Genomic DNA, 117,005 nt, shown 5'->3' with positions numbered 1-117,005 from the left:
TTTGTATCGTTTAGATAATTCTATAAAATGTTACCACAACAGCAACAATATCGTTTAGAAATTTGTATAGACATTTAGATGATTCAATAATGGAGTAATATAAATAACCTTGTATAAAATGTTACCACAACAGCAACAATATTTTATTTTATATGCGAAGTATCTAGATATTATGAGTAGTGATAAACGTACATAATTGTATTCATAAATACTGATTATTTCGCAACACTTCAAAAAAAATTAAAATTATAGCTTATATATTTGTATATTTATTTTAGCTTATATATTTGAATATTTAATAAAAAAATACATTTTTTCACTAAATACTGTATAATTAATTCAAATCAAGTTTCGAAATAATATTATAATTTGACCTAAAATTTCTATATTATTTATTTTTTATTGCTAAATAATCATCCAACGAATAATAAAAAAATAATTTTTAGTTAAATTCAATTAAATTTAAAAATTTAAGAATATTATGTACTTATACAATTATATACATTAATTTATCTTTCCTCATTCATGATTCTTCTGATAAATATTTAGATAATTCCACAATAACTCTAGATATCCTTTTGTAAAATATAATAGACAGTAACACAATCATCAAGCCTCGACTACATATCATAAATAAAAGAAACAATCAATCAAAATGATATATTTTGAGCCGACTCCTAACAAAAAATTGGCAATATCAAATCAAACAACAAATCTAACAAAAGTTTCAAAACGAAGACAACACTAACAAAGCAAGTAGGATTGCAGTGCAGATAAATAATGATGCCCTTTCGACAGACAATATATGCATAGTTATATTGATCACCTTAAAAAAACTAAATAAATTATCTATGTACTTTTTAATAGTTTTTTTTATTAGATAGTCTTCTCCCATCTTTTTGCTCTTCTATATTAAACTATGAACTGCTTTGTGAGTTCCAAAGCATTATAAATTTGCTAGATTTCCTACATTATGAACTGCATGAAGCTAGCTGGATTAATGATTATTGGTGCATTTTTTTTTATAAATAAATTGTTGACCTTAAAACTTACATATGTAAACACAAATTTGAAATTAAATATTTGAACCCATGTACGTGTGATGTGTTAAAACCACAGCAAATGCTGAGTACCAAAAGGCCAAATATCATTATATATTTTATATATTACATTTATGTATAAAATCACAAGTTGGAATGTGAAATGATTATTTGAAAAAAATTAAAGTATCTAGTGTTAATCATATAATGGAATAGTGTCTATCATCCAACGCCAATAAATTGGGATTTTATGTATGCATGACATGTTTTGAAATTCTAATTACACTTCTATTATATGGAATACTTCATTTGTCTACAATTAAATATTTTTATTGACTTAGCTCGTTTTTTAAAAAAAATATAAAGAAAAATTAGATAGGAAAAAGTTATGTTTATAAAAATAAGTGGGATGAATCATTTTTACTTAGAATTTTCGCGTATAAATTCTTTAGGGTTATTGGTGTGCCATTACGACATGTGACTCCCCTATAATACCGCATGACTGCGGTGCACACGCTGGGATATAAACCTTCTTCATCATTGTTGATGCTCTTATCATATTTGATATGCAAGAATATGACTGAAATAGTATTAACAGTATCGACATAAAAGGCATGTGAATAATAATTTTTGTCCCACAAAAATTAGACAATCAACAATATATACAGCAAAGAAAAAATTTTGAAAACATTATCTTGTTATATAATTACAATTATTTTTGAATTGATAAGATCTTCAATCAAATGAGTAGTCAAAGCTACTGTGGAGGAACTAGCATCGCATGTTTAGTCACTGACTTGTTTCATGACTATTATTAATAATAGGCATTTATTTTTTGAGGGAATATTTTCTGGGCATTAATAATTAGTACTTTCATGCACTGTCACCCACATATATCTTCATATACCAAAGTATTTACTAGGAAGCTTCTTCCATTGTGAAAATACTTCGATTTTTAATCAAGTTTAATATTGTTAATTAATATGCTTATGTAAGAGAATTAGTATTCGGTTTTTAATTAATTGATTTATCGATAGTGATGGTATGCACACTCGACTAATTTGGGGCTCACAAGGTCATTTAAGATCAAATGAAAAGGATTAAGGAAACTTCAAGTGTTTAGAGAAGGATATATAATAATATAAGCAATAATATAATAACTACCTAACTTTATATTTAGATATTTAAGTGTAGTTTGAAGAGAGCAAGTCAATGTTTATCTTCGTAGTTTTAATTGTTTTATTCACCGATTTTAATTATTAATTAAGACAACTTAAGCGTGTGCGTGTGCTGATTACATTTTGAGGTCAGCTAATTATGATATCAGAACATAATTACATAATACAAAGAGAAAGAAAGGATACTTGATTACATTACATTTAATTAATTAAATATTCATTTTTGTGCAAATCGATTTTTCTAAATTTGAAAAGTAGCATGCCACCCAAATTTTTAATAATTCATATGCCCTTAAAAATATCCTGATATTAACAACACGAATTATAATAAAGTAGAATAGATATAGAGAACAATAATAGCAATATTATTAGGAGAAAATGAAAATTAGCTAACTTATTAGAAAAAACACATACCAAAGTAAACAAAGGCTATCTTAGTGGATCAAGGTAGATTTAGAAATATAAATTAGCATCCTTAATTGTATTGGACTTTTTTTTGGCAGTGTATTATGAATCCTAAGAAAAGATACAAGTAATCAAATTTGGGTTAGTATAATTCTAAACCAGCACATTAATAAACTCAAGATTGTTGCTGAAATATTGTTCTCCTACCCAAAAAAATTATTCATAGAAACTAGAAGGGTTGTAGCGGACGTGGAGCTACCGTGAGACTGAAAGACAAAGTCATTGTCGATCAGCAAACCAATTAATGGAGTTTTTCGACATCCGACTGCACAAAATGCTCAATAAGGAGTAGTATAAATGATTATAAATAAAAGAAATAGTGTTAAACATTGTGAGCCAAAAAAACATGCAAAAATCTCGTATTAAGGGAACAAAATCTACCAAATATTCATGTATCTTTAAACGATCTTATCATGAAATATTCGAATGAAAATTTTCTCCAACGTGGCAAAGGTTCTTTGGCTTTGCATCTTCAAAGAAGATTTGTGCCTTGCAATATGGATACAAGATAAGTTCTCCCCAATTTATCAATTAATTTAACGCAAACTCAAGAAATAAAAAGTCATACTAGTAAGCATTTTAATATCTCAAATCAATAATATGCTTTGGCTTTTTAGAGTTCTTTTGCACGTTTAATTTAATTGGTTCATACGTGATAAAGTAGTAATAATGTCAAAGATTGTTCATTGTGTCAGCTGATCTCTACACAATCATAAATTATATATTTACAAGATGTTATTATATAAATATATAATGTTATTGCCTGACATCTTCATAGATTCTAATTAAGAACAACTATGCAATAATAAATATTCAACATGTTTTATAAAATTTTAGTAGTACAAGATTAGGGATGCTTAATTCTTGGTAGGATAATGTGATCAGATTGTGATTAAGCCATGCAATGGCATTTGTTATTAGTGTGTCACCTAATCACACTCGAGTTAATTTGCAAAGTGATTAGGTAGTACAAGGTTAATAGCAAGTCTAATTAAACATTGTCATAGCAACCATCTTAATTCTTACATAAATAAAATGTTTAGTCAAAATAAATCCATCGGACTATATCCATATTCATTAGTGTGACTAGCTATAATTTTGATTGTATCGTATTTGGATTGGGATCTTATATTCACACGCAGTGACGCGTCTAGGAGACAGAGCTCGTGGTAGTGGAGTCTGAATTCGCCGGACGAAGAATGTCATATAGCTGGAAGATTTATAAATCACTATATATGTACCCTCTTCGTCCCTCTGCAGTAGAGGCGTAAACTAGTGAAATTGTCTCTTCACACAACTGTACATAATAGGGCTTTCCGGTGGTACTCATAAATTAGTGATACAGTCGGTCGATCCTGTCTAGGACCATACACCACAAAATATAAACATGACTTCGAAATCGTGGAATTTCGTTGTTTTTTTTTTTTGGCTAGCTATTCCAAACTATTTTCTATTTTGCTCGACAAATTTGACTATTAGCATTACTTTTATACTAAAAAAATTAATGGATCCTCATCAATGGAGTAATCCCCATATGTACCGCGTAAATATCTACTACATATATAGTTGTCTCACTTATTAAATACAGTACAATTTAATAGTACAAGTATACTAATTAATTTGTTTTCGATAAAGCTAATGGTACTAAGTTAACTACAATTAGCAGCTAAATGGCCTATTAATGAGATCACGAGAGCAAGACCACTAAAGGAATCTCTAATTAATTTAATTATGGTTTAAAGAATAATGAGATTGAAGTCCAAAAGTTCAACAAAAACAAATTCTTTCGCTGTCTTTTACCCATGACATACAGACATAGTGAGCTGTAAACTAGTGAAATTGTCTATTGTTTGATGACTCTAAAGTCTAAACTCAAACTGCAAAAAGTATAGAAAAATAAATAATGCATGTTACATATGTAGTAAATAATGTGTTTCTCAACTTGTACTAATAGTACTGATGCTTGTCTGTTGTTTCTTCTTTCAATACTATTGCATTTATTTTATTTTATGCTTTCTTCAAATATTACCGGAAAAAAATATATTGTACTCTTTTTAGTTTTTGGCAAATTGGCTTATAATTAGTACTAGTAGATTGAAATGGTGGCTTATAATTAATCCACGTTGTCATATGGTTATAAAATAATGGCACTTATAAAATTATATGGCGATGTACACCTATTATCACTTTCAATATAGTTAAAGCATGTTATTGCATTTATTTTCCCTCCAAAACAAGTTGAGTAGTAGTAGTACTATATTTATTTTAATGGCAAATATTTCACGACAATTCTGCACATGGGATTTTGTCGATGATATGCATTACTCTCATCATTGAAATATTAATTCTTGAATAAAAAAGGCTCAATTAATTAGTTTACATAGGATTTGACTAAACTTGTGATTACCAATGATTAGAGGATGTTTCAATTATAGTTAGAAAAGGTTTTAAGGATGTTAGAAACTAATCAACTCTGTTGCAATATAATTTTAGATATATGATTAATGAAGATTGTGAGAGAAAGGATATATTCTAGTACCTTCTAATTTTATTTATTTTTTGGGTTTGTTTGGAAGATCAGTATCGGAATCTTGATGATCTTGGAAAAATATCTCTGTCAGTTTAGAATGAAAAACTTAACCACTATTAGATCTTCTCGAATATGATCTGTTTATAGTTTTTTGTCTTGCAATTATTCATCTTGTTAGTTAGAATTCTTGGTTGCCTTCATTTAGGTTGATGGGTATATATATACATAGATATTGGGAAGATATTCATCTTGATAGTAGTTGTAAGGGATAAGACATGTCATTTCATAAGAGATATGTGATTCATAAATTATTTAGAGAACTTTTAAAAAATATACATTCACAAACACACATATATAGTTTAAACTTTATAATAATACATAAAATCTTGATAATCATGACGCTTCGGTCGATGCTAACGCCATTAATTCCTGGGGTGCATTTGCAAAAACTATAGTATATTGTTTTAGTATTTTTGCACCAAAAGAAAATGGTACTATAATATTAATTAGTTCGCTATTTTTTCTTGACATGTTTCAAAGATTTTATTCATAGTGCACTAAAATATATTTATAGGTGCATTTTGGGTAAACCTTCTCGAAGCATTCTCAAGAGATAAGAATTTCGTAGCTTTACATATATTTTCAAACCCAAAAATAGGTCAAGGGTTTATGTAGCTCATGCTTGAGAAGATACTTAAAGAGATAAAGACAAAGAGTGGTGTATGGATTTCAATTTACACAACCTTATTATCCTCAACTGAAAATACTATAAATTGAAAAATACAAGTCACAATTACGTAGTGTTGGCTTAACAGAATTGTTCATATTGCACCCAATCATGATCAAATATTTCAATATATGTTTACATGAAGTATATGAGTCACGTAGAGTACATAAATGTACTCAATGCAATAGAAGATTCAGATGGGGTCGAGGCTCGTCCAATTCCACTGTCGGCCCATACGGATAGGAAAATTCCATTAAATTTGATTGTTGAAACTTTCACTGATTTCATGATCTACCCAACCATTCGGGATTCAAGTTCACTTTCATTCTTCGTCTGTCATCCATTGCTAGTGACAACGGCTGCACCGTCTCTGTCTTCTGATATCAGCGACAACTATATTTACCTTGTGTGACCCCACACTAGATCATCATTGGCTCAACATAAGTGAATCCTTCATAATTTGTAGTATTATCTTTCCAAAAAAGAGATACTGCTTGTTAAGTGCACACATGCTACATGCCTAAAGTAGGCATTAACACATAATAATTCTCAATTAAATCCTCTAATCACCCCACAAACACATTATTGGCCACACAGTCAAACACTAAAACATAAAATAAAAATAAAATAGGAGTTAGAAAATGAGCAGCCACCCCCATTTCAACCACCATATTTGATGTGAATCTCGTGGAGAAGATTTAGATACATAACTTATACATATAATAAACCTAGCTTTGGCAAAAAAAAGATGACGTCAGCAACCAGTTGTCGCCAGTCTTTCACACAATATCATACCATTATTTTTTGTAAAAAGGCAAATTTTGATCTCAATCAATCATTGCCTCCCTTTCCACATTTTTATTTTTTTTGTCAAGAATATACATAATTCCACGTAAGCCAAGGCATAAAAATTCCTCTATAAATGGGAAACATCGGCTTCAATAAGCTTCATTCAATTAAACAGTTGCTCTCTCATCTTTCTCATCCCTTCCTAGATTTTAACAAAATGGCCATCAAACCATTAAAGCAGCCTTCTTCCGCCTCCTCAGCCGCCGTTAGCTTATCGAAAATCGCGGTTTCCAACACGCACGGGGAGGACTCGCCCTACTTCGCCGGGTGGAAGGCCTACGATGAGAATCCTTACGACGAATCTTCCAACCCTTCCGGGGTCATACAGATGGGGCTCGCGGAAAATCAGGTGAGTTTGATCCGTCCAACGTTGTATATATGTCGTGAAGAGTTTCTAGAACAATCTAGAATGTTTGTTGCTGACAAATTGTGTTTTTTTAGGTTTCATTTGATCTTCTTGAGAAATACCTTGAGAAGAATTCCTCCGACGCCACCAGCAGCGGGAGAGTTTCTAGTTTTAGAGAGAATGCTTTGTTTCAAGATTATCATGGTCTACTTTCTTTTAGAAAGGTAACAAACACCCTCTTAGTCTTCCTCTCCTATTACTCTCTCCGTCCATCGAAAATTGACCTAAAGTATCTTTACACGAGTTTTAATAAAATTGATAGTATTATGATCTTCATTTGTAAGAAATGAAATATTCCGTAGTATTATTTTTTCATGGACGGATGAAGTATAAATTAGGAGCCTTCTTAATTGTTAAGCGTTTCTATTTTTCTGCGTCAGCCACTGACTAACGTATGCTGCAATTTCAGGCAATGGCGAGCTTCATGGGGAAAATAAGAGGCGGGCGGGCAAAATTCGACCCGGAAAGAATCGTGATCACGGCGGGAGCAACTGCCGCTAACGAACTTCTCACCTTCATTTTGGCCGATCCCGGCGATGCCTTGCTCGTCCCAACTCCATACTATCCAGGGTAATTATATTTGTAAATTCTGACTCTGTTCGTCCACTGTTAAATGTCTTAATTCGACACAAATTTTAAGAAATTTATGTAAATGAAGTTCTATTTTTGTTAAATTTTATAATATAATACAAGTGGAATTTAATATTTAATAGTAGTAAAATATCTATAAAATATATTCCACGAGAAGCATAGTGAAGTGTGACATCGAAACTAACCAATAATTCTCTCATTTAATTCCGCAGCTTCGATAGAGACTTGCGGTGGCGAACCGGCGTCCACATCGTCCCCATCCACTGCGACAGCTCCAACGCCTTCGAGATCACCCCGGCCGCCCTCGAATCCGCGTACTCGGACGCGGAGGCGAGGGGCCTCCGCGTCCGGGGCGTCCTCATCACCAACCCCTCCAACCCTCTCGGCGCGACCGTGAAGCGCGCCGTGCTCGAGCACGTGCTCGACTTCGCGTCCTTAAAAAACATCCACCTCGTCTCCGACGAGATCTACTCGGGCTCCGCCTTCTCCGACCTCGAGTTCGTCAGCATCGCGGAGGTCCTCGAGGCCCGGGGCGGCCGCGGCTCCGAGAGGTGCCACATCGTGTACAGCCTCTCGAAGGACCTCGGCCTCCCCGGGTTCCGAGTCGGGACGATCTACTCCTACAACGACGCCGTCGTGACGGCGGCGAGGCGGATGTCGAGCTTCACGCTGATCTCGTCGCAGACGCAGCAGCTGCTGGCGACGATGCTCGCCGACGAGGAGTTCACGGCGGGGTACATCGAGACGAATAGGGAGAGGCTGCGGAGGCGGTACCGGATGATCGTGGACGGGCTGGGCCGGGCCGGGATCGAGTGCTTGAAGGGGAATGCGGGCTTGTTTTGTTGGATGAATTTGAGCCCGTTTTTGAAGGAGGGGACCGTTGGGGAGGAGTTGGCTTTGTGGGAGTGTATTTTGAGGGAAGTCAAACTTAATATTTCACCCGGGGTGTCGTGCCACTGCGCGGAGCCCGGGTGGTTTAGAGTCTGCTTCGCGAATATGAGCGAGCAGACGCTGCAAGTCGCGCTCGCCAGAATACATGATTTTGTCGAGAGAAGAAGGGGGAATCAGTAGAAGATAGACGGGGAACCATTATTGATTACTTTTGAAATTGATTTTGTTTATCCAATGTATATGTAGGTGTTTTGATGGAAATAGTTTTTGCCCGTTCAAAGAATGGGTTTGTGTTTAAAATTACATTGTATTAATTAGTAATATTCATTGAATGAGATAATTTAATTGATTGCATATTTGCATGTAAACAATCCTTTTCTTATTTCTTCTTCTATTGCAATGAGTTATTGTTGTGACAGAATAAAGCAACTGTGTAATCGAGAGAAACAGAAAACGTAAAGAGACACAGAATTTACGTGGTTCACCCGCAGAACGGATTGTATTCAGATTGTTTTCAGATTAGAGAGTTATGTGCCCTACTTCTATATAAACAAGCACACAGACGACGGGCTAGGCCCAATAAGACAATTAAGACCACCGTTCGGCTAGCGGCAAACTATACGAATTTAAGGCATACTAACAGTTATCTAAGCATAATGTGATTTGGAGGTGTCATGTTTCATAGAAGGAAATTGTGTAGTTAGCTAACAATTGTAGGGAATAGCTAGTTTAATTTTTATTCTACACTTTGACTCTATTCTTTAAATATTAAATATATGGAGTGCATGTATAGGTCAAATACAAATTTATGATATGATGTTTAAATTTATTATCAAAAATTATACATGGCTCGTTATTTTTCTAATAAAGAAAGTGTCTACCCATGATACAAATTGATTAATATTTATTGAAATTATTATTTTTAAGGTAAAATAATGTAGTCCTAGCTTGCACAACACGGATTGATAATCTATAAATCACTATTGTAACCAATATTTTCAACCACCTCTAATAGCGTGGAAGATGAGACAACATTGTACAATTGAATTCCTCATCCAATTTAATTGACCCCTTCGAAGCAGTCAATCAAGTTGGCAAGTTAATACATTTACATCACCAATTTCATATAGTCCATAGTTTTATTTATCAATAAAATATTTTATTACTATTATATATGGGTTTGACTATCGGGGGATTGCCGTACATATTATAGTATACATATCGATGCCGTGTTTTGTTCTACCAAACTCCACTTGTGTGGACCATTCAATTTTTTCTTATAGTTGGGGGGTCCATTTGTGAGCATGTATAGATATGAAAGGCCTTTAAGGCTATGGATAGGGCCATAGTGGGTCCAAGTTTAATGTCGGATTCAGATGAGATCGAGATTGATTGACCCCATTAGGTTATGAAAATTCATGATCACAAAGTGTGGAAGCAATGCCTCAACCATTAGGGCTCAGAGTTTACTTTCGTTCTTCGTATGTCATCCATTGCCAACAATGACTGACGCACTGTTTTTGCATTTCGACGCCGATGATCGAATTTTTTTACTATATCTAACTCCACATGTTTCGTTTCATGCATCGATCATTGCATTTTGACACCGGTAATTAATGATCTTATGTAGTTCAGTAGTAGTTTTTTTCTTACTCATCCGCAACAAAGTATGAGAAGTTGTTGATAAAATGAGGCAACATCCTTTTTTTTTTTTCTTTGATGTTTTCTTTTTTTGTCTTCTCTTTATTCTAGGACTCCTTTAACATCTTTCTCACTCTTTTCATTTTTTTATATGAATAATTAATAACCAAGCTTTATTTGTTTATCTTTAATGATAGTATATTGGGTAATAAGCATATAGCTTCTTGTTCTCAACTGGATCCGCCACTGTATAATAAATTAAGTTTTTTTTAACTAATTCTTAATAATTTAGTTCGTGGTAGGTAATTTTATCCCTTTTTGCAATATTTAATTATATTTGTATTTTATTAATAGAACTAGCTTGCTCAATGGGTTGATAACCTATGATTTTAGCTATAGTTTTTGTTATTCTCGTTTTGACGAATAACATATGTATGTCTGCGTCATGACTCATGCATGAGAGCAATGTGCATGAATTAAATTTCTCTACTGCATATGCTTGTGAGAGTGACAATGTATTCATGTCAAACTGTTTTTTGAAATTTTCAAGCAATCAATATTTGGCCTGTAAAATTAGACCTTTATTACTAATTTATAATTACCTTATAATAATGTACTAACTATTTTGACTTTATTAATAAATTATTTAGAAATATACTATAGGTGTAGAGGGTCGCGCCCGATCCCATTTAATAATATTACTAATGCGTACTTACAAAGTCAAATATTATTTTATAATCTACAAATACCTAACTATCAATTTAAAAATAAAATAAAAAGTAAACCCCTTTAAAGCTCTTTGAAAATCGGGTATTGTGTCATTATATGTAAATATCAATATTTCATTTGGTAGTGAATATATCGATTAAAATCAAAAGCTTCACTGCCTTTAAATTCACTAGCACGAAATATATATAGTTTATAAGTTTTATTTATTCCTTTTGCATATTGTTCAATTATGTTAATTAATTAAATATGAATCACATGATGTGAGTATAAGAAAAGGCAACGGATGTAAGTTTCTTTCATGGCTATGACCAAATTGACAACAATTGATATTTTTCTTTGAGAACCAAAAAGAACGTATGTCATTAATAAGTTTACTTTTTGATGTTACAATATTTTATGATTGTACAATATATTTGACTTTCTCAGGCAATCTCTGTGTAGCATAGAATTTTCAATCCAGGGATTGCAAATTATTTTTTTTAAGGAGACAGGAAGATTTAGTATTTAAAATTTAATTAGTGACTTTAAGCATTTAAAATATTACTTTGAAAATGTACATGCTTATGATTGACGATGATGTTTAAAATTTTCTATTTCAAATATATAATCATGAATTTTCATATAAAGAACATGGTTGCAAAGTTAAAAATTGATTTAGCTAAATTACTACTCTAAGTATAACAAAGCAATATCAGCACGAGACAACATCAATCTATTATCTATACGCACAAAAATCGTGATCGAGAAACTAGATTACTATAACAAAGCAATATCAGCGTGAGACAACAACAATCTATACTATCTATACGCACAACAATCGCGACCGAGAAACCAGTTTAATACAATACAACAATTTCCTATTTACATCTATAACCTATTTGTTTTAACATAGCAACTAATTATCTAATTGCCCATCTAATTTTCACTATAAAAACCCAATGTCCCTCTAATAACAAATTCTCGGCTCCGCCCCTGCATTATACGAGCATGGCATCGTCTTATAGACATGTGTTGATAAAACTAATCCAAACTAGTTGCATACTCCCTCCGTTCCGCGGTAGTTGAGTCATTTTGCCATTTTGGTACGTTCCATAGTAGTTGAGTCATTTCCTTTTATAGCAAAAGTCAACACATTTCTTATATCTTACTTTACTCTCTCTTAATTTATTCTTTCTTCATCTCTCTACCTTTTTCACTTTTTTACTTTATTCTTCCTTTATTTAACCCACTTAACACAATTTTTCTCAAATCTCGTGACGAAAAGAAACGCCTCTACTACCGCGGAACAGAGGGAGTATGATTTTTTCGTAACCGAATTTTATGACATTTTATGAAAAACGTTGAAAATGATGGATTTTTTAATACTCAATAAAAAACAAAAGTTTAAATTGTTGACAAAACCCCAAAAAAGCCCAAACACAAGCCCAAACTAAATCCAAAGAGCAAGATTTATTTTTCAACAAGCTGAAAAGCCCAAATTCAAGCCCAAACTGAAAGCCCAAAAGCAAGATTTTTACCGAAAGCTGGATCAGTAATTACTCGAAGTGAAGTACTGTTTCACTGAAGCAGTTAAATATATAAGGTGAATTTATTTAAGAAGACTTTTCTCTTGATTTACAACCTCAGACCTCACCTCCCCTTTCTCTCACTACCCAAGAGCTTATCGGCGAGTCTGTGAAACCGGAGCTCGCCTTTCAGTTTCCGATCGGAAGGTATATATTTCCTATCTCTTGATTCTGCATCCAGCTGTTGATCGTCTTGTCTTTATTTCGCCGCCATTTTTCTTCTCTAGGGTTTTAGGTTCACTTTTCAGATCTGTGATTTTCATCATCTGGTTTAGGGTTTAAGACTGTGTGTGTGTGCAATGATGATATTTTGCTCTTGATCCATGCTCAGATGCCGTGAATTTGATTTTGTTTATTATTTGTTTAGGAAGGAAGTTTGTGAAATGTATGTAGATATGCAAGCGTATTAAGATCCTTTCATTTACCTGTAGAAACCTTTTTATGGTGTTTTTATGAAAATTATTTTAATTTCAATTGTATTACGAATTTTTGCTTGATGAGCTGAATTTCTAGTTTTTTATGCTTTATTTTCATGTGCATTATTGTGAAGGATGTATTGTTAATTAGTGAAGCGAATATAATTTGGAGTTTGAGTTCATTGGTGTTTTTATTCTGAATTTACCTTCATTTTTCAAATCTGTAATTTTTTTTTTTGTTCGAATGATATACCTTCATTGTCTGTCTTGTTATGGATAAGTTATTCGTAGTATGCAGATAGTGAAAATGGTAATCATGTGCTACTTGCTGCGTGGGTTGGTTGGTTTCATTTAATTTATAATTTTTGTTGGTATTTTTACTGTTTGTAATAGTCATATACTGATATACCTACTGTATTTTTATTCTAAAATAGTAAAATGCCTTCCTATCTATTGGTTTGGATGGTGAGTGATCCGTGCCTTTTTTTTGCCTGTGTTGATTTTCATCTCATGTATGGACATTCCCAAACAAATTTTTGAAAAGCTGTGCTTTTTTATTTTGGGTTGAGTATCAGCTTAATAAGGATAAGAATTGAGAAGTAGTGTGTGTGTGAAGTTGAGCTTAGAACTTTAGATTTAATTAGGAGAAAAGCAGAAGGGAATTAAGTGCTACTTAAATTTATTTGTACATGTCGAGATGATTGCTCTGTTTTCTTATCTCTAGGTGACCTTCACAAGTTTTGTGAAGCTTTTAGTTTGATGGCAGTGATAGTTCCATTTGCTTTATCTAACTTCTGTTTTTTGGTTTGATGTGCAGGACTGACTTTGGGTGTAATGGCAGCGAGACTACAGCAATTGCAAAGCAAGGCTTGCCAAGCCACACAATATGTGTCCAAGCATGGCACCACCTACTATAAGCAGTTAATGGAGCAGAACAAACAATATGTAAAAGAACCAGCAACTGTTGAAACATGTAGCGAATTATCCAAGCAGCTGTTCTACACTCGTCTTGCCAGGTTACTTTTTGTCTCCCTATATTTCGCATGAGTTTCTATCAGCATTGATTTTAATATTTATAGTCTACTGAGGTCTATCTGCTTGAGCTTGTTATCAATGCATTATGCAATTGATAAATATCAATATCAATAATATGCAGCTCTGCCATTGACAAGCTAAATACTTGAGGCAGATCACAAAGCTAACTGATGATGGACATTGTGTGACGGTTTCACTGGATTGCTTATATGATTGATTTACGCTCTTATCAACGCCTCATTTGCTTGATTCTTCTGTTCTGGGTGAACATGTTGTTTAGATATTCATTGAATCTGATGTGTCTAGAGTTGCTATAAAAATTTCAAGCTCCATCCTTTATTTCTAGAAGGATTCCTAATTTACTCTGTACACCAATTGCAGCATTCCTGGTCGCACTGAGACCTTCTGGAAGGAAATCGACTACGTGAAGAATATGTGGAAGCACAGGCAGGAAATGAAGGTTGAGGATCTTGGAATCGCTGCTCTGTTCGGGCTTGAATGCTTTGCATGGTTCTGTGCCGGTGAAATTGTCGGAAGGGGATTCACATTTACCGGCTACTATCCCTGAAAACGGACTGGGTAATAATTGTGGGAATGATTCGCGTACTCATGGTCGGGCAGATTGTCATCATGCAAGTTTTTTTATTTCAAAGAGAGTTTGGCAAGCTGATAAATCAGTGTTAAAATTGAAGGCCTCAATAATCAGTACATCGGTATTTGAATTTTCTCTTAGTGGAGTGGTTTTGAACTTCACATTGTTTTTATCTTCATTTAGATATTGTTACTGTGATGAATGTAGCTCCTTATAAAAGTTTTGGTGTTGCCTTCATAAATTACCACCAATCTCTATCTTTGCCTCAATAATGGTTCCATTCCTACCTCTTTTTGGTTTGACATTCAAGTTAAGTGGATTAATAATGGTTTTCCATTTACTTTGTGGAAATAGTGACTTGAATCCTGAATCTATTGGTTGGAGGAGAAACTAACAATGAAGTTTGTCCTTACTTCAAATGCTGTAGTTCTTTGCTTCTTCCCAGCCTAGAAAAAAATGATAGTATGTTGAAAGATTTTAAAGTGTTCACATCATATTTTAATATGTTTATGTAAAAGTATTTGATGTAAATATGAAGGTTGAAATGAATATATGAACTCACATTTCGGTTCATCACATCATAGTCCCACATTTAACCCAAATCAAAGTGTACGCTACATTCTACAACAACTAATAATACTTAGATTTAATAATTTTTCGGCTGATTTTAAAGTAGCAAGAATAATCAAAATTTTACTAGTATATTTTTTCCAATAATTGTTCCCTTTGTATGTTTTCATAGTATAATACTGTATCATGGAACTTTCGAAAAGTTGGATTTTTCTCACAAACTTTAAAATTGACAAATAATATCACGAATTTTACCCCGTGTTTGTTTTTTTCCCACGAATGAAAAAATTTCCACAAATAATATTATGATATGGATTTTTTTCATAATTTCTCGACAACAATTTTGAGAGGTTTCAAGTTTTTCGATCTTTGAAGATAGTTTGTTTTGAACACACCCTCCAAAATTGTTTTTCAATCTATTAAAATAACATGAATTTTTTCATTTGTGAAGGGATATTGGCATCTAATATCACGAAACTTTTAAAAAGTTGGGTTTTTCCCACTAACTTTAAAATTGGCAAATAATATCACGAACTTTACCACGTGTTTGTTTTTTCCCACGAATGAAAAAATTCCCACAAATAATACTATGATACTGATTTTTTTTCGTAATTTCTCGACAACAATTTCGAAAGTTTCAAGTTTTTCAATATTTGAAGATAGTTTTTCTTGAAGCATACCCTCAAAAATTGTTCTTCAATCTATTAAAATAACATGAACTTTTTCATTCGTGGAAAAAATTTAACATGAGATAATGTTCGTGATATTATTGGGAAAAACACAATTTTTTTAAAGTTTGATGATATTATATGTCAATATTCCTTTAGTAAATGTGGCCGAAATAGTTTGAGTAAAATCCCAAATTAGCCCCGCATGGCAGTGGCAAATGATGGTGGAGAAGCGCCGGCTGACCAATGGCACAACAGATGCCACGCAGATTCCTATTCTTCTGGAGGGCTATTTCGGTAATTCACCTCATTCAAACAAACTGATTTTTCTTTAACTGAAACGCCACAAAGCGAAGAGACGAACATTTCAAGGGAAGAAACCCACAGCTCCGCTGTATACCATTCCAGGGAGGGAGAGAATGCTGCCGCGATCCGCCGCACATCTACATCGGACCGCCGTCTCCACCGCCGCCGCATTCCTGATCTTCTCCGTTCTGATTGCTGAATCCACCGATAAGTCTCCGGTATTCGTTTACCGCACCGTTCGATTTCAGATTCCCGATTTCTTAATTTGATCTGTTGAATGTGTGTGACAGGTCAAGTGCAGCACGACCTGCGCGGCGGAGAACTGTGATAGTGAGTATTTTTCTCGATGACTGGTTTACGTTTTTGTTGTTTTGTTCTTCCTTCTGAAATGTGTGCTCTAGCGATTGGGATTAGGTATGGGAAGTACTGCGGAGTAGGATGGACCGGATGTTCCGGGGAGAAACCTTGTGATGATGTGGATGCTTGTTGCCAAATTCACGATGACTGTGTCGGCATGAATGGTAATCACTCGGCAGCTAATCTATTGTGGGGATTATGAAATTGAATCTCAAACCATGTGATTAGGATAGTGATTGCTTGATTTTCATTTGAGTGAGTGTGTTTCTGTCTATATCACATTCTGGCTCAATGCTTTCTACGCTCTTGTGTTTGAGAAGAAGTTTCTCTTTGAATAGAATGGATCTTCAAATATTATTTGTGAACATTTTGTTGGGTGTTGGGTTGTTGAGGCCTTGCGAGCTGTCAAAGTGATGCTAGAAACTTAAATTTTGTGCTTGTGATAGTCAAAACATGGGAGTGGGAATTGATTGATTAAACAAATATTGGATATGTATGAAGATGTCCTGAGTTACATAGATGTAGGCTTAAGCCTGCCTTGACATCTGTTCAACAAAACTCGATGCATAATCCTACAAGGTTGTAGTGATTATTCTTTGCCTTTGTCAAGGTTCATATGTAAAGTCATACCATGAACAGTCATATATCTTCCCTAATTTGCCTATACCCACTGTGCTGATGATTTCTGTTGCTTGTGGAACATTTTCTGTCTGTAATGAATCCCAACCATCTTATTCAGTTCTCCCAATTTTTTCATTGTGTACTATCTTAGCAATTTATATGCATCTTGTATATATCCTGCGCTGCCTATAAATTTCTCTTAGTGGTCTGGTTAAGTGATCAGTCAAAATATGTTTCTTAATAGCCCCTGTTTCTATTCATAAGAGTCTTAAATTCCAAATTACACAAGAGAAAGTCGTGGTTAACAATTTGCTCGATTTGGGAACATGTTTCTTCTGATTATTGCCTATAAACTAAACTAACTTCACTGGTTTGTCCACAAGTACTTCGGTTTGCTAAACTCGACTTTGTTCCTTCCTTGAGTAGTCTTGCTTGTAAGAAATATGAGATTTTTCCTGACTGAAGTTTCTATCGAATAAAATCCAGGGATTGTGGCCTATTTTATCTTATTTATATCATCCTTGCTAAGAAATATTGCGACCTTAGGGTCTAATTTTAATAAAATTCATGTCATGATTAAACAATACTCCTCTTTGGCTCAATAAAATCCCCATTATCAGGCAAAGTTGCAAACTAATTGCTATTCATGACAAGTGTTTCTGCTCTAGCTTCTCTCAAAATTACCTCCAATGATACATCAGAAGAAATGCTCTCTTCTTCTTAGCTACAATGATACTAGCTCTATCTACCGTCACAGTTAATATTAAAGAGGCCATTTATGATAATCGACTATTGAAATAAAAGGTTAATCCTTACCAACTTGATCTTGTTGCTCAATGATCAATTCATATCATGGCCATGCTGTCCTTTGTTCCTTCTCCTTTTGTCAGTTCCTTTATTGATAAAGCCAATATCACTCATGAAGCAAAGATGAATCCAAAAGGTGTATGGTTCTTGCTGGTCCCAATTCTGACTCATTTTAGGGATATATCAAACAAGTTCAGTACTCTTTGTGAATTCTAAGCTTTATACTGCGCGTAACAGTAACATTCTACAACATGTCAAATATAGAGCTTATGCCGTTGATGTCTCACTCATGCATCATTATTACAGTTCATGAAATTGGCTTGATAAAGCACTCTTTAGACAAAAAACTTACCTTCTTTGTTTCACATCTGCAAGATGCGTATTTCATCCTCTGCTAGCCCAGCTCATCACACCAATATCAGCTCCTACTGTAACCTTAACGACTTTGTAATATATCTTAAAATGTCTGTTAATCATGGATTTTAAGACATGGAGAGTGAGCTTTCACTTCAACTGGAGGTAATTTTTGTCACAACTGCTTCATGACCACACTGATTTGTTTTTCATTTTATGCACTTGCAAAATTAATCTACCTTTGCATAGTTTACATTCTTAAACTGAAATGCCCCCTGCTGATATAGAGTAAAATTCTCAGCATGCCTGTCCACATTAAACTCTGCTTGAAACATAACTCCGAATTAATCCGTCTAACACAATCAGGTGTGATCAACATTCAATGCCACGAGGAGTTCAAAAAGTGCCTAAAGAAAGTACATATATCGGGGAAGGAAGGGTTCTCCAAGGCGTGCCCATATGATACAACAATACCTACAATGATACAGGGAATGGACATAGCAATTCTATTGAGCCAGATGGGAGCTCCAAAAGAAGACCTTTAGTAGATTAGCTAAATTCAGGACACCATTCAGGTAAAGAGTTACATTTGGAAATTTTCTTTCTTGATTCATCTCCATGATAGAGTAAGGATGCCAGTAACATTCTTTTTCTGGTATTTGGGAAGATTTTTTTCTCTTGACATATAAATGAGAGAGTTGATTCATGTATTTCTTATTACACTAGTGGTCAATAAAAATGGGCTTGTTGATTGTTCTTGGCATTTTGTTCAACTTGTCATATTTGTGCTTATATGAATACTAGTGTCTGCTTTGTAAGTGAAACTTGAAACAGTTATCAACTTAATCTTACATGAGATGATGAATTGCAACTTAGTTCGTAAAACGTGTTGCTTTCCATCAATAGGTCGAGAGTTCGAGTCATGGTTAAATGGTAAGGTCGTGGGTAAATGGAAAACTATTATTGATGCAATTTAATAATTTATTAAAAAAATAATTTTGAACTTTTTGATATCTTTATTCTTCAAATAATCAATTCTTTAGGGTCCCCAATTCTTATTTTATCAATAATCATATCATTTCCAAAAAAAAAATGAATGATTTGGATAAACAATTTTAATACTACTTCATAATATATGAGAGAGAAAGAGAGTACAATATTTTAAAAATAGGAAAAAATGATAAATCATCAAAAGATTTTCCTTCATTGGTTTATTTGGCAAACTTTCCATTTCAATATTGCAAAACGTGTACGCGGTGGGAGGTAATTTCAGAGGAAATTTCACATTTATTGATACTTAGCCTAGGAGTGAAGCCTCAAAATATTTCCTACTATTATTATGATATCTCATTAATTCGTAGACTCGTTGTACCGCGTTGCACGTTCTAGTGTTTTACAAGCTAGTTTGACTTTTAATTTTTTTTGTATTAATCATAACTCTAATACTAATTTTAATGATTTTTATTATTATAAGTACTTCAAGATTTGATCCCTTTGGCACGAACCAAGGCATACGGATCCTATTAGATGCAAAAACAGAAGCAGAATAAATAAAAAAGATCAAAACAAATCTTTCGATAATCTCGGACCCACCACAAATGTTCTTGGGTGATAGAATTGAATAAATAATTATAGTATTTAAGATATAATTTTAATTATTGATAAAAACTTGTTTTTATTTCGACGTAAAGGTACTTCTACTAACTTTAAACACAATTTCGAATAGATATGTTTATCAGGACGTACTAGCATATCTCAATTAAAAGATACTGTCTTTATCCGAATATTTTCATATAGAATTTATAGTACTAGTTTTAGTGAATTGATAAAAAATGACTATATTTTGTGAATGAATAGGATACTATTTAAATTTGCTTAAAATCTCCATTGAATGCATCATATATTCGCAGTATGCAAGGGAAAGATAGTGTATTATGACTCCAACTTTTTAAGTGCATCAAATTTAGACTAAATATGAACTTCATTCTTGGCCTTGAAGTGCCTGATTTGAAATCGGCACGTATATTTTTAAAAAATATACTCTAAAAATAAAGATAATGTATTTTTACCTCTATTTATATATATTAATTTTATAATTAAATATCTGTGAAGAGATTAGTTGAAAAAGACATTTACTTACTAAATAAGACATCGTAAAATAACAAATAAGATACTACAACAAATAAATGAAATATTATTATACTGAAAATACTATACCGTAAAGCTGGATTTAATAATTTTTTAAAGATTGAATCTTATAAAAATTATTCATCTACATAGATAGGATTCATTATTTAATTTCAATAAAATGTCACATAATCCTAAAATACTGATTGCCTTAGGAGTATTGTTCTTCCTTTTATAAAAAATTAACTTCCATAATCCAAAATCTGAAAATAAGGTAATTGCTCCACAAACACAAAAAGGGCAATTTCGTCAGCGCAAGTCACTTTCCAAAGCTGGAAAACCGAGTTATTCATTCAACACTATATATTGAATAATTTTCTTCGGTAACCAATATAGATAATCAATATTCTTCCCTCTCTCCATCAAAAATTTTCAGTGGTATACATAAATCTCGAGGGAAAATCCGGTATTTTAATCTCTATTGGTCGAGCAGTTGCAGAGATTAGCATCAGTGATCGCAATTTTGGAAGATGAAGAAATCGAAGTTTCTGCAGAATTCAAAGGACATGCTTTCCAGGAGCTTTAATCCAACAAAATGGTATCTTCTTCAATTTCCGCGCATTCAGATATATAGATCATGTGGTGTATGTGTGTGCGATTTCCTTTTTATCATCAATTTTGTTATAGGAAATTTGCTGTAGTTTCTGTCCACCAAATTACGGATTTCTTTTCGTTTTTCTATGTTCGATTAGTGTGAATTGGTGTCGATTTTGGTGTATTAGAGGTTTAACTAGTAGGTGTTGAATTGGTTGCAGCAAGATTTCGTTGAAATTGGCGGCTTCGAGGTTGAAGCTCCTGAGAAACAAGAAAGAGGTGCAAGTGAAACAGATGAAGAGGGAAATAGCACAGCTGCTCGAGACTGGGCAGGATCAGACGGCTAAAATTCGAGTAATGATGCTGCTTACTATTTCTTTTGGATGTGTTAAAGTAGATGGCTTTCTAATGGTTGTGATTTGTGGTTTGAACTTTAAGATGGGTAAACCTTGGGGATTACTGCATTAACTAAGATTGTGTTGTGATTAGGCTTTGTTTGATAGCATCATATTGCTGTTATACATGCTCAAGTCTCTGGGGGAAATCGGGGTTTGCGAAGCATAGGCTTGGAACGACTGTTTTTGGAAAATTACTTATGGTCCTCACAAACAATGTTTCTTGGGAAGACTAAGAATATTATACTTATTATTCTTGTTCATACTAAAAATAAAGAGCTCATGCCATGTACTCATGCTTTTAAACACATATTATCATTGGTTATGGAATGGAAGGAGTACTGCATAATACTAGTGCTGTCAAGTCTATATAACAAATTTTCTGCTGCTTGGCTGTTGCTATAGCAAGTATTGAGTGTGCATCTATGTTGGTTTACCATGCAATAGAAATTCCGATGGCCTTGTCAGTCGAACCGTTATTTTCAATAGATTAGTTGTAATTTCATTTACTATTTCGTGCCAAATTAGCTAGCATTGAACCTGGACTTTGTGCACTGGGAAGTTGTATTTGATTTAGCTGGTAATATTAATTTAGTCCATCTGAATATACTTGCATTCTGATAGCAAAATATAAGTATGACCGTGGTGATTTGTAACATATGCATGCATGTTTGTAGTAAAAATATTGATAATTGGTTCTTGATTTACTATCTGACATTAAGAAAAGGAAAGTCTGCATCTTAAGGAACTTAGTGTTGTAGCCAACTTGAAACTGTATATCACCTTTTGTACTATCACTTTGTATTCCAATACCAACCATACAAGAGATTGACCTTTTGTGCTAATGTTATAATTTTCAGGTTGAACATGTGATTAGGGAAGAGAAGATGATGGGTGCATATGATCTTCTTGAGATTTATTGTGAACTTATTGTTGCACGTCTGCCAATTATTGAGACACAAAAGTACGTATATCACGCCCTATAATGTTCATGTTTTCTTTTTTAACAAGGTTGGTAGTTGTTAAATGCTTTTCATTATTACCTTTTCTATTTCTATATTTTGCATCCAAATATTCAAATTACGTACTACTCCACTACATAGGATATAAAGTGAATGGCTGTCTTTATCTTCAAATTTTTATTTGCATATATTGTGAAAATGGAAACAGTATCATGTTCTGCTCCTGGGGCATTCTTTTTAATTTGTTTCCAACATTCATGCAGGAATTGCCCCATTGATATGAAGGAAGCAATAGCAAGTATGGTTTTTGCATCTCCAAGATGTGGGGATGTACCTGAACTTTTAGATGTAAGGAAGCAATTTTCAGCAAAATATGGAAAAGAGTTCATTACTTCTGCCATAGAGCTCCGTCCGCAGTGTGGTGTTAGCCGTCTGGTATAATTGGAATCTTATTATTAGTTTTCTTATTTAGCCCTTCAATTTGACATTCTTGGCGAGGCTTTTCTTTAATTGCCTCCTCTTTTGCAATTGCAGTTGGTGGAGAAGTTATCTGCTATAGCTCCTGATGGACAGGCTAAAATCAAAGTTCTAAGTGCTCTAGCAGAGGAACACAATGTTAAATGGGATCCTGATTTATTTGAAGAGAAACGTTCGGTATGTGCCACTGATTTGCCAAAATAGTTTAGTTGATTTTGTGATTTTGCATACAGTATTCTTGTGCATTATTATATTCTAGAGGTTGAAATATTGAAAAGAATTCATGTATGCTCTCCTATTTTATCAGGGCGGGACAAGTTCCATCAAGAATGAGACTGTGTATTCTGATTCTCCTCGTTTCGAAGATGCAGAAGTCCATGCTCACCCAAGCAGCAGCATGAATAGTTCGCCACTGAACTCTGTTCAACAGCATGCTAAAACACCTGGAGCAGAAAACCCACCTTCTGCACATACTTCTAGTGCCAGCACCAAAATTGAACCCAAAGCTGGGCCTGCAGGTACATATACTCAAGTCAATTGAGTAAGAACCATTAATTTTATTGCAGGTGCATGCCTTCTTAAATGCATTATTTCTTAATTCCTGTAATAGGTGAGGATATTCCACAATTTTATCAAGGAGATACCCATAGTAGCCATCTCAACGACCAAAGGTGGAATATGGAGTTCAAGGATGCTGCATCTGCGGCACGGGCTGCTGCCGAGTCAGCAGAACGAGCAAGCATGGCTGCTCGAGCTGCTGCTGAACTTTCAATTCATGGTAGGATTTTGGGCCAGTATTCTACTGAATCACATAAATCAGATGATTATAATTCAAAAGGTGATGGGCTTGAAGTTCCCCCCAACTTGAATTCATTTGAAAGAGTTTCTGAAGCATCAGCGAACAAATCGTCTTCAGAATATACTAAGTCAGGGAATGAGCACATAGATGGAATTGAATCTAGCAATCCAATGACAGATACAAGATCTGAAGCAGTTTCTTTCAAGTCGAAAGCGTCAGCTGATGATGAATATTTAGATCATGGTATTCCATCGATACATGAGTACACTCAAGAAAATTCATCACATGAGGTACAATCAGAAATGTATGAGGCTGAAAATGAAAATGGCCACCCAGAGGAAGTTGAGAATCTTGGAGAAGAAATGATTGGTAAACAGGAAGATTTTAGCTCTTCTTACTCTCGGTCTGGTACTTCTGATTACGCCAATATGTTTGCAAATTATGAGGAACAGAAATTTGAAACTGATATTGGTGAAGATCCTTCTGTGAGTATTGGTGAGACCGGCACTCATGACGAAACCTCCGACACAAGCTCTCATGACTTTGTTGCTGCTACTTTTGATCAATCTGATGCTGAGAGTGATGATCCTGGGTTTGATAGGGGACCTGTATACGATGAGCAGGATTTAGAATTTCATATGCAAAAATCCCCTGAGCGAACATCAGTAAACATAGATCCTTGGGATCTTAGATCTGGCTCGAATAATAGAGTAGAGTCTGCTTCTCCATCATTATATTTTACGAGAGAAAGTCCATTCCATGATATTTCCAGAAACACTTCACTAAAAGAGGATTCTGAGCTGGATCGTATGCCAGCGGTGAGATTTGATGATTCTGATGGGCCATCCTCAGAAAGTGACGAGGAGATAAACGCTAGTATGGTAGAAGATTCTAGAGACATTTCACGCGAACAAAATGAAAGAGGTCGATTAGTTAATTCACAGTTTGAGAAAGAAACCGTACAGTCAGTTGTATCTCCCTCTAAGAATGAAGGAGCTTTAGCATTTGGTAGTGGAAAGTTTTCCCTTTCTTCAGATGATGAATTCAGTTCCTCGGACAAAAGACAGTGGAAAAGAAGCCAAATTAACATGTTTGACACAGATATGAAGCCATCTTCTAAACTACCAGCATTGGGATCTAATGACTCTTTTATAAACTCAAACAATGTTGGTGATGAATCTGATCCTGAGAATGGGCAGGGGCTGAATTTCGGAAAATTGACTGGTGGGCTTCGCCATAAGGGTCACAGCCATCTGCCTTTTTTTAAGAGCCGATTGGATGAATCATCTTCTGTCAAGGAGGAGGGAGAGACTACTGCCACAAATACAAGTTCCACTGGTCCCTCTTTTGTCGAGCATCATGGTATTGGCACAACGCAAGAACACAAGACAGCCTCAACAACTCAAAATCTGCATTTTGAATTAGATAGTGACAGTTCTGAGGAAGAATATTTACAAAAGAGTTCCCGTCCTCAACAGCCTCGTAGTGCTGCCAAACTTAGAACAAAGTTGCTACTAGGATCTTCAGATTCAGCTTTTTGTTCTGATGACAGCGACTTGGATGAGCAACCGACAATAGAGCCTGTTACCAAGAAAAGTCCTCTGCTGAGTGGGATCTCTCGAAGAACAAAAGCTTCTCCTTCTATTTCAAAGAAAACTTCTAATCAGCAGATGCATCCGAGATCTGAAGCACTTGATTCTGATGGCGTGGATAGAAAACCTACAACATCCTACGACACTGGGGCTCCAAAAAGACACGAGTCCTACAGGAGGAACACGGATAAAGAGAAAACGTACGAGCAACCTAGCTCTGGAGTGGCTCCTGTGCCTGCTAAATCAACTACTTGGGGATCTACAGAGCAGCCCGCCTCTTCAAAAACTTCTGTAATGAAGCAGGAGTCTGTAGAACGACCTAAGCCTGAAGTCCGTGATTCTGACAATAGCCTGGGAAAACAACCTTCAAGCTCCTATGCCTTCGATAAACAACAAGAGTTTCAGCCCTCAAGTGGGAAGTCTAGTCGTGTGGGAAAATCCGAGCAGCAAATACCAGCAGAAGCAGCTGCTAAGCATGCAAATTCAAGTTCGTGGGGAACTGCAGAGAAACCAAACTCGGGGAAATCAACTTCTAACACAGTGCAAAAGTCTAAGATCTCCCAGAGTTCATCTTCATCTGCTGTAGAACCCCTAAGGAAGGCAGACACAGAGGCAGGCTTATCTTCCAGCAGTGAAAATCCGAAGGCATCAACTCTGGACAAGCATTCGTTAAGTAAAGACGATAGTCTCAAAAAAGCTAGCCATGTTCATCCAAAGCTTCCAGATTATGATGCACTTGTACAGTCCCTGAGAATTAATCGATCCTGAATGTTGTCGTATTGCACGACTCAGTTGCTGTTCTTCATACACACGGTCACGGAGCTGTTTCCTGCTTGAGATCTAGCAGTTGGTGATATTTTTTATGTTTATAGTGATGGCTGCAGAGCCAATATGATTATTTAGACTATTGAATTTATTGTAAAGTTAAAATAATCGACATATAGCGTTTATTGCCTTGACAGCTTCATTTTGTTTCCAGCAGTGGATATGACTATCAGAATCGGTTTATATTATTTGATTTTGAATAATATTTACATTATATTTTGATTTTATAATAAATGAAATAGTGTTTTGATTTTATTTTTAACTGATGGATATGCTGGTTAGCTGATTGCATTGCAGCTTACTCTGCCAAAATACCAATAGATTTTTTTTTTTTTTTTTTTTTGTATTTAAGACCTCTAGCAAATGAGGATCTTTGGGTGCCTCAGCTTCGCAAAATACAATCGAACTCGTAGTTTTTACGCGGGGCTAATCCATATGTCGTGCTCCGAATGACTGCATTATGCCAACTAGTTCAGGACTGAAAAATAGCAGGTTTTGGTAGTACAAAATAAGTATACAATCAAGTCACTCTTGAATCATGTCTCGTTCTATGTGGCTGGAAGGGGCTACGACCCGCAAAACATCCTATAATCAAGAGCTTCTTTCAGCAGATCTCTTTCTCTGCGCAGCAAATGTTTCAGCAACGAGCAGCGGGAAAGCAATGGTTGCATCACAGTGCACCTGCTTCAACAAAGACCGAGGATTAAAGAGTCTACACCAAAGCTGCCTTCCACCAGTGCATTTTGGGTTAATGAAGAAGCAGTGATGTTCAGTGAGAAGTCAAACCTTAACTGTCTTGGCAGAACCTCGAATTTTTCCCCAGGACACGGCTTCATCTGGACGAGCACCTGAATCACTCCCGTCAAACTCTTGTGCAGTGTTAATAAACACTGCATAATCTGCACCATTTCGCATCATATTGGCATTGCATATGTGGTGCTTGGGGAGCCCTCCTCCGAGGATAATCATCCCAGTTTTTCTTGCCCCGGCATGGACAGCCTCACCGTTCATTGCTCTAATATCTGTAATGCAGCAAAGGAGCATTAATCGACCCAGTGAGGTAAACTGGAATGGCATATAATGGGAAGTGATCTACCTTGGACAAGGTCAACCACTAAACCAGGATTCTTGTAAGAGTGGAAGTACAACATGTCACCTAGTGAACCATCTGTTAAGCTAGGGCAGTAAACAGGGATATTGTTCTGCAAGGGAGCATGAGGACCAACAATCCGACATTAAGTAGATGTCACATGTTAAAAAAACTCATATCAACTAATATTCGTAACGAATATCACCAAATATGCCAAACATATCATGATACAGACAACTGCAAAAAGCCCTAACTTTGAAAAGAAAATGTACCATAATTGACTGGGTTATGCAAAGAAATGGCAAAGGAAAGTAATGTAATACTATATAATTTAACATAAGCGTCACAGAGAGAAAAGTTTAAAATCTGACTAATGTAACATGGTCTTAGTCCAGAAAATTAGCTAATGCAAGGCCTGTGAAGTTACACTGGCAAACTACGAGATATGAAGAACCTTAGTAAATAACAATTGTTAGAACATGTGTACCTTATATGCCCAGTACAAGTATGATGATTCATCGTTAATTTCTTTCCCCAGGCGCGCAATTACTTTAGAAGGCGTCCATAGTACATTCTGCAAAAATAAGTAGGAGTTGGAAATCAAGGAAAGGGCATCATCAATAAATATGGAATGGATGCCTTCATAGAAGTTCATTCATGGAATTGCCAAGTAAACATGGGTTATGCAGCATGATATAATCCTCAACATCTTAAGCAAAACCAGAGAATCCTAGTCTTCTCAAGCGGAGACTTGGAATATCTGTTCCACCCCTTAAGCTATAACAAAGTCCAAATGTACAGACAACTAATGGATCCCGTAGGTACTGTAATTTACGGCAACAAAAGAAAAAACAAATTATGATTCCCAATGGAGTACATAATACCTGAGAAGTTTGCTCATCTAGCATCTGATCAAAAATAGGGATGATCCAATCCTCAAATTTACAGTAGTTGTCATTAGGAACCAACAAATTACCAATGCGGTTCAGGCCCTTTGAGCGTAGAACTGCCCCAGGCAGAGAAAATTCGCCTCTATAAGTCGGTGCAAGACACTTAACAAGGTCCTCCTCCACACCACCTGCTGTGGTTACCACAACATCAACCTGAAAAAACTCTATTAATAGAGCCCGACTCTCTCGACTTGGGAAATCAAAAATTAAATTCAGTAAATCCCATGTGTGAAATTCAGGTAATATTGTGTGAAATCATAATGTGGGAACAGTGAATATAAGGCTATCAACATCAGAAAATTATCAAAGGGCTGAATCATCACATACAAAATTCTTTAACGTGTTCATAATCCTTTGTTCAGCTTCTAATTCTTTCGAAATCAATTGGCACTCATATAAAATCCACCACAACTAGTGTTGAGTTAACCAAAATGCAGTCACAGTCAAACTTCAAAATAATCAATTCATTTTCAATTTGAAAGCACATAACTATAGCAATCTCTGAACAACACTCACCATACGATGCTGGACGAGATAGCGGATAATATCTCGAATTCCAGAAGAGGTCAGATTCGAAGTAAAACCTAGAAACACTTTGCACCTCACAGAGTCTCTATAAGCAGGTTCCCTCTCCTCTTCGCTGCAATCATCCGCCGGAGTCTCATCCGAAAGCCTCCAATCTAGCTTCACCCACAATCAAACTAACAGTAAGCTACAAAAATCACTTAAACCTACAACTGCAAATATATTCATACACGAACAACAGCATAACCCTCGCCTTTAAGAGGATGCAGATTAACACCATCTAATCAACATTTTAGGAAGATTAATAAGCTCAATTTCATTATTCAGCAAGCACTAATTCGAAGAAGCTCAATTTTCCATATACCAACAATCACATTGAAATATTATCGAGTAACTGAGCACATAGTCGAAGGCAAACCATTTCATTAATTAGCTGGATGGCATCGCCGAGATTGGAGGCCTGGAAGCCAGTGACTGCCATCGACTTGAGCAACTCGTGGTAGTCGACGCCCTTGTTGAAATCGTAGCCCTCGATTTTGGCGGAGGTGCCTTCCAGTGACTCGGACGCCTTGAACACTGTTGATCGCACGGAGTCGGGTAGAGTGTACCTTGAAGCTTCTCCCATGGCGGCGGCGGCGGCGGAAGAGGAGGAGGAGCGTTTAGTTACAGCGTTAGCAGAAAGCAGCTAATTCTGCAATTCTAATATTGCTGAATATAAAAACTTTCTTTTTTAGGAATAGTGAAATGTACAATTATATATACTAACAATTTATAATTCTTTTTCCCCTTTTTTATACTCCATGTGATTTTTTCTACTCGAGTAAAGTTTCAATAATTTATTCGGATTTTGCAAAAAATATAATTAGAAAAATTAGTCATATGTTAGAGCATCTCCAATGTTTAGGCCAGCAATAGGTCAGCCATAGCCTAGCCAAAAACTTTTCCTGTCATATCAAAATAATAAACTGGACAAACAATAGTTTAGCCATAGGCCAGCAAAATTATAAAAAAACTTCTCCAATGTTTTAGGAATATGGAATTAAATTTACGACCTAGATACGGGAAAATGCAATAATTTCATATAAATTAAAAAAAAGATACATCCTCAAAAAAAAATTACATAATTAAAAAAAATCATAAAAAATATATTAAAAATGAAATCGGCTAGCCGAAATTGAGCTTGCTATGGGGATTAGCGCATCGGCCAACGGATCAGCTAGCGCCTGCGAATCGGCTAGCCCAAATTGCCGCAATGGAGGCTAGCGGATCGGCTAGCCTATCCGCTAGCTTCCATTGGAGATGCTCTTAGGATAAAACTGTACAATTATATACAAACAATTTCACTGAAATTGATGTTATTTACTACTCCCTGCGTTCCATAGTAATAGGGGCGTTTTTCCATTTTCGTCCGTTCTATAGTAATAGAGTCATTTCCCTTTTTAGTAAAAGTCAACACATTTTTTCACACCTACTTTACTCTCTCTTACTTTTTTCTCTCTTCAACTATTAACTTTTTCATTTTCCACTTTATTTTTTCCTTACTTAACTCACCTAACACAATTTTTCTTAATCTCCGTATCGAAATTTTTTGCCTCCATTAGTACAGAATGGAGGGAGTATTTGATTGAAACTAAGTTCCCAATACTGAATATACTGTCCCAAGATTATAAATAATTGAAATTTTGCCTAAATTTATTGTCATATGGATTAAACCGATAAAAAAATTTAATTAAATCTCAAATTAGAATACTAATATAGACAACCACAAGCGAGTAAACTGATTAACTGATTTGTAATATTTGAAATAGACAAAACTGAGTAGTAATAATACGTAAAATACTCCTAATGAAATCCACACGTGGAAAGCGTGTGGATTCAAAGACCCCAAAACAAGGTAGCCATATAAATAGTGAACCCAAACAGCAGCGTCTCACATTTCCCGCCACCAACAGCAAGCATCTCCCGCTTCCCAGCTGAAAACCCTAATCTACCGAAATGGGAACCAAGCACCACTCCTCCTCCGATCTCGTCTCCGACAACAAGAAACGACGCCGTGCTGCCTTCTCCAAAATCGGTACTTCACTGACCTCCGATTTCGCATTACTCTCCGAAATGTAGTTTCAGGTTTTTTATTTACTTGCTTAATATTCTTTGAATTCCTTCGCAGATGCTGGAATTGAAGCCAATGAGTGCATTAAGATATACTTGGGTACGTTTCGGTGAATTTCTCAGTCTAATTTGTTGCTTTTTAGCTGCATTTTCAGTGTTTTCCCCTCATTGTTGTTCATTTTGAGTGGATGCATTTTGGTTTGTTTCTGTGTCTTGTAACACTTGGATGAACTTGAAATTATACCGAATTTTATCGGTTAGCTGAATTTAGTATTATTATGATTATGATTTTCTCTGGTAGTTGGCAGCTTACTGATATGCGCTAGGTTTTTTTGATTTTTTTTGTTCTGATTGGCAATTGGTATGCTTGCATTAATCTAGGATAAATATTGTCGACGAAGATGCTAAGAACAGCTTAGCTAGCTAAGTAGTTGTAACCAACTTCATGTTTTTGTTGAGTATGGACATGCTCACATTTTTAAAACAATAAAAATGACTCTATCAAAAGTACTCATCTGTGATTTGAATCAGTGTCCCTTTTTTGAGTTTCTGCAAATTAAATTGGCATGTAGCTTTGAATTTTTGGGTCGAATTTTGGGTCATTTGTTTCGCTGAGTATGTTAAGTTTATCTTTACTCTTTTCCTCAAACATCCAACTGAATGTACAGTGTCTAGCAAGGATGAAGTGGACTCGCAGAACAGTTTCAGAATCGAACCTGTTGACTTAAACCACTTTTTTGAAGATGAAGGAAAGATATACGGCTATCAGGGACTGAAGGTAAACCTCTGAATATTATAATTTGATAATTTTCTTAAACTTTATATGCTCTGTAAAGCGTGTCATTTAGTATCTTTAAATTTTTGTTATTAGGTAGGTTTAATTTTTCTGTAGCCCTAACCTTTTGTTATTCAGACAATTTTAAGACAAAAAACTAGACATTCATTTATTAGGATATGTTAAAAATTTGGCTACTCCTTTTTACCTCCTTCTCCTTTCTTTGACTTGCCTTTATTCTCATTCTTTCCTTTTCCCTTGTTGTTGTTTTCCCTTCCCCATATTGCTGGGATTGGATTCAACTTACACTGAATCCTTTGTTTTATCATCTTCATCTTCAACATCACTGGCACAGTATTTGTCATTGTCCTTCTCCTTGGAGTCGGCGACTATCATCATTCTCCAAGAGCAAACTCGTTAATGCCTCGAGCATGGAGGTGAGGCGGCCTCAGCTCGAGGCATTAACGAGTTTGATCTTGGGGAATGATGATAGTGTATACGTCGAATCCAAGGAGAAGGACAATGACAAATACTGTGTAAGTGATGTTGAAGATGATAAAACAAAGGATTCAGTAGTTCTGGAAGTTGAATCCAATCCAAGTTATATGGGGAAGGGAAAGAACAACAAGGGAAAAGGAAAAAATAAGAATAAAGGCAAGTCAAAGAAAGGAAAGGGAGGTAAAAAGAAGTGTCAACTTTTTAACATATCCTGATGAATGAATGTCTAATTTTTTTGTTCTGAATATGCAGACAAAAACTAGACATTCATTGATCAGGTAAAAGAATACAAGGGATCATCTGGTTGTATTTTTCCTATAGACCATTTACTGGGTTTGTTATTGGCTTTGCTTGAAAATAAGATCTTCTGGGTGTGCACCAAAAATTGTAGTGTGTGAAAACACAGTTGTTTTAAAAGTTATTGATGGAGCTTATTCCAATTTATTTAGATAATTGAGATAAGCTCTGTAGAAAGATACTCTAATCTATACTTGTGGATTCTTTGGAAATAAATAACATGATCTATTTTCTTTAGTCATCTGTCTCATATATCTAGGTCTTGTATTTTGCAGATAACTGTTTGGCTTAGCAGTGTATCCTTTCATGCATATGCTGATATTTCTTTTGAGAGCAAATCAGATGTAAGTATTCTTGGTCTTTTGTGATGCCTGACATTTTATAGGGTGAACTGAATGATGAAACTGTAAGAAGATAAGTTTCCACCTGAGTTTGTTGTTCTTGGTTTCTTGATTTCTAATAGTTGACAGCACATTAGATGTCATCAGATCCTCTGGATATGGGATGTATTCCACCTTTAAAAGTGATTTTTCCAAGCTCGAGTAAAAATAGTCTGCTTGAAGTACCCATCATATATGCTTCATTTTCTGCTTTAGGGTCGGTCATAGAGTTGGTATAAAGTATAAACAGTGATGGATGTAAAATCTTTTGGCTGCATTCGGACTTAATTAATATGCCCCTGATCCCATTGTCGTCCATTGCAGCAGTTCATTTATATCAGAAAACTTTGTCATGGACCATATGAGCTGATTGCACAGATACATAATTCGATTGTGGATGCAAGCTACCCCAAACTGTAGATTGCAATTTATTGATTTTCTAACTACTGATTTTTCACTTCTGTAGCACTAGCAAGTGTGTTATTATCCTTGGTTATGGGTTCCATGTTCAAGCTTTATTGACTGTTCGTAGTAAATTTATAGGGTGGCAAGGGAATAACAGATCTGAAGACTTCGCTTCAGGTACTCTTTACACACTTTTATGACAATTTGCTTGATCTTTACTGCAAAAGTCATATATATGAAATGTAGTTGTTACCATAATTCTTACAGGATATCTTTGCTGAGAATCTTGTTGATGTGAAAGATGACTTCCTTCAAACATTTTCAACCGAACAACACTATGTAAAGTATGTTGAATCAATAATTTGCACATTCTCTTTTACTCTATGCTGCACATATATTTTCCTAGTAACGTGCGAGTACCTCCTAACTGTGTGCATTTCAGATCCCTTGTTTCCAACTCAGAAGGTCTACATGAAGACACCAATAATGGCAACTCTGATCGCCAACAAGAAGAACCTGCTCATACTGAGGTAGTTTATTCCTTTCTTCCTTACAAATGAAAACAATACATGTTATGGTAAAACATTTTAGTTGCTCTCATCATGCTACCTGACGTTAAAGCTTCTGTCTAGATTGATTATATATAAGTACGGCCTCCAAAATTAAATTCAGGATGCCTTTTGTTTCAGCAATGATATTTCTGGCTGAAATCTGCATATGGTTTTGATTGCTGATACCCTTAGTGTTCGTATAATGATACAAATAAGATCTTACCAAGCATGTATTTTATTTTCTTAAGAATCTTATTCCTGAATGCGTTATCAGTCATTTACCAGCTTCTAAGTTCCGTTCTAAATTTCCCCCCATTATCTTCTTGTTCATTGCAGATTTTTCGGGTTACTGGTACTGGAGTGGGGCTACTTTACAGTCGATTAGTGCCACTCGTTCTTCTTCTAGTTGATGGTATTTATGATTTATCTGTCTGCTTCACACTTTCAGATAGTAACTGTAATGATTTTTAATTTCTTCTTATTTCCTGCTGGCACAGGTAGCAATCCTATTGATGTTATTGATCCGAGATGGGAAATCTATATTCTGGTGCAGAAAGGCCAAGAGGATGGTTGCATGAGGTTACTTGGTTTTGCTGCTGTTTATCGTTTTCACAGATACCCCGATGCTATGAGGCTTCGACTTGGTCAGGTATGTGAGCCTTTGTTTGACTTAAACTTGAGATTCTCATAACCTTGGATTAAGGAAGCATATCATATTATTCTTCCATTACATTCAAATAATTTCTGTTGATGGCAGATACTCATTATACCTCCGTACCAGAGAAAGGGTTATGGTGCTAGACTTCTCAAAACGCTCAACAGTATTGCACTTTCCGAGAATGTTTACGACCTCACCATTGAAGAACCGGTGGACGCCCTTCAACACGTGAGGACCTGCATCGATGTGCAACGCCTGCTTGCTTTCAAGCCGATCCATGAAGCGCTTGGTCCGGCCATCTCTCAGCTAAAACACGAAAATCTCTCCAAGAAAAGCCAGCCACATCGTTGCGAACCTCCTGCCAGTATTGTTGAAGATGTCCGGAAAAGTTTGAAAATCAACAAGAGACAGTTCCTGCAGTGCTGGGAGATACTAATCTATCTCAGACTAGATCCCATCGACAAATACATGGACAATTACGTTACTATTGTCTCTAACCGTGTGAAGGCCGACGTCTTGGGGAAAGAAGCTGAAGGGGCCGGAAAGCAGTTGGTTGATATCCCATCTGAGTTCGACCAAGATATGTCATTCGCGATGTTCAAATCTGCAGGCGATGACTCGAGTGGCATAGAGAAGGAAGCCGATCAGGGTAATGTAGAGGAGCAGCTGCGGCAGTTGGTCGATGACAGGATGGAACAGATCAAGTCCGTCGTGCAGAAGGTATCTGCGCATCGGGCTTGAAAAAAGAAATGCTGGCAGTTGAATTGACTTCTAAGTTCTAACTGATGTTCGGAAGCAAGAATGTGTATTCAAGCCCATACCAGTGTTGTGTTAGGACAGTATAGTGAAAGAGGGAGAGTTGTTGACAACATTTGGTTTCCTGTTACGTGATTCTGTTAACACATTTTGGGATTTAATACTTCTTCCGTCCCAATTTAGTTGAGTCATTTCTTTTTGATAAAGTAACAAAACATTAAATCACTCTTACTTTGTTTCATCACTTACTTTAAGCTCTCTTTATCTTTCCTATTCCCTTTGTCCCAAACATAAGTGAGTCTTATTCCTTTTTGGGATGTCCCACTATAAGTGAGTCATTTTTCTTTTTTGTAAAAAAATATCTCTCTTATTTTATTCTCTTTTCACCTACTTTATTCTTTATTCACTCCTCTATCAATTTCTTAAATCTCGTGTCCAAAAGAAGTGTTTCACTTATCTTGGGTCCTCTTTTTTACTTTTCAACACAATTTCTTAACCTTCGTGCTTAAAAGTTTTGACTCAGCTTAGCTCGGACTTGGGACGAAATGAGTAGTATTTTTCTTGGATTTTTCGTAGTATAAAATAATCAACAAAAATTTATATTGTCATTTTAATACACTATATTGGTGAGTTAGCAATTTAGAAAAATTAGCATTATAAAGTATAATGGTTGGCTTTTCTCAGGCAAGTTGGCAACCGTAAATTTTTTATTTAAAAGTTTTTTTTTTATATTATAATTTGTAAATATCTTATTTTATTATAAAGTAAGAAAAAATTGCTAAACTAGCATTTCCAAATTTGCGGGGACAATTGCAAAAAAAATATCAAAGTTACGATGAACTCAAATTAACTACTCTTATTTTTTAGTTAAAAATTGATAACCCGCCGACCTTTAATAATCCTCTAGCAAGTACTATAGTTTTACCAAAAATAATCATAGTATATAAAGTGGATACAAATAATTAATGGCAAAATACATTCTTAGGTCCTTATACTTTAGTCAAAATGTTAATTAAGTCCTTGTACAATTTTTTCGTCTTAATAGGTCCTTATACTTTTCACAATATTTTTATCAGGTCCTCGTACGATTTTTCGTTTTAGTAGATCCTTATACTTTTATCATAACTTTCATTAGGTCCTTGTACAGTCTTTTATTCTAGGGACTTTTTTTACATTTATCTTGGATAATAATCTAAATTTAATTAAACTTAATGAACTTTTTAATATTCCATTATTTAACTTAGCATAGTCTATAAAGATAATATCATCTTGTTATCCAATAATCTCAATAAGTTGTAGAGAATAATAAAAAGATTAACCGTAATGATTGAAGATTAAAATCGAAGTTTTTTTTATAGAATAACTATCCGAATTTTCAATTGATTATTTATATTTATATTGAAAGATACGTTTCCCTGAATATTTATAATCATAAGAAAAGTTAAATTAAAAAATTAAAAGGTTCATTAAAATTAATTAATTAAATATAAATTATTATCTAATATAAAAGTAAAAAAATATCTTAAAATAAAAAATTATATAAGGACCTAATAAAATTTATAATCAAAGTATAATGACCTATTAAAACGAAAAAATTGTACGAGGATGTGATGAAATTTATGAGAAAGGTATAAGGACCTATTAAAACGAAAAAATTGTACGAGGACCTAATGAACATTTTGATTAAAGTATAAGGATCTAAGAATGTGTTTTGCCATAATTAATCGAATATTACAGTAGATACCGAACCGGTCATTTCCCCTTCCCCAATACTCTATTTTCCAATCCAACTATAAATTCAGCTGCTTTGAACAAAAATCTCGCAATCAGAGCTAAAACTAGTTGCAAATTCGGGAAATTGAGCATGGATTTGCTGCCGGCGGAGTCGCCGGAGATCTTGGGGAAGAGCAAGCGGCGTTTCCGCTCGCTCAAGCTCGTCACCGTCAATGGCGACGACCTTTTGCCGGAGGCGCCTTACGGCGTGGAGTACGGCCGTCTCAGTAATGGCCTCACTTACTATGTGCGATGCAATTCGAAGCCGAGGATGAGAGCTGCTCTCGCTCTCGCTGTGAAGGTTGGGTACGTGTATTTCTTTCTCCACTGCTCTCTTTTTTCTTTCCCTAGCCCCTTTTTGGGGTTCCCCTGTTTCTGTGATGTTCATTGTGTTAATTTGGCCCTAATTTGTGTTACATTGTTGGCAATTAGGAGTTTGGAAATATAATTGTACACTACAATGTAGTAATAATGAAGAATGTTATGCAAAATTGAGTATCAATACCCCTGCATTCAGAAATTTGTCAATTACAGCTCTAGTTTTTGCCTATTGCTAACATCATTCCGCCCAATGTTAAGGAGCTAGTAGCTAGTACTCATAGTGGTAGGTTGCTAATGTCATTCCGTTCAATGTTGACTTCAATGCAAAGTAGTTAGCTTCTAGAAGAGGCTTGGCTTCCTAAGGGTTGATCAAGTATGAGAAGAGTTTGACCCGGACGTGAGCGAGTGCATAGTTAGTGATAGAGAAAAAAAACTGAAAACTACAGCCTAACATGGTGCATAACTTTGTTTTAATCAGAAAGCCCTTGGAATCAAAAAGCATCACCTTTCTTAAGCCGGGGTTCAGGATGCTGCATTTATGTATAAGGTCATCCATAACATTCTCGTAAATGGCTTTACTCCCCTATAAGCTAGGACATTTAGTTGCACATTGTAGACAAGAGGGGTTTGGGCATACGAGTATTTGATCTGTTATGTTATACTGAGATGGTATTGTTAAATTATTACTTGTCTTTTCAGCTTAATCCAATCATATGTGGACTGCATAAAAGAAGATTTTTGGTTGAAAATAGTTAATAGCCAAACTAATGCATCCGTGAGCTGTGTCATTGTCATTTAAGAATAGCATAAAAGAGGGCAAAATTTGCTAATATGAAAACTGTGTTGTGTCACATTCAACACATGTATCACATCCCGATGAATTTTGTCCACTTTCATATGTCAGATGCGAATGTCACATGTTAGGTGTAGATGACGGTTAACAAAATATAGCCATTATACTAATAGCCTTGCATGCTTTATTTTTTTATCGGATCTGTGACCCATTCCAAAGTACATTTTATTTCTCTATGCAATTGACCTATGTAGTTTTTCTTTTAAGATAAGATACATGTTATTGTCAGCTCACTTTACTATAATATTAATGCATTTGCTGAGCTTAGCCTTTGACTTGGCAGTTCAGTTTTAGAGGAGGAGGAAGAGCGTGGAGTTGCTCACATAGTTGAGCATCTAGCTTTCAGTGCCACCAAGAAATATACAAACCATGATCTTGTCAAATTTCTTGAAAGTATCGGGGCTGAGTTTGGTGCCTGCCAAAATGCCGTTACATCTGCTGATGAAACTATTTACGAGTTATTTGTTCCTGTAGACAAGCCTGAAATATTATCCCAGTCCATTTCTGTTTTGGCGGAGTTCAGTTCTGAGGTAAAGGTTTATTTAGTTATTGCCTCAGAATACTCTTTACTCAAACAATCTCATATCTTGTGTAGGACAGGTTCGTGTATCAGCAGATGACTTGGAAAAAGAAAGAGGTGCGGTACTAGAAGAGTATAGAGGAAGCAGAAATGCTAATGGAAGGATGCAGGATGCTCACTGGGTTCTCATGATGGAAGGTTCAAAAGTAAGGTCTTAATTATGTTATAGTTCCATTCCCACATTTCCCTTTTCTTTGGTATCGCTGCGTTGGAAATAAAAAAGAAAGTTTTAGGTCAGTTACTTGTATCACCATAACATTGGCTTATATAAATGACCTAATCTCCTTCTGCGGTTGCAGTATGCTGATCGTTTACCCATTGGGCTCGAAAAGGTGATCCGTACAGTTACCCCTGAGATTGTGAAGCAATTCTACAATAAGTGGTACCATCTGCAGAATATGGCTCTGATTGCTGTTGGAGATTTTCCAGATACACAGGTTTTTTTTTTATCTATATACATTTTCCTTCTACATTGAACCTTGGAACAATATTAACTAGCTGTGTTCTTTCCTTTCTCATATTTATCTATTTTAGGGTGTTGTAGAGTTGATAAAGACTCACTTTAATAATAAGACTCCAGCAGTTGATCCCCCACGGATACCGCAGTTTATGGTCCCTTCACACGAGGAGCCACGTTTCTCAAGCTTTGTGGAATCTGAGGCAGCTGGGGTTGATTCTGGATTCCTTAATTTCCTTTTTAGTTTTTATTTCTTGCTACTTCTGCCATATTTTCTTAGTGTATGTAATCATGTATTAAAACTATTTTCATAACTGATTTTTGACAGTCAGCAGTAATGATCAGTTGTAAAGTTCCAGTTGATGAGCTGAAAACTGTGAAGGACTACAGGAATATACTTGCTGAATCAATGTTTTTCCACGCATTGAACCAAAGGTTCTTTAAATTATCCCGTAATAAGGACCCCCCTTACTTTTCGTGCTCGGCTGCTGCTGATGTTCTTGTTCGTCCAACTAAGGCCTATATAATGACTTCATCCTGCAAGCAAAATGGGACTACTGAGGCACTTGAATCGATGTTGATGGAGGTGTGAGTTTAATACCAATTAACCCACTAGCCATTTTTCTTCACTTTACTTGTGTTTAGTGTTTCGGTTTGCTAGGGTTTGCATTCTTCAGTTTTCAGATCACAATCTGTTCACATTCTCTTCTATTGCCACTGGACCAACTTGTTATTCTTCACTATCACATATTCTTGATCTTTCAGGTTGCTCGGGTTCGTTCTCATGGGTTCTCTGATCGGGAAGTAAATGTTGCCCGTGCTCTTCTAATGTCAGAGATTGAATCAGCCTATCTAGAGAGAGATCAGATGCAATCTACTAGCTTACGGGATGAATACATACAAGTGATTCTCTCTCTCTCTCTCTCACACACACACACACTTACACACACACATGTACTAACATTCACATAAGTATTTCAAACATGTCATCATCTTGCATCATCTCAATTTGCAGCATTTTCTCCGAAATGAACCTGTTGTTGGGATCGAGTATGAGGCCCAGCTACATAAAACTCTTTTACCCCGTGAGTTCTTTTGCTTTTATATTTAATGGTCCTCTGGAGGAATTAAACTCTTATGCTAATATTTTCTGTATCTTTCCATGGTAGAAATATCGGCAACTGAGGTATCCAAATATTCAGAGAATTTTAGGACATCACGTAGCTGTGTCATAAAAACAATTGAGCCTCGAGCAGCTGCAACAGTGGATGGTTTAAGAAGGGTTGTTTCAAGGGTTAATTCTTTTGAACAAGAAAGACGTATTTCCACATGGGATGATGAGCGGATCCCCGAAGAAATTATTAGTGTAGAGCCAAATCCAGGGTAAGCTGACATCTGTTTGTGCATCACCTTTTCCAAAAATTTGTGGGCCTACTCTTAAGCTTTCCTCGATGCCTAATTATACTCCCATTCTTCCAATGTTTGCGCATATTCTTATTCTGACAGATTAAACCTAGTAAAGTTCCAAGAAGGGCTATTACATGTGCAACACTCTTATCCGATCAAAAGATCCAGTTCTTTGCATTTCTATACCATGCTAATATTAACAAACATGGAGCTTCTTACACAGTTATACTGGTCAACCTTTTTTCCAGATTTGATAAGTTTTGCCATTTGGAATACATAGTGTTCCTTAGACTTCAACATCATCCACCTTTTCTAAATGTTTTGCAGCCATATTACTTAACTACTCGAGAACTTTTTATCACTTGCTGACTTATATCAGATTTGACAAGTTGTGTCGTTTGGCATATACTGTGTCCCCCTGAGAAATTAGTTGTCTTATGGGTTTCATATCTCCAATTCTGCCGCAACTTTTTTTTTTCAGTTCTGTGGTGCAGCAGTTTGAGCATTCCAGTATCGGTGCCTCTGAGCTGATTCTTTCAAATGGCATGCGAGTTTGCTATAAGTGCACGGATTTCTTTAATGATCAGGTATACTAATGTTGTAAACCAGTATAGAGATATTATAGGAAATCTTTATTTGTTTGTATATGCATATAGTTATCCTATCTTTCAGATGCTATTCATTGAAGAGATTTCATTTTATCAATTGGATGGTTGATTTATGGTTTTATGGTAGATGTGTCATTTTTCATTTTCCACATTCACTAAAATGGCATCTTTGGGTACTATTGGGTGCTATTTGTGAGGCTTCGTTTTATAGATTGCAAGATTTTTTCATTTAGCTACAGTTCTCTATGCAGTAGTTCACTCAGCATCAAGTGTTCTAGAAGTATCAGAGGGACTTAACTGATGCTAAATGTTCTTTTTCACCTATCTCACTTCAGCCTTATTGTGCTTGTATTAGCTTACACCAAATCTAGCTTAATACTAACACGCTATTTAAACAGGTTCTTTTCACTGGTTTCTCATATGGGGGGTTATCTGAACTCGAAGAACATGAATATTTTTCGTGTTCTATGGGTCCCACTATTGCTGGCGAGATTGGCGTATTTGGTCATAGACCTTCAGTGCTATCAGATATGCTTGCTGGTAAAAGAGCTGAAGTAGGTACAAGTCTTGGAGCATATATGCGAAGCTTTTCTGGAGATTGCTCACCTTCAGACTTGGAAACTGCCTTGCAGGTTTGTTTGAATGATGATTAATGAAACTACTAATCTTTCCCCCTTTGTCTAAATCTAATAGAAAAGTTTAGTTATATGCTACTACTACTAGCCTACTTCCCATTTCTAAAAGTAAGATACAAAAGTCAGGTACTAACATATGCGTTCTACTGGACCTGGTTCTAAAACAAATGTGCTATCAAGTGCTAATTTTCTCTCAAGTAGATTCATTTTGGGTTATTTCAATTCAACAGAATGGTAACTTAGATTTTGCATGGAGTCAGGCTTAAACTAGTTCCTATGATGATTTTGTGAGGGTGGATAATTATGTATCTCGATAAGATTATAAACTATAACTTGGCTAAGGTAACATGCAGATCCATTTCTGGGTAGTAGTACTCAGGAACAAGCCCACTCTAGCTCTTTATTAGTCCCTACTATAGAGTGTCTGGTCTAACCAGATGATGCTAGTAACATTTAGGCATTTAGCTTAGCTTGGGACTTCTGAAATATTTTCATGTAGATTTCTATGCAGCAGGATGATCAGAAAATTATTTTATTTACAAATGTTGTTTACTTATTGATTTCAGAGGGTTATACAAAATTCCTTCCAAGAATATCTTCTTGCCAATTAATCTGTATTGTATTGGTATTGATAGCATGTAATATCCAACTAATATTTGTGCTTTGTGTATTTGGTCTTCGTTCTGCTTCGAAGTTGGTCTACCAACTTTTTGTGACAAACTTGCAACCAGGGGAAGAGGATGTAAAAATAGTGATGGAAATGGCCGAAGAATCTGTTCGTGCTCAAGAGAGAGATCCTTACACTGCATTTTCTAACCGTGTGAGGGAGATCAATTATGGAAATTCTTATTTTTTTAGGGTAAGCTATTTCCTCTTCTTAAATCCTTTCTTTCTGTATTGTATAACATGAAACTTACCTGGCTAATACTGTACTCAGCCAATAAAAATTGGTGACCTGAGGAAAGTTGATCCAATGAGAGCTTGTGAATATTTCAACAATTGTTTCAAGGACCCATCAACTTTCACTGTTGTCATTGTCGGAAATATTGATCCTTCCATTGCTTGCCCTCTTATGCTGCAGTACTTGGTAAGTGGTATATCTTCATCTATAAGGTTCTTCATCATGCATATCTCTTGCTGATTGTAAGTTCTTGAATTTTCTTTCAGGGAGGGATCCCAAGACCTCCTGAGCCTATTATGAATTTCAAACGCGATGAACTCAAAGGCTTGCCATTTACTTTTCCTTCCACTGTAATTAGGTAGGTCTACTCTATATTCCATTTTATTTGCTAGCTGTTGAAAATGATGTTTCATTAGCGATTTTCTCTTCCCTGTAACAAAATGTCAAACAGCAGAAGTTGCACAGGGCAGTTTTGTTATTAGTTATCACACTATGCATGCATAAGTTTCTGCACCTTACACTGACATAATAATTTGGCTTGCAGGGAAGTTGTTCGGAGCCCCATGGTGGAAGCTCAGTGCTCGGTTCAGCTGTGCTTTCCGGTTGAGCTTAAGTATGAAAATATGGTACTGTTAAGGCGTTTGCTCAAGTAGTTTATGCTATAGACCATTTATGCTTTAGTAAGAAATGGGGACTAATATGTTTTGCCTCTTCTATAATATTTAAAGTGCAAGCATAACCTCATACATGAGAAACTCTTCCATTGATCTTGTATGTTTTGTAGATGGAAGATGTTCACTTGACTGGACTGGTGAGCAAGCTCCTTGAAACAAAGATGCTACAAGTCCTTCGTTTTAAGCATGGACAGGTATGGTTGAGAAATATTTTGTTCTATTATACAAAATGCACATTTAACTGAACTAATCTCATTGTAATAATTTTCAGATTTACTCAGCTGGAGTTTCTGTTTTTCTTGGCGGTAACAAACCTTCAAGAGAAGGTGACATTCGGGGAGATATAAGTATTAATTTTTCTTGCGATCCCGATATCTCGTCAACTCTGGTGAGCCTTCTATTTTTCACTTATTTGTTTCTAAAACTTGTATCTTACTTGGGAAATCACTGTACAGGTTAGTCTTGGTTTGGATGAAATCCAACGTCTTCAAGATGAGGGACCTTCAGATGATGATGTTATAGCCATCCTAGAAATTGAGCAAAGAGCCCATGAAAATGGACTGCAGGTTACTCTTTATGAAATAGATTTCATAATGAAAATTTCTTCTTATTCTTTTTAGATGAAGTACATGCTGTATATAGATTAAGAGGGAAATAGTCTCCCTCTAAAAGTAAAAGACTGATTAAACATATTAAATCATCTTAGCTTGGCAAAAGACCTAAATGATGATAACATGGATCATAAATCAGGACCGCGTTATTAGGAACCCATTTTGAGTATATTTTTCTATTGAAGAGTTCCACGCTCCCCCTCAAAGTGAGCTTTAAATGTAAGTTGACCTAGCTTGAATACAAAATATTTAAACTTTGTTCTTGGTAGACTTAGTGAATGTATCTGCAATGAGATTTTGAAACCCTCCTCCAGATTCTGTCAACAGAGTGGCAGTTAATCCCCACATGATGTGTCCCTGTCATGGTGAGTCCTTTGAGAAACTAAAAGTAGATTCACTGTCACAATACATCTTCAGAGTGTTAGTAACAAGAATTCTTAGATCTTGAAGCAGCTCTGAGATTCCATGCCGTATCATCATAAAATTACTAGGAGGTCCAAAATATGCATTTAATAACTAATAGTGGAGTACTAGTTTGCGGTCAGTTCTTCTCGCTAAATTTTGTCATTTCAGGAAAACTACTATTGGTTGGACAAAATTCTGCGGAGCTACCAGTCAAGGAATTATTCTGGTGATGTTGGTGCTTCATTCAAGGTATCAAGTCATGTAATTGTTTTATTTTCACAAATCATCAATTGAAGAACAGTTGCGGGATGGTATATTTTCAAATTCAATATTAATGGGACATTCCCCAAGTTGTGCTCACTAAGGTAGATTGGGCGTATATTTTCACTAAAGCATGAAACTCTCCGATGTCATCTTCTGGTTATACTTGTAGGTTCAAGACGAGGGGCGTACCAGAGTAAGAAGTAGCCTTTCACCATTAACAGTGCAGTCAGCATTACAAAGAATTATACCATGTCCTTGCAAAAAGCAGTATACTGTAGTGATCCTAATGCCCCAGTTACCCCTTTTCAAGAGGTTTAAATCACTCCTTGGCTCCAATGATGCTAAGGTAAATGCTGGATCCTTTTCCTTTTTTTTTTTCTCCTTTCAGGAATAGCATATCACACTTGCTCTTGGTAACGCATGAAAATGACTAATACTCATTTTCAAGCTTGAGTCACGATAGGGGACCGATGCAACTCTCTACCTGCATTCTCACATTAACTGGCCCGTCTTATACTATAAGATACAATTACTTTCTAATTTTATTCAATATGTTCCTTTCCATATTTTTCTGCTGCAGATTTTGGTTGGCATTGCCAGTATCACAGTTTTGGCTCTTGGTGTATGGAGATACTCTCGAAGAGAAACAAGATCATAGGAATGGGCATGCACATATATGGGCTCGATTATCCTTACGCAAAATGGAAGAGTATGATTGGACCTGTAATGCTTTTGTTCTTCATTCCCATTGAAGAAACAAAGAGCGCTCTTTATCAGAGTCTCAGAACGCGATGAACATATCTCGAGTCATATTGCTTACTCATTAGTTATAGGCGCTCGATTTGGACGCCACTGTGGCTGAGTTTGACCTCTGCAGTGCATCCATCCCTGCCTACATTTTCGGCAAAGCTTGAACCATTGATTTATGTTTAGTATTTGTACCAAAGAGAGGTGATAAGAATTATTGAGGTAGGTAAGAATTGTGAATGGTGAAGAGTTGGAACTAAATTTTCGGTGAAGCTAAAGAATAAACAGTAATATTCTCATGTTGCAGATAGAACATGTTGGCTATTAATTTTACGGTCATGCACTTTTTATTTATGGGGTGAAGTTAAAATTGTTATAAATATTGAAATTGGATAGCAATTTAAATAACTTTTCTAATCAAACAGATTATATAAGAACAAAAAATAGTATGCAACACATCTACATGAACATAATTTGTGATCATCTTCTATGTCTAAATATCATTTGTAATCACCATTCACATTTAGCATAATTGCTTGTTACGTTATACTCCCTCTGTTTCATAGTAATAGAGGCGTTTCGTTTTAAAAAAATGATAATAAATATTTAAAATGAAGAGAGAGTAAAGTAAGAGAGAGAATAATACAGTGAAGAGTCTTATCTACAATATTCTCTTTCTTATTTTACTATTTCTCCACTTTAACTATTTATTATTATTTTTTCAAAATGAATGCTCAAAACGAAACGTCTCTATTACTGTGGAACGAAAGAGTACTACATTGAACATAATTTTAATACTTTAAAATTTACCATTGGCACTATTAGTTTTATGTACTACGTTATCTCAATTTGTTAATTTGATCATTTATTTGAAGTATCAATAAACAAATCGAAATTTAATTTTAAATAATACTGGAATTAACAACATCAATGGTATTTTAGAAATTAATATCAAAATGAATATACAAAACAAACACAAATTAAACTAGAGCAATGCCAAACATTTCATATGAATTCAAGATAAGATTTTTCAAAATTTGGAAATATGGAAAGTTTCAAGTCTCAATTCGCTAGACGAACTATCTAAACAGTATATCAAAATAGAAAAGAAAAGAACACAGCAAAAGGGGCATTTTCACACTTTAAAGAAACTCTATCTTGATAACAAAGTTGTGTATAGGTGCTGGTAAGGTCTCAACACTTCGTGTTCGTGTCAAGAACGGGGGATCAAAGATCTGCTCTCCCTGGGTATCTGGGGAAAGGAATTACATCTCTTATGTTTTCAACACCTGTAGCAAAGAGAATCATCCGCTCAAACCCAAGGCCGAACCCACTGTGTTCCACTGTCCCGTACTTTCGCAGGTCAAGATACCACTCATATGGCTCCAGTGGAAGACCCAAATCCAATATCCTGAATAAAAAAACAATGTCAAAAGACTTCTACAATACATGATTCTATTATTATTATGTCAAAGCTTTGAGATTTGCTGTACCTTTGCCGCAGCACCTCATAGTTCTCTTCTCTTTGGCTTCCACCAATAAGCTCACCCACCTAAACAACACATGAATACCAGCTTATGTAAACGTTTGACAAAGTGAAATATATAAAGCACCAACTTAATCTGCAATGAGGCAAAAATAAGTTTCTGAGAGGTTTATAGAAAAAAGTTAAGGGTACCTTGGGTACAAGGACATCCATCGCAGCAACAGTCTTGTTGTCTTCATTGACCTTCATATAGAATGCTTTGATCTCTTTTGGGTAGTTATAAACAATAACAGGTGCTTTGAATTTCTCCTCCGTCAAGTACCTACATTAGTATTTGGTCACATATCCAACTTATGTGTAAACTGCAGTCTGAACTAGAGGAGATTACTTGGTTTGATATAAGGTGATCGTATACAAGACATGTTACCTTTCATGCTCAGAAGCTAAATCAATGCCCCATTCGACCTTGTTCTCAAATTTTTTCACTTTAGCAGCTTCCTCAAGAATTTCAACAGCCTTAGTGTAGGTAATCTTTTCGAACTTGGACCCTGCAACCATTTTAAGCCGATCCAAAGCACTTTTGTCAACATGCTTGGTCATGAACTCCATATCGTCATAGCAGTTGTCAAGTAACCACTGACAAAGGAATCTCACATATGCCTCTGCACAGTTCATATCATCCTGCAGAGGTGATCAATTCAGTTATCAGCTAAGCTACAAAATTCAAACACACCTCAGAAGTTTTGTGCATAAAACAAGTGGTTACTTTAATTTAACAATCAAATAGGGTTTCTTTTAATGTTTCATGCAGAAAGATTAACTAATCTTTATCCTTCCAATCCCAGATAGATGAGTAAGAGAGCATGCACATGTCTATATTAGCATATGAACAACTATCATACCTGTATATCAGCAAACGCAATTTCAGGTTCCACCATCCAAAATTCAGCAAGATGCCTTGATGTGTGGGAGTTTTCTGCTCGAAATGTGGGCCCAAAGGTATACACACTGCTGAGGGCACAAGCATATGTTTCAACCTGTAGTTGCCCTGAGACAGTCAAAAAGGCTTGTCGGGCGAAAAAGTCTTCTGTGTAATCAATTTTTCCATCTTTTTTGGGGATGCCACCATGAAGCCTAAATCTTTCTGCCAACTTGCGTCTTTCATCAAGCTTTGAGAAGTTCTCCTTAGCCTTTGTCAGCTCAGAAACAGCAGCAGCAATTTCGCTTTTACTTGCCTTAGCAGCCTTTAGTTGAGCCACAGCATCACCTTTCTCCTTAACAGCAAGCTCAGCAGCCTTTAAGTCGGCTTCTGAAGGAGGAGGGGTCTCCTTGAGTTCCTTCTCTAATCTCTCGGCATCGTTAATTAGCGTTGTAACTTGAAACATTTCCCCTGCACCCTCACAATCACTGGTCGTGATGATAGGTGTATGGATATAAAGAAATCCATGGTTCTGGAAGAATGTGTGTGTGGCATAAGCCAATTCATTGCGAATTCTGGCAATTGCAGATATCTGGATGACAAAATAAACAGCTTATTTAGCATGGGAAATGGTTATCAAAGAAATGCATATACAGAGGGTACTAGATAAGTTGCTGTCCAGTGCACATGAAATGAATCATGAGATAATGGCATTGCAAAACAATGGTTATAATTCTGTTTCCGCTCCAACTTTCCAGATAAAAAACACACTTTATTGAAATTCACCATAAGTTTATGCTTCAAAGGATGCCATTAATTCCATGAAATATGACCCAGTTTATTCCACTTATTATGGGGATTTTACTTAGAGTTAAGAGAAATATTGATAAATATATGCTTTAGTTTTGTAGGATAAGATAGTCAAGCAAAAATTCAATCTATCCATCAAAATCCATCAAAGTAAACAAAGGATTAGCTTGAACGTTTTTATAATTCGATCACCTCACTCAATATACACCCCCTGAAAAAACAATCAAAAACCTATTTAAAGATTGCACCAATCAGCTAGGGAAAAGGAAACTTATGAAACACAAATCATGGCACAGTCACAGTCACTTCACCAACAGCAATTGAAATTAGATCACACATACATCACAACAAGAATTACCAAACATTCATATTTAAGAGCCAAACAACACAAAAACCCCAAATGCTTCTCTACATTTTGTCTTGCACAAATTTCAAAAATCAAATTATTCACAAGCACATGGGAACTATTTTCAAAAACCTAAATTCAATCTTCAGCAATTTCTACAAAAACAACAAAAAGTAAGAAGGAAATCATACAATGTTGGTCCTGGAGCGAAGATGCACAAGATCCCTGAGCAGCTCAAGCGGAAGCCTCGCCTTCGACTTCGGCAGCGGATACTTTGCCGCATCAACAGTCCCCACTCTTATAACACTGCTCACCTGCAGCTCAATCTTCTGCTGCGTCGCCGTCTCCGGCGGCCGCTGCAGCACTCCCTCGACGTGGACGCACGTCCCCGTGGCCACCACGTCGCTCACCTTGTACACATCGGATTTCACCAGCACCTGCAGATTCTCCGGCGAGGATCCGTCGTTGACCTGCAGAAAGGCGAGCGTGCCCTTCTCCGCCTCCCGGCCCGTCTTCACCCATCCTCCGATCCGGACCTTCTGGCCGCTCAGCCCGGCACCCTTGTCGGGGCGGCCGAGGATGGACTTGATCGGGACGCGCTTCGAGAACTCCGCCTCCGGTACGGCGTCGCTGAGGGTGAGGCCATCCATCGCCGGCGGCGGAGTTGAATCACCTGACATTTTTGTGAGGGAGAGGAATTGGGAATTAATCTGATAAACCCTAATTCGTTTTGACTGAAAGCTATTTATAGGGTCGCTATATTCCAGCGAATCGGGTCGTCCGGTATTCAGACTGGAGCTTGACCCGGGAAGTTTCGGATTTCATTCTAAATATCAAATATACGTATTTCCTTGATTATTTGGATTTCATTCTATATATCAAATATACGTATTTCCTTAATTAATTTTGTATCAATTGTGTTATTGATAACATGGTATAAATATTCTTTCTATAAAACACACATGCTCTAAATATTTTTAGAAAATAGTTGACTGATTAACAAATATTCATATGCCAAAAGTCATTTATCTATAATTTCATAACTCACTATCAAATTCAAATGTTTATGCTAAATATTTTTCAATTGTATTTTCACAGTGACATAAAAAAAGCATATGAAAATATGAGAATGAATATTTTGAGAACTGAAAAGATCAAGGGAAGGTAAAAAGAAGGAAAGATGATCATCATAGTGTCATTGTAACCTTGCCTATCAACGCCAACATAATGGTATACGACATTCATTTTCTCAATATAGCGTAATATAATTATTAGTCGCATCTAAGTCAAATTTTCTAGATACACCAACTCACAACTCACAAGGGGGCCACTCCCACCTTTCCTTTTTCTCTTGGTGGCATAAATATTCAGTTAACTATTGGTCAATTTATAATTCTTTTTGAATGAACTAAGATTGGAAATGATAAGGTCCGATAACACATCTTCAATCTGTAGATGACACTATTATTTTCGTTCTAACTGATAAAAAATAGTTGGAAAATAATTAAAAAAATGCTCCAGTGCTTCGCTTTGATGACAAGACTTAGAATTAGCTACAAAAATCTACACTCATTGTTGTTATTGATAATACTTTGGCTACAATCAAGTGTGGGTTTGCAAAATTACCAATCGCCTACTTTTGGTATCCCATTGGGTGCCAACCCGAGAAAATAATAGGGCATGTGAGCCCGTCCTTAATAAAGTGGAGAAGAGACTTAGTAATGTAGAAAGCACAAATATTATATACAACGGAAAGATTGATTCTTATTATGGCGATCCTTAATAACCTCCCGATGTATTATCTTAGACTCTTTAGATTGTTAAAAGAGGTGCAGGTTGCATCATCCAAAAGCAAATGAAATTATCTTGGGGCAAAGGGGCAAGAAATGGAGGAGGGTGTTTGATTAGTTGAGAAGTTATTTAGAGGCTAATTGATAAGGGGGTGGGTATTAGGATTTTGTATCTTTAGTGTTCAAATGGTGGTGAATTTTCAGACAGTCAACAATCTTTGTAGAAGAAAGTGTGAGCTCTGCATATAATACTCAGTGGGAAAATGTCACTAGCACATGAAACATGTTATGGATTTCTCAAAAAGTAGCAATGAAAGTGCAAGAAATTGTTAGAAAATGGATTAAAATGAAAATTGTAAACTAAACAAGTACTGTATTTTGGCTTGATAATTGGATTGGAGATTTTTCTTCAAATCAATAAATCAATTTTCAAATTAATATGCGGGTGTTCAGTTTGCAAAATTGTATCCCGGATTAAATTAGTAATGTGTTTGGTTCATGAGATTTAGTCCATCAACTCAATTCTAGATGGATAATTATGAGATAATTAGTCATAGCTAATCTCTTATGACTAAAATAGTCTCACAACTCACTCCAAAATTATACTCCCTCCGTCCGCCATTAGAAGTCTCATTTGTGGGCGACACGGATTTTAAGAAATGTTAAGAAAAGTGGGTGGAAAAAAATTAGTGGAATAGGTGTCTCACTTGTATATATTAGTTTTAAATAAAATTAGTTTTAAATAAAATGTGAGTGGAATGAGGTGGGATACTATTACCATTTATGGTAAAAGTGAACCAGGACTCCTATTCGCGGACGAACTAAAATGGAAAAATAAGACTCCTATTCGCGGACAGAGAGAATATCTTGGATTCTTGATACTTATTATTTATCTAGAGAACCGAATGCCATCTAAAATAAGTAGTATAGATTTAGCTATAAACCTCATAAATTATTGAAGTCAATTTTCTCATTGAAAAGGCCCAACAATACAACTCGCCCAACAATTCTGGCCCACGAAAAGGCCCAAGAATATATCAAAAGGCCCAATAATACATGCCCATATAAAACTACATATAGGGACATTCTCTATCACAGAACCCTAATCAAATCGCCGAAGCCATTCACGCCAAGGAGAACTCTCTCTCGATCGGAGCTAAATCGAGCTGAATCATGGGTAATTTACCTCACTTAAAGCCTCTTCCATGATTTGATTATGCTAATTTTGAGTTTTAATGCGTTGTTTTTGATCGAATTTTGCAGGTAAGGTGCACGGATCGTTGGCTCGTGCCGGAAAGGTGAGAGGACAGACTCCCAAGGTCGCCAAGCAGGATAAGAAGAAGAAGCCCCGCGGCCGCGCTCACAAGCGGATGCAGTACAACCGCCGTTTCGTCACCGCCGGTAACTTTTTTTTTCGTTTCACTTTAAATAAAATTTTTTGCTGTTTTTGGTTGAGATCTCTGTTGCTGACTTTATGCTTTGTCGAATTCGCATAGCAACTAGTATTTGGAAGGTTTTAATGTAGTCTTCTAATAACCTTAGGGCTTTGGGATGTAGATTTATAATCTGATTTTGTAGCTCTTCGATTTAGTTTCGAGATTGGATGTGTGAAATCAATTTTATGTAGTCTAGTTTCCAGGATGGATGTGTGAAATCAATTTTATGTAGTCTAGTTTCCAGTATGGATGTTGCTGCTTTCATTTTTGTGATATTCATATCTGTAAATGTGAATTGAAGTGCTTGGATCTTGGTGATTGAGAGCAGATGCTAATGAGAAATTGTAGAATCACCATGAGTTAACTGTTTGTGGAGAGGAATTCTGTAAATGTGAATTGAGCTGCTTGGAACTTGGTAATTTTAATTTTAGGGCATAAGCTAATGATGCATAGTGGTATCATCATGAATTAACTCTCTGTATGTAGAGGAAATTCTGCAAATGTGAATTGAGTTGCTTGGATCTTGGTGATTGAGAGCAGATGCTAATGAGGCATAGTAGTGTCACCATGAATTAACTGTGTGGAGAGGTTCTGTAGATGTGAATTGAGCTGCTTGAAGCTTGGTGATTTTATTTTAGAGCAGAAGCTAATGATGCATAGTGGTATCATCATGAATGAATTAACCTTCTGTTTGTAGAGGAAATTTTGTTGATGTGAATATGGTTGCTTTGATCTTTGTGATGGATAGCAGATGTTAATGATGCATATAATTGTTGTATTTTTTGCAGTTGTTGGATTTGGAAAGAAGAGGGGACCCAACTCATCTGAGAAGTAGAGTGTAGCAGTTTCACTTGTTTTGAATTACTATGTTTTAGTTTTATAGTTATGGACCATTTTCTTCTTTTTTTGATGTCTTGAACAGAATTACACAATTATGTGAAATTTTGGGCTGCTAATCTCTTTCGTTAACAATGGCTCATCATTTTCATTCCTTTTTATTCTGCAAGATTTAAGATTTATTCTTGTCTATTTATGATTTGGTTGTGTATTGTAGCCTTCTGATCATATATTTTTCACATAGCACTTTAAAAAATCAAACTGAAGTAAACCTCTCTGGACTTCCTTTCATGCTCTTGTCTGTTCATTTGTTCGTAACTCATGACAATCCATGCCTCAATCCCTCTACTCCAAGAGTTCTACTCCAAACCGCTTGTTTAATTTGTTGGTTAAGTGGAAAGTAATTAAGTAAGAGGCTGAACAAAAGAAAAACAGAGAATAAAACAAAAATAAATTAACAGTGTTGATTTTTGTTTAAAAAGAAAATGCCTCATTTACTTGGAAATGTCCCAAAAAGATAGTACTATCACTATGAATTACTACCTAACAAAAGACAGAAGTAGTTATTTATTTCCATTAAATCAAAGTAAGGGCATGTTAGGGTGCCACGACCTCTCAAAATAACACCATACCACCATTTCTAGCCAATTATTTGTACACGTGGACGAATAATAAGCTGCCACGTGGCAAAAAGAAATAATTTTTTTTTTTTGAAAAAGACGGCCAGCAATTTGTTGGTCTTTATCCAGCAATATCCGACACACTATACAACAATCTATAGATTGTTGCGTAGTGTTTATAATATTGCTGTGTAGCGTTTATAATATTGCTGTATCAGTGGTGTCACGGTGTCACTTTAAGAGGAGTTATTTTAACACAGACCTATCAAAATATCTTTAAATCTAGTCTGATATGACAAATAAAATGATGTTTTATATTGTTGATACATGATATTTTTTACCAAATCAAAATTTGAGGATTTATTTTTGAAGAGGAAACTTTTTAAGTTTGTTTGAAGTTGGGAACATTATAAGATGAAACAACACTAGTAATTCAAATTATGAAATTACGACCAATCTCATAAAGCTTGAAAATTTCATATTGAATTACTAATTTTTTTTTTTCCAATTATTAGCATAATGCAAAACGCCATCATTTTATTTTATAAACATAAGAAAGAGAAAGAGAATAGGAGTTGATAAACTTTTATTTCGACGCGAAATTGAGAAATAGAGATAAATATAAAATAAAAATGATAGACGAATAATTTGCATAAATAAAAAAAAAGGAGGATGTGGCAATATTTTATATGTTGATCATACTTGATTAAGTTGTGATTATGCATGTCATCTGCATGCAGTGGTGTCGCTGTCATCTGTTGACACCAAAGAAAAAGGCGCGAAAAAGAAAAACAAGAGACACTCTTGGATGAAAATGAAAGCCGGAGAAAATTCCCGATCTCGCCGCTCTCTCCCTCTCTCCCCGCTCTCCACCTGTTCCCCCTCTCTCTCCCCCCACCTATACATCCAATCCCTCACCCACTCGATCCACTCTCTTCTCCCCCCTCATGAACTCTCATGGCCGCCCGATTCCCCTCGCTCCTCCTCCTCCTCTTCTTCGCTGCTGCTTCCACTCCACCCGCTCTCACCTCCCGCGCCGCCGATTTCTCCATCCTCGACTACGCCCGCTCCCCCAAGCTCCTCCGCGGCGGCGGCGGCTACACTCCCCCGCCGCCGCCTCCCCCGTCGCCGCCGCCGCACCCGCCGTCCCTCACCTGCGACGATCTGAAGGGGATCGGCTCGCTCAGCACCACCTGCGAGCTCAATTCCAACTTGAATTTCACGGATGACGTCTACATCGAAGGAAGGGGCAATTTCTACGTTTTGCAAGGCGTGGAGCTGATTTGCCCTATCATCGGCTGCTCGATTGTGATTAATGTCACCGGGGAGGTCATGCTGAAATCCTTCGTGGAGATCGTCGCCGGATCGGTTTATATAGTCGCCGGCAACGCGAGTGTGGCGGGGGGTTCGCTGATTAATGCGACGGCGAGAGCTGGATTGCCGCCGGAGCCGGCGACGGGGACGCCGGACGACGCGCAGGGAGGCGGCGGGGGGCATGGGGGGAGGGGGGCGAGCTGCGTGATGGATAATAAGAAGCTGCCGGAGGAGATTTGGGGCGGGGATGCCTACGCGTGGGAGTCTTTGGATAGGCCGTGGAGCTACGGAAGTAAAGGGGGTACGACGAAGAGAGAGGAGGAATATGGAGGGGGCGGGGGTGGGAGGATTTGGTTGGAGGCGGCTGAGCTTATCGAGATGCGTGGGACGCTTTTGGCGGATGGAGGGGATGGTGGGATTAAAGGCGGTGGAGGCTCCGGTGGTAGCATTTATATCACCTCAAAGAAAATGTAATGTGCTTCAGTTCAAACTTGTTTGAATCGAGTCCTAATTTAGCCGAGTTTCTTCTGTGATTTGCACTTATATATTTTTCACTGCATTGGCGTGTGATTTTCTGCAAGAGTGTGTTTTTACTGAAGTTGTATGTTTAATGTGTATTTCACCTGAGTAACTGCGTGTTGTGATCGAAATCAAGAGCCTTAATCATATTCTTACTGACTATTGTGTGAAGAGCAGGACAGGAAGTGGCACAATAAGTGCGTCTGGAGGTGACGGATTTGCTGGAGGTGGTGGTGGAAGAGTATCTGTTGATGTTTTCAGCAGGCACGATGAACCCGTATTCTTGGTACATGGTATGGTCTGTCAGTGAACAAAGTTTGCTAATAGTTTTGGTCACTCATAATTTGCATACCAGTCTAGATGAGAAGGTTATTATCCAGCGAACTAAGTAGGAACTCTAAAGTCTTAAGAATGCGCCAGTCGAGCATTATATCTGAATCCTAGCTGCTTACCTCAGAGCCGACTTGGCACTTCTCTCAGAATAATGTGTGTGCAGCATGTTTAGTGATACCCTTGCTTGCCAAATTTGTCTTTCCTTCTGCTGCTTGTATTGGTTTCTTTGCATAAATTTCAGATCTTGTGTTGTATAATGGATACATCCCATTATTTATAATTCTAGGGGGAATCTTAAGAATTCCATATTACTTTTGTTTGAGGAGACTTTCTTCGGGAACTTGCGCTTGAGGTGCTAACGATCATTTTGGATGGACAATTTAATTGTCAGTTATGAAATTTTCTTTGATCCTGTGTTTTGTTTGTCTCAAGTGAACTCATTTGGAAAGTTATGCTAAGCTTGCACTTTAGGTGCTAACGTGTCTTTGTGGGTAGACAATTTAGTTATTGTTAGTTATGAAATTTTCTTCGATCCTGTGTTTCGTTTGTCTCATGTGAACTCATTTGGAAAGTTATGCTAAGCTTGCGCTTTAGGTGCTAACGTGTCTTTTTGGGTAGACAATTTAGTTATTGTTAGTTATGAAATTTTCTTCGGTCCTGTGTTTTGTTCGTCTCATGTGAACTCATTTGGAAAGTTATGCTAAGCTTGTGACCTAGTTGCCAGCCTATGTATCCTAGACTTCCTTATCAAAAATCTGTTGTTACACTGCAAACTTGTAACGTTCCAAATGAAGTTTGAAACAGACACACTTAATGATCCCCTTCTTATGTCCGACTTTGTACTATTTTTGACAGGGGGAAGAAGCTTTGGCTGCCCCAGTAATGCAGGTGCTGCTGGGACATTCTTTGATGCTGTTCCTCGACGACTTATAATCAACAACCACAATATATCAACAGACACTTACACACTTCTTTTGCAATTCCCGAACCAGCCACTCTGGACAAATGTTTATGTTCAAAATCGTGCTCAAGCAACTGTTCCTTTATTATGGAGTCGTGTTCAGGTTGTCAAGTAAAGAAACTCAAACCCCAACAAATCTTATCTTCACTGAGTATTTCTATTTTATATGCTATTCTTCTTTTATGATACATTACGGTGGTGACTATTAAAAAAATCATTTCTGTCATATTTAAAGACTATGTGATTAGCCAATAATATTATGGTTCCTCAGTACTTGTCTCATATATTAAGTCAAATACAAGATAAATGGAGTGGTTTGGGTGCTGCAACCAGAAAACATCTGAGGTTTTTCGCAACTGACATGTATCATGAGATTATGTTTGTATTTTGTGCTTGAAACAGGTTGTTCTGGTCCTGTTTCTTCTTGTGGGTCTTGTGTTTCTGCCAATTTATATACTGTTCTAGCCGCTTTCCAGAACTTCCACTGATTTGTTTGCTTAATATTACAACTTATGATAGTCATCTTGAGGATTAGCATGATGTTTCTATTATTGGGCCTTGGTTGAATGCTTCCATATGCTGGCTTGTATATTATTTGCAATATACTAATTGTATGTTCTCTTCTGTTCTAAATGTTTGATAATGCTATGTCACAACTCGCTGTCCTTACATTTCTTTATGTTTGACTGCCTGATCTGCTTAAATAATAGGTAAGAGGACAACTTAGTTTGTCACGTGGATCAACCCTGAGCTTTGGACTAGTCCATTATGCTTTCTCGGAGTTTGAACTGATGGCTGAAGAGCTTCTAATGAGTGACTCAATAATAAAGGCACGTTCTGTCAGTCATTTATTATGCTGGATCTAGTTCTCATTTGCATTGTTTAAATTTTATGTTTTATTACCAGGAGGGTTATACTCCTCTTAGTCCCATTTCCCTTCTCTTTCCATGCTCTTGCCCTTGATAATTCTACTTAATGTTTGTTGTTTATTCCCTGATGGGAAGGAGGGAGTTGATATTCTTAGTCAAATGTACTACTATTGGTCAAGAAGTCAGGTTATCATCACTCACCCTTGTGTTAGATCCTTTCTGAAAGGTATTGAATTCTGAAGAACTAGGAGATGACTTTATCCAAACTACCATTAGTCACATTGCTTCTCATAATTTAAACAAGCACGGCAATCTAGTTGCTAGCTGATGACAGTGCCAGCCTGCTACCCTTCTGTTGTGACTAGTGTGCACTTATATAATGCTAAAAACACCTGATAAGCAGAGCAAGATAAATATAATTATTCATCTCCTCCTGGCATTTTTTCTATTATTCGAGCTGATGATAGTACGTCCATTTACATACTAACCAATATTATAAATATCATTTTAACGAACCTTATAGCTGCATAATCTTGAGCCATGAACATCAAGTTTAGAATAAAACTAGAACTTTTACGTTGTTCTCTCATCCCATTTCTTTTCAAGTGCTTGCTAATATCTGAAAGCTGGGGATGTGCTTTTATATTTCACAGAATCTGCATGCTTCTAATGACTTTCGGCACCAAATTTGGTACATTAAGTAATAGGTTTCTTGTGTGATGCAATGACATTATGCTTTCTTTGTGGCATTTATTTTTTCAGTTCAGTGACATGAAACGTCAATGGGAATTTCTTTTAGGTCTATGGGGCCTTGCGAATGTCTGTCAAAATCCACTTAATGTTAAATTCCAAAATGCTTATAGCTGGTGAGAGTGATGCGATTGTTGCAACTTCCTTGCTTGAAGCCAGCAATTTAGTTGTTCTTAAGGTAAGTTGTTCCAAATCTGCTATCGTTTTTCAACAGAGCTGATTATTTTTTGTTGTGACTACAGTATTTTACTACCTTCTGTTCTTAGGGGTCATCAATGATACATTCAACTGCTAATTTAGGGCTTCATGGACAAGGGTCACTCAACTTATCGGGGCCAGGAGATGTTATTGAAGCTCAGCATTTGGTTATATCCTTATTTTATGCCATCAGTGTAATTCCCATCAGAACTTTCAGATATATCTAACAATGTGTTTACTGGTCAGTTTAATAGTATTTCAATGAGGAAAGATCATTCCAGTGGTACTTTACAATCAACTCATGCTGAAGAGCAGAGATGATTATCAAATACTCCAAGTTTTGGTCATTTATAGACTAACAGTATGACCGTTTTGCAACTAAAAATTATCTCGTCTCTAAAAGCGAAGTTCCTAGAAGTGGTAGCATTCAAGTTGAAGTTAAAGCATTTTAATCCAGCACCTTATGAGTTATCACAAAATTGATTAGTCAAATTATGAAAAAAAATCAATTATTTATTATAATTATGTACTCCATGTTTCATTGTTTATCAAATAAGTTCTGGTTATTATTTGTTTTAGGTAACTTCTCATTATAAGCAGAATCTGCTCACAATGTTACTGCTCTTTTGTGAAGGTTGGCCCTGGATCTGTTCTGCGAGGTCCCTTGAAAAATGCAAGTGATAGTGCCATGTAAGTTTCTGAATATAAAATAGATTGGACCAACTTATCATCACACTACACTTCTTTATATGTTTACATTTTTTACCATTGTAGGGCACCGAGGCTTTACTGTGAACAGACTTACTGCCCTGTTGAACTCCTTCACCCACATGAGGATTGCAATGTGAATGCTTCGTTATCCTTTACACTCCAGGTGTCCAATACTCAGATCCAACACTCTTGAGGAGTTTTTTTGGTTAGAAGTTGCTAATAACAGTCATAAAAGTTTGTGTCTTTTACTCTTTTGCCTCATAAAGCTCCTATTTCAGAAGGTTAAGATACTTTCTCTTTGCAGATATGTAGAGTTGACGACATTGTGGTAAAAGGTTATATAGAAGGTTCTGTTGTTCATTTTAACATGGTTAGAACTGTGGTGGTGGAATCTTCTGGTTCAATAAGTGCATCTGCACTTGGTACGTGACTTTTCCCTTTAGCCATTGCTCCCTTTTTTCAATGAGCAATAAATGAGGCTTTGTGTCACAACGGTAAATGACTGTTGTGACTTGCTCTAATATTTAATTACTTCAAACTTCTTTCTGAATTTTTTATTTCTTGTGTTTTATGCTAAAGTTATTAACTGGTTCTGGTACCAGCTTGCTTTCAAAGTTGCCAAAAATTTATGTCCCAGATTTGAAAGTTTAAATTAGAGGTCTAAAGGTTGCTAGGTTAGAAATTTTAATGTGGATGTCTACAGGTTGCTCTGGCGGATTGGGCCATGGTGAACTTCTGCCTAATGGTCTTGGTAGTGGTGCTGGACATGGTGGTAGAGGAGGGGATGCTTATTTTGATGGAACTTATATCAGAGGTGGTAGTTCATATGGCAATGTTGAGTTGCCCTGTGAACTTGGTAGTGGAAGCGGGAATGCGAGTCTGAGTGGTGTAACTTCAGGAGGTGGAATTATTGGTAAATTTCAAATCCGTACTTTCAGAATGGTTTTCAGGTTTTATGCATCTAAAGTTGTGCATAGTTTGGTTCAACTATTTATTGGTAGTCATAACTATTTGAATATTTTTGATATATTTTTGTGTATGACCTATTGTCTTTACTTACATCCATGTTGGCAAAACTCTTAATTATTTGTAAGAGTAAAACTCTTAATTCTTTGTAAGAGCTTCACTTCTCAATATCTAGTCTTAACCTTGTTACTTGGTATCATATACACAATCATTTCCACACAAAGTATTACATTTTCCACGACACTTGTATGGTATACATTTGGCAAATAATGGTACTTTCAAATGCATTTTCCATTTTTTATTTTCCTCTAAATAGGATTTTCAGCATCAAACAGTTCTTGCTGAAACACCAATAGTAGAACCAAATATTCCCTGTGTTGTTACTTTACTTTTTTTTTCTCTCTCCTTTTCTTTCTTTGAGGCTAAAATAAAGCTTGATTTTCAGATTAAAGGCTGCCATTCATTTAATGATTTTCATTATGCTTCTTCAGATATTGTGATGACATGCTTCTACTGTCTATCTTATCAATTTCAATTGTTGCCTCAAACAGTGATGGGTTCTTTACAGCATTCGTTGAGCAAATTGGTTGTTCATGGAGAAATTGAAGCTAATGGAGAAAGTTATGGAAAATATATAAAAGATGGTGGGTATTTTTCAGATATAGGCCCAGGGGGTGGATCTGGAGGAACTATACTTCTGTTTCTTAGTAATCTCATCCTTCATAAGACCTCTACCATTTCAATATGTGGAGGGCATGGTTCCCCTAATGCTGGTGGTGGAGGAGGTGGAAGGGTTCACTTTCATTGGTCTGACATTTCTGTTGGAGATGAATTCTTGCCTAGGGCCCTTGTCAGAGGAACTATTGATGTCAGGTTTGTTTGAATTTGGAACACATGCACCTATTAGTTAGTAAATACAGTAGTAAATATATTGGTTTACAGATTTGAAGTCCTCAATCATATTCAAACTAAAGAGAGCATCTATAAATCATTTTGTTTATGTAACCAGCAAAATTACATATTGCATTTGACATCTGTTCTTGTAGTTTTGTCAATGCCAACTATAAAATGCAACTTCTTGTAAAGCAGAAGGGCTATATTCTGCTTACATATAAGTGGCTTTGTTGGAGATCTTTGCGCAATTCACATTTGGAAGTATAAGTATTAAAGAAACAAGAACATAAACATGTAAATGCGAAGTGTCAAAAGGGCTGTAAGGTTATCCTTCTATCTTATCTCTGTCCCTGTGGTAGTAACGTGTAATACAGATGTGAGAGGTATGGAAGAAATCTGACGTATCAAAAAGATAAACTCATTTTCAGTTGTTAACTAATAGTGTGCTATTCATTATTAAAACTCAGTTTGATTATCACCTTCTCTGCAATTTTCCAAGTTGGTGGCAGGATAATATCTTGTGGTCCTTATTGAGTGTTCTACTAAGATAGCGGTGATAAAAAAATCCTAGCCATGTTCTTGTATAAGTGGTAGCTATAACTAGAAATGACGTCATTTGGAACTATTATTATCATAAATCTTGAACTTGATCGAATTAGACTTGTGAGAAATGTGTGTTGCATATGATATTATGCATAAAATATACAATGAACATGAAATGAATAAAATAATGCTCTACAATGTGGGTGAGATTCTTTGTAGAGTTTTTAATTAAGAAATAAGAATTGAAGACAGAACAAGAATACGAAGAGATGATGTTGTCAAACGAATTGCCTAGACCCTGATGGATGGTTACCAGATTTACTTAGTGTTCATCATTGAATGATAATATATCCTATGAAGAAGTGTTATAAATATGTTTGTGAAACACTCTTTTATCTCCTTAGTTTCTTTTCTGTTCGTTTAAACATCAGCAAATTTGATTATTACTTAAATTAGACCATCTAATTGTAATATAACAGACATGTAATTAGATTAGAATAGAACCTTTTAAATTTCAAATTATTATTAAGCACTTAACTTCACAATCATCTTTATGTGTTATTCCCTTTTCCAGTGGTGTGAGAATTTGTCTCCTAGTGAAGTGATTGAAGGATGAGATCATCCAAAAAAATCATTTCTTTGTCATCTCTCTCCCCCCCCCAACCCAATATTGTGATTCTTCTTTATTGAGCTTCTTTTTTTGTCTCAGCACCTTAAAGAACACAGAGCAAACAAATTTGAATATGCAACAAACAACTATCTAGAATCAGACATACAATCACTTACATACCCATGCATTTGCAATAATCTTTCCTCATGCTTCTGAAATTGCTGATCTTATGATAAATGGATTGCAGAGGAGGGATTGGTAGAGGTCTGGGCCAAGAAGGCGAAAATGGGACTCTGAGTGGAAAAGCCTGTCCGAAAGGCCTTTTTGGGACATTTTGTCTGGTAAGCTGTATATGTATGCCTTTTTACTAATACCAATGATATTTCATCAATCTGTAACATATATATTGAAACCACCTGTTTTATTCAGGGAACAACCCCTCACTATTAACTGTTCTTCAGATCTGTCTCCATTTTCATGACCTTGTCAAGCTATTCATTCAATGGAACACCTACTGTTCGATCTGAAGTTCTATAAACTCTTAATGCATGTTTTATATGCAGGAATGCCCTCTTGGGACGTATAAGAATGAGACTGGGTCTGACAGAGACCTTTGTATTGATTGCCCATCAGATGAGCTTCCACATCGTGCTGTATATGTTCCCGTTCGAGGTATATCTTTATTTTGCTTCAGTTTGCAAGCTTTTAGCTTTTACCCTCTATCTAGTTATCTTATATATAGTATATAATTATGGAGCATTCGACTGATCCCTTGATGGCCTTAAGTCAGATAATGGTATATATACGTATATGTGTGTGTGTTAAGAACTTTTATGATCTTTCATACTTACTAATTTCAAGTACTTTCTTACCCTTAATAACCATTAACTTTACAGGAGGTGTCATGGAGACACCATGTCCATACAAATGTATATCTGAGAGATTCAAGATGCCTCATTGTAATACAGCACTTGAAGAGCTAATATATACTTTTGGAGGGCCTTGGTTATTTGGTTTCATACTCTTCAGTCTCCTCATCCTCTTAGCACTTATTCTAAGTGTAGCTAGGATGAAATTTACTGGTGGAGATGAATTGCCAGGTTTGGTGCCAAATCGCCGACGTGCTACAATCGATCGCTCATTCCCCTTTTTGGAGTCACTAAATGAGGTTTTCCCTTTACACATAATATTTTGTCAATGTCAAGAAGGGAAGAATCTTTGGCTGGCATTCTTTTATTTAGATCATTCTTCATTCTTCTTCTTTTTTTGGCTTAGGTTCTGGAAACTAGTAGAGTTGAGGAATCACAAACTCATGTCCATCGAATGCACTTTCTGGGGGCTAATACTTTTGGTGAACCTTGGCACCTCCTTCATTCCCCTCCTAAAGAAGTTAAAGAGATAGTGTATGATTTCTATTTCTTGAGTGCATGTTTATGTTGTTAGTTGTATGGATGTATTATAAAGTTTATGGAATACCTGTTGAAATGTGTGGCTAATGTCATTGTGGTTCTATCAAATTAATGACCAATCCTAAGCTAAACATGGTTAATCTGACATGTTTTGTCATGTTTTATTGATAGATATGAGGATGCATTCAACATATTTGTCGACGAGATAAATGCATTAGCTTCTTATCAGTGGTGGGAAGGGTCGGTTTACGGTGTTCTTCGTATAATTGCATATCCACTTGCAACATCATGGTTGCAATGGCGCCGAAAGGAAAAAGTACAACAATTACGTGAATACGTACGTTCAGAATATGATCATGCTTGCTTGCGTTCCTGCCGTTCCCGTGCGCTCTATGAAGGACTAAAGGTATGCTGGTATTAGTCCCGAATAGAAAAGCTTGTTTGTTATAGTAGCGACTTGCATCTTTGGAGTTATAGAAGTAGATCACCTCTACAACTTTTATAGTGCCAAGAGTCTGCGGAGTCTCTTCAAAACGACAAGTGATCAGCTATGATTTTTTTTAAAATAAGGAAAGAAAAGTTTATCGTCCAATGATTAACAGTTAGCAGTCAACCTTTTAAACTAACATGAAATGAGTACCCATATCTTGTAGATTCTATTCTAACTCAATATTCCAATCTATGAAACAATGAGCCAGACCATTGTTGTTGAGTCTTTGGTGTCACAAGGGGCATAAATAGTAGTATCTCTCACAATAGGGTGCCTTCATATCTTAAGTTAGGTACACAATCTTTCACCTTGCTCAAATATACATGCACACTAATTCTGTGAATGTAAAAGTACATCTCCACCACTAAGGCACTTTATGGTTGTTCAACTGCATTATTACAAAGAAATACATTACCCAATACAACTTAGATAGGGTATGGATGATTATAGATTATACCTATTACATTAGGTTTCATAGATGGTCAAAAAATAACCATTTTAACTTGTAAAATAAAAATGGCACTTAACAAACTGAGAAAGTCCTATACTCGAACATTAATTTTAGAAAATAACTTAAAAATTATGTCTATTTTCAACCACGCTTAAGTATGGCAAAAACATTCTTCGATTCCTCTCACTGCTTTTAATAATTAAAGGAACCTAAAAATGTAAGCCAAAATCCTATCACCCATATGTGGAAACCATTCCCGCCTGACACCCAAAGGAAAACCTCACTTCTACTATACCGATGAGGCAGGTAAGGGACTGCGTCCTTCAAACTTGCCACGATTCTTTACACATGCGTACACAAGAATATATTTATCGTAAAATGGTTTGTTGTAAAAAAAACTGTTATTTGAGTCCCCAATGTTATTAGTTTTTATCATGTATAGTGAAATATATAAAGATTAACTACATAAAGAATCTATGTACAATATTGAAGGTAGGCACATGCCTCTAAGGGTCAGGATGGGCATACTTAAACCAACACAGTTCCATTGCTATTCCTCTTCACATAGCTGATGCTTGTCAACTGCCTGAATAACTATAGCAGCAGCATTATTATGGCTTGCCTGATTGATTTCTTAAGTTAAGCAAAGAATTCTGGCATTGGCAATAGCATATTCCTGGAATTAAATGGCTTTATGGATCAACTTGATTGCAAAAGTGATGTTGTTTGGTCAATCTGTTGCTTCTGAGTGAACCCACTCCTCCCATGCCACATTTTATCTGAATAAGGATAGCATTTATATTGCAGGTTGCTACAAGTTCGGATTTAATGTTAGGCTACATGGATTTTTTCCTCGGAGGTGATGAAAAGAGGACTGATCTCCCTCCTCGACTTTGTCAGAGGTTTCCCCTTTCATTGGTGTTCGGAGGAGACGGATCTTACATGGCCCCTTTCTCTCTTCACAGTGACAATATTCTAACCAACCTAATGAGCCAGGTTTGCAGCATAAATTTTTCGTGAATTTAAGTGCAAGTGGTAGTCTAAATCACTTGCAACTGCTTCATGGAGTTACTGAGGTCCCTATTGTGTTCTTTGCTCTCTATTGCAGTCCCTTCCCCCAACAATTTGGTACCGACTAGTGGCCGGTCTTAATGCTCAACTTCGTTTGGTTCGTCGTGGACATCTAAGAGCAACATTTCATCCAGTTGTCTCCTGGCTTGAGACACATGTCAATGGAAAATTGCGTACTCATGGTGTACAAGTTGGTTTGACTCGCTTTCAACCTTCAGCTAGTGGATATTCCCAATTTGGATTGATTTTATGTTCTATAGATGATGATATTACTCGTTTATCTAGTCAAGAGCAAGATAGGTCTATATCTGAGAACCAGTCACGGTAAATCACTTTCCTGCATTCCTTTGAACTACAGATGTTGCTGGTGACTTGACGACTTTGTTTCACTTGTGCAGTTTGCCTGCTAATCGTTGGAAGAAAGCTTTGAATCTAGTTAAACACAACGAACATGTTGTTTTGCAAAAGAGGATATGCGGAGAAATTCTACATTTGAATAATGTACAGAAACTTCAAGACAGCTTAATGTTATCTTATCCTTTCTACTATATAATTCGTAACATTATGCCAGTTTGTCATCAGGTATTCACTTGCTTCATTTTTGTGGTAATCATTATTCATATGTAGTCTCATATTCGAGACCACTGAGATTCTTTTGTTCCTATGCCTTGTGTTCCTTTGGTTTTGCAGGATCTTGTTGGTTTAATCATCTCAGTTCTGCTTTTAGGAGATTTTAGTTTAGTTTTGCTTCTTCTGCTTCAGCTCTATTCCATGTCCATGATGGTTGTCTTCGTGGCCTTGTCTATTCCACCACTTGGCTTAATTCTTCCATTTCCAACTGGGATCAATGCATTATTCAGTCACGGACCTAGGCGATCAGCTGGACTTGCACGGGTATATGCTTTGTGGAATCTTACCTCAGTGATGAACGTTGTAAGTTAGCATCACTCATGCTTTCCCTACCCCACAAATTTTATCCATGAACTTTACTCGAGTCCTGTTATACATGAATAGAGGAGTTTCTGTACCATAATGAGAATGAGCTCCGAGCCATGAACGACCATGAATTGTGTGATTTTTCTTCCGGGGATCTCACTGTAAAAGCATGTTGTGAACTTTAGTGCTATTCCCATAAGCAAATGTCTAGTGTGCTTATAACTATCAGCAATAACGGGTTGAAAATAATGTTGGAGCTAGCTAAGGTTCCTTACTGTGTTATATATGACAATGCGTAACTTTTCCATTTGTCCAGAGTAAATAAATAATGATGAAGACAATAATGAGGTGGAACTGTATATAGTAGGAACCTGTATTCTTGTAGTATAGCTTTTCTTTAAAGGGAAATCACTCGACATTACCTAATTAATGTGTGGCAGCTCTACCATCCACTCTTAGATAAATATTATCAGTACTGTCCGTGTAACATATAGAAGGGACCCGTTATTGTTCTTGCCATCCTTTCTTCCTGAGCAAAAAGGATAATGCTAAGGGCTCGAGTTCGCTCTTTGAACAGTAATATTTCACCATTACTTGCTTACTCTAATACACTGAAACAGGTTGTGGCCTTCATTTGTGGACTAGTTCATTTCAAAACTTCACCAAATAAAAAACATCCAAACCTTCAGGTTTGGAATATTAGCATGTAAGAAACCTTATCCACCTCTATTTTTCGCTTTTTCCACTATCAAAACCTTAGTTTTATAATCTCAAGCTCCGATCATGTATACATATCATATGGCCCGTGATCACTTTGCAGGGACGAAAGTGGTTGGTGGATGCTGCCGTGTGGACTCCTCATCTGTAAAGCTCTCCAAGCGCGGCTGATAGATTATCACGTCGCAAACCTCGAGGTTCAGGACAGGTCATTGTACAGCAGTGATCCTAATGTTTTCTGGCAGGGATGAATGGCTGAAGCATCAAATTGAACACTCTTTTCTTGTTTTTGTGTTAAGTCTCATTGCTCCCTGATTTTATCAAATGGTGGGTAGGAGATGTATATAACCAATACTATATTTTTTTCACACATTTTTATTGCTGCTTCTGCCTTGTGAATATGTGCAGCAATTTTGTTAATTGAACAGGATTAGAGTATATTTTCAAGCTTCATATATATACATTGAAAAATTCAGATACAGATATAGTACAGATACATTTTGTGTAAAGGGGCCATTTCAAAGTGCAAAATAATCATGAAAAAGTGGAGTTTTACATAACACAATCACACAAATTTTTCTCCCACATACTCCCTCGGTCTCCAATTAAGAGTCACACTTTTCCATTTCGGTCCGTCCTCAATTAAGAATCACACTTCATTTTTACCATAAATAGTAAGTAGGTCCCACATTCCACTAACTCAATTCACTCACATTTTATTATAAAACCAATATAAAAAATGGGTCCCACATTCCACTAACTTTTTCAACCAACTTTTCTTTACATTTCTTAAAACCCGTGCCCGGTCAAAGAGTGACTCCTAATAGGGGACGGAGGGAGTATTACACATGTATGTTTGAATAGATGTCACAATTTTTGAAAGTTCAAGATTCGTTTTGTATTTTTCAAAGCTCAAGTCTTTTTATCAACCTTCATAAGAGTTCAAATCATCCATTTGTATATGTTTGAAGGGATGTCACAAATTTTGAAAGTTCAAGATTTGTTTTGTATTTTTCGAAGCTCATGGCTTTTATCAACTTCAATAAGAGTTCAAATCATCCATTTATACTTTTCAAAATCAGGCTATTTTTATAGCCTTCGTGAAAAATTAAAACTCAGCCCCATTCTACAAATGACCTCAAATAGGTAGCTTCTATAAAATGCAACTACCATCTATACATTTTAAGAGTTTTATTTTCATGGGCCTTTAAGGTGGATTCCACATGTCCTACCTACTTTATTGTTGCCATTATAAATATTTGAAATCAATATAGTTTTTTAATATCGTCTCAGTTAATTTATTAGAAAGAGAATAGTTCCATCTTCAATTCTTATCATCTTAAATAAGCATTAATTGAATTGCAAGTTTAAGAAAGCATATGTATTTTCATGAAAATGATATAAATGAGAAAATCATGTTGAGGAAAAAGAACAAATTAGTCCATTCAATGGACCTACCAAATTAATTACATGAATTAAACGCTTCAAATTTATATGTGGGGAAGGCAAAAGTATGTAAACTCTATTTTATATGGAATTTTATAAGTACTATGTATTATTCCATCAAATCAATTATAACATGATAATACTAAAAATAAAAATAGTGTTCGCTGACTATGTTAAAGAACAACAAGAAGACGTACCAGTATCTATTTTTTAAGATAAGGACTTTATATTGGTGGGGTTTTTCTATCACTAATTGTGGGCCCCACTAAAATTAATTTGGTGTCATGCTATAAAAGGTGACTTTCAAACAACTTTTTTTTGTGTTCTTTGGGTTATAAGAATAAGAGTATACATGTATTTCTTGCAATAATTTATAGGCATCTTTATGAGTAAGATAACTGTCCTAAAAATTTAAAATTGCTTCATATCCAAAGGTAAAAATTGATCTCCTAACTATTTTTTTATAAGAATGCACGAGTTGAGTTGAATAATGAAAGAGGTATAGTAATTTCATTTGGCCACCCTTTTGTGAAAAAGGATAAATTAGTATACAAAAATGTAATACTACTACTACTATTTGTTATTCTAAAATTCAAATTTAATAAACGTGTCTATCCAAACCTCTAGTTTTATGAAAAGTATTCTCATCACCTACCCTCACTATGTCTATAACCTACTAACCAAGGGTAGATTAGTTATCATGCAATTAATACGTGGAATAAAGTAAAACATTAATAATCGTTTTTCTTTAATTTGTAATAAAAAAAATTAAGATTAATTCTTTATTTTTCTTCATAACTCGAACTTCTAATTTATTAATTAAAAAATAAATAACCAACGCCAACTAAATTACGCTTTATCATCAAAAAAGCCTGAAATTATTTTGTTTACTTGGTTCAGCAAAGTATAATAGTAATACAATTTTTTGTCCAAAACTACAAATAAAATAGGATACTAATAATATAAAAAAGGTTAAGTGCACGCAACCTAATCCTCGAGTGTGACGACTTCTTTTTTATATATACACATACACTAATACACAAAGTCTATGTTACTAATTTAAATTTTGAGCATCATGTCTTATTTGGGCAATATTTATACCTACATAGTAGTAGTACATACTCCCTCCGTTCCCCGATTAAGAATCACATTTTTCCATTTCAGTCCGTCTCCAATTAAGAGTCACACTTCATTTTTACCATAAATAGTAAGTACGTCCCACGTTCCACTAACTCAGTTCACTCACATTTTATTATAAAACCAATATTCAAAAATGAGTCTCACATTCCACTAACTTTTTCAACTAATTTTTCTTTACATTTCTTAAAATTCGTGCTCGGTCAAATTGTGACTCCTAATCGGAGACGGAGGGAGCAGTACTTTAGTACATATTTTTAACAAAACAAACAGACAAGATTCCGTCTGTTTTGTAACGATACGATTCTAGTTACTGATTCAGAATCATTCCCTTTTCAACATCACTCATAACTCTCAGTTTCATTAGAGAGAGAAAGAGATGGGGAGAGATGATGAATTGGATGCTTCTCTACTATTTAGTGATGATGAAAACTGCAAGAGAAGAAGAAGAAGAAGAAGCATAGCTCTCTGCTTCATCTTCCTTGCTTTCTCAGCCACAACTCTAACCTGTGAGTCTTATTCAATTTTTTTTTATCCTATTTCTTCCCTTTTTTTGTTTTCTCCTTTTTCTTGTTTCTTCTTACACATTTCCACAACAAATTACAACTCCACTTTATTTCTGACACACAATCAAAGTAAATTTAGGATGGAACAAAATTTGTATCACATGTCTGATTTTTTCTGTAAATGGAACCATTAATAATCCTCTTTTAAAAATATATTTGGGGGAGAAAATGGTAGATTCAATCAATTTGATCATGATCTGTGTGAAATCTTGATTCTTAATTAGCTTATTAAATATTTTGAATAAAAATTGGCACCAGTTTTTGCTTTGAGAAGTGATGATGATGGTCATCATCCATGGGAGTTAAAATCAAGACATTTTGCCCGAAACGACGACGTTGTAGAGTCAAAGCAAGCGGTGGTTGCAGCCGACGATGGCCGTTGCTCCGAAATCGGCGTCTCCATGCTCGAAAAAGGCGGCCACGCCGTCGACGCCGCCGTCGCCACCGCGCTCTGCCTCGGAGTCGTGGGCCCCATGTCCAGCGGCATCGGGGGCGGGGCCTTCATGGTGGTCCGGTCCTCGTCCGAGCCGGGCGCGGTCGCTTTCGACATGAGGGAAACCGCCCCGGCCGCAGCTTCGGAGGTAGGCTCGGTTGGCGAAAATCATTGAAATTAGTGTTTATTTATCAAACGCTTTTTTTTTTAAATTAATTTAGGACATGTATGAGGGCAATGAGGATGCTAAGCTCTTGGGTGCGTTGGCGATGGCCACGCCGGGGGAGGTGGCCGGGCTTTACGCGGCCTGGCTGAGGTACGGGCGCTTGCCTTGGAAGGCGTTGTTCGAGCCCACGATCGAGCTTGCGAGAGACGGGTTCGTGGTGAGCCCGTACCTCGGGCTGAAGATCAAGGCAAATGAAGAAAAAATCAGGGCTGACCCTGGTTTGACCAGGGTCTTTGCCCCGAACTCCACGCTGCTCAGATATGGCGACATTTGCTACAACGTGGAGCTCGGGAACACCCTGCAGGCCGTTGCGGAGCAGGGCCCGGAGGCCCTGTACAACGGCCTGATAGGCGAAAGGCTGATCGAGGACGTGAGGCAAGCGGGCGGGATATTGACTATGGAGGATCTTAGGAACTACAGAGCAAGAGTGACTCCTGCGGTGGAGGCTGAGGCATTGGGGTATAAGATCTTTGGAATGCCCCCGCCTTCTAGTGGGACGGTCGGGCTTGCTCTGGTGAGCCAAATCCCGACTGAATTAATCAATAGAGCATTCATCATATATTGACTTTTTTTGGTCGGTGCAGGTTCTAAACATCTTCAACAGCTATGGGAATCGCCATGCTGCTGAAGGTCCATTAGGCCTGCACCGACTAGTGGAAGCCTTGAAGCATATGTTCGCCATCAGGATGAACCTCGGAGACCCCGAGTTCGTGGACGTAAGCAGAACTGTGACAGACATGCTTTCGCCTTCCTTCGCCAAGAGGATCCGAGAGAGGATATTCGACAACACCACATTCCCGCCCGAATACTACTTGCCTAGGTTTGTGATTCATTTTTCTCTTAGTCATGATACATTTGTCATTCATTTTCTAGTTTCGTCTCATTTCATTCTGTCATACCAAGCATGTCCTTAGCAGCTGACAAAGAATCGTTAGCGATGCAGATGACGATTCCTTTTATTTTTCAGATGGAGTCAGCTGAGAGACGAAGGGACGAGCCACTTCTGCGTGGTGGACTCAGAGAGGAACGCGGTGTCGATGACATCGACAGTGAACTACGCGTTCGGAGGAGGGGTGCTGTCGCCCTCCACCGGCATAATCCTCAACAACGAAATGGATGATTTCTCAATACCAAGTGAGGTATCATCACCTGATGAGCTCCCACCTTCTCCATCCAATTTCATTAGGCCAAACAAAAGACCCCTGTCTTCCATGACCCCCATCATTGTCCTCAAGGTAACAACAAATTTGAAATTGGATCATATTTTATTTGATTCATGATATTTGATTTAATATTCATATACTGTATGTTAGGATAATGAACTAGTTGGAGTTCTTGGTGGGAGTGGTGGTATGGATATCATTCCAGCAGTCACACAAGTCTTCCTCAACCATTTTATATTGAAAATGGAACCTCTACCAGCTATTCAAAGCCCAAGGGTGTACCACAAGGTTAGTATATAAATTCACCCCAACATATAAAAATATTTCATTTATCGCCAAATTGTCCGAAAATCCATGAAGTTCAGTCAAATTCTGATTTGTTCCGTAACTTAAATGTAATAATATTCTTGACATTTTTCAATTAAACGATGATGTTATCTAACTTATTTTATGAATAGGTGACATTGTTTAATTCACTAATAGTGAACGTGTATGATGTGGTGCAGCTGATTCCGAATATCGTATACTACGAGAACTGGACGGTGATCGACGGCGAGCACATTGAACTGTCTGGAGAGAGACAGCAGTTCTTGAGAGACAGAGGGCACCAAGTGAAAGCTAAAGCAGGGGGAGCAATCTGTCAGCTTGTTGTACAAAACATTACCAATTTGGGGAGAAAAGTGAAGAACAGTAACGGAATGTTAACCGGCGTAAGTGATCCCAGGAAGGGCGGCTGGCCGGCGGCTGTCTGAATCATACTCATATTTTACCACATTTGGATACAAAATGTACATACTCCACAAAGAAGGTGGTGCATTGCTACTAAAAAATGGAGTATATTCATAAAATTTTCAATTTCCTATGTTTGGGTTCCCTCCATTTTTTTGAAATACTACCTAAATCCTGAAAGTTTGGCACAGTTTACTATTTCGGTCCGTCCCAGAAAGTTTGACACACTTCACTTTTTATCATTTTTAATAGTGGACCTCATATTCCACTAACTTATTCCTACTCATATTTTATTATAAAACTAATACTTTAAAAATAGGACCCACATCCCACCAACTTTTTCAACATATTTTCGATTACATTTCATAAAATCCATGCAGGGTCAAAGTATGCCAATATTTGGGGAACGGAGGTAGTAAGATTTATTAATGGGTTGAAAAAGGTTTCGACGAGAAACTAGAAAGCAAACAAAGGGTAAACACGTTGGTCGGCACATAGGGTGTCCATATCACAACACGACCCTTTATTATTATACTACCTCCGTCCTTTAAAAATGGAGTAGCAACTATTTCCGACCCTTAGTTGATTTTTATGGTTACAACCAATAAATCTCTATCTTGCACCGTCTCTACAACCTCATGCCAAAACGAACTTCATCGGTGAACGCAACAAGAGTGAAGAGACATATAGTAATATTGTTTTAGACTTATTCAAAATGCAAACTTATATATTGTACAAACTCAAAACTTTCAACACAGCTTCAACACAGTTCCAATACAGTATCAATATCATGTAAAATTTCAATATTTTAATATCACCACAACATCAATTATTGACTACCGTTGAAATTTACGTTGATATTTTCCTTTTGATGCCTTTTTATGATTTGTTGACATTTTTCAATGGTCCAAATCATAGTTTTGAATTTGTAAAATATTTAGAGTTTTCATTTGATCACATCCCGTTAATCATATATACTATAATACTATATGAAATTTTGATTTTATTTAGGTTCAATTAAATATAATGAGAAATATAATTTGTGGAATTAGTCATAGAGTGTAGTGATAGCCCATTTTTGTAGTGGTGAGCAACACACTTTTCGCATTTAATCAGCAGCTCAATCAGATCGTTTTCCCAAAATCCAAAAAAACCACAATCAGAAATTCAAAATCAGATCAAAGCCAATCGCAAAAATGGGGCTAAGCGACGAGCAGGTAGCATCGATGAAGGAGGCGTTCAACCTCTTCGACGCCGACAGCGACGGCAAAATCGCGGCGTCGGAGCTCGGGATCCTGATGCGCTCCCTCGGCGGCAATCCGACGCAGGCGCAGCTGAAATCGGTGATCGCGGAGGAGAAGCTGACGGCGCCGTTCGATTTCCAGAGGTTCCTCGACCTGATGGCGAAGCACCTCAAGGCGGAGCCGTTCGACAAGCAGCTCCGCGACGCGTTCCAGGTGCTCGACAAGGAGGGCACCGGATTCGTGGTGGTGAAGGAGCTGCGGCACATCCTCACCAACATCGGCGAGAAACTGGAGCCGGCGGAGTTCGACGAGTGGATCCGGGAGGTCGACGTCGGATCCGATGGCAAGATCAAATACGACGATTTCATCGCGCGAATGCTCGCCAAATGAGGAAGGTGTGCACTTAATTTTCACGAATTTTGATTTGTTTGCATTTTGCCTAATTTCGCAATTCAGAGTCCGATTTAGGATATGATCAATCGAATTGTTGAAATTTGATAATTGTGAATCAGATTGATCAAAAAAACAGTGCAAAACTCTTTCTTATTATAAGTGAAGATGCTCACAAACTGTTTGATGGTATGATTAAGCTGATGCACATCTATGCTGTTTTTTGCAGGTGAGCGAAATGGTGGTTCGTTTTATATCTATATTTGAAGATGTGAATTTTTTTATTTAGTTATTGATTTTACATGATTTAGAAGTTCTTTGCTACATCAGTTTGTGACGTTGTTTCATTTCATCACCTAGTCCTAAGATAATCAGATCGATTGATGAATATTTTTAACTGTTCTCATCGAAATTGTCTACAAAATGGCAACTAACTATACACAACATCGTATTTTGGCTAGGCATCGAAAATCCACGATTGGAATTGATGTCCTTTCATTGATTCCTCCTAAATTGCATTGATTTATCCTAAAGATTTCATTTCAATTGGAATTTAGTTATTCACCACGTACGAGGATTCCTGTTAAGCATCCATGGTTGAATGGGACGCCAATGGGACCCTCCAATAAGTCTATTGGAATTGGCTCTGCATTAATGGAATCTCATCACCCACACATAACGAATTGGTGTGGTATATTCATATCATAATATATGAACATTAAGAAATAACATTCTTATTGAGACTAGAATTCATAGGGAAGAAAATAATAATAACCATGATAATTGGAGAGATATTGAAGAATAGGTGGGATTGTAGTGTGAAACTGAGATGAATTGTGAGGGGTATTTAGAGATATGAAAAGGAATTAAAAAAAAAATGAAATGGCCCTTGGCAACGACTAATTGCCCAAAAAATTTAAATTCTAATTTTCAAATGGCTGATTAGCCGATTTTACAAAAATAAATAAAAATCGGCGTACGAAAAAATTAAATTAAAGGATAAAACGAAGCCCGGTCGTGGGGCTGAGCCATGTGCGTTACTGCGTGAGGCTACAAGCAAATCTCTGTTACACTGTGTGTGTGTGTGTGTTTTTTGCGCACCGTTGCTCATGCCCTTATATGCTAGACTTCATATCGTATCGAGGAAAGTTCACAAGTAAGAAGATGTCCCAAAGAGATGGAGGTCAAAATCTTTTCCAATATATAGTAAAATAAAATGTGGGACAAGTCGAGTCCCGACCCGTCAAATGATCCCATACTCTGACCCACACAGTATCTAGCTTGGACGCATGACTAATAAGAAAACACAGTACAAGAACCGTGAACATCCGATACACACACCTTTGTGTTCCAAGAAAGGAGTCCGTTTCCGCCTTGGATGATGTTGAAGTTGAAACCAGATGTGATTGCTCTCCTCTAGAACTAAAACCAAAGAAATAGATCACGAGGACCTCTTGGGAGGAGCCATGTTGTGGATGAGGGAGGTCGTCACTGCAAAAGCAAATACTTGCACCACTAGTCCTGCATCCATAGTTTGCAATACGCGTAAACAACTTATTATACTTCCACGTTGTTTTCAGCATTCTACATCACATTAAAGAAATTTACCAAGTGAAACAACACCGATATGTGAAACTTCCAGCTTTGATGTCGCCCACCGACTCAAATCTTTGATAACCTGTTCACATGCGCCATAAGTAACGTTTTTCATATATTCTGTAGAAGCTGGATACAATTTGACAAGACGATTACACTCAACGATTATTGAAATAATTATACAGAAAAGTCACATGTAATGTTCAATTTACAAGAATAATAATTTGTAATGTATTTAAGAAACCTTTCGAATTTCAACTGACAGAGGACTCAACATGTTTCCTTATGTGCATAGAGGGAAAGAGGCACCAAGATAGATTATTGAAACATTTCATAAGCCAAATACTACTTGTCATGAAAAGACTTAAGATTGTCGAGATATTATCCCTTTGTACGGAAGTGATCCAGTTATTCATGCATGGCCACAAATATAATGAAAGTGAATTTTGTGAAACTAATTGCTCAAATTCATATGGATATTAAGAATCATGATAAGTGTCTACAAATCAACTCCAAATCAGAAAAGTGACTTGAATATTAGGAGGGGGGGGGGGTGTCGACTTGGCCATTTTTCATGGTTATTATACGAGTTCAGCTTCAACTGACTTTCCTCATCACCAGATAAGTTTCATGCAACTTCCTTAACAAATTGACTTGTAGAGATCTGGATTTCAAAAAGCTCAAATACCACAGGATGGCTGTACACACTTACTGCACACTTTTTTGTCTATAGACGCACCAGGAAATAACTCAAGCACAGCGGAAAAGAAAGTTTTTTTCTGTGGAGAAATGGAGTTTTGTAACTCAAGCATAACCATCAATTTTATCTGGATAGGTAGCTAGTTTCTCTTCCTAAAAGATTCATAAGCACAACATATCAACAAAGGATACAGAAGAAGATATCATACCTTAAGTGAATTTTTACTCTGAAGCACAGAGAAAACTGAGATAATAACAGCAACCGAAGATCCAAACAAGTACAGCTTCAAAAGGCTAGCTAGGCTACGCTTTCGACCTTCACAACATCAATTGAGACAAAAAAAAAATCAAAATTAGACCCCGGCATCTGCATTGGGAATTACTAACTAACAAAGGATGTTTCAGCCTACCTAATTCTCCTATCAATAGAGAAACAAAGAAAATGACACTCGAAGAGACTGAAAGCCTATCAAGAGCTCCCCCTTCCATCGTAGGCAAAAATACAACTACCGCAGCAAGCAATTGAATAAAGCCCTGCAACAAATTCAGAAATCGAAATCACAGACAAAAATAAATCCTACAAATCTACAAGAACAAGAACAGAAACAACATTAAAGAGCAAAAGATGCAATGTTGCTGACATAAATCTAATGCTAATTGAATAAGAATTGTAGGCTTATTGCTTAAGCAAATGGATTGAACAATTAGCTGCCTTGTAAAAATTATGTACTGTATTTAACCCATTAATTCTTTATGAAAAAAAAGGAGAAACACAGATACATAACTAAAATTATAAAAGGAGAAATTTTGTTTGAATTTTGGCTTCTATTTCCCCCAATTTTACTCTATAACTCAAAATTAAACAATAAAATCAGCTAAAACCATAAAACCCTGAAATTACCTGGATAAATATCAGTTTGCTGAGGCGAGATTTTCCTTCAGCTACTCTTTGGTATCCTTCAAAATCAACATAGCATCGGAGATTACTAAAATTCCACAGCAGCAAAAACGCAATTCCCAAAATTTTCGAGAAAATCAACCAGGAAAAAAGGTGAATGATTTAAAAATGTGAGCTTACTGGAATCGACGACCATTCGATATGAAAAATCAGAGCCGTCGGTCCCCGATGGCCTCCCATTAACAGATTTTCTCTGACTCATTCCTTCCCCTTTTGTGCGGTTTAACTACTCTAATTGATCTTCAACTGCAATTGAAAATATATCAAGTAATCTGTATGTATATGTGTATATATTCAAAAGCATGAATACCGTGATGAAGAGAGCTTGAAGCAGAAATCGCGCGAGGAAGAAGATCGATCTGATTCTGTGGATTTCTTCCGATTTTGATGATATAAGTGTTGCATTTTACAATTTTATTTTTATACAATTTCTTGAATTTAAGTTATTTTAATGTGATTTGTTAATTTCTATGAATAAAATCCATTTATTCAGAAATTTGATCAAATTGTGGTTCTCAAACTACGATTTAGAAAAGAAAAGAATACTTATTAAGTAATAAAATTTTAATTTTTTCAATTATCTTGTTTACATATAGAACGGCATTTTTCATTAATGTTATTATTTATTTAAAATAAAAAGGGAAAGTGAAAGAAATAAAAAGAAAAAGGGAAACAATTATTTAATTAAAACTAATTTTAAAATTGTTATTATACTACCATTTTTTTAATAAACCCAATTAACGATGTGGAAGGAGTAGTACATATATTAAATGTCATTTTTCATTTTATTTTCAGTTTGATCTATTTGTGTGGGTGGGTCACGTTACAAGTCATAACAAAGATATTTAGGGTAACGTTTCTCTAAATTAATAAAATTCCATGATCACAAAGGTATATAAAAGAAAAATGATTACAAGCTCAAGAAACGTAGTAAATCTTGTTTTTGGTGAAACATAATTTGCAAAGATGGCAATGCTACAAGCAGAGTATTGTCAGGACTCTCTCCAAGCCAAGGTGTTCTAACTTGCATACTATGATGCTTTGTCCAGAAGTTGTATCGGAGAGAGGATGTTCGCCTTGCTCGTCTCCACAATGCAACCGTTCATAACCATTTCCTCCAGCATGAAATGTGCTTTCTCCAAATGGAACATGATGTCCAGCTCACACTGCAAAAAGTCCAAATGCAGTGACGAGGAGTCGAGACAACATAATCTGCTTAGGGGGGATTATGAACTTACCACATTGCCAAAATGACGATCCATAGTTTCGACTAAGAGGTGTATAAATTCCAAAATAGCGAGTTCATTCTGCAAAAAACATAACCAAACAAGGAGATGAGTTCATTTTGATATAGTTACAAGCAAAGTTGCTCACTCACATATTAGATGTAATGTTTTACACGAGCTTAGCACCAAATTCTGTGAGCCGTCTCTAAACTTAAGGTTAATTTACTCAAGCCAGAGAAAACAGTTTCCGAAGCTTGATGGAGTTTCTCAATGTAGTTAAATACCTTTGAGCTTGTTTTGATTACTAGAAAAATGTAAACACAAAAAGACCTAGAGTAAGTAACAAGAGCAAACTAATGTACATCTCAAGTTGCATAAAGTTACTTCCACAAATCTGAGATTCCACATGTCTTTCATTGTCTATATTATTTGTTCTCTGAAGGAATAAAATGCAATAAAAATAAACAAGATACTATTGTGCTGAGGGTATAAGTTAGCCACACAACTTGACAAACACATGGTTATTCTGACATGTATCAAATGCTTCTCAAATTACATGACCTTGGTACGTGGATAAAGATCCTATGTATGAAGTCTAAGATGATGCTTCGTAATACCATCAATAGTAGTAACCACATTTGGGGCTTTCACATCATCTACATGATTACATCAGAAAGCTGTCCATAACAACCAAGAGACTTTTTCTTTCGGTACTTTATTAGCCAGTAATTGTTAGTTGATAAATAGCGTGGTGAAGAACCATAACTTTAGCTGGAAGAAATGCAATTCATGTTCTAAATCATCAACAAAGTTATATGCAGATGTTCACTCAGATATCCTAGAAGAATGAGGAAACAACCTTCATCAGATTCCACTTACTCTCCGTTTATTTTCTTTCTTTGAGAAAATAGACCACTCGATACGCAAACTACATCTCCACTAATATTCAAGTCAAACAACTCACTGTAGTCCACACACTTCATATATATTGAATTGAGCAACCATAAAATTTTAGACTTTATCTTCACATTCAGTTGCATCATATAATTCGATTCTGGAAGACAAAGGCATTACAAGCTCAAGCAAATAAAGGCTAGGCAGTAAGACTTTCTAGTAAACAGACAATAAGACTTCTTTTTATAGTTAAGAGACAGAATGGCTTACTTCTTCATTGTCTACTCCAACCAGGAAAAACAGTGATGCATATCGCCTATACACCACTTTGTAGTTCCGATGCTCAACAAATGAACACTGTTTGATACAGAAACAAAATAAGCTTGCAGCAACAGAACCCAAGTCACACACAGGAAAAAAAATTTTAAAAATTTAGAGAGAGCAAAGAGGAAGAATGAGAATAAGAAATCGAAAGAATTGTGTTTTCCTCCAATTATGCAATATCAACAACCCATGAGGGAAAATATTTATTTTTTTCTAATACAAAAATGTTCTGCAATCAGCAGGAGAATTCCAGTACATATTGAGGTAAAGAACAAGGGCAACTTCGTTAGCAGACAATGACACAAATTAATTAACAATTAACTATATCTGATGGAAAATTTTAAACTGCGAAAGTCGCATAGGAATAAATCCCTTCAGCAAAGATGAAATTTAATCCCCAGAAACAACTCTAGCCTTTAGCAAGACCCAGTAATGATGCAATAGCCACCAATCAACCTTATACTTTAACCTATCTAGATCTCCTACCAAGCTGCTTCATGGTTGAGTTTTTCAATGTATATACAATAAACAGACCTCATTCAGTTACATTAGATCGCTTAAAAATTTAAGGCAACTCAAAATGCAGCTTCATACTGATCAAGCCTCGAGAATTACATGTCAAACTAATAAAAAAAATCTTCTTTGCAACAAAATCTCCAATCACAGCCACTTAAAAATCAATTCAACCGATCAAACTTCCACCGATCGATGTGGTTTCTAACAAATCGCCTCGATCAAGCAATTTCCGGTGACATATCAATTAAAGTCAATCAAATGGCAAATTCATTAAATTCAGCTACGGTTTCACTAACTGATCGGGAAAAGGAAATCATAAACTCGGAATTGCGAAGGAATTTACCAGAATACATAATAACGATTAAAAATTCAGGAGAAAATACGAGAGAGGGATACCTGCTGCTCGTTGCGGGTGAGGCATTTGCGAACGATTTCGCCTTCGAGTGCTCGTCGCTCTTCGATGTTAAGGTATTCGTAGTACTGTGCTAGACGAGTCTGCCCTTGCTTGTTCACCATTAATACGAATCTGATCCCCATTATTGGCCTTCTCCTCTTCCAATTTCTGCAAATCTTTCTACTGCCACAGGTGAAAGAAATTTCCCAGCCAGATTTGAGCTTCCTATTTCTTCTCCATATTTTGTAATTTCGGTTTCAGCCCCTCAACTATTCATTTATTCATGTATTTACCAAATAAATCAGGAATTAGCTCATTTGGTCTTATACAATTGTTTTATACAAGTAAATATTTATAGTTTTTGTGTAGATATCCTTTTGAATAATATTTTTATGAATGAAACTTAAAATAATAAAACTAGAGGTTTATTATCTAAATACTCTATGATTATGATATTCAAAGTGAAATGTATAAATACGACGCTCTTGTCGATTAGACATGCGAGTACGAATAAAAATCTCTCTACCGTTATTATATGAAAGACTGTTTTGCTCTTTAAAATCATCAATCGTATTCCACATGTACTTTACTCGTATGAATCTTTTGATTTACAATTATGCAATTGTGAATTATTTTTTTAAAAGGCCATCATAGATGCATGTCTTAGTTGAGTTATCAATAAATTGCTCTAAAATAAAATGTAATGTATCACAACGAGAACCTGATAAAACATTTAGCTATATCAAATTTTTTTAACCAACATACGTTATAGATTATTTTTTTTAATATATAAATTGTGTAATTATAACGTGTTGGGAGAATTTAAATTGATGACCCAAATATCACATAGGCGATAACTCGATTGCCATAATGCCATGTAGACAGTAATTAATTCTTGAATCAATTTGTATCCATTACTATAGGTTAACTTGAAATTTTCATGAAATAATGATTAAATCTTTTGTAAAAATTGTGTAAGTATCCCATTTAGTGACTGAATGTATAATAATAACACTGAGATAGAATTAAATTTATTGAATAAGTTTTTTTTGTATGAATTGTCTAATTATCTGAGGTCGCACGTGTAAATCCAAGAGAGAAAGATGAACTTGTCACGTGCGGGGATCCTGATTCTCCGTCGTCGCGCTTGAGCTATTCTTCTCAAACTCTCACCATTTCTCCTTCTCTCACATCTTCACCTTTTTCGATTCCCACCGATCGAAGTCATCCCCTCTCCAAGCATGTACAGAACGGCGTCGTCTCGACTCAGGGCTATCAAGGTCTGCATTTTCATTTTCTCCCCCTCTTTTAACCCGATCACCAATTCATCAAACAATGCCCCGCATTCGCTGATTGTTTTTCGTTATGTGTTAGTTATCCCCCCCGTTCTATTGTTTAGATCTGAAAACTGCTCAGTGATGAATCACAGATGTTAATTTGTGGCTGATCGCGTTTTACTCTGAATTTGGAGATGAAAAATTCCAGCTGCCTGTAAAATTGATTGGAACTTTATGATTTGTGCTTAGTTTTAGCTCCCTTAAGCTGCTAATAGCTTGATCATGTTATATGCGCCAGATTCCTAAAACAGAATGATATTGGGAGAGAAATAGTCTTTACAATAAATTAGCTGATTCTGTTGTTAAAGTTGATTTTGTTGCCTAGTAATGGATAATTTATCTCAATAATTCAATTGCTTAGAATAAAAAGCTAATCTTCAGTTTTCTGCTGTGTCAAGTGCTGTTGGTTTTCTAGTTTTTAGAAATATGAAATTCCTTTATAGCGAAAAATTCTTATCCGACAGTGTTATATTTTCATGCACAGAGATGCTAGGATGTATTTTCAATAATATTACAGTCCTGCTGCTTCATTTTCTTTGTGTTAAGTGTTATTTAGAGGAGGTTGTTAGTACTTCCGAATCATCTACAAAGAAAATCGATGGATTTAGTTTTCGTTTTTTACATGGTAGGCCAGAACAGGGTGTAGAGGATTGGCTAGATATGCAAGTACAAGTGCTTCTGCAATTAAGTCATCTTCACTTCCACCACTAGACGTTCCACTTGAGAGTATTGTACTTCCGCCTCCGTTGCCAGACTCTGTTGAGCTTGGGAAGACCAAGATAACCACTCTTCCAAATGGCCTCAGAATTGCTTCAGAAACATCAGTGGTAGGGGTTGATACTGTGTTTATTCATCTCTATCGGGTTTTATTCATCCACCTTCCACTCCCCATCCCATTTTCTTCATTTTAAAATTCTGGTGAATGGTGATCAATTAAGCTTCTTGATCAGAGCTCTGCAGCCTCGATTGGATTATATGTCGATGCTGGATCAATCTATGAAAGTCCAGCTTCTTATGGAGCCACACATCTCCTGGAGCGTATGGCCTTTAAAACTACCTTTAATCGGAGCCACTTGCGCGTTGTGCGAGAAGTTGAGGCAATCGGTGGCAATATAACTGCATCCTCCTCTCGGGAGCGTATGAGTTACACCTTTGGTGCACTAAAAACATATGTACCTCAGATGGTTGAGCTTCTTGTTGACTGTGTTAGAAACCAAGCTTTGTTGGATTGGGAAGTTAATGAACAGGTATATTTGTTTGTCTTCTTAGGCTCACTGCCCCCTCTGTTTGGATATTGCAATTTGATACTGATATGCCCTCCACAGCTCCTCAAGATGCGTGCTGAGATTAGTGAATGCTCCAAAAACCCTCACCACCTGCTTCTGGAGGCTATTCATTCAACTGGTTACTCTGGTGCGTATGCAAATAGCCTTTTGGCTTCAGAAGCAGCAGTTAGCAGGTTGAATAGCAATGTTTTGGAGAACTTTGTTTCTGTAAGTCCTGAATATCATATTTTTTCTTCTTTCACTCCCTTTGATCGTAATTTGTTTGCATTTGATTTTATTTTTCTCTAATTGGTTTACATATCTGATTTTATGTGGTTTAGGAACATTACACTGCCCCTAGGATTGTTCTTGCTGCATCAGGTGTTGAGCATGAAAAACTGTTAGAATATGCCGAACCACTTCTATCTGATATGCCTAAAGATTCTAAGTCTGTGCCTGCAAAGCCAACATACACCGGAGGAGATTTTCGCCGTCAAGGTGATTCAGGGGTGTGTACCAGCAATATCCTGGATAACCTATGTATTTTTCATTTTTTATTTCCTGCCAAATTCTTTGACTGTCGATTTTGGAAATAAGGCTTTAATACATCATTTTGAATGCATGAGCAGTTGACTCACTTTGCTATGGCCTTTGAACTTCCCGGTGGCTGGACTAAGGAGAAGGATGCTATGACATTGACCGTTCTTAAGGTTCGCTTGCTCATTTGGACTATCCTTAATTTAACCTCAACTGCTCTTTCCTTCAGAAGAAATGGGCGATGGGATAATTCTGATTTTCATCTTGTAAGAAGACCCTTTTTGTGTTAATCTTGTAGATGCTCATGGGCGGAGGTAGATCTTTCTCAGCTGGTAGCCCTTTCTCAGCTAGTGGTCCTGGAAAGGCGGTGTACCTGACATCAGGTATTATCTGCTCTTAATACTTTGAAACTAAGTTGGGAAACTCTTGTTTAACCAAAAATCTTTAGTTGAGTCGTGTTTAAACTTTAGATGCATGTGTTGTTTAGTTACTTTGTGTGCTGAAAAAGACTCTTCTGGCAACATCTTATAATGTTATGTGTCTAGGTCAATTGAAATGCCAATAAAACACCAATAAGTTGTCTTAAATTTTTCTGTAATCACTTTTATTTCAAATAGAGTTTCATGCGTTCTCATCTTTAATGATAAGCAGGTCTCGGTCCCTTGAAAGAGCATCCTCAGATCCGATCATCTTCTGCTTTCAGCAGTATCTACAATCACACTGGACTATTTGGAATTCAAGCTACTGCTGTAAGGAATATTTTTGATTTTCGAGTCTTTTTAAGCTCTGAAGGAATATAAGAAACTGCTTTATTTGTTCAGTACTTGTATTGTGTTTTGGGTGGTAGATTTCTTGTTTCTGGTCAATTTTGAAGCTAAACTGATGAAACTACGCCTTTGAGTACAGGAAACTAAATCTGCGCCAGAGGCTATGGATATTGTCTGCAGAGAACTACTTGCTGTGACTTCTCCAGGTGATGGTGAATATCTTTCATTCAGTGGAACGAATCCCACTATTTATCAAAGCCCTTGTTTTATGATTACTGCTGATTGTGAAAGCTTTCCAGTTCATATGTTTGTTTTCTTATGCATCATGTATTCACACTGAACTTATCTTCCTTTGAGTATCGTAGTTGATAAACTAAAGCTAACTCGTGCAAAACAAGCAACAAAATCTGCCATTTTGATGAACTTGGAATCCAGAGTATGCGATCTCGCCTTGCATCAGTGCTTTTAAACCTTTCATATGGATGTGTGCCAAATTTTCAACTTATTTGTCCGGGTTATCATTGCAGGTGAACGCATCTGAAGACATCGGTAAACAAATTTTGACATATGGAGAGAGGTGTGTGTCAATTAGTAACTACAGTAGTTTCTTTCAAACTTATAGCTTGCTTCAATTCCACGAAATTGCTTGATTGTCTCTGGTTTTTTTTTTGGTTTTGTAAAACATTAAGAGTATCTCTCTCTTTATGCGCAGAAAACCCGTGGAGCAATACCTGAACGCTGTTGATCAAATCACGGCCAATGATATTGTTACCGTTGCAAAAAAGCTTTTCAGTTCTCCCCTTACATTGGCATGTTATGGCGATGGTAACTAAAATTTTCTCAATATTTCTTCTTCCTTGTATTTAAGCATTCGATATATCTCATGCCCTCCTCGTATATGCAGTGCATCACCTTCCATGCTACGATGCTGTTAGCAAAAGGTTCAGCCGCATTTAAGTCACCCTTGTTAATGCTGAGATCAGAGAACTGATCGGAGAAGCTCCCCCTTGTCCCCGGTTTCTGGTGGCGTTTTTTGAAGACGAAGAACGGCCTTACCATATAAGAGAAAATAAGGATGCTTTGCTGAAACAATAATTGGCGTACATATTTGCATAAATCACTGTTGTTCCTGATTCATTATACTACATGATTTGTAGTTTACATAGAAAATTTATGATTTTGAGTGATTGATCTCTCATTGTCTTAACTTGTCATATGGAATAAACATTTATATAATACAATTAAGTAATTGTATTTTTCTGGATATTGGCATTGCATCATATTTGATGAGGCATAACAATCAATGTAGCATCCAATAAAACATCGTATTCAACATTTACAACCAGTGATCAAATAAATAAATGAATGAAAAATCAATATGAAAGAACAAAAAGAATCTATACAATTTGAGTATGTGTGACATCATTTCAAGAAAAAAAATCCTTTCTCACCAAAGAATCAATGAATACAAAATAAACCTCCAAAAAACCTACTCCTCACTCACAAGTCTTCATTGTGCGAACCGTTTGAAGAATAAAAAGACTAGTTTGTCCTCCACACACAATCTTTTTTTTTCTCTCTACGAATATTATTTTCTGCGTCCGACACTGTACTCAAAGGAACAAATCATCGCCGTCGCCACTAAACTCCTTCCTTAGCTTGTGCGAGAATAGGCGGCAAGCGTCCACGCTGAGGTCCACTGCGGCCGAGAGCGCGACGAATAGAGCGGCATCGGCCATGCACGTGACGTGGTGCGCGGCCACTTGAACCGCCGGTTTACTGACCCTCCCTTCCCCTTCGACGGTCGACCCCATCACGAACCCTCTCACGGGCGACATCGCGCTCAGGGCGCAGTCCTTGCTCGAGTCGTCGATGCAGAACCCGCCGCCCTTCTTCGCGCTCATCGTCCCCTGGGCGATGGGGATCCCGCCGGTCTCGGCCACGAGCTCAAACTTGTAGCCGAGGCCGTCGGTGGCCCCCCTCTCGCGCCACGCCTCGAGGCGGCCCCACGGCTTCCAGCTGCTGATCGAGACCCCGTTCGGCCGCAGGATCAGCCACGCCCCGGGATTCGAGCGGGAGACGCGGTCGGACCCTGCGGACGGGACGAACGGGGTGATCATGGAAGCGGCCGCCACGGCCGAGCCCGAGAGGTCGTAGACTATGATCATCCACCCTTTGCGCTCTCTGCCTACTCTGTCTTTGTGGCCAGAGAGGGTTCTTCTCAGCCACCCTCTGTTGTTGTTAATGTTGAAATCAGTTGGAAGCGATCTGTTGAAATTTAATTTCCACACAATGATTGCAACTGTCAGTACCGGCTTTCGGAACGAAAAAGGCGCACACAAACGAACGCAACGATACACAATAAATGAAGCAACTGCTAATTTGTGATCCTTATCCTGTCCTTAAGGATCACAAATTAGCAATTGCAAATCTTACGTGCCTGGCCCCAATGAGTCAGACAATAATATTATTTTCTGCGTCCGCTGCTGACGACAAACCCAAGTCATATAAAATGTACACTAGTTAGATAATAATAAATGCATATGAAGGTAAAATAGTTAAAAGAAGATTGAGTTTAGGACAAGATCTTTGCACATGGAAAAAGAGAATCGACGGTGGTTGCATATTAAGACAGTTAATTAACTAACCACAAGCCTTTAATTTTTGTCTGTTTGACCACACATTTATCAGATCCCAACAGCAAATTAATTAGCAGATTTAGCGATGAAGCAAGCTTCAGAATCTTCATTAAAACTAGTAGCACCACTCTTTTTTTTATAATCGATTTTGTCTCTCTTCCATAAACCAAATTCATATATATTTCAAACTTTTTAGATACCTAAATTAACAAAAAATAATTTGTTTGTTATCTAATTGAAACCATGGTAAAGTAGTTAATGTGAAACATAGCTAATAGTATATCTAAATAAAATGTGGACAATTAAATTTATTACTACTATCCGATTTTCAGTCATTTTATCATAACATTTGAAATTTTTATCAAATCCATCTCTAACATTTAATAATTGTATCAGCACTGCTTCAATTTTGTCAAGTTTCCAATTCTATCATTTTTATTCTTTAATCATATCACAAAACTCTTCAGTTTTAGTCAATTTTTATCATCCAAAAATCAAGATAAAATTGATAAATTTCAAAGTTTAGAAATAATTAAAAAATCACTAAAAGTCCAGAAATATATTCTCTCTGTTAACACAATCCCTTACTAAATCATGAACATTTATTCTTACCAAAAAAAATATGAATATTCACTCTAATTTTTCAATAATGCTACTCCCTCCGTCCACGAATAAGAGTCTCGTTTTTCCATTTTGGTCCGTTCACGAATAAGAGTCCCGGTTCATAATTACCATAAATGGTAAAGAGACCTCACATTCCACTAACTCATTCCACTAACTCATTCCACTCGCATATAATTTAAAACTAATATATACAAGTGGGACCCCTGTTCCAATAACTTTCTTCCACCCACTTTTCTTAACATTTCTTAAAATCAGCGCCATTTGAAAATGAGACTCTTAATCGTGGACGGGGGGAGAATTTAACACAAAAAAGTACTCCCTCCGTCCCAGATAATTCGGGTCACTTTGACCGGGCACGGGTTTTAAGAATTGTAATGAAAAGTGAGTTAAAAAAGTTAGTGGAATGTGAGTCCTACCTTCATATATTAGTTTTATAATAAAATGTGAGTATGAGTGAGTCAGTGTAATATGGGATCCACTACCAAAAATGATAAAAGTGAAATGGACAAATTATGTGGAACGGACCGAAATGAAAAACTGAGAGGAATTATCCGGGGACGGAGGGAGTAATTAAAGTGGGACCACGAACATTTCTTGAAAAATAAGGAAATAAAAAGAAATTCCAGATAGGATTATACTAATAATAACTGCCAGAGAGGCATGCAACGGCAGCGGGTCCCACAAACACACAACACGGCCCACGTTAGCAGACTTAATCTCTAAAACAGAAAAAGTGCGCCGGAGGTGCGTACTACGTACCGTGATCTGTTGCTCCGGTCCGCCGTGAACTTGCAGCTGAAAACCGGCTGGCGAATATTCCCCTGAATCTGGAACACCACCGGGCTGCACTCCGGTTCGCCCCCGAACTGGAACACGTACCTCGGGTCCGGCTCGGAGCGGACCGCGACGTGCAGCCGGGCCTCCCCGCCCCCGCCGAGCTTCATCCACCCGCCGTGGTGCGCGCACGCGCGCCCCTGCGCGTGGGTCAAGTCGACGGGGAGCCGCAGCGTCCTCAGCAGCTTCCCGCTGGCGACGCCGCACGTGCGGCCCGTGCGCCCCGCGAAGACCCTGATCTTCAGGGCCAGCACGGGCCTGCCGCACGCCAGGAGGCCCCGCAGGGCCTCCGGCCCGATGTCGAACGACGCTGCCGCCGCGCCGGAGAATGTCTCCGGCGCGGCGGCGGCGGCGGCGGCGGCGGAGGAGGTGATGAGGGGGAGGGGGGAATGGTGGGAGGGGAAGTTTTTGATTTTGAGGGTGGCGTAGCATGGGGTGGAGGAGGGGTGGATGCCGGAGCCGGAGGGGCGGGCGGCGGCGGCGAGCTGGAGGGCGAGGGATTCCACGGTTAGGCGGACGAAGGGGCATGGATCCATGGCTGGAAAATTGTGTGTGTTTTTTTGGTGAGGTTTCGGAGAAATTTATGAATGTGTGTGTGTTTTTTTTTCTTTTTATGTGTGTATGAAATGGGATGTGTGAAAGTGGAATAGTTATAGGCTTGAGAAGGGATGCAACTAGAAATGATCATTTTCGATATCTCGGCACGATATGTATAGAGTGAGTCCACTTGTGATATCGTGTTAGTTTATTACTCTTTCTGTCCCAGATAATTTGGGACACTTTGACTCGGCACGGATTTTAAGAAATGTAATGGAAAGTGAGTTGAAAAAGTTGGTGGAATATGGATCCTACTTTTAAAGTACTCCCTCCGTCCCCGAATACTTGACACGGTTTGACCCGGCACGGGTTTTAAGAAATGTAATGGAATGTGTGTTGAAAAAGTTGGTGGGATGTGGGTCCTACTTTTAAAGTATTAGTTTTTTAATAAATGTGAGTAGGAATGAGTTAGTGGAATATGGGGTCCACTACCAAAAATGGAAAAAGTGAACTGTGTTAAGTATTCGGGGACGGACCGAAATGGCAAACTGTGTCAAGTATTCGGGGACAAAGGGAGTATTAGTTTTATAATAAAATGTGAGTAGGAATGAGTTAGTGGAATATGAGATCCACTACCAAAAATGGTAAAAGTGAAGTGAGACCAATTATGTGGGACGGTCCGAAATAGAATACTGGGTCGAATTATCTGGGACAGAGGGAGTAATTGGGAGTATTTAATTTGTACTATTGTTAGTGAGGGTTTTTACTATTGGTGGAATCTTGGAGATTGAGTTACTTTTTAAAGTTTTATTCTAGGCTTTTTACAAAGTTTTGTAGTGACTTACACTCCTAGGATTTTGATACCTAATTTTCAAGTGTAGTAGCAGTGATTCTCGTGCGTAGAAATGTCTTCGGGGAGAAACTAAGAATAAACGAAGAGGTTAGAGCTTCTGACGAAAAGCTTGAAAATGATTCAGAGGTAAACAGAGCAGATCTCGTTCTTTTGTTTGACCTTGCTTTTTGTGCCGGCTCGTGTCTTGTTCATGGGAGCAACTTGGGTATCTGTCTTGAGTGTTGTGCTATCTCCGCTAGCTTTTCTCTTTATTCTCTTGTTGGGTTTGAGCTTGATGTATGTGTTTATGGTTTTGGCTTAGTTGTCGATTAGTTTTTTTGCTTTAATTTGTCTTTTGTGTAGCGTTTTTTTTACGTTCGAACAGTAGCTCGCCACGATTGCAGGCTTGAGCATGTGTTTTGCCTCATAAATATCGTTTTTTGTTTATGTCCTAGCTTATTTTATCATGTTAGTTCGATTTATTCTATTTTTTGTGTTTTATTTTTCGCATTCTCCTATTTATCACGTGTTCAAAAATTAGTACCAATTATTGTTGTATGTAAAGTGACCATGGAGTTGGCACATCGTTTGTAATGCATTTAATTCTTACGTTGATATCTTATCAAATGCATATTGTGTTGCGCCTTTCACTCCATGTTAAATAGCTTTACTTATAATTCTGTAAAAATTTCAAATTAAATAAAACTCTGAAAGATAATCCCATCACTAAGACTCTACTAATAAAAAGACCTGATGACTCTATAAATAACTAAATTCAAATCGATGTCAAGTTGTCTGTCACGTTGAATAGAAAATTATTTTGGAATATATATTTACTTCATGAAGAAACAAGTGCAGTATTACTTCATGAAGAAATAAATGTTTCATGATTAATCCGTCCGGATTAAATGAACTTGCTAGCTAGTTTTGAGGTATTTAATTTTCCCAATTTATGATGGGATGATTATGCATAAAAAATAGTACAACTTGAACTCATTTTATAATTTAAAATGTAATTTTCATGAATTGCCTTACAACTTTTAAATTTTGATGCAATTCGATCAAATTAATTTTCTGTAAATTGTATTATCAGTTTTAGTTTTCACCCTTTTCTTATTTGTCAAAGGTTTGAAGAATTTCTAGATAATAATCAATTGAATGATAGGGAATTTTTGATTTAAAATAAACGATTGTATGATGATTGTTAGAAAATACGTTTATTTTCATAAATATTCCATTAATGATTGACATATACGATGACTTTATTCTTGTTTTGAGGTAACATATACATGACTTAAATAGCTAAACAATGATACCTTATAATTCGTGACAAGAAAATGTACATAAAATTAGAAAAAAAGTTCTAATAATAGTGAGATATTCTTCACCTAATTAAAGTGGGATATCAGCTAACTAAATCGATAGGTTGCAAATTATATTGTCTAAATATTTTTTGTTTTAAAATTGTAAAAATTGCTGAAGCCAAAAAAATAAAATAAAAATTGATGTAAGTGTGAGCTATGAATATAATTATTACCAAGTGAAGTGATTTTTATTGACGAGAATATAAATGAATAATTTAGACGAGAAATTGGAGAGATATGAGTTTCACCTGACCCCTAAACAGCTAATACAACGGCTGGCATCACGTTGCCAATCACCAAATTCTTTTTATTTTTATTTTATTTTGTGTTATTAATTTTTATAAATTAAATTGATTTAATTTGTCTTCTTCTTATTTTCCGACAGATATTTGTTCAACAAAAAATGTTGTGACATCCCACTTATATATACAGTATATACATATGAACTCTCATATCATCCAATCATGTACTGCTGGCAGTAGATATGTGTCTACGAATTCAGATTTTATTTCATCTTTTATTCCAAAAGTATAATTATAATAGTATATAATTAAAGCAACATTATATATTGGCGACGAGATTAAATATTTGCTAGATTATTAGGTAATATTCTATTCAAGTCAAATATAGAATCAAATATTATCAATATAAAATATTTTCATTCTGTCGTATACGGACGAATATTCTATATTGTATGAATAAATAAGATGAAAGATTGTCAGATTTAGGTTCAAATTTTCTGTGATTTAATTTCATTTTTCAGGTTCTTCTTATACATTAAACTGATTTGTAATCCAGGTTCGTTTTTGTTAGTTTTTTGGCATTCAATTAATATAGAGTTCCTCGAATTTGTAAACAATTGTGGAGCTGTTATATGATTTAAATTGATACAATGATAATAGAATATATACAGAATTTTTTTTCAATAATTAATATGGTCTCACAATGATTGATTGCTAGTTGTTTAGTGATACTATTTGCCAACAAGTGATCCACACACTATTCTCTTTTGCCCCTTTTACTTCAATATTTTAGTACCATAATGTTAAAACCATGTCTCTTTAATTAATTAGTCAATTGTTTCCAGGGAAAACAATGTGTCAAGTAATTGTCAGTTAATTAGTTAAACTCACAATCATACAAATACTATTTTACATACTTTTTCAATTTTTCTTGATATGCCAATTAGTTATGCAAATCAAATTCAAGTACATATGGTGTCTTTGAGTTATTAAATTTTGTATGGTGTTTACAAAGAAAATAATTTATTTTAAAAATAATTAAAAGGAGGATTTGTTATGTTTTGTTTTATATATTTTTTAATACTATAACATAATTAAAAATATTGTGGCCCTCTGATGAATTTTCTCTTGGACCAGCAAATCATGATCATGAGCATTGTATGTGTGTATCCCATCACTACATTATGGTTGTTGTATTGGTACGTAAGAATGAGTATGTTATACAATTATTCCTCCCCCCAAATATTTATAATTTGTATATATTTTTATTTTATGGAATATACAAAATAATAAAAAAAATAGTATAGAGAGATATTGAGAGATTTGTGAGAATGATGCCATTGCTTAGTCTGGATGATATCTGTCAATGAAAGATGAATGTTAATGAGGATATAAAATGCACTATTATTTAAAAGGTGATTTTGTAAATGGTTTAAATTTAATCATTTAACATATCCTAATTAAATCAAGTTAAACCATATTCATGATCTTTAATCAAGTTCCAATTAATAAATTGGAGAGTACGAGTGACCTTGAATGTCTGTTTAGTTGTTAAGTGAAAAAAAAAGAAACATTAGGGAAATTCATGTATGAAGTGGATACTTTAATTATATTTATATATGAAAAATCAAAATCTAGTGATATAACTGAAAAAAGAAACTTTCACTATTATCTTCTTGAATTTGGCTTCAATTTGCGGAAAATTAGATTATTAAATCGCCAAGAGTGATCAGTAGAGCGTTCAACAAAATAACAGCCAAACAACCACGATTTATATAAGGCAACACTCCATATGTCCCAAGTTACTTGAGTCGAAAACCGACTCAATAACCTAGGTTTTTAAGTCCCATGAATCTCTCGTTACAAACAACTTTACTAACGTTAACTTGGTGTAAATTTCAATCTAGTGTATGACAACTATATATATGCACCGTTGCCATAAAATCCAACACATTATTGCTCTGATATAGTAATATATGTGTGCGTAGACATATAGACATATATGTATGTATATTTTTAACGTTAATTATTATAATATGTCTACAACCAACAAGCCAAAAATACTAGTGACAGGTTTGAATGAGCAAATTGGAAAATTGTTGGGTGCTTTTTGTGACATTGAATCCATCTGAAGGATCCCACAAAGATTTGAGGACTAAATTGGGCATTATGCTTGTCTACACCAAGCCACTACTCTCCATTTCTTACAGACTGGCCAAATAATAATAATAATAATAATAACACTACAAAAAAATTGTATTTACCGACTTAAGTGCAGGTCAAACCAAACTTGGATCATGGTTTGACCCGACCAAGAAAGGCGGGGTGGGAATACAGTATATTGTCAACTGCTAAGACTGTTTTTCGTCGACGTATGTAACTATAAATATCAAGATAATTCCTTGGCCATTTTAACTTTTCAAAGTCACCCCAATTTGGACACTAATGTGATATTAAATTTTGTAAGTAGAAACTATATATCTAAATAAAAAGCAAAAGTGACACAAGAGGATCGTCACTTACACATATTTGTGTAGCTTGAGTTGACTTTGAGTAACTTGATTCATAATGATGAAGCCTTTTTTTATATAGATAGGTTATGCTACTACATTTTTCACTCATTTACATGATCACATAGATAGATTTAGTTAATCGTCAAATTGATGTTTTGTAATCATTCCACACAAATTAATTCATTGTTAGGTAGAAGCCATAATTAGCGATAGCTGTTCCATAACTGTGAAAATAACTTATTTTTATTTTAAAATGAGGATCTGTGAATAATTAAGTATTGATATGATATTTTGGTTGACTGGAATTTTTAAGTCTACAATCATGACAATATTAGCTATTTTCACATGGGAATTTAACCTCTTTTTCTTTCTATCGACTTATTAATAATAGTCTAAAATGTACTATGAGATCTTGGTTGAAGATATTAGTGCTAGCATTTACTCCCTCCGTCCGCGATTAGGAGTTCCGGTCACTTTTGCGCACCCATTTTATAAAAATAATAAAAAATAGTTAAAGTGGAGAAATGGTAAAGTAAGAGAGAGAATAATATTGACAAGAGTCTTCTCAACATTATTCTCTTTTTTATTTTATCATTTCTCCACTTTAACTATTTTTTATCATTTTTATAAAATAGGTTTGCAAAAGTGACTGGGACTCCTAATCGCAGACGGAGGGAGTATATTTTATGATGATTCCCACTGAATTTTTATCTTTTTTTAGAGAATATTCCACTAAATATTAATATCTCATTGTTTTTTCTAGACTTCCACATAACCAAATTAACCAATACAAATATCAACATTGATAAATTGAGAAAAAATAATCTAGTTGAACTTTAAACATACTCCATATAAATATACCGAATCACGAATTTTCTATTAAGTCGTGCATCTTCCACCCAATTTTTTCTAATTTAATGACTTAGAAGAAATAATATTTTTAGGGAAGTCAACACATTATTTTTGTGAAATTAACCCAATAAAGTCTAACACTACGAGAGTAGAAGCTTAATTATTTTTATTGCTTCAGTTTAGACTGGGAGACTTTAAAAAAAAACAAACCAAACAGCTAAAAAAATACTTTTATAAATACAAGAGAACTATATGTTCCTTCATAGTAATATAGTTTGATACATAAATTACAATAACATAACATAAAATTCAACAGAAGAAACACATCAATTATTTGATTTAGCTTGATCAAAATAGTGGCAACATCCGGTATACATAACTTAAATTTAAATAAAAATAAATAAAAGAAAAAAAACACACTCATCTAATCTAAAAAGTGCTAGCAAATACATATATCATGAGCTCATTATCTCTAAACAACTATATTATTTTTGCTCATTTATTTTTGCATAGGTCTGGAATCGTGATTAATAATAACTCACTTAATCTAATAAAATTGATATTATTAACAAATTGGAGATTGAGAAATAATGAGTAATTAATTAATAGAGCTTAGAGGCCTTGATCAATGAGATAATCAGCCAGCTTTTCAACAATCATGTTGCACTGCCCTGGTGTCACTGGCTCCTCGTACACCCCAACAACCATTGCTTGTCCCGTCTTCTTGATCGTAATCCCTCCCGACCCCTGTCAATCGAGTCGAACATTAGAATATTTATTAACGAAGGAAATAACACCCTAACATGAGACATTGTATATGGAAAAATCGAGGCATCTAAAGATCTTCATTTACGAGATCAGGTCTTGGGTTCAAATTCCGTTGCTATGATTGGTTAAATAGAAAGTTTTAACTATATACCTTCTTTCCGCGAATAACGGCACCAGGCTCTCCTTGGATGACCATGTACTTCTGGCCAGCTACGAATAGGCCAGTTGGGGCAAGGGATCCTGGCTCGTCAAAATCCTTCGTTATGCCATTGATCTCGTCAGGCTTTAGCTGCAGCCACCGATCCACAACACATTAAATTCATCATTCACAAAATTTTGCATACATTCAAATGTCGTATAGAAGCAAAGACCGCTAAAACTCCTACTAAACCAAAAATAAAATAAAATTATTCATATATCATCAACGTATTTACAATATTTTGTGTGCATCGTTGTGCAAAACTGCATAGCATCACAATGAAACATAAAAAATTATTATCTTTGAATACAACAATCTCTAATTATAATTTATTAATCACTAATTAAAGCTCCTTAGTACAATTTCAAATAGAAGATCATCGTGACACAATGCACGTGCATAGCCTAATTTAAAATTTTACGCAAAAAACTCTCTCCCTCTCTGATCAAACCTGAGGGAAGTTGGCGCTCTGAGCCCAGACGGCGCCATCATGTCCCATAATGGCCGCGGAGGCGAGTTTGAGGCCCTCTTGTCCCTCAATGTCACACATCAAGTGATCATCTACGTATGATTGCCAAGACATTTTTCTTTCTGGTTGATTTTTTACTTTTTCAGACAAAGATAAATGAAGAATGTAAGATTGTATTTATATAATTGGGTGTGAATATTGGGGGAAAATAGCATGTATTTGAAGATATAATGAGGAAAGGCATGAATGTGGGAGGCATTGCTTGATTCTCTCCTCACCATACATACTGTCCATTCGACTACGCCCGATACTTTAGCCCGAATCATATTTCATGCGCGTTTCATTTACTAAATTAATCCTTGTTATATACACGTGACATGTATTGATGAAGTCAAATATTTATTTCTCTAAGTTTATGTCTTTTACTATTTTTCAATATATATTTGAACAATTGATTAATGGTTTATTAGGTGCTCGATAATCGGCTTGCAACTATACGTGTCGATTGACAACTCGACTTATAAACTATTAAATTATTTAAATACGTATGCAATAATTATAATTACAAAATTAGTTTATTATATTTTATTTGAAATTAAAAATATAAATTTTAAATATTTTGTTTGTTTGTAAAGTTCCCATGCTTGTTGGTCTCATAAGTTACTAGTTGATCACATTTTATATTTTGCTTTGATGAAGTTGATCACATTATATATTTTGCTTTGATGATATCGTATAAATCATAGTACAGTATTATTGTTAATGTTAATAGTATTAATTTTTTTTGTCCACATATTTTCGGCTTTTCGCTTTTATTTGCAAAATTATCACTCCATATACTATTGTTTCAATTTATGCCAAATAAGAAACGAGATGTCATAGGCCCAATCAAAGAACATCCATCAATTATGAAAACACACGAAACTTTGAGCAAATTTACAAACTCGACACAAACCTTATAAATATGAATTTATAATATGGTTTTCCAATTTATTTAGTTCTTCAAAATCCCCAATATTGTCCAGCCCATGGAATCTAAAATAAATGTATTCTACAGGAAAAATGAAACAACATTGATTTAAAGCATGAATTGGTGGCAAAAACATTACAACTTCAAAAATGGTAGAGATATTATTTTTTATGAAAGAGAAAAGGCCATAAATACGGCAAGCATAAGAAAAATATATAGTCTAGAAAAAGAAGAAAACTAGTCCAACAAGGATAGTTATACAAAACACCTTAAACCAAAACAAACAAACAAACAAATTGGAAAATTAGAATATAAATGAGGAATCACCTGAAGGATCAATACACAGTTTAACAAAACCACCATGTCCATCAAATGACACATTATAAATTTATAAGAACACTTGAATTAAAATTACCCATAATTTTTATTAATAGATGATAAAACAATACTCCATGCTTAAATTCCCAAATCTCTCCAATCGAGTCAGTCAAATATTAAATTTGTGACAAAGTGCAGTCTAAATTTCAAAATTCACCAAATGCTAACAGCATAGAATATCAAAAGAAACAGCAAGAAATGCAACATGGAACGTTTAATGGAGTTTGTAAAAATTAGAAATGCATTCCTTCGTAAGAAACTGCAGCAAATAAATGCCAGTCTTATAATCAGATACCCAAGTAAGGAATATATCTAGTCCTGCCATTGTAGAAAAAACGAAAAACCGAACTCACTTTTGATATCCACAGCTGTTTCAATAATTTGTGTGCAACCTACTTCCAATTACGCGGAGATTTGCAGTATAAACGTGTTAACCACCAAGACGATACGATCTTCCCCTGAAAGCAACACCAGTAGCCCTCTCTTGCTGAGCAACAGCGCTCGGTGGAGGAGCACCGATTCTCCACTTCATGACTTGTCTATGGCTGAGTATACTAGTCAAGGAAAGTATCATCAACCAGTAAGAATAAGCAATGAGCGAATGTTTCAGTGAGAAACCGAGATAGGCCATGGGATTTTCTTGATTATAAGATTGTAGGTAAAGAGAAATTCAAATAAGATATTACACTCTCATGTTCCAACTGTATCTCCCTGCAAAAGGCAAATTGCCGAGAAACAATAATGAGATATCACATCGAAAAGCAACACAAAAGGATACATAAATGCAGGCGTCTTTAGGATGTTCTTCCCGCCAGCAAGCGGATGCAGTACTGTTAAGAAGTAATAGAGATGCCCAGCTACAATGCCCAAAAGATCAGGCACAAGTTGAGAACCAAATATGACGTCTAAGCAGAGCATCGCCCATGGCAAGTAAAATGCCTGTCATGAGGGCCAAATTATTGTAAGTACACGACCAATACGAAAGCATTGGACTAGATAAGTAAAATACCTTAAGAGTCACAAGTCCGTATAAGTTGATTTTGGCAGTCGGGAATTCTCTACTCCAGAGATATAGAAGCATGAAAACAAGTGAAATTCCTAAGAAAGGGGACGAGAATATGGGGATGATAGACAAAACCTGCACAGACAGAAAGAGGCATAAGGCATGAACATGGTGAACCAGAAAAATATAGTCATGCAAAAATCTCCTAAAGTAGGTAGAGGGTAACTTAATTATAAGCCTAAATTATATATTCAATCTTGTAACTGCCATAATATGAACTGCAAGACATATTAACTGCCAGATATTCACAACGACGAAAATGAAATATGTTTGGGGCATGTAACAGCAAAGCAATCGCATGAGCAGTCACACAGAGTTCCATACCAGTAGAGAGATAGCTCCAAACAACATCATCCACAAGAAATCAGCTGTGCGTCTCTGAAAAGGCCCATTTTCAAGTTGAACTCCGTATCTTGCTCTAGAGAAACAAGAAAAAACTATCAATGGATTATTTTGAAAGGCTGCAACCTAGCAGCACATAGAACAGCAAAATTGCCCAATAATTTTTTATTACAATTAGTAGCAAAGATCGGGAACAAAATATAACTATTTGACTTTGTCGATATCTAATCATGGTTAAATGTGACCTACATCATTAAGAGCCGAATACCAAAATTGATAGAGAACTTTCCAAGAAAAAAGAAGTTGGTAATTAATCGCCAGACCTGTTGACAAGAAAAAAAAGATCCATATTTCAGAAACTATCACTAAAACAGGTAAATATATTATATTAAATCTTGTAACTACCAATTGTCTGCTCTGTCACTCATAAACAAGATACGAAACGACAGCACGACTTAGGGATCGAGAACATGTTATATTTCATACTCCTATTCTCAGTGCATAATACACACTCTCACACACTCAAGATTAAACAAAAATCAAAAGAACAACTACTTCACTCATCAATGTTCTCAGCAAAGAAACTCAAATGACAGTGTAAACATTAACTGAGATTTACACTCTTGCAAAAAAAATCATAAATAACCACATGATGTAAAGCATAATCTTTGTACACATCACAGATGTAAAGTATTAGAATCATTTATACTAAAAAGTAAAATGTTTACCTGCCAATCCAAGATTGAGAAGTATTCAATATCTGCAGGACTGAGTAGCCCAATTTGACATACAACAGTCACCGCTAAGCATGCAGTCCCATAAAATTTAGTTATAGGTGGAAGCGATTGATAATATCTGTACAAAACGAAGATATAAAAACATCATATTCTAAGATAAACACTTTCAACTAATAATCGTTCCTGTAAATTAAGTGGTTATAGATGAAACCAAAACTCACAATGGCAGAAACCAATAGATCAAGTCACCTAGAATACACCAAATTAATCACCCGCAACATAACTAGACTTCAACCAAAATATCAAAGAAAATATTTTCCACAAAGGTATCGGTAGAAGTATTTCAGTCTTCCTCATGCATTGATTCCAGTAATCTCCAGAAATCTAAACTTCAACATTTTACTTTTAGCATCCAAAATATCCTCAAAATTGAGAATTTGGCCATTTTATAACCTTAATTAGGTCATCCTCTCTCTTTCTCCCTCGCACACACAAAACTAAGCTCAGATTAAGCTAATTCCGGTAACTTATTCACCTCAAAATCGACAAATTAACAGTTGCACATCCAAACACAACCGGAAATCGAAAAACTAACAGTTGCACATCCAAACACAAACCGGAAATCGAAAATGAAACCAGTCAATTGCGAGGGGCTTCCATTTCCACAACACGAGCAGCAACTAACGCATAAACCATAAATTAACCTTTAATTGCGAATTCTAGTCAAGTGTTGAGCATAATATTCATATAGCTAAGCACAGCAATAGCACAGAGAGAGGGAAAATTGAAATTACTCAGCAGGTGAAGACATTGCGAATCTAGAAAATCAGTTCGATTGAAGAGGTGATCAACACAAACGATCCGGCCAAAATTCGGCAACTGAGAATTGTCAGCGAGCGCGTGTGGTGGAAGAGCAATGAAGGTAGAGGAATTTGCTTAACGAAGAAGAGAAAGATTGTAGAATTAAATAAATGCGATGAATTCTATGTTAATAAATCACCTAGAACCTTCGCTATAGTACTACCAAAACAACAGAAATTAATAATAATAATAATAATAATAATAATAATAATAATAATAATAATAATAATAATAATACTAATAATAATAATAATTTCCATGTAAATCATTAAAGTAATATTTGAATTATTATTATTGAATTAAAGTACTTTTTTAATCAAACTGAAATTACATAATTATGCAACGTACATAGCTTGAATTCACAACTTATTATTGAAAATGAAACATCATTGCTGCAAAAAATAGCATTGGTTATATAATTTTTTTTAAAAAATGAGCACTATTTCCATTATTTAATAGATTGATTTTGTATTTATCCAATTCACAGTGCATTTTTTTTTTATAAATGGGCTCTAGGCAGCATCTTGGGCCTCTATACTATTTGGTGGGCTTACATGACCATCAATTTTGCTTGGAGTTGTTGTTGGGCCTTGTATAAATATTAGTTTCTCGTTTATTTTTTGATCATACTAATTAGAATCTCGATCTATTTATTAGAAAAAATGTTTTGCAAACTACCTGTTGGGTCAAATTAATTAGGGATGGACCATATTGGGAACACATAGTCGATACATCGAGATATTATGGACCCGACTCAAACTAGAGTCATCCAGGCCCTCCAGGCCCAACCCAAAGCCACCTTGGCTGTGATATCAGTTGTTGGGATCATCGACTGCACATTAGTTTGATATATTGTCCACTTTGGGTGGAGCCAAGCCCATACAGATTTGTTTTTGGGTCACCCCCAAAAGGCCACAAACTAATTAGGGATGGATAACACTTATATACTAATCCAACTTTCCTCACTTATCCGATGTGAGATGGAAGTGACCCAAAAACAAATTCGTACAGGCTTGAGTACTCCATCCAGAGTGGACAATATCAAACTAATGTGCAGTTGATGATCCCAACACTAACTTAGTCTATCAATTCAAAGTCATTATTCAGCAGTGGATCTAAATTCATATCTGGTAACTTCTTTTGGTGTGTGGCTATGAATAGATCCAAGCTCAGGATTAGGGTTTATGAAGCCATGATTAATCTTAATTTTTTAGATAAATCTTTAATTGGATTGATTTTAAGTCTAATCATTTTGTTGGTGACTTATTGTTGGTAGCATGAATGTATACGATATCTTTATATTAGAATGTATCAACGAACCAATCAGACTAAGAAGACCCTTCATTTATTTGTTTTGATGTCTTAATTATCAAGTAAGATAGTACTACTTCATACAATGACCCAACATATCAATATTCAAAATCAATTATTCCTTGCATTTTGTTACATCTCATTATTTTATTGGTTTTGTCAACATGAGTCATATTCCTTATCCCTAGTGGTTTTGCATTTCTTTTGCAATTTGGATTGCCCCTTTTTTGTCATTTAGTTGGAGTTCTTATTAATTTATATAGGGGTCTTATGACTTATATATAATGCATCTAGATTGGTTTGGGATCTAATATACTAATAAAAATTAGTATCATGTAATGAGTATTTTAAAATTTTAAACTATATGAAAATCTAAATTTGTTGGATCTAATTATATATTCGTATTTTGTGACTCATTGCACAATTGGATTTGCCCTTATTTATTTTTATTGGTGGTAGAAATAATTGCATGCAATGTAATGAAATACACAATTCTATTCGTTTCTTGGAATTTCCAAAAACATTTATTATTATTATACGTTTTGTTTGTTTTGATTATTTAGTATCAACATTATTGATTTTTATATTGTATTTATATAAATTAAATTTGACCATTAACTTTTGTTGCCACAATCTCTACCTCGGGATCACAATATAAATGACTAAATTATTATGTAAATCTCTACCTCGTGAATTTTAACAGTTTTAAGATTATATTTATCCAACTAGAAATAAAACAATACTACTATTAAAAATAGTAATTAGTTTTTTATTATTAGTCTCAGGGATAAGCTAGGATTGGGAAAAGCATAAGGACAAAAAAATGGATAAATAATTACAGCTAGATCTCTTGTTGCTGTTGCGTCAAAAACTTAAAAAACAAAATAGAAATATTTCAAAAAAAATAATTTGCTATGAGGGCTTCATTTGAGTGAGGAATTCATTTTTGGCATAAATGAAACCGTTATTTTTGTATTTATATATACTTTGTTTTACGTTTCTGTTGCATTTATATCTCACATTAATTATTGTTATTAATTATCTAATATGAAGTTTATTCTTTCCATTCTCTTGTTATTAAATATTTGTAATCCAATCAATAAGTCATGGATTTGATTAATAAGTGGTAATTTACTATGCCAATTGCATTTGCATCATACGAGCAAACAACATCGATGATAAATTAGTTAAATACTTGTACTTAACTGAATTAGCGAGCAAGAACACTTCATGAGATTATTCTGTCAAGGCATTTAGATTACATTCAACGATGACTATATGAGGATCTTCGACAATCCAAGACTACTAACAATTATACGGTACGCATAAGGCACAATACGACTTCTTCCGTATGCATCAGGCATAGATAATTTGTTATATGACATAATGACACGCACACCACCTCCACCATGGATCCGGCCTAACCACCATGCTTGAATCCATCGTAGACCACCGACTATCTTTTGACATGCGCTTTTAGACATCACCGACTCCTGCGATGATGTCACAATCCTCAACCCTTCTGATGTCTTCAATGACAGTGTTGGGTGCTCTTGTGACATCTATACAACTCACGAACAATGTGCATCACTATAACATGGTCTACTATTTTGTTGATAGCACTATGTATTACAACTCGCTGGCAGACTTACTTAAGACCCACAAGCGTCATCTAAAGATAATTTTTCATATTTATTCTAATAATGTTATGATACATTTGATACTTTTTGTAAATCATTGTACCATAGCAAAAATCTCCTCTTGGCATTTTGAATATGAAATTTAGAAGATTCTCCATGCAACATTGCTACAACATTGTCTACTATTTCGTTCATAACATGATCTACTATTTCATTAATGACGTCTATTGAAATGATATACTAATACTATGGAATATGGATATACATTTAATGAAACAATCTCCTAACATTTATAATACTATGGTTTGCAAGATTATGAGTATACATTAAATGAAACTATATCCTAATATTTATAATACTATGGTTTTTAAATCTGTGGGCAGCCTGTGGATTGACCTAATTAGTTTCCCAAAATTATAAAAAGTGGATGACTAGGATTTGGATGTGTCCAAAGCAAATAGAGCTTATCCACTTTCTTGTACAATGGGATTCATATCTATACTCGAATAGCCACATTCCGAAAATGACCAATCTCCCTATATTCAGCCACATATTTTTCGCTTTTTCCCTTTTTCCGAATAAAAAATACAAATAATTAAAAAACTATATATATAAACACACACATTCCATCATTCAAACTCAACAAAACACCTCGTCTTCTCCAAATCCCCTTTTTCCCAATTCAAAACCCTTATTTTCAATTTCATCCGCGGAAATCACATCAATGGCGTCCAATCCACAGCTGCAGTGGCCTTCATCTCCTTCATCAGCCGATTCATCTTCTTCGAGCGGACCTCTCTACGATTTAGCAGACCTCATGGAGCAGCTCCCCATCAAGTAAGCCTCTTCCATTCTCGTCTACTGCGTGTGTGTGTGATCGAGAGATCTCGATTAATCGATCGATCTATTGATCGATCGAGAAAATGAGTTCGATTTTGATGAATGCGAATGCGATGTGTCGCAGGAGGGGGCTGTCGAAGTTCTACGATGGAAAATCGCAGACGTTTGAATCGCTGTCGAAAGTGAAGAGCGTCGAAGATCTGGGGAAGAGAGAGATGAGAAGGATCAAATCGTGCTACAAATTCGGTCCAAAGGCGACGATCGCGAAGAGGTCCACGAAAACATCGTGTGCTTCTTCCATAGCGAATAAAACCTCCTTGTTCATTCATGGCTAAGCTTAAGCTGCAAATTAATTCGTCTTCTTCTTCCTTTTTTGTGATAATTTATCGATCAATTTTGTTGATGGCAGCTTTATTATGCTTTTTTGAAGATAATGAAGATAAGATGTGTACGTAGCTATATTATTGCTCTCATGGTACCACCATATGATAGAGACGTGGAATGATACTCCCTCCGTCCCAGATTAAGATTAAGAAAAAGTCTGTCCTAGTTTAAGAGTCATTTTTAGAATTTTTCATATTTCGTTATACAATTTTATCCCATTCTTCATCAAAATTACATAAAAATGTCATTATCTACATTAAAATAAATCAAAACAAAAATCAAAAGTCAAAAGGGACTCAACTTCACCCAACTTACTATCTCACTTTATTAATTATACACTCTACCATCTAACTTCATTTATTAGACACTCTAACATCTCACTTTATTTATTACACACTCTAACTCTTTCTTAAAATCCGAGTCATAATAATAAGTGACTCCAAATATGAGTATTTGGAACGGAAGGAGTACTATATATACCTTGGAATTGAGACTCGTATTATCCAGAAAAATACAATTACTAAAATTTTTTGGACAAAGTTTAAGACGTTATTTTAACATTTTACTAATTCATTTGATTATAGAATTAATAAATACTAATAATTGGATGAAGTAGATTATTATTACTCATATTCTAGAAAGCTAGGTGAATATACGGGCTTTAAAAAGTCATAATTGGATGAAATAGATTTTAAATTTGAATATCGTGGATGAGAATATGTCACACCTTTACCGCTAGTGTCAAGAATTATATAAAGATGTATTATTAGTGAATAAATGGATGAAGAATGCATCTCACTATAATTGTAGCTAATTACTATGAATGAAAAATGGTTATATTTGATGGACAAAATAAAATAATAAAATGTAGTACTATCTAATTTTTTGGCAAAAAAAGTAATGAATAAAATATTTTAAGAAAATGAATAACATCCATAGGAGAGAGAAAAATATTCACTTCACTATACTCCACTAGTCCACTATAATCTCGTAGTAGGAAATTTTTACACTCTCTAATTATATACCTGCAAAGCCCAATCTATGGGTAATGTATAACTTCATTTATTACTATTCACTTTTTTATTTCTTTTTTTCAACTATACAATTTGCATTTATGCAGTACTATATCATGTACTTTTTTCCATATATTCGTTTACAAATTCATTACAATATTAATTCAATATACAATTTATGCACATTAGCAAAAAATAAAATTATGTTGTACTACTAGTTTGCACCAATTTCTGACAATCTGTTTAACACATTATCCGATAATTACACTGATATTCATCCAAATTAAGAACAATGAAATATCTAAAAATAAGAATTTATTAGAATTATAAAAAACATAGTATAATTTTTTTAAAAAACTTTATAATATACGAAAACGTTGGCGGAGCACTCAGTGCTAGAGGTGCCCACGGTTCAGGAACCGGTGGTTACGGTTCGGAACCGCCGGTTCCGGTTTTGGAAATTGTTGAACCGGAACTGAACCGCAAGGGTGTTTCACGGTTACGGTTTCAAACCGGCGGTTTTTTACGGTTTTTCACGGTTCCAAACCGTCTTTTTTTTGCTATTTTTGCAGTTCCGGCTTGATTTCATGGTTTTTCACAGTTCCAGTTTAGAACCATCCGGAACCAGCGGTCCAGCACGATTTCGGTTCAAAATTTTTTGAACTTGAATCGAACCACGGTTCAAAAATCGACGATTTTGGTTCGGATAATTCTCATGATTTCGGTTTGGAACCGTAACCGACGGTTACGCGAACGATTTCCTGCAATTTTTTCCAATATGGAATGAGTAAAGAATCAAGCTATGAGTCTCGATATATACGAAAGGCACTGGTTTTTTTGTCTTTCTTTCGATTTCATTGATAGCAGAAAAATGATTTTAACCGCCGGTTCAATAAACCTTGGCAGTGCACGAGTCACTCAGCGCTGATAATTAGGTAAATGATGAGAGAGGGACACATATTATCTCGAGATATACAAATAATTCAAAACTAAAATAAAAGAAACTGCCAAAAAAATTTCGTTCTTATCCATTTAGCTCAAACTCCGAGTGCATATAAATACCTATCCCTATCCATTTCCATCAATACACACACTGAATTCACTCCAGATCCAATTCCAAAGATGAAGAAAGCTTCCAAAACCAGCGGCAAGCCCAACGGCAACGGGCCGGAGCTGCGGAAGGATCGCAAATCGGGCTCGGGCTTCGTCGGCTCCCCGAAGAAAGGCGGCCACGGCGGCAAGTTCACGTGGGCCGGCGACGGCTACTCCACCGACGAGCTCGGCCGCGCTGACGTCCGCGCCGTCGACGCCAAGGATCCGAACTACGAGGAGCCCGATGAGATCGTCGCGAATTGATTCGAGCGAGCTTCGGATTTTCTGAATTTAGTGTTGATATGTTTTTCTCTCTGATCGTCTCTGTGAATTTAATAAAAATCGTATTTTTTTTTTTTTTTGGAATTTCTCTTCTTTTAGTTAATTTGGGGATTTTGGTGGTGAAGTGGTAAATAAAATTGGAGTTTATGTTCAATTTAAACGAATTAATTGTTGAAGATGCAATTTTTGAATTTTTGATGAATAAAAGCCATGATTATATTGAATAATAAACTAATTAAATGTAAACGTGAATACCTGATAATAATACTTTGATTGAATCCAAGCACTAGCAATAATGCATTTCTAGCATTAAATTGAAAGTTAGGAATACTTGGTGTGATAAAATTGCTTTAATAAAAAAATTCTAAATTCAGATAGAGATATAGATATCCTCTATAATTTGGACACTGGGTTGATTTTGTATGAAGCCAAACAATTTGCATAAAATAAGTAGTGCTACTACTAGAGTTACCTTCGTCTCAACCTTTATCCAATTTAAGATTTAATAAAATATTTATTTATTTATTTTAGAGTAAAGGCCAAATGTGGTCTCTCACACATGATCGTTTTATCAATTTGGTCCTTAATATTATCATTTTGATTATTTAAACTCGGACCTGAATCGGTCCTTACTTAACAGAACTGTCGAAAAATAGACGGTGATTGCAATTTGACTATATTAAATTACTAATGGTAATTAATTATGTTTAATTATAATTCTTAATTTCTATTAATTTATAAATTATTCATTTTATTTTGAAATTGATACTATCTTTTTTCCAATTTTGCTAATATGCAAAGAATTATAATTAGGTATAATTAATTACCATTAGTAATTTAATATAGTCAAATTGCGGTCATCGTCTATTTTTTAACGGTTTTGTTAAGTGAGGATCGATTCGGATCCGAGTTTATTTGTGAGAGACCAAATAATCAAAAAGATAATATTAAAGACTAAATTAATAAAACGGTCATATGCCAGGGACCATATTTGATCTTTACTCTTTATTTTATTTATATAAAGCAATCTAATTTTTATTAATAATGTCAAATCAACTTAATAAAGTACTTAGTTTAAAAAGATGGAGTAGTACATATCAATCTCAAATAATTTAACTCCAAATTTGTTATAATAACAACCATTTTATTTCATATACGTGTACACAATAACAATCTACAATTTGACAAACAAGAATGAAAGTTCAATCATTGTGATCATCGTTTATTTGTTTATACACATCAAGAACTTGACTATTACATAACAATTGTTTCAACCCATCTGTAACAATCATAAACAAAACAGCCAAACTTTCATGTCAGGTCAGCTCTGAGGCACAATGCAGCCTGCCTAATGACTCTAGCCACCCTCCAAATCTCGTGCTGCACCGCACGCCAAGACTCGGTACTATTCACACTCTTCGCTGTCTCAATCTCATCATATACACCAGGAAACAACGTAGAACCATAGTCATTGTGCTTTGCTGGGGCATAGACCTGAAATGGAATCGGGTTGGAACTAAATATTTATATGAATATTAGGAATCAGGATGTAATAAATAGATTTACTTCCTTTCAGGCTCCATACTGCGACATACAGTTTATGACAGAAATGATTTAGAGTAAAAACATACTACTACTACTCACCAAATGCTTATACCAAGATCTTCCTTTAAGACCCTCGCGGTCTGTGAACGCACGTTCGGCCATCATGAGCCGGTCGTTCACCTCTCGCACCTTCTGACCGTCTTTCCACATTGCTGTCCAGCTTCCTTCCAGCGCCTGCCGGATTGTGCATCCATCAAAATATGATGCGGTCGTTGAAACGGGAGAGAAACTCATACCTTGATCTCATCATTTATCTGAATAGCCGCTTTCTTGAATTCATCGATGGACTTGATCATGGGATCAATGGTGAGGCCTTTGAGCAACACTTGACCTTCCAATTCATCGGCACTTATCTGTTTTACATGAATTCAATTGCGAAACTCATGGTTTTTTCTTGCCAATTTTCTAATTGCGGGAAGGACTAAAATCCAACCAAACTGAATGTTTTTTCCGACAATTTGCCCTAACAGAAAGAAGCATTAAGCACGAACCTGAAGCTCGTGAGCGTAAGACAAGTAGTTGAAAGGTAGTATCACGTCGTCCGCTAGCCTGAGTGCCACTAAACCCCAAATACTTGCCACTGGTAATATTCAGACATCATGTTACAAGATACACATTTCCTCCTGTTCATGCCTGGATTAGAAAGGCAACCAAAACTAACCTGCAGCATGCCTTCGAAACATCGGATCCCCGAATTTGCTCATCCAAACAAAGTCATCATACATTGAGTGGTACACTGGATAACCTGCGAGCAGTTCAAGACACCACTTTGTGTTCAAGTGTGAAGATTATATATTCGAATGAATTGATTTTACCTCCGCCAATGCCAATATCGGCTGAAGGAACACCGATATGCTGCACAAACGCTGAATAATCCGACCCTGCTCCTCCCAGTCTCCCGACCTCCAGACATGCATAAATCCAGTTCAACGAAACAGACATGTATGACCCCAGTTCAACGAATAAGAAAACTTCGCTGGACTCACCTTAGCACCGCCTGTCGAGCTAGTCCACGAATCATAAATCGTCTGTGATGAGTTGTCCGGATCCATAACCTTAAAAAACACACAAACTTCACATTTTCCATCCAACTTTTCAAGTTATTGCCATTAAATTTAACTTCACCTGCTTAGCAGATTGCACAAGCAGTTCATCAAGCTGTGGAGTTGCGGAGGTCTCAAATCCAGGTCCGGCAACTGCAACATCAACGTTCAAGTAGGCCACGGCTCGTGATTCCAGCATCTGTCTGTTTTCCTCAACCCATTCCACCGATCCTATCTGAGAAGAGAAGCACAACTCGATGTTAGTAAAGTTGTGAGTTTTCGCGGTGGGAAAGGAGGGAAATGGACTAGTGGAGGTGGAGAGAGACCAGGCCGTACTCCTCCGCATCCCAGTTGCAGAAGAGAATGGTCCGTCTCGGCTTCCACCCCTTCTTCTGAAGCTTCCACATTCTTCGAGCAACCTTGATTCGTGTCGAACACAGTTAATCATAAGCTGATTTGAGAATCAAAGCCAACTTCTAAGAAACTAAGTATGGTTTATAAGTAAGTACCTCAAGCATACATGCTGTGCCACTGTTGGGATCTGCAGCTCCAAATGTCCATGCATCTCTATGATTGCCAAGAATCACATACCTACCAATTGCTTCTAACACAAGTCAACAATAGATATTAAAATTGTATCCTTTTGTGAATTTTATTATGCATCCTTTAGATCACAACAATATTCACTTCACCATCTTCAAGTTTATAGCAAATCTTGGTTAATTTTTCAACTTACCAAACAAAATATTAGGAATTCCTAACCTCAAATTCAATTTTATAAAAGTGGAATAACATACCTATCTGGTTCCTCTGATCCTTGGATGATCCCAATCACATTCTCAATTTTGGTTATCACTTGTTTTCCCTATACATTCAACACAAAGACGAAAATATGATAAATAAACAAAATATGATAAAATCATACTTCCTCGGTTCCATAGTAATGGAGGCGTTTCTTTTCGGCACAAAGATTAAGAAAAATTGTGTTAGGTGAGTTAAGTAAAGGGAAAATAAAGTGGAAAATGAAAAAAGTAGAGAGATAAAGAGAGAAAAAGGTAGAGAGATAAAAAAAAAAATAAGAGAGAGTAAAATAGGTGTGAAAATATGTGTTGACTTTCGCATAAAAGGAAAATGACTCTTTTACCATGGAACGTACCAAAATGACAAAATGACTCTAGTATTATTAAACAGAGAAGTAAATTTTAAATTATAACTCTAATAAAGATAGATGAGTTATCTATCCTACCAAACTGCTCCTAACCTGATAATTCAAGTTCAAAACTCCGGGCCCCGGGCCAAGTCTATAAACCCCGGCATCCTTCCCTCCCTGCCAATCCTCGTCCGCCACCGGTCCCCCCATCGACCTCATAATCGCGTCCCCGTCCGCCCACGAAACCGGCAGCGACGGAATCAGCGGCACCTCCCCGGACGCCTCCACCTCCTCGTCCGCGACCCTCTCGCACCCCTCCGTGCTCGGCCACCCCGGCGTCGTCGGATCGCCGGCGCCGGTGTACACCGACCCCACCTGCACCCCGCTCGGCGGCATCCACCGCTCCTCCGGAAACCACCTCTCCCCACCGTAATCCTTCCGGTCGGTGAAGACCACTGCGGCGGCGGCCCCGGCCGCCGCCGCGTTAATCACGATGTCTCCTCTATAAATCTCGCCGTACCTCGCCACCGCGACGGCGCCGGAGACGTTCACTCCGGCGGCGGCGAGGGCGGCGAAGTCCTCGGCCCGGCCGTAGTTGGCGTACACGGCCGGGCCGCTGGCGGCGCCGGACTTCGCGTAGGCGTGGAACGTCGGCGTGACTTCGCCGGCGACGGCGGCGTAGGGGTCGCCGGCGTAGATTTCCTGGCGGAGGGAGAATTCGAGCGGCGGGAGCGGCGGCGGGGGGGTTAAGGTGAGGGAGCGGCGGAGGGGGAAGGTGAGGGCGGTGAAGTAGGGGGCGGTGTGGGAGGGGATGGAGTAGGAGGCGAGGGTGGAGAGGACGTAGGCGGCGGCGGCGGCGTTGGCGTCGGAGCCGGCGATGTGGGGGCGGAGGGTGAGGGTGTGGAGGTGGCGGGAGATGGAATTGTTGTCGGATTGGGAGAGGAAGAGGGAGTGGAAGAAGGAGGGCGGATGAGGTTGAGGTTGGGGGAGTGTGAGGAAGATTGAGGTGGCTATGGTGATGAAGCCGGCTGCTGATGCAATCAACATTTTTGTGTGCATAAATTTCTTGAATTTAGTTCTCACCATTTTACAAGTTTTTGTCGGTATTGTGATTCAGTATGTAGTGAGGGAAGGCGTCCACTTCAGTATTGATTGATTGAGCATTTTTTCGGAAATTTGGAGTTTCTGGACTGAGGTAACGTTTGTTTTGGAATTTAGGGAATATTAAAACTTGTAAAATTGGATTCCAGGTCAGTTTTATTTAAATTATTATAGGCTAATTGAGTGTAGTTACTTTTTTCAATTAGAAAATTTCAATCGGATACTTCCTTTGTCGACTCCCGTTTTGCCATTTTGGACTGTCCGCAAATAAGAGTCTCAGTTCTTTATTTCCATAAATTGTAAAAGGTTCCACGTTCCACCAACGCATTCCATTAATTATCTTTCAATCACTTTTCTTAACATTTTTTAAAACTTGTGCCGGAAGGAAATGAGACTTCTATTCGTGGACGGAGGGAGTATTATATATTGACTTTCTGAGGTAGATATTTCCAACTAACTAGTCAGCCAATCAGATTAAAATTTAAATATAAAAATTATGGTCCCGTCCATCGAGTTTCGTAGTTAGGCTTATTAGGGTTATTAGCAAATTTATCGGATTATTGGGCCTCGTAACAATTCAATCATATGTGACCTACCAATATTTGTGAAGACACGTTTGGGAAACAATAGCCCAATTAATATGTGATATATGTCACAAAAATACTACTACTATAGTTGTATAAGCTTATATTACGACCCATTTAATAGTCGAGCACAAGAAAAATGGGTCAAAATTTTATTTAGAATTTTAACATTCTGATTGGTTCGTGTCAAGTTTACTTTATCGGGCCCAATATTAATATACAGAATACAGTCTGAAACCAGAATTTGAGCTTTTCTAATTAATCATTGGAAAATGGAAATGTGTCCTAAAGTTTGGCAAGTTGTGTATTTGAGGAAAATTAACAGAAAATATCGGAAGTTCATATACTTATTTTACAAAATGACGTCGTTTTAGTTGTCGGCGACGACGAACACGTCAGCTGGACAAAAATTAGTTTCCAGGAAAAAACTAAAGTTCATATATTTAGATTAAAAAAATTGAATAAAAAAAACAAAATAATGTCGAAAATTGTGCATTTACATGCAAATAAATCTTATAAATCTCTTTCCGTTTTCCAACATATTATTTTGTTTAGGTTGATATTAATAATTTCTGATTCTTTTTAGTAGTCTTAATTATAATCAATGTTTATTTGATTTTTTTTTCTTAACATAGGTATGTTAGTAAAGTCATTTTTATTTTGCACAATGCATTTATTTTATTTTTCTTGCCAAATTAGATGGAAGATAAATGTTTTCATCTATTAGAAATAGCAAGAAATAAGAGAACGAACAAAATGTAAGGATTTGGGAACTTATCTAGAGAAAATAAATCATTTTAGGCACTAACACTTTGGTGATATTACATGTGTGTTTATTATGAGTATATATTGACTAATATTGATATTTGTCAACTCCAATATAAACAAGTTTAAAATGCATAATCGTAATAAGTGATAGGATCAAATTTCACATGAAAAAAGGATTGAAGAAATCATTTCTTGATGAAGTGGAACCATAAATTGATTGGGAGACCATTCTCAAAAAAGCAACTTTCTTCATTCACAAGCCCACCATTTACTTATGTTTTAGGTCAAAAACTCTTTTACCATAGAGGACTTGTCACATGATGACTATCAAGAATCAATTTGTCAAATTTGTAGCATTATATGGTTGCAAGAAATGAAAAAGGAACCGAGAACTTTATTATCTTCATCACAATATAATTATACACACCAATTAAATTTCTTAAAATCAATAGTTTTTTTATATAAAAGAGAGGCTCAAATTCAAGAATTGGTTGTTGTTTTACTTGACTTTGTTGCTTTGTTTGACTTACGGTTAGGTTTTACTGCTTTGTTGATTTGTCGCGTGCGGTTTGTCTCTTTTGCTTCGTCTTGAAGGTCTTCTGTCGATATTTTTCTTATTGTGCTTGTCTGAACACTTGCCATAGTCGTATAATTTTGATTTTATTTCAACTTAGTACCAATATAGAATCAATTTAAAAGAGAACCAACTATAGACAAAAGACAAACACTCTTGCCCCTGGTGCAATTATATTTTTATGAATGATTATGCAAATATATGTGAGGAATTTATTAGGTGATGTTGCAAATATTTATACATAGGAATAAGTATTTCTTTGACCACTATTACATTCTCCTTTCCTAAGTTAGAAAATATTATCTTTGACCATCTCTTCCAACTAGCTATTTAATGACACTTATGCGAATCAAAATAGAATAAATCGTTCCATTTTTTCAACTAATTATGCATGCGCCCACAATTTATCATTCTTGAACAACAAAAAATCTCAAATGGGTCCATCTTGAATTTTTGATCTATTTAAACTATTCGATGGTGGTGATGAGTTTCACCATTAGTTGAAAAATAAAATAAAGAAACATAAATTAATCAATATTTGAGTCAACAACATGCACTATTTTGACAATATAATCATAACTTGTGTTGACAAGGAGATAAAATCGATATTTTTATTTTAATAATACACCATTAAGTCATTAACATCATCAAATCACTAATTCAAAACTAAGGAATGATTAATATTGGATTCGCAAGGATTTGGAAGTCTAATCATAGTAGAACACAGAATTATTGTTGGTAGATTATGTGATCTTTGCAAGAGATAAAAGTGTTGATTTTTTCTTTTTTCAACTCCAACTTGTAAATTTTACCTCCTCAAACGAGACAGCTATATTTAGTCAGCGACCCATAATAATTAATTAGTGTAAAATAATTGAATGATACCACAATAATGAGAAAAATTATTGGGCAAATATAGACTTTGATAAGACTGCAACGGATTTAGGAAAAATATAGAGGCGCATTAAATGCATCAAAGTGGAGAATATTAATTACAGAAGGCATGGACTTCCCACTAGGACTTCCCATCCCACTGCACAATGTAGAACTTCCACTAGAACTTCTCATAATAAAATAAATTCACAATTACCCAATTTACGAAATTAAAATGTCAATACGGAATACGGAAAAATTCAAATACTTCATTAAAAAAAATTACATAATACTTAAAAAAAATACATAATTAAGTTAAAAATTACATAATCATAAAAAGTCGAGAAATACAACCCTCGGCTCTCACTCCTCCTCGTCCTCGTCCGACCGTGAATGAAATAAAGTTCAACGAGCCGTATTTATAGAGTTTTAAAAAAAAATTAAATTTTAAGTCGGACGTTCGACCCACGCCACAATGGCTCCCGTCACGCGGATATCTGAGGATATCCGACGTCCTCACGGGACGTCCGTATCCGAGGCGATGTGTTCTAATGGCGGACGTCCCGGTCGCCCGTCGCGGAAGTCCGACCGGACGTCCGCCGTTGGAGATGCTCTTAGATATCTAAATATATGTGGTCTTCTTCAAAAAAATAGTCTCATCATGGACAATAAAACTTTTGCTGCCAAATATGTAAAATATGAGATAAAAGAGAAAAACGAGTAAAGTATGAGAATAAAAAAGAAAAAATTATATAAATACAAATGAGACTAATTTAATGGAAGGATGAAAATGAAAAAATAGAACTATTTTGTGGACAAATAGAATATAAAGTACATTAATTTTACAACTACTCCTATCTATTTTTGCAATTTTCAAGTATGCCACTTTATTTTTATATTATTATTGTTATTATTATTATTCAATTTCCTATCGTGACAGCTTTCTTAGATTATGAAATTGCATAATTAATAAGAGAAATAAGCTGTTTATGTGAAACACAAGCGGGATACAAAAATAATTTATTGGTTTAGCAGAATAATTTATTGGTCAATCAGACAATTGTGGTGCATCATAGTAACTTTTTTGTGAATTTTATGAAGAGAAAAAATGCGCACACACACACATATATATATATATACACACACGTTTGTGCGTGTTTTTTTTTCTTTTTAATTGTAAATATCATCACGACATTAGCACTTGGTGATAATTGTATCAAGAAAGTCAACAATAAAGAATTGTTTTAAGAAATTTTGTATCTTATCTGATATACATTATGTCACTAATAATGAAAAATGGATCCCATACCGATTAGTTGGGAAACTATGACCTAAATGAACTACATTTA

General features: G+C 36.1%; 19 protein-coding genes and 1 pseudogene across 22 annotated transcripts; 12 read left to right on the top strand and 8 right to left on the bottom strand.

The window, feature by feature from the left end:
* The first annotated feature begins 6,908 nt into the window (after window positions 1–6,908).
* Window positions 6,909–9,026, top strand: LOC125196753 (1-aminocyclopropane-1-carboxylate synthase 7-like). The gene is made up of 4 exons (XM_048095366.2): window positions 6,909–7,138; window positions 7,231–7,359; window positions 7,605–7,765; window positions 7,999–9,026. The coding sequence occupies exons 1-4, from the start codon at window positions 6,947–6,949 to the stop codon at window positions 8,855–8,857; spliced, it is 1,341 nt and encodes a 446-aa protein (XP_047951323.2). The 5' UTR covers window positions 6,909–6,946; the 3' UTR covers window positions 8,858–9,026.
* A 3,581-nt stretch (window positions 9,027–12,607) lies between these two features.
* On the top strand, window positions 12,608–14,899 carry LOC125192020 (Mitochondrial ATP synthase subunit G protein). The gene is made up of 3 exons (XM_048089472.2): window positions 12,608–12,759; window positions 13,846–14,044; window positions 14,445–14,899. Exons 2-3 carry the CDS (start codon window positions 13,863–13,865, stop codon window positions 14,629–14,631), a joined length of 369 nt encoding a protein of 122 aa, XP_047945429.1. The 5' UTR covers window positions 12,608–12,759; window positions 13,846–13,862; the 3' UTR covers window positions 14,632–14,899.
* Window positions 14,900–16,248: 1,349 nt separating this feature from the next.
* Window positions 16,249–19,101, top strand: LOC125193488 (putative phospholipase A2 homolog 1). Its single transcript, XM_048091282.2, has 4 exons — window positions 16,249–16,417; window positions 16,490–16,529; window positions 16,601–16,720; window positions 18,705–19,101. Exons 1-4 carry the CDS (start codon window positions 16,313–16,315, stop codon window positions 18,881–18,883), a joined length of 444 nt encoding a protein of 147 aa, XP_047947239.2. The 5' UTR covers window positions 16,249–16,312; the 3' UTR covers window positions 18,884–19,101.
* A 1,755-nt stretch (window positions 19,102–20,856) lies between these two features.
* LOC125193601 (uncharacterized) lies at window positions 20,857–26,312 on the top strand. The gene is made up of 7 exons (XM_048091431.2): window positions 20,857–21,063; window positions 21,281–21,413; window positions 22,315–22,418; window positions 22,680–22,851; window positions 22,951–23,070; window positions 23,201–23,411; window positions 23,504–26,312. Exons 1-7 carry the CDS (start codon window positions 20,996–20,998, stop codon window positions 26,050–26,052), a joined length of 3,357 nt encoding a protein of 1,118 aa, XP_047947388.2. The 5' UTR covers window positions 20,857–20,995; the 3' UTR covers window positions 26,053–26,312.
* A 152-nt stretch (window positions 26,313–26,464) lies between these two features.
* On the bottom strand, window positions 26,465–29,366 carry DHS (deoxyhypusine synthase). Its single transcript, XM_048091435.2, has 7 exons — window positions 29,093–29,366; window positions 28,666–28,833; window positions 28,084–28,302; window positions 27,687–27,773; window positions 27,206–27,311; window positions 26,896–27,131; window positions 26,465–26,790 (listed from the first exon to the last, which is right to left on the bottom strand). The coding sequence occupies exons 1-7, from the start codon at window positions 29,297–29,299 to the stop codon at window positions 26,701–26,703; spliced, it is 1,113 nt and encodes a 370-aa protein (XP_047947392.2). The 5' UTR covers window positions 29,300–29,366; the 3' UTR covers window positions 26,465–26,700.
* Window positions 29,367–30,615: 1,249 nt separating this feature from the next.
* On the top strand, window positions 30,616–35,328 carry HAG2 (histone acetyltransferase of the GNAT family 2). The gene is made up of 10 exons (XM_048091434.2): window positions 30,616–30,748; window positions 30,842–30,883; window positions 31,452–31,561; window positions 32,629–32,697; window positions 33,277–33,315; window positions 33,406–33,482; window positions 33,581–33,668; window positions 34,026–34,101; window positions 34,187–34,338; window positions 34,447–35,328. Exons 1-10 carry the CDS (start codon window positions 30,670–30,672, stop codon window positions 35,086–35,088), a joined length of 1,374 nt encoding a protein of 457 aa, XP_047947391.2. The 5' UTR covers window positions 30,616–30,669; the 3' UTR covers window positions 35,089–35,328.
* A 1,514-nt stretch (window positions 35,329–36,842) lies between these two features.
* Window positions 36,843–45,645, top strand: LOC125193602 (Insulinase (Peptidase family M16) protein). 2 transcript variants are annotated; one of them, XM_089056248.1, is made up of 21 exons: window positions 36,843–37,182; window positions 38,334–38,580; window positions 38,651–38,776; window positions 38,930–39,067; window positions 39,165–39,299; window positions 39,416–39,673; window positions 39,853–39,990; window positions 40,103–40,172; window positions 40,257–40,470; window positions 40,976–41,081; window positions 41,501–41,734; window positions 42,432–42,596; window positions 42,675–42,824; window positions 42,905–42,996; window positions 43,183–43,264; window positions 43,423–43,506; window positions 43,584–43,700; window positions 43,768–43,878; window positions 44,497–44,577; window positions 44,762–44,938; window positions 45,173–45,645. In XM_089056248.1, the coding sequence occupies exons 1-21, from the start codon at window positions 36,968–36,970 to the stop codon at window positions 45,248–45,250; spliced, it is 3,018 nt and encodes a 1,005-aa protein (XP_088912374.1). In that variant the 5' UTR covers window positions 36,843–36,967; the 3' UTR covers window positions 45,251–45,645. The 2 variants fall into 2 exon arrangements, with proteins under 2 accessions (XP_088912374.1, XP_047947389.2); XM_048091432.2 differs by lacking the exon at window positions 36,843–37,182 and having other exon boundaries at window positions 38,449–38,580; window positions 38,646–38,776.
* A 674-nt stretch (window positions 45,646–46,319) lies between these two features.
* On the bottom strand, window positions 46,320–49,623 carry SYNC1 (Class II aminoacyl-tRNA and biotin synthetases superfamily protein). The gene is made up of 6 exons (XM_048093829.2): window positions 49,092–49,623; window positions 47,728–48,336; window positions 47,253–47,506; window positions 47,018–47,147; window positions 46,833–46,891; window positions 46,320–46,750 (listed from the first exon to the last, which is right to left on the bottom strand). The coding sequence occupies exons 1-6, from the start codon at window positions 49,578–49,580 to the stop codon at window positions 46,567–46,569; spliced, it is 1,725 nt and encodes a 574-aa protein (XP_047949786.2). The 5' UTR covers window positions 49,581–49,623; the 3' UTR covers window positions 46,320–46,566.
* Window positions 49,624–51,769: 2,146 nt separating this feature from the next.
* LOC148927008 (Ribosomal protein S30 family protein) lies at window positions 51,770–53,082 on the top strand. The gene is made up of 3 exons (XM_089055994.1): window positions 51,770–51,867; window positions 51,954–52,091; window positions 52,915–53,082. The coding sequence occupies exons 1-3, from the start codon at window positions 51,864–51,866 to the stop codon at window positions 52,959–52,961; spliced, it is 189 nt and encodes a 62-aa protein (XP_088912120.1). The 5' UTR covers window positions 51,770–51,863; the 3' UTR covers window positions 52,962–53,082.
* Window positions 53,083–54,395: 1,313 nt separating this feature from the next.
* LOC125191828 (uncharacterized) lies at window positions 54,396–67,806 on the top strand. The gene is made up of 22 exons (XM_048089247.2): window positions 54,396–55,367; window positions 55,594–55,709; window positions 56,605–56,813; window positions 57,421–57,540; window positions 58,379–58,507; window positions 58,596–58,721; window positions 59,162–59,217; window positions 59,302–59,401; window positions 59,543–59,660; window positions 59,942–60,151; window positions 60,756–61,077; window positions 62,499–62,592; window positions 62,815–62,923; window positions 63,148–63,419; window positions 63,527–63,654; window positions 63,832–64,066; window positions 65,409–65,597; window positions 65,710–65,996; window positions 66,071–66,254; window positions 66,363–66,605; window positions 67,229–67,314; window positions 67,429–67,806. Exons 1-22 carry the CDS (start codon window positions 54,541–54,543, stop codon window positions 67,574–67,576), a joined length of 4,308 nt encoding a protein of 1,435 aa, XP_047945204.2. The 5' UTR covers window positions 54,396–54,540; the 3' UTR covers window positions 67,577–67,806.
* Window positions 67,807–70,206: 2,400 nt separating this feature from the next.
* LOC125192070 (glutathione hydrolase 3-like) lies at window positions 70,207–73,158 on the top strand. The gene is made up of 7 exons (XM_048089524.2): window positions 70,207–70,417; window positions 70,733–71,055; window positions 71,129–71,647; window positions 71,718–71,953; window positions 72,101–72,368; window positions 72,447–72,584; window positions 72,803–73,158. The coding sequence occupies exons 1-7, from the start codon at window positions 70,288–70,290 to the stop codon at window positions 73,046–73,048; spliced, it is 1,860 nt and encodes a 619-aa protein (XP_047945481.2). The 5' UTR covers window positions 70,207–70,287; the 3' UTR covers window positions 73,049–73,158.
* A 945-nt stretch (window positions 73,159–74,103) lies between these two features.
* Window positions 74,104–75,071, top strand: LOC125196790 (putative calcium-binding protein CML13 pseudogene; annotated as a pseudogene). The gene is made up of 2 exons (XR_016128645.1): window positions 74,104–74,664; window positions 74,889–75,071. The product of XR_016128645.1 is annotated as a putative calcium-binding protein CML13 pseudogene (transcript).
* A 766-nt stretch (window positions 75,072–75,837) lies between these two features.
* On the bottom strand, window positions 75,838–78,359 carry LOC125196789 (jagunal-like protein). The gene is made up of 7 exons (XM_048095413.2): window positions 78,223–78,359; window positions 78,033–78,158; window positions 77,856–77,911; window positions 77,365–77,488; window positions 77,164–77,270; window positions 76,268–76,337; window positions 75,838–76,180 (listed from the first exon to the last, which is right to left on the bottom strand). Exons 2-7 carry the CDS (start codon window positions 78,112–78,114, stop codon window positions 76,101–76,103), a joined length of 519 nt encoding a protein of 172 aa, XP_047951370.1. The 5' UTR covers window positions 78,115–78,158; window positions 78,223–78,359; the 3' UTR covers window positions 75,838–76,100.
* A 397-nt stretch (window positions 78,360–78,756) lies between these two features.
* On the bottom strand, window positions 78,757–81,486 carry LOC125193365 (SNARE-like superfamily protein). Its single transcript, XM_048091136.2, has 4 exons — window positions 81,269–81,486; window positions 80,303–80,389; window positions 79,151–79,219; window positions 78,757–79,078 (listed from the first exon to the last, which is right to left on the bottom strand). The coding sequence occupies exons 1-4, from the start codon at window positions 81,407–81,409 to the stop codon at window positions 78,944–78,946; spliced, it is 432 nt and encodes a 143-aa protein (XP_047947093.1). The 5' UTR covers window positions 81,410–81,486; the 3' UTR covers window positions 78,757–78,943.
* Window positions 81,487–82,349: 863 nt separating this feature from the next.
* LOC125196087 (mitochondrial-processing peptidase subunit alpha-like) lies at window positions 82,350–86,438 on the top strand. Of its 2 annotated transcripts, none has more exons than XM_048094454.2 (13): window positions 82,350–82,546; window positions 83,233–83,430; window positions 83,554–83,850; window positions 83,929–84,096; window positions 84,210–84,377; window positions 84,498–84,578; window positions 84,704–84,788; window positions 85,057–85,154; window positions 85,312–85,384; window positions 85,538–85,608; window positions 85,700–85,749; window positions 85,885–85,997; window positions 86,077–86,438. In XM_048094454.2, exons 1-13 carry the CDS (start codon window positions 82,508–82,510, stop codon window positions 86,127–86,129), a joined length of 1,494 nt encoding a protein of 497 aa, XP_047950411.2. In that variant the 5' UTR covers window positions 82,350–82,507; the 3' UTR covers window positions 86,130–86,438. The 2 variants fall into 2 exon arrangements, with proteins under 2 accessions (XP_047950411.2, XP_047950412.2); XM_048094455.2 differs by having other exon boundaries at window positions 82,351–82,546; window positions 85,312–85,378.
* An 80-nt stretch (window positions 86,439–86,518) lies between these two features.
* LOC125196088 (uncharacterized) lies at window positions 86,519–89,915 on the bottom strand. Its single transcript, XM_089057163.1, has 2 exons — window positions 89,195–89,915; window positions 86,519–87,440 (listed from the first exon to the last, which is right to left on the bottom strand). Exons 1-2 carry the CDS (start codon window positions 89,803–89,805, stop codon window positions 86,786–86,788), a joined length of 1,266 nt encoding a protein of 421 aa, XP_088913289.1. The 5' UTR covers window positions 89,806–89,915; the 3' UTR covers window positions 86,519–86,785.
* A 6,002-nt stretch (window positions 89,916–95,917) lies between these two features.
* On the bottom strand, window positions 95,918–97,250 carry LOC125196275 (profilin-like). The gene is made up of 3 exons (XM_048094725.2): window positions 97,028–97,250; window positions 96,529–96,666; window positions 95,918–96,356 (listed from the first exon to the last, which is right to left on the bottom strand). The coding sequence occupies exons 1-3, from the start codon at window positions 97,157–97,159 to the stop codon at window positions 96,222–96,224; spliced, it is 405 nt and encodes a 134-aa protein (XP_047950682.1). The 5' UTR covers window positions 97,160–97,250; the 3' UTR covers window positions 95,918–96,221.
* A 1,366-nt stretch (window positions 97,251–98,616) lies between these two features.
* On the bottom strand, window positions 98,617–101,502 carry DER1 (DERLIN-1). Its single transcript, XM_048089578.2, has 7 exons — window positions 101,330–101,502; window positions 100,527–100,653; window positions 100,048–100,121; window positions 99,781–99,874; window positions 99,403–99,531; window positions 99,172–99,332; window positions 98,617–98,938 (listed from the first exon to the last, which is right to left on the bottom strand). Exons 1-7 carry the CDS (start codon window positions 101,344–101,346, stop codon window positions 98,824–98,826), a joined length of 717 nt encoding a protein of 238 aa, XP_047945535.1. The 5' UTR covers window positions 101,347–101,502; the 3' UTR covers window positions 98,617–98,823.
* Window positions 101,503–104,971: 3,469 nt separating this feature from the next.
* Window positions 104,972–105,646, top strand: LOC125196735 (protein OXIDATIVE STRESS 3-like). The gene is made up of 2 exons (XM_048095347.2): window positions 104,972–105,184; window positions 105,312–105,646. Exons 1-2 carry the CDS (start codon window positions 105,072–105,074, stop codon window positions 105,520–105,522), a joined length of 324 nt encoding a protein of 107 aa, XP_047951304.1. The 5' UTR covers window positions 104,972–105,071; the 3' UTR covers window positions 105,523–105,646.
* Window positions 105,647–109,138: 3,492 nt separating this feature from the next.
* LOC125197124 (Peptidase M28 family protein) lies at window positions 109,139–112,862 on the bottom strand. The gene is made up of 12 exons (XM_048095829.2): window positions 111,868–112,862; window positions 111,404–111,471; window positions 111,116–111,197; window positions 110,933–111,025; window positions 110,689–110,841; window positions 110,550–110,618; window positions 110,379–110,466; window positions 110,225–110,308; window positions 110,055–110,143; window positions 109,800–109,916; window positions 109,603–109,737; window positions 109,139–109,452 (listed from the first exon to the last, which is right to left on the bottom strand). Exons 1-12 carry the CDS (start codon window positions 112,840–112,842, stop codon window positions 109,270–109,272), a joined length of 2,136 nt encoding a protein of 711 aa, XP_047951786.1. The 5' UTR covers window positions 112,843–112,862; the 3' UTR covers window positions 109,139–109,269.
* Between the last annotated feature and the right edge of the window lie 4,143 nt (window positions 112,863–117,005).

The sequence above is a fragment of the Salvia hispanica genome, chromosome 4 (genome assembly GCF_029641045.1).
Source record: "Salvia hispanica isolate PSC_SH4W2 chromosome 4, Shi_PSC_v1, whole genome shotgun sequence".
NCBI lineage: Eukaryota > Viridiplantae > Streptophyta > Magnoliopsida > Lamiales > Lamiaceae > Salvia > Salvia hispanica.
Note: the sequence above shows the minus strand (reverse complement) of the source record. Positions and strands in the feature narration are given on the sequence as shown.

What these genes read in the sequence shown, in the direction of transcription:
- LOC125196753 (XM_048095366.2), top strand. Translation starts at nt 6,947, where the DNA reads ATGGCCATCAAACCATTAAAGCAGCCTTCTTCCGCCTCCTCAGCCGCC. An exon ending in TGGGGCTCGCGGAAAATCAG is followed by an intron (nt 7,139 to 7,230) that starts GTGAGTTTGATC and finishes GTGTTTTTTTAG; the next exon opens with GTTTCATTTGATCTTCTTGA. An exon ending in CCAACTCCATACTATCCAGG is followed by an intron (nt 7,766 to 7,998) that starts GTAATTATATTT and finishes TTAATTCCGCAG; the next exon opens with CTTCGATAGAGACTTGCGGT.
- LOC125192020 (XM_048089472.2), top strand. Translation starts at nt 13,863, where the DNA reads ATGGCAGCGAGACTACAGCAATTGCAAAGCAAGGCTTGCCAAGCCACA. An exon ending in TTCTACACTCGTCTTGCCAG is followed by an intron (nt 14,045 to 14,444) that starts GTTACTTTTTGT and finishes CACCAATTGCAG; the next exon opens with CATTCCTGGTCGCACTGAGA.
- LOC125193488 (XM_048091282.2), top strand. Translation starts at nt 16,313, where the DNA reads ATGCTGCCGCGATCCGCCGCACATCTACATCGGACCGCCGTCTCCACC. An exon ending in CGCGGCGGAGAACTGTGATA is followed by an intron (nt 16,530 to 16,600) that starts GTGAGTATTTTT and finishes TGTGTGCTCTAG; the next exon opens with CGATTGGGATTAGGTATGGG. An exon ending in TGACTGTGTCGGCATGAATG is followed by an intron (nt 16,721 to 18,704) that starts GTAATCACTCGG and finishes TAACACAATCAG; the next exon opens with GTGTGATCAACATTCAATGC.
- LOC125193601 (XM_048091431.2), top strand. Translation starts at nt 20,996, where the DNA reads ATGAAGAAATCGAAGTTTCTGCAGAATTCAAAGGACATGCTTTCCAGG. An exon ending in ATCAGACGGCTAAAATTCGA is followed by an intron (nt 21,414 to 22,314) that starts GTAATGATGCTG and finishes TATAATTTTCAG; the next exon opens with GTTGAACATGTGATTAGGGA. An exon ending in ACCCAAAGCTGGGCCTGCAG is followed by an intron (nt 23,412 to 23,503) that starts GTACATATACTC and finishes TTCCTGTAATAG; the next exon opens with GTGAGGATATTCCACAATTT.
- DHS (XM_048091435.2), bottom strand. Translation starts at nt 29,299, where the DNA reads ATGGGAGAAGCTTCAAGGTACACTCTACCCGACTCCGTGCGATCAACA. An exon ending in TCCAGCTAATTAATGAAATG is followed by an intron (nt 28,834 to 29,092) that starts GTTTGCCTTCGA and finishes TTGTGGGTGAAG; the next exon opens with CTAGATTGGAGGCTTTCGGA. An exon ending in TAGATGAGCAAACTTCTCAG is followed by an intron (nt 27,774 to 28,083) that starts GTATTATGTACT and finishes TTATTTTTGCAG; the next exon opens with AATGTACTATGGACGCCTTC.
- HAG2 (XM_048091434.2), top strand. Translation starts at nt 30,670, where the DNA reads ATGGGAACCAAGCACCACTCCTCCTCCGATCTCGTCTCCGACAACAAG. An exon ending in GTGCATTAAGATATACTTGG is followed by an intron (nt 30,884 to 31,451) that starts GTACGTTTCGGT and finishes CTGAATGTACAG; the next exon opens with TGTCTAGCAAGGATGAAGTG. An exon ending in CTTTTGAGAGCAAATCAGAT is followed by an intron (nt 32,698 to 33,276) that starts GTAAGTATTCTT and finishes GTAAATTTATAG; the next exon opens with GGTGGCAAGGGAATAACAGA.
- LOC125193602 (XM_089056248.1), top strand. Translation starts at nt 36,968, where the DNA reads ATGGATTTGCTGCCGGCGGAGTCGCCGGAGATCTTGGGGAAGAGCAAG. An exon ending in CTCTTATGCTGCAGTACTTG is followed by an intron (nt 42,825 to 42,904) that starts GTAAGTGGTATA and finishes ATTTTCTTTCAG; the next exon opens with GGAGGGATCCCAAGACCTCC. An exon ending in TTCGTTTTAAGCATGGACAG is followed by an intron (nt 43,507 to 43,583) that starts GTATGGTTGAGA and finishes AATAATTTTCAG; the next exon opens with ATTTACTCAGCTGGAGTTTC.
- SYNC1 (XM_048093829.2), bottom strand. Translation starts at nt 49,580, where the DNA reads ATGTCAGGTGATTCAACTCCGCCGCCGGCGATGGATGGCCTCACCCTC. An exon ending in TTGCGTTTGCTGATATACAG is followed by an intron (nt 47,507 to 47,727) that starts GTATGATAGTTG and finishes TCACCTCTGCAG; the next exon opens with GATGATATGAACTGTGCAGA. An exon ending in TATGAGGTGCTGCGGCAAAG is followed by an intron (nt 46,751 to 46,832) that starts GTACAGCAAATC and finishes TTTTTTATTCAG; the next exon opens with GATATTGGATTTGGGTCTTC.
- LOC148927008 (XM_089055994.1), top strand. An exon ending in CCGCCGTTTCGTCACCGCCG is followed by an intron (nt 52,092 to 52,914) that starts GTAACTTTTTTT and finishes TATTTTTTGCAG; the next exon opens with TTGTTGGATTTGGAAAGAAG.
- LOC125191828 (XM_048089247.2), top strand. Translation starts at nt 54,541, where the DNA reads ATGGCCGCCCGATTCCCCTCGCTCCTCCTCCTCCTCTTCTTCGCTGCT. An exon ending in ACCCGTATTCTTGGTACATG is followed by an intron (nt 55,710 to 56,604) that starts GTATGGTCTGTC and finishes TATTTTTGACAG; the next exon opens with GGGGAAGAAGCTTTGGCTGC. An exon ending in AAAGAAGTTAAAGAGATAGT is followed by an intron (nt 63,655 to 63,831) that starts GTATGATTTCTA and finishes TTTTATTGATAG; the next exon opens with ATATGAGGATGCATTCAACA.
- LOC125192070 (XM_048089524.2), top strand. Translation starts at nt 70,288, where the DNA reads ATGGGGAGAGATGATGAATTGGATGCTTCTCTACTATTTAGTGATGAT. An exon ending in CTCAGCCACAACTCTAACCT is followed by an intron (nt 70,418 to 70,732) that starts GTGAGTCTTATT and finishes AATTGGCACCAG; the next exon opens with TTTTTGCTTTGAGAAGTGAT. An exon ending in GGACGGTCGGGCTTGCTCTG is followed by an intron (nt 71,648 to 71,717) that starts GTGAGCCAAATC and finishes TGGTCGGTGCAG; the next exon opens with GTTCTAAACATCTTCAACAG.
- LOC125196789 (XM_048095413.2), bottom strand. Translation starts at nt 78,114, where the DNA reads ATGAGTCAGAGAAAATCTGTTAATGGGAGGCCATCGGGGACCGACGGC. An exon ending in TCGAATGGTCGTCGATTCCA is followed by an intron (nt 77,912 to 78,032) that starts GTAAGCTCACAT and finishes TTGATTTTGAAG; the next exon opens with GATACCAAAGAGTAGCTGAA. An exon ending in GCAAACTGATATTTATCCAG is followed by an intron (nt 77,489 to 77,855) that starts GTAATTTCAGGG and finishes AATTTGTTGCAG; the next exon opens with GGCTTTATTCAATTGCTTGC.
- LOC125193365 (XM_048091136.2), bottom strand. Translation starts at nt 81,409, where the DNA reads ATGGGGATCAGATTCGTATTAATGGTGAACAAGCAAGGGCAGACTCGT. An exon ending in TCACCCGCAACGAGCAGCAG is followed by an intron (nt 80,390 to 81,268) that starts GTATCCCTCTCT and finishes TGTATCAAACAG; the next exon opens with TGTTCATTTGTTGAGCATCG. An exon ending in ATCGTCATTTTGGCAATGTG is followed by an intron (nt 79,079 to 79,150) that starts GTAAGTTCATAA and finishes GACTTTTTGCAG; the next exon opens with TGTGAGCTGGACATCATGTT.
- LOC125196087 (XM_048094454.2), top strand. Translation starts at nt 82,508, where the DNA reads ATGTACAGAACGGCGTCGTCTCGACTCAGGGCTATCAAG. An exon ending in ATTGGGAAGTTAATGAACAG is followed by an intron (nt 83,851 to 83,928) that starts GTATATTTGTTT and finishes TGCCCTCCACAG; the next exon opens with CTCCTCAAGATGCGTGCTGA. An exon ending in GCCGTCAAGGTGATTCAGGG is followed by an intron (nt 84,378 to 84,497) that starts GTGTGTACCAGC and finishes ATGCATGAGCAG; the next exon opens with TTGACTCACTTTGCTATGGC.
- LOC125196088 (XM_089057163.1), bottom strand. Translation starts at nt 89,805, where the DNA reads ATGGATCCATGCCCCTTCGTCCGCCTAACCGTGGAATCCCTCGCCCTC. An exon ending in GACCGGAGCAACAGATCACG is followed by an intron (nt 87,441 to 89,194) that starts GTACGTAGTACG and finishes AAATTTCAACAG; the next exon opens with ATCGCTTCCAACTGATTTCA.
- LOC125196275 (XM_048094725.2), bottom strand. Translation starts at nt 97,159, where the DNA reads ATGTCTTGGCAATCATACGTAGATGATCACTTGATGTGTGACATTGAG. An exon ending in AGAGCGCCAACTTCCCTCAG is followed by an intron (nt 96,667 to 97,027) that starts GTTTGATCAGAG and finishes CGGTGGCTGCAG; the next exon opens with CTAAAGCCTGACGAGATCAA. An exon ending in CCGTTATTCGCGGAAAGAAG is followed by an intron (nt 96,357 to 96,528) that starts GTATATAGTTAA and finishes CTCGATTGACAG; the next exon opens with GGGTCGGGAGGGATTACGAT.
- DER1 (XM_048089578.2), bottom strand. An exon ending in TTGGAGCTATCTCTCTACTG is followed by an intron (nt 99,532 to 99,780) that starts GTATGGAACTCT and finishes CTGTCTGTGCAG; the next exon opens with GTTTTGTCTATCATCCCCAT. An exon ending in CTAAAGACGCCTGCATTTAT is followed by an intron (nt 98,939 to 99,171) that starts GTATCCTTTTGT and finishes TAGTATACTCAG; the next exon opens with CCATAGACAAGTCATGAAGT.
- LOC125196735 (XM_048095347.2), top strand. Translation starts at nt 105,072, where the DNA reads ATGGCGTCCAATCCACAGCTGCAGTGGCCTTCATCTCCTTCATCAGCC. An exon ending in ATGGAGCAGCTCCCCATCAA is followed by an intron (nt 105,185 to 105,311) that starts GTAAGCCTCTTC and finishes GATGTGTCGCAG; the next exon opens with GAGGGGGCTGTCGAAGTTCT.
- LOC125197124 (XM_048095829.2), bottom strand. Translation starts at nt 112,842, where the DNA reads ATGGTGAGAACTAAATTCAAGAAATTTATGCACACAAAAATGTTGATT. An exon ending in TTTTGAACTTGAATTATCAG is followed by an intron (nt 111,472 to 111,867) that starts GTTAGGAGCAGT and finishes TTGAATGTATAG; the next exon opens with GGAAAACAAGTGATAACCAA. An exon ending in GCTCGACAGGCGGTGCTAAG is followed by an intron (nt 110,467 to 110,549) that starts GTGAGTCCAGCG and finishes GCATGTCTGGAG; the next exon opens with GTCGGGAGACTGGGAGGAGC.